Source organism: Rhinopithecus roxellana, chromosome 4, assembly GCF_007565055.1.
Source record: "Rhinopithecus roxellana isolate Shanxi Qingling chromosome 4, ASM756505v1, whole genome shotgun sequence".
Classification (NCBI taxonomy): domain Eukaryota; kingdom Metazoa; phylum Chordata; class Mammalia; order Primates; family Cercopithecidae; genus Rhinopithecus; species Rhinopithecus roxellana.
The window spans coordinates 1,956,256-2,076,660 of record NC_044552.1 but is presented as its reverse complement, the minus strand read 5'-3'; the positions used below and the strand labels follow the sequence as shown (position 1 = coordinate 2,076,660).

General features: G+C 40.7%; 2 protein-coding genes and 1 non-coding gene across 5 annotated transcripts; 2 read left to right on the top strand and 1 right to left on the bottom strand.

The window, feature by feature from the left end:
* The first annotated feature begins 8,123 nt into the window (after positions 1-8,123).
* On the top strand, positions 8,124-19,036 carry FAM8A1 (family with sequence similarity 8 member A1). Its single transcript, XM_010352726.2, has 5 exons — positions 8,124-8,952; positions 10,351-10,471; positions 12,656-12,779; positions 13,636-13,775; positions 15,533-19,036. The coding sequence occupies exons 1-5, from the start codon at positions 8,244-8,246 to the stop codon at positions 15,675-15,677; spliced, it is 1,239 nt and encodes a 412-aa protein (XP_010351028.1). The 5' UTR covers positions 8,124-8,243; the 3' UTR covers positions 15,678-19,036.
* A 3,290-nt stretch (positions 19,037-22,326) lies between these two features.
* NUP153 (nucleoporin 153) lies at positions 22,327-116,937 on the bottom strand. 3 transcript variants are annotated; one of them, XM_030928447.1, is made up of 22 exons: positions 115,885-116,937; positions 98,709-98,931; positions 81,954-82,202; positions 81,660-81,799; positions 81,316-81,444; positions 75,232-75,348; positions 75,095-75,139; positions 74,778-74,831; positions 71,006-71,152; positions 67,199-67,251; positions 66,832-66,958; positions 54,438-54,575; positions 53,089-53,187; positions 51,323-51,410; positions 45,215-45,340; positions 42,428-43,045; positions 37,986-38,180; positions 36,553-37,434; positions 33,418-33,774; positions 32,188-32,460; positions 24,116-24,284; positions 22,327-23,466 (listed from the first exon to the last, which is right to left on the bottom strand). In XM_030928447.1, exons 1-22 carry the CDS (start codon positions 115,993-115,995, stop codon positions 23,385-23,387), a joined length of 4,422 nt encoding a protein of 1,473 aa, XP_030784307.1. In that variant the 5' UTR covers positions 115,996-116,937; the 3' UTR covers positions 22,327-23,384. The 3 variants fall into 3 exon arrangements, with proteins under 3 accessions (XP_030784307.1, XP_030784309.1, XP_030784308.1); XM_030928449.1 differs by lacking the exon at positions 71,006-71,152; XM_030928448.1 differs by lacking the exon at positions 74,778-74,831.
* On the top strand, positions 26,789-26,890 carry LOC115897106. The gene has a single exon (XR_004057051.1). It is a non-coding gene; the product is annotated as a U6 spliceosomal RNA (small nuclear RNA).
* Positions 116,938-120,405: the final 3,468 nt, after the last annotated feature.

Here is a 120,405-nt window from a genome sequence, read left to right as displayed (position 1 = left end):
ATATTTCTGTAAGGTAGATTTCTAAAAGGAGGATTAAGGACTCACAAGGCTCAGATATTCTGAATTTGGGTGGATGCAGCCTAACTGCCCTTCCAAAAGGATGTCTAAGCTTATACTTCCACAAGTGACTGAACCTGTTTCTCCAAACTTTGTCAACTCTGGATACCACCTATCTTAGTACATTTTCCAGTCTGATGTGCAAAAACATGACATGGCCTATTTAAGTGCACAAAATTGATCAAGAGTGAGGACAGTCTATTGAATAAAAAAGAAGATAAGTTATCATGGTTAGTAAGAATAAAATGAGCCAGGATATTAAACATAGAAGAGTATATAGGCCTACGAAAAGAGAGAAAATGAAGAAAAGAAACCAGAATTGTGGATTTTTTTTTTTTTTTTTTTTTTTTTTTTTTTTTTTTTGAGTGCAAGAAGAAGGGGAGCCTCTGTTTGCAGGAAAATTGGAGTAGGAATAATACAAAAAAATTTAATTAAAAAATAGAGAAAGGGGAGCCAGGGTAAGTGGGAATGTGATGAGGTTTAGTTGCGGTTTCAGTTAATGTTCTGCGTGTGTACAACTTCAGACTGGCCAGGCATTGGGTCTCCACTTTATGTCAATGATAAGATGAGGTAATACAGTAAATCATAATGGGGAAGCAAAGAACAGCGATCAGGCTGGTGGGCTCCACCTCGCAGGGGAGGTCAGGAGGAGGTCTGGCATGAGTGGTGGGTTACACAGGCAAGGGTCAAATTCTAAGGGAAGAAATTGAGTTAGGCACAGAAGGGCTAAATTGACTTGGGTGCTCAGGAGCGTCTGTGGCTGTTCCCTCTGGATTCATTGATTCCAGGGCTAATAAAGGAGCAGCAGAAGCAACTCAATGTTTTTGTATTTGTTTGTACCAACACGTTATATTTTACAAATATTTGCGTTTGTCTTTCATAATAGCCTTCTATTGCTGACTGGACCAAAGCCAAACTCAGCCTCCCTCCCTGACCTTTCTGTATGATGCCACCCTTTCTAGCATCTACCCACGGCACTCTCTTGTTGGTTTCCTTCCTCCCGTATGTCACAGTCATTTTCTTCACACACTCGACTTATTTTCAGCTTTTAATCTCATGCTATCCATACCCAAAGCAATGCTTTCTCTTGGCCCCAATCTCATATTTCACAAGTAAAATCCAATCCTAACCTAAAATAGTCCTTTCCTTTTGCCAGAATATCATGGGTGATGTACTTCTGTGAGCATATATCTCAGAGCTGCTCCACAGTCTTCTATTAGTATAAAGCGGAGAAGGCTGAACAGATTACTATAAGGCCCTCATGCTCTGAAGTTGGGTTTGGAGTGTGTGGTGTTCTTAGCTTTGGAAATTCCTCCATCTACTGGTTGCCTAAAATCCTGTCTGTTCACATTATATAATGAGGTTCGCAGTTGTTTTATGAGATCAGCCTATTTTTAAGAGTAACACGGGCCTCTTGTGAATAACACATTTCTAAGTCACTCTGAATTCCTAAAATAAAATTTAAAATGTATTGTAAAGAAAATATTTTCTTATCATAATAGAAAATGTTTTCAAGCAGATGACAAATTTCTTAATGCTTTTTAACAACCATTAGGGGGCAGAAAATCATTATACAGCATAACAATTCAATCCACGTGAGGCTAGAGAAGGGAAAGCCTATTTTAGGTGTATTTCCAAAAGTTAGTACCAAAATCAAGTTATTTTTCAATGCAATCATTGATTTGGTGCTTGGGCATCTTATTTACAAAAGAAGCCTTCGGTGTGGCTTTATTTTTTACAACTTGCTTCCTATCAATGTATCAAATCAGATGAACCTTATTCTGAAGGAAACACTTTAACGACCAATTTGACATCTTGGGGCAGGTTTGCCAGATGTGACTAGTAAGAATAGTTGAAATATGTTGATAAACTAAAAGTAAGTTTATCTCACTAAAAATTAGAGAAATTCATAATCAAACAATAGACTTATGGCTGCCCAAGTTTCAGGAACTCCCTTTTCAGTCACCCTATCAAACCATGGATTCAAGCGTGGTTAAAAATAGTTCGCTACTTCTTTAACAGCTTCTTTTCCAAAACAAACTCCTTAAAAATTAGAACGCAATTATTATCTCGACTTCTCACTTCCCTTCCCCCATCAGTCAGCCTTTCACCTCTCACCCCACGGAACTTCTCATGGAATGCCACCCATGACTTCCTCATGGCCGAATCCAGGTTCTCCAGTTAGAAGGATTATCAACAAGCACTTGCTAATTTAAGTTTAAGAGAAATGTATTGAAAGTATATTACAAGCTGGGTAGTGGCTCATGCCTGTAATCCCAACAATTTGGGAGGCTGCGGCGGGTGGATCGTTGAAGCCCAGGAGGTCAAGACCAAACTGGCCAACATGGAAAAACTCCATCTCTACAAAAAAAAAAAAAAAAAAAAAAACCACAAAAATTAGCCAGGCATGGGGGCACGTACCTGTCATTCCAGACACTCGAGAGGCTGAGATGGGAGGATCACCAGAGCCTGGGGAGGTCAAAGTTGCAGTGAGCCGTGATGACGCCACTGCACTCCAACCTGGAAGACAGAGCAAGACCCCATCTCAAAACATAAATAAAATAAAATAAAATAAAATGGCCAGGCGCAGTGGCTCACGCCTGTAATCCCAGCACTTTGGGAGGCCAAGGCGGGCGGATCACAAGGTCAGGAGTTCGAGACCATCCTGGCCAACATGGTGAAACCCTGTCTCTACTAAACATACAAAAATTAGTCAGACGTGGTGGCAGGCACCTGTAATCCCAGCTACTCAGGAGGCCGAGGCAGGAGAATCGCTTCAAAACAGAAGGCGGAGGTTGCAGTGAGGAGAGATCGTGCCACTGCACTCCATCCAGCCTGGGCAACAAGAGTGAAACTCTGTCTCAAAATAAATAAATAAATAAACAAATAAGTAAATAAATCACAGCTCCTGAAACTAAAGGAAGAAGCATAGGTAGCAAGAGTTAATCAACACTCTTATCAGATAAGGGCCCTTTGCTGGCATTACATTTATTCCATCTTGGGATCACTTGGCTCAAGTGTCCAAGTCCTCGTAAGTCAGTCCAGTCTGCTGAGCTCGGGCCACATACCCACCTGGTGGCTTGGAGTGGCAGCGCAGAATGCCCTGGGAGTCTTAGCACAGGTGCACACACTGGGGGAGGAGTTATGAAGTGGAAATTCTCTCTCTCCCAAACAGGGAGGAAAAAAAAGAGGTAGTGTGGTCAAAAGAGAAAATGCCCACCACGGTTTTCATCCTTTCTGATTTCTTTATAGTTTTCACACCAGATGTAACTCCTGTGATGGCTAATTCCATGTGTCAACACGACTGGCCAAGAGGCACCCAGATTAAACGTTGTGTCTGAGCGTGTCTGTGAGGGTGTTTCCAGACGAGGTTAGCATTTGAATTGGTGAACTCAGTAAAGCAGGTTGGCCTCCCCATTGTGTGTGGGCATCATCCAATCTATTGGGAGCCTGAACAGAACAAGAAGTGGAGGAAGGAGGAATTCGTCCATTTTTTGTTTCCTGCCTGCCTGCTTGAGCTGGTACATTGGTCTTCTGACCTTGGACTGGGATTCACACCCATATGTGTATAAACAAATATGACCAGATTTATCTCCCTTGTTAAACCCCTTTGTAACTTCTGCTGTCTCAAGTAGCTAGGACTACAGCCATGCACCACTCTGCTAGCTAATTTGTTGAAAAATTTTCATAGAGATGGGGTCATGCTATGTTGCCCAGGCTAGTCTCTAACTCCTAGGCTCAAGCAATCCACCTGCCTCAGCCTCCCAAAGCTCTGGAATTACCAGTGTGAGCCACTACACCTAGCCCACCTACCATGTTCTTTTTTTTTTTTTCTTTGAGAAGGAATCTCACTCTGTCGCCCAGGCTGGAGTGCAGTGGCCGGATCTCAGCTCACTGCAAGCTCCGCCTCCCGGGTTTACGCCATTCTCCTGCCTCAGCCTCCCGAGTAGCTGGGACTACAAGCGCCCGCCACCTTGCCCGGCTAGTTTTTTGTATTTTTTTTAGTAGAGACGGGGTTTCACAGTGTTAGCCAGGATGGTCTCGATCTCCTGACCTCGTGATCCGTCTGCCTCAGCCTCCCCAAAGTGCTGGGATTACAGGCGTGAGCCACCGTGCCCGGCCCATGTTCTTATAATAAAAACTTTTAAGACTTAACTCAAAGCCACCTCCTCTATAAAGCCTTTCCCAGTTCTCACCTCTGTCTCCTCAATGGTAGAACTGACCACTCCCTCCTTTGGGTTCACACTTGACCCCCATACTTGTTTACCTGGCAGTCTCTCCCGTCTAGTCTGTCATACTCTCAACAACCAAAATGGTGTTTCACTCATCTATGCATTCCCAATACCTGTCATAGTATCCAACACTTAAAATGCTCAGTAAATGAGGACAGAAGTGAATTTGTGACTAGAGAGGGTGGAGAAAGTCTACACACTCAGCCGAGGAAACTCAGGGAAAACAGAGTCACTTTTTTTAGAACCAGCTGGGGCTATCTCGAGCCACAGTGTATGCCAGTGACTCTCCGCTCTGTTTGCACGGTAGAATTGCCTGGAGGGTATTTAGAAAACATGGATGGCAGGGTCCTAAAAAAGTCAGTTAAATCAGAATCTTTAGGGGTGGGCCTAGACATGGATGTTGTTTAGAGACTCCTCCGAGATTCTAGTGTGCAGTCAGAATCAAGAACCACTGGTGCAGAGCATTCCTGAAATGACTGCAGACAGACTACAGGGGAATGAGAGCAGACTCCTACGGTGCTGCTGAGCAGAACACCCAGATGGCAAATAGCTCCTCCTCCAAGGGAAAAGCATGAGCATCACTGGCCTATGACACAGGCACAGCCTTGTAATCAGTGATGAGGAATGCCTTCAAGAGCGATGCCAGATGGTACCACTTGGATATTTTATGACTCAGCTCCAAGGAAGTTTGTTGAGAGGAAATACAGGTTGAGCATTCCTAGTCTGAAAAATCTGAAATTAAAAATGCTCCCAAATCCGAAACTTTTTGAGAACTGACATGGCGCTACAAGTGGAAAATTCCACACTTGTCCTCATGTGACAGGTTAAAACGCAGGTGTACAACACACAGTTTATTCAGAATGCCTCCTCACCCCTAGAGGACCCACTTCTTGGTCTTTCAACTGCTTCTGATGTTTCTTCTCACCTAAAAAAAAAATACAGGGTACAGTGTGCAGTAGCCTTTTTTTTTTTTTTTTGAGACAAGGTCTTGCTCTGTCACCCAGGCTGGAATGCAGCAGCACTATCACAGCTCACTACAGCCTCGAACTCCTGGGCCCAAGAGATCCTCCCACCTTAGCCTCCAGAGTAGCTGAGACTACAGATGTGGCCACCATGCCCAGCTAATTTTTTAAATATTTTGTAGAGACAAGGCCTCGCTATGTTGCTCAAGCTGGTCTCAAACTCCTGACCTCAGGTGATCCACCTGCCTTGGCTTCCCAAAGTATTGGGATTACAGGCGCCATCCACCATGCCCAGCCATACAATAACTTTTTGTTGTTGTTGTTGTTGTTGTTGTTGAGACGGAGTCTCGCTCTGTCGCCCGGGCTGGAGTGCAGTGGCCGGATCTCAGCTCACTGCAAGCTCCACCTCCCGGGTTTACGCCATTCTCCTGCCTCAGCCTCCGGAGTAGCTGGGACTACAGGCGCCCGCCACCTCGCCCGGCTAGTTTTTGTATTTTTAGTAGAGACGGGGTTTCACCGTGTTAGCCAGGATGGTCTCGATCTCCTGACCTTGTGATCTGCCCGTCTCGGCCTCCCAAAGTGCTGGGATTACAGGCTTGAGCCACCGCGCCCGGCCTTACAATAACTTTTTAATCAAAACAGCATCTTAGTGGATACTGAAAGCTTACCATTGTTTGTTGTTGTGTATAGCTATTCAGGTTTTCTGACGGTGCTACTGTGCTGCTTACTTAACCTTTACTCGTTCTTTTTTTTCACTCATTAAAATTTTTCCCATTTTTTCATTTTTCATTAACAGTATGTCATAGTTTTTACTATTACGTAGTTATGTGTGAATAAGTATAAAAAAATGATTGCTCCTCAGTAGCACATAAATTCAGTCAGGAATGATGGTGATGCCAAACAACTACAGACTGTCCACATGGGTGGCTAAGATAGTGACACTTTTGCTTTCTGATGGATCAGTGTACTCATGCTTTCTTTCAGGCACAACATTATGTAAAATATTACATAAAATTGCCTTCGGGCTATGTTAATAAGGCTATATAAAACATAAATGAGCCGGGGTGGTGGCTCACAGCTGTAATCGCAGAACTTTGGGAGGCTGAGGTGGGCAGGTCACCTGAGGTCAGGAGTTCGAGATTAACCTGGCCAACATGGTGAAACCCCATCTCTAATACAAAAATTAGCTGGGTGTGATGGCACATGCCTGCACTCGGGAGGGTGAGGCAGGAGAACAGCTTGAACCCGGGAGGTGGAGGTTGCAGTGAGCCATGATTGTGCCATTGCACTCCAGCCTGGGTGACAAGAGTAAAAATTGTACATAAAGAAATTATCTGGCCGAGGGCAGTGACTCACATCTGTAATCCCAGCATTCTGGGAGGCCGAGGCAGGTGGATCACCTGAGGTCAGGAGTTCAAGACCAGCCTAGCCAACATGGTGAAACCCCGTCTCAACTAAAAATACAAAAAAAAAATTAGCTGGGTGTGGTGGTGGGCAACTGTAATCCCAGCCACTTCGGGAGGCTGACAGGAGAATCACTTGAACGCGGGAGTGGGAGGTTGCGGTGAGCCGAGATCATGCCATCGCACTCCAGCCTGGGCGACAAGAGCGAAACTCTGTCAAAAAAAAAAAAAAAAGGAAAATAAAAGAAAGAAATTATCTGACCTACCTTGTTTAACTGTTGTAGGCCACAGCCCCCATTCCAGAGGGTCCTGTTCCATACCCAGAAGGAAGGAATGCTGCAGAAAGCCCAAGGAGAATCTAGACAGGCCTTGCTGGGCTTCCTGCCTGTTGGCGTTAGAGTGATTTTTGTCCAATCTTTTGCTATACGGCTGTCCATGCTTTGTTGAACCTGAGCATACAAATACACAATCTCCCTTGTTATCTTTGGGTCTTCATTCTGAAGGCTACCGTGTCACATAAAACGGTGATCAAATCAATGTCTATGTCTTCTCCCCTATTAACTGCCTCCTGTCAGTGACTTTCAGAGAACCTTCGGAGGGTGAAGTTTTCCCTTGGCCCGGACAGCATCATCATTAATATAATTAATAAATATTCCCACAGTATTTGGCCCTTGTATGTCCTTTGTATGGTGCTGGGGATACAATGACATATCGCTGCAGAGATTTTCAAATGTAAAAGAAGACGGATCATACTGATTTAAAAGCTGAATTCTGTCCTCACCCTGGAGCTAGTCTGCATTTATGAAAACTTACTTTCGACTGTGGTAGACACACACTTTCTACTCCAGCGGAACTGTGCCTTTCCTCAAATCTAGTCTCAAATTTAGGTGCCTTTTCATTTTCTGTTATGGAAAGGTCCTCAGCATATCCCAGGCTTTGGAGCCTTTTGTTAGCAGTCTAGCCCGTGCATAATTTCTCCTTCCTCTGAATTATATATAGCACCTTACTACTTATATTTTAATATATTTTCCTATGTCTCAGTGGTACCAATATATTAATATAGGTTCCAGTTTAGTTTGGTTTTTAATTTCTTATCTTCTAAGGGGATAGATGCGTTCTCTACCACCTTCTCGAGTACTAATGGTTAACTGGAATGGAGCACAAAACAACAGTCGCGGTTCTGCAACAGAAAAAGCTGCGGGGGCCCTGGGACCTGTCTCGGAAATGCTCCTCATCCATCTGCAGTTTCTCCCAGGACAACTAGGCCCAACCCCACGTGAATATACAGAGAGGCCTCGAGCCACAGACTTAAAGCCGTAAAAGGGAGGAGGCGACGGTCTCGTCCCAGTTACCTACATGCCAGCGACTACTAGGGCCTGAACCTGGGACTGCAGCCGCACCTCCCCGCCCTCCCTTCCCAGCTCCGCCCGGCGGCGGGCGACGCTCCTGAGGGGCGGGGCTTCCGCTTCCGGCGGGGGATTGTTGACGCCTGCGGCTGCTGCGGTGGCGACCGGGCTGTTCGGGAGGGGCTATTGAGGCAGGGAAACGGAGCAGTGACAGGTACCCCGGAGGGTGCTGCTGAGGTGACTATGGCCGAGGGGCACGAGGAAGCCCGAGGCCGCCCTCCCGGGCAGGACGATGGCGGAGGGGACCACGAGCTCGTCCCTTCCCTGAAAGGCCCTGCTACCACCGCCGTCCCATGCCCCCGCGACGACCCCCAAGCCGAACCCCAGGCCCCGGGTCGGCCCATAGCCCCGGGCCTCGCGGCCGCCGCCGCCGACGAATTGGATGCGCCGCGCGAGCTCAGGAAGCGCGGGGAGGCGGCCTCCGGCTCCAGTCCGGGGCTGCAGGAGCAGGCGGACTGCGAGGCGCCCGAAGCCGCGGCCCCGCGGGAGAGACCGGCGCGGCTCAGCGCCCGCGAGTACTCCCGGCAAGTGCACGAGTGGTTGTGGCAGTCCTACTGCGGCTACCTCACCTGGCACAGCGGCCTGGCCGCCTTCCCCGCCTACTGCAGCCCCCAGCCGTCCCCGCAGAGCTTCCCTTCGGGTGGCGCTCCTGTTCCCCAGGCCGCGGCGCCGCCGCCCCCGCAGCTAGGCTATTACAACCCCTTCTACTTCCTGAGCCCAGGGGCCATGGGGCCTGACCCGCGGACACCTGCCGGCATCAGCACCCCTGCTCCAGTCGCGGGCCTGGGACCCCGGGCTCCTCATGTGCAGGCGTCGATCCGGGCCACTCCAGTGTCGAGGGTAGGATCCGCAGCCCCTTCGCGAAGCCCGAGCGAGACCGGGCGACAGGCAGGTGAGAAGCGCGAGGTGGAGGCGGGGCAGAGTAGAATTGTCTTCGGGGACCTGTGGGGTGGAGCTGGCACGCTTTTTAGACCTGTAACTGCTGCTGCTACTCTAATTGACCATCCTGCCCGTGCACTAGCTATCGTTTGTCCAGGCCCTAAATTCCCAGAATGTACAAGGAGGCAATACGGTTTCATCGTCCTTTAGACCTGGCACTCCGAATTGATTCCTTTACTCGTGGGACTAGTTGTTTCTTCGTGAAAAGAAATTGCTCTTCAAACCATTCTCTTCCTTTGGTTTTCACGCTCTGCAGAGTGAGGTCCAAAGCTAAATTCGCAAATGGCAAACCCACTTTTGGAGGGGCTCGACTGGTAATGCTGGAAATTCTTCAGACATTGGCAACTTAGGACAGTGGAACTGACCAGATATGAAAGGAGATTGACATGGATACAAGTGGAGTTAGGAAGCTCGGGCTTATTGATCTTGTATATTGTGTAATTGTTTTTGCTTCTGTGTGTGAACTAGAATATTTTGAATTAGGTACACTTCTTAGTTTACTATTTAATCCATTAGTTAAGACTTTTCGTTTAGCCACAGATAGATGGGACAAGAACTAATAGATGCCTCTGATCCCAGTCAGAATTTAGGATGACAGACAGATACTCATTGGGTTTATTTTAAAGAAAGCAAAACAAACTAAAAAAAAATGAGGGGGGCGTTACAGGGATTTACTTTGTACTAATTGCCAATATTTAACCTTGATTTGCACTAAAAAATGTTTAATTTTTTTGTCACTTAGATGTGATCACCTGGATTCTCCTCATTAGAGTTCTAGTGAAATATATTGGATACCCTAATCGAATTTATCTGTGAAATCAGTTTTTTGGGGGGAAGTGGGTGGGGGGACAAGGTCTGCTTCTATCGCCCAACCTGGATAGTGCAGTGGCGCGATCTTGGCTCACTGCAACCTGTGCCTCCCAGGTTCCCTAGTAGCTGGGACTATAGGCACGCGCCACCACGCCCGGCTAATTTTTGTATTTTTTGTTGAGACGGAGTTTCGCCATGTTGGCAAGGGCCAGACTGGTCTGGAACTCCTGGTCTCAAGCAATCCGCCCGCCTCGGCCTTCCGAAGTGCTGAGTTTACAGACGTAAGTCACTGCGCCTGGCCGTGTGAAATCAATTTTTAAACGTTAAGGTGATGAAAGCAGACTTTTAAGTTCAGTAAATAGTGGAGTACTGTTATTCTGTTTTAGTAACACGGGTTCTTGGCGGAATCAATATTAATAGTTGCTGCAAGGTTATAAATATTGTTTTTTTAAGTTGTACCTTGACTTTCTTTACCAATTCATTACATGGCTTGTGTGAAATGATTCGTTTTTCCTAACTTTTTTTTTTTTTTAATTTACAGGCAGAGAATATGTTATTCCATCCTTGGCCCACAGATTTATGGCAGAGATGGTGGATTTCTTTATTCTCTTCTTTATAAAAGCAACCATTGTCTTAAGCATTATGCACCTCAGTGGGATAAAGTAAGTTGAGGAGATTTGCAGAAAGGTTTTAATTTCTACTGTTTAAAGATCTTGTTTTGTTACATTCTGTTTGTCTACATGTGATTATATTGACAATGGGCTTGTGAGTGTCATGATTTCTTTATAAGAGCTTTGTCAAATTTATTGTTTTCTTATTGATTTTAAGAAATATTTACAAAGGAAAAAAATAACTTACTGAATTCTATAAGATGTGTGGGAATCTCACCTATCAAAAATAGGTAAAAAGAGCCTCCAAACCTGCTTTGATTTTATTCACCTATTCTTTTAGGCCAGGAACTAATTTACCTCTCACTATCCTGTTCCCTCTTGCTATCTTGTGGAGTCTCTAAAGACAAAGGTATAAAGAGCTTTTGGTAGGTGAATTAATAATCAACTAGATGGCATTTCCAAATGGGATTTGCTTATACTGTGGGGCAAGTCCCAAGTGAACTTCAAATTGAGACATTTGAGTAATCCTTCCAGATTAACGATAATCGTAATAGCAGTTATCACTTCCTGAGTACTTTCTATATGCCATATATTGAGCTTGCTCACTTCTTTATATGGATTCTTATTTAATCTTAATACCAAGATGAAGTGTAGAGATTAATACCACCATTTTATAGAGTTGGAGATTTGGGTTTATGAAAAGTTGAGCACAGAACTTAAAATGTTACAAAGGTAGTAAATGACAGAGTCAAGATACAAACCTGTGCAGTCACATTTCAGGGTCCTTGCCAGAAACTTGTTACTGTGATTTCTCCCTGTCCCTCCCTCTCTCAGCCCACATCCAGTGAAATACCAACTCCTTTATGTTCGGTTTCCTGAATAGCTTTCAACCCCAGACCTCTTCACTGCCAGATCATTTTTCTTTTTTTGAGACAGGGTCTTGCTCTGTCACCCAGGCTGGAGTGCAGTAGTACCATCACGGCTCACTGCAGCCTTGATCTCCTGTGCCCAAGCTATACTCCCACCTCAGCCTCTCAAGGAGCTGGGACCACAGGTATGCCCCACTATGCCTAGCTAATTAAAACATTTTTTTTTTTTTTTTTCTTAGAGACGGGGTCTCCCTATGTTGCCCAGGCTAGTCTCAAACTCCTGTGCTCAAATGATCCTCCTGCCTCAGCTTCCCAAAGTGCTGAAATTACAAGCATGAGCCACTGCACCTGGCATTTTTTATCATCATTGCTTCTCCCTCCTCCAATTACTGTCATCTCTTGCTTGGATTATAGCAGAAGCCTTCTAGTGGTAACTCAGTCTCCTGTTTTATCTCAATCCAGTCTCTGATATAAAACCAAAGTGATCATAAATCCTGGTTGTGCTCCTTTCCTACCTTAAAACCCTTCAGTAGTTTCTCTTTTTAAAATTTTTATTATTTTTGTTTTTTTAGAGATGGGGTCTATGTTGCCCAGGTTGTTTTCAAAATCCTGGACTCAGACAATCCTCCCACCTCAGCCTCCGCAAGTGCTGGGATTACATGCGTGAGCCACCATGCTCGGCCCCTTCAGTGGTTTCTCTTTACCAGCAGGATAAAGTCTGAATTTCATCATGTGGTTTATACTCAGGAGGCTGTCTCAGCCTCCTGAGTAGGTGGGACTACAGGTGCATACCACCACACCCTGCCTTTATTTCTTAATCACTGCCACCTCTCACATTTAGTATATGAGCCACACCAAACTGCTTACAGCTTCTATCACATACTATCTTTCTCCCAGACTTTCTCTCCTGCTGTTCCCTCTTTCTGGAACATTATTCCCTCTTAGTCTAACTTCTCTTCATCCTTCAGGTCCTCATCTGTCTTTTCTGGGAAACCTTCACAAGGTTAAGTGTACCTGGTGTGTGTTTCCATAGTATCCTAGGTTCCCCATCACAGTACTCATCCCACTTTATTATTGCTGCTTATTTATTGTTCTGTTTTCTTTGCTAGGTTAGACCCTCCATGAAAGCAGGGACCATGTGAATTCATTCACCCTTATTTCCCAGGGGCTAGTACAGTGTCTGCTCATGATAATGCTACTTATTTATTGAATAAACTAATGAATGCTTTATGATACTAGATGGTTGGGAATCTAAAGATCGGTTTGGAATTTAAATTAAAATGTATGACTTACACTAATGAAAAAAAATCAGTGCTACTATTCTGGTAACTAATTCTTTATAACCCCAAAATATTATTTTGTATAGGGATATCTCTAAGTTTGCTATGCATTATATAATAGAAGAAATAGATGAAGACACATCAATGGAAGACTTGCAGAAAATGATGGTTGTGGCTCTTATATACAGATTATTAGTTTGTTTCTATGAGGTAAGCTACTGACTTCAGCAAGAATTAGTATTTAACAATCTAATTTTATGTTTTTACATTTAATTTTTTTGAGACAGGTCTCGCTCTGTTGCCCAGGCTGGAGTGCAGTGGTATGATCTTGGCTCACTGCAACCTCTGCCTCCTGAGTTCAAGTGATTCTCCTGTCTCAGCCTCCTGAGTAGGTGGGACTACAGGTGCATACCACCACACCCGGCTTATTTTTGTATTTTTAGTAGAGACAGGGTTTTGCCATGTAGGCCAGGCTGGTCTCAAACTCCCAGCCTCAGTGATCCGCCCACCTTGGCCTCCCAAAGTGCTAGGATTACAGGCATGAGCCACCGCACCCAGCCAACAATCTAAGTTTAGATTATCAGCCCAAGACAAAAAAGTAATAGAAATTTATAATCATTCATGTCTTTTCTGTATGTCTACTTTACTGTTTTTTTCCAAATTTTAACTAATCATTACGTAAAAACTTTTGAAAAAGAGACATTTTACAATTTCTTTGTAATATTTCTCAGTCTTAGAAATTCAAATAAAATTTCACTCATAGATTGTGGTCCAAAAATGTACTTGTAAATTGGTTGTGGAACTTCCAATGTAGTTTTCCGCAGAAACAACTTGCTACAAAGTGTAGTAGTCAGAGAAATATTACAGGAGACAGATATCTCATGGTATTGGACATGTTAGAGACCTACAGAAATGCATTAAGTTAAATAGTTAACTTTTGAGTATTCTGTGTAATTCTTTCAACTTGAAAAATTAGAACATGAAATAATACGGTAGGAAAAGTTTATCTTTAAAATTGGTATAGTTGAGCCAGTAAGTTATTTTAAAATCATCTTTCTTTCCTTAGATAATTTGCATTTGGGGAGCAGGTGGAGCTACCCCAGGGAAGTTCCTACTGGGGCTTCGAGTTGTGACATGTGATACATCAGTGCTTATTGCACCAAGTCGGGTTTTAGTGATTCCTTCCTCAAATGTGAGCATTACAACGTAAGTCCTTTTCTTAGCTTAATCTACTACATACTTATGAAAATAATGTGTTTTACAATATTGGGTTTTTTTCTTCATAGCATATAGATAAGCTTGTATTTATTAAGTTTAAAACAAAGTTTGAATATTTATTTCAGCTGTGTTACATGATTGTAGACCTCTTTTTACACCCTTTTACAGTATACATTTTCAAGATGATCTTTTTTTTTTTTTTTTTTTTGAGACAGAGTCTTGCTCTGTTGCCCAGGGTGGAGTGCAGTGGCGCAGTCTCGGCTCACTGCAAGCTCCGCCTCCCGGGTTCGAGCGATTCTCCTGCCTCAGCCTCCTGAGTAGGTGGGACTACAGGCACCTGCTACCACGCCTGGCTAATTTTTTGTATTTTTAGTAGAGACAGGGTTTCACTGTGTTAGCCCAGATGATCTCTATCTCCTGACCGCGTGATCCGCCTGCCTCGGCCTCCCAAAATGCTGGGATTATAGGCATGAGCCACTGTGCCCAGCCTCAAGATGATCATTTTGTGAATTATAAGTCACAATAAGAGGATGATTTGGGTGTTGATGCTGTATTAGTGCTCCATGACCAGCTTTATTATTCTCTGGATCTGTGGACATTAGGTCCGGTACTAATCTGCCTTGAGTCTCCATTTGGCCATACCTGTCATTATTCCATCTTGAATAGGCACTAAGAGTTTTGACAGCTATGCATTCGTGCATCTTTCTCCTGCTGTTAGGTGAGAGCTTGTAATACTGCAGTACTCAAGATTAACTGTTGGCATCTAGCGCTGGGGTAAGGTACAACCAGTGATAATGGAAATTATGGAGGTGAGTGGCTGGTAGTCAGTTGAGCCAAACAAGATAGTGGCTGCAATTTTTGCCAGAATGATTCAGAGCTGGATTGTTACATCAAGAAATATAAACAAGTGACTATAGAAACTTTGGTTTTGCCGTCTTCAAATTTTTCTTAAAATTCGGTAGTCATAAACCTACTTCTTTTAATAAGAGTCGGTAATGGCTAGTGTTTATTGAGTACTTTTTACCTACCTGCACTGTTAGTAACACTGCATGTGTATTAACTAATTTAATGCTAACAACCTCAGGATAGATACTATTGTTCCCTTTTTGCAGATGTGGATATGTGGAATACAACTAGTAATTGGTAGAAGATGGTTCTGAATTTAGTCTGGATTCATAGCCACTGTACTTTTCTGCAGCCCTTCAGTGCACTAAAAGGCAGAAATCTAACATAAGTAGGATAATGGTCCATTCTGAGTGATTGCTGAAAGCTTTTAAAAGCTTTGCTTAATCACTGGATCCCACAAAGGAAAATGCTGATTAAAGAACACACAGTACTTTAAAATGCAAGTTCTTTCTATAAGGTAGATAAATGGGACTACAGTAAGCCTACTCAGAAAATACTCAGAATTCATGTTCATTTCTTCTGAGAAAATACTAGAAAGCTCTGTAAACCCTTAGTTCAATATTCTGAGACATGTTTATTATTGCTTTTTATGTTCAAGTTCTAAGGTCTTTTATGTTGTTGAAGTCTTTAGAGTTTGATCATGATACATTGCTACTTGAAAATATATCAAAGATAAAAATTCTCTCAACTATACTTTGAATGAAAAAGACATTCCCTGTAGACTTTTGTAGAGAAGTATGATTGTGTTTTAAATGTCTGTTTTGAACTTGATGGGATACCATTAATCTATATGTGGTTTGATGTGTAACTTACCTGATATTTTTGTTTTAACATTTTAGGTCCACTATACGAGCTTTGATCAAGAATTTTTCGATTGCTTCTTTTTTCCCTGCTTTCATCACACTGCTGTTTTTTCAGCATAATCGAACAGCTTATGACATTGTAGCAGGAACCATTGTGGTAAAAAGAAATGGAGTCAGATGATGCCCCCCAAAGCCCTGATTTCCACACACTATACTGACAAGACTAAATTATGTATAAGGCCATCAGTATCCCTGGGTTATACACTAATTGATGATTTAGAAATTAAAGCAGTCACTCCAGTGTGATGCAGGTGACTACTCTGAAAGTATTGATTTTACTTGATTTTACTTGAATGCCAAAGAACTTTCCAGAAGAAAAAACCTATTAAATTCAAGTATTAAAATGTTTAGATCAAAAAGGCAAATGATTTTATAAACAATGGACAGTATATACTTTCTTAAGATCTAAGAATTTGCTGAAAGCATTTTCAGCTTTGAAATCTCCAAATGAAACTTTAAAATTTTGGTTTATCCCAAAATAATGGAAAATGTCCAGTTGTGTTTTGTAAACACCTGTGTAACTCATCTTTTAGTTTACACTTTCTGGGGAAATTGTCTTTGGTGTTTGGGTGAGGGAATGAGAACACAAATTGGATAATCCACTGTCTCCCATCCCAGGAGATCCGGTGAGTTGGCTGCAAGAGAAAGGGACAAGTGAGGCAGGCCTAGCAGTTCCCTTACCTGAAGTTTTCCAATCCATACTGCAGTTCCCTCTGGTAATGATGAAACTTTACAACTATTCTTAATGCTTGAACATGTATTTAGGGGCAAGTTTCTCATGATGATGAAAAAGTATTAAGTCACATTGCTTATGTTAATTGGTTTTTTTTAAAGGTAAGTTAGTGATTACTTTTAATGGTGGGGGAGTAAGTTTTCAGTGTAAATTGAACTTATAATTTTAACTTATAATTTTATGTGCAAGTGTTTTCAGTGCCCTGAATCAGACTATAAATATGTGGGGAGAAATCACCTCCATCAAACAGTTGCATATTTACTGTAGAAGTATTCCCAGTATATGTGCAGCATGAAGAAAGTATTAGTGCTTCTCAGTGTTCTCAATGAGTGTAAATTCTGTTTATATACAGCATATTCATACTACTTTCCTTATATTTTATATAGTTCCATGACTGTTGAAACATCAAGGAGTTAAAAAAACTTAGTAATTCATGATTAACTCTAAATACTATTAATAGCTTGCAAAATATTAGCAATTTTCCCGTTATGGACTATTCTCTCTAAAGCAAGGGAGACTATCATTCCCAGACATTATTCTAGGTTCTTTAAGCTCATTTTGGGTCTGCTCAAGTTTGGGGGGAAATGTTAAGCAAAGTGATACTGTGTGTATTGCCATTTTGCTTTATTCTTCTGTTGAAGCAGAATTGTGGGGTTTTATTCTGTGTGTGTGCTTTTCCTAGATGGCCCATTTAGCTGTGCTGAGATACACCTGTACTATTTATGGTTTGAGTTTTCATTTTTAGGTATTTTCTCCAGCTCTGACATCATTTTCCAAAGACACACTAAACTGCATTGCACAGTTCAAAAATTGATTACTTAAGGGATCAATCTAGGCAGTATTCATTCTTGGTCTTAAATTTAATAGCAAACACAGTACATGTCTATTATCACTATATTAATTTTCAAAGGTTTTTCTTTTACATTTAAAACTGTGACAACGGATATTCACATTTTATTATAGAAAGTCTATTAATAATTTTATTATAAAATTTCATAAACCATGTTTTTCAGAATAAGTTTATATCAAATCTAGCTTCCCAGAAACACTAATAGTTAAGTATGTCAATGTACTAAATAAAATCATTCACTTGCACCCATGGGGAAGAGTTAGTGTTACTGCCCTTCACAGTGAAAAAAAGAAGAAAAATCTTTCATTTTTAAAATTAGGAGATGTTACATAACTTGGCACTTTAGTAGGGTATGCACCAGCATTAGTTTATGCAACACTTTTGCCACTGGGGAATTCAAGTTGAACTGTCCCTCAATCATATAGGTCTGGAGTACATCTTTCATTCATAATTTCTGCTCAGATAATTGAATACTTTACCATCTAGGTCATTTTCATTTATACTATAAAACAAAAACAAACTAGTCCAGTTTAACTTTTTATACTTAGAATATTGCACATTTTCTATATATGAGTCATTCAGATCTCTGTAGGTTCAGTCAGATCCAACCATGGATTCAAGTTATTTACTATATAACCCTACAAAATACATAGAAATATTATTTGCCTTTATAATAGAACCCAAGAGTCTGTTTCAGTTTATGAATTCAGCATTTGTGCAGAGATTTTGATTCCCAAAGTTTGGGAAAAAGTGACAAAACAATGAGGGAAGAAGGAACCAGGCCTTAGTGCCACATATTTTTCTCTTGGGTTGTAAGGTAGTCTCCTGCTTTCCAGAACACTGTATTATATTTCACTTATAGACCTCATTTTCTGTGTCAAAGTATAATTCCCATGCTGAAGCTGTAGCCTAAAAAGGCAAAAGAAAGTTGTCTTCATTGTACAAACATATTCATCACTTTAACAAGGTAATAAGGGAACAAAATTTAGTATTCAAGCTGAGTGAGAATACCGTTTCAATGAGCATGTCCCTAAGATAAACCAGAATTGGCAGTTAATTTGGATGTTTAGAAAATCTGTTCCCACCAGTAAAATTATCGAATGGCTAATGCACCTTGAGAAAAATCTGGCATACTGAATAACATTTATGTGGGAGCCAAGAGCTGAGTAAGCCTTACCTTTAGACTACTCTGTGACTACAGAAATAAAGCCAGCACTTTTTGAACTAATAAGCCTTCACTTGTCAGTATCATAAAGAGTATTGCCCAACTGAACTTTGCTCCCACTGGTTCAGGAGTTATTTTTGCCTAAGCACTCACCTTCCGATTTTACCCAAGCATATAGGGTAGAAAAAAATGCATTATATTTGGGAGCTACTTCACCCAAATTACAAAATGAGTCAGTGTTTTTAGTTTCAAGTGTTAGTAAAAGGATTTGTTCCCTTCAGTGACTTGAGTGTTTTAGTTATGCATTCTAGCAAAGGAAGGGTAGAAAGGAATTGAAAACTAATTTACACTAGTTGCTACTTGGGAATAAAGGGCTTTTTGAGGGAGGTATGGATATTAAATGTTTTCATTATGTACTTATCCCTATTAAAACAGGCAGTTGTTTCTTTGAATATGCCTAAATAACAGTATTCCTAAAATCTGACAAGTAACATGTCAATTACTTGATATTCCTTGTCTCCAGTACCACAGGCCACTCTTGACATCCCATGCTTGCCTGGATAAAGTTCCCATTTCAAACAGTGTACATATTTCTTTGCAGTTCATTATAGTAAGGCTTGATCTGTCAACAGTATCTTGATGGCCCACCTATAAATAAAATTCAGCGTTCTATTTTTAATAATTTGTACGCCACCAATTTGTATTGTCTCAATAAATACTTAGTCATCAATGTATCTGTATTTTGTCTGTTTAAGATGGTTCGCTCTGGAATTTCTTGCTTAGGGAGTCATTGCTTCTAAATACAGCTTTTCCAGTGGGTTTAGCAGTAAACTAGAATGCTTTCAGAAATAGAGATCTATGAAAAAAAGAATCGTCCATCTTTAGGGACGATTTAGCAGGCACACTCACAAGTTACCTATACATGAATTAAGCTTACTATTAAACTAATCCAGTCCTTCAAGAGCTGTTAACCATCATAACCACCACACAAGTCTCATCTGGGCAATTTAAACCCAGTTCTGACCTTAAAAGCCTTTTCTGTTCTTTTATGAACAGGTCCAGCGAGAAAGGGCAGGAAGCAAAACAACAGGTTCCTCACTCAGCAAGGGCAAAGGATAAACTAACAGATGGTTCAAGTCCTGTAGACAATGTGTTGCTGTTATGAGCCTAGCCACAAACTTAATGTTTTGGAACTACAGTGGATTTTTGAGACAAGGTTACAAAAGGATATGAAGTCTCTGACTGAGGTGGTCATACAGCTGATGCATGTAGCTAGGCCTACTACCCCCACTTTCTCAATTTTACTAGACCAAATTTGTCAGTTTCCATTAAATGTACCGGCCAAAAAACCTTTATAAAATTTCCATTGTATTTTACTTTTCCAAAGTAAAATAATACTTTTCAATTAAAAAGTTATTCACAGGCTTAACCAGCATATGGCCTGGTTATATGTTGTTAAAATCAGTTCAATAATTTCAAATAATTAGATGAAACAAGTAATTTCAGAGGAGAATTTGTAACAAGTATTAGTAGGCGGCTTAAAGACATTTTTCAGTGGTCTGAAATGTACCTTTTTCTTAATGCCCGGAATTGTAATTACTCAAAACACTTTACTTACAAAGTGACACCCCCAAACCTCAGTGCATCAGTCAGCCAGGTGCTTATTTGATGATACAGACTTTTGGACCCCATCTGGACCCAGTCAGTTTCTGGTGATGGGGTCCTAGGAACATGTATTTGACATACCCTGCCAAATACTACTAACGGTACATTCAGTGAGCCACCAGTCCTCTGGTCAACCAAATTGTAAAAACACCTACCTAATTATTCAATTAAAGTTTCTGAACATGACTTTCCTCCCTTCAGATGATTTTTCATTAAAAAAAATTCCTGGCTGGGCTCGGTAGCTCGCACCTGTAATTCCAGCACATTGGAAGGCAAGAGGATCGGATATTGAGTCCGTCTCTACAAAAAATAAAAAACTTAGCATGGTGGCACACACCTGTAGTCCCCAGCTACTCTGGAGACTGAGGCAGGAAGATTGCTCGAGCTGAGGAGTTGAGGGATGCAGTGAGCTATGATCGCACCACTGCATTCCAGCCTGGATGACAGAGGGAGACCCTGTCAATCCATTTTCATTACTCATTGGCCCAGCATGAGAAGTATGGGCTTTCATTACTTTCTTTCCAACATTTGTTTTCCCTGCTATCCACAAATATCCTCAATTTTCACTTGTGTATGCAGCATACAACCCAAACCAAGGTCGGGCATGTGGCTCACGCCTGTTAATCCCAGCACTTTGGGAGGCCAAAGTGGGCAGATCGCGAGCGAGGTCAGGAGGTTGAGACCAGCCTGGCCAATATGGCGAAACCCTGTCTCTACTAAAAATACAAAAATTAGCCAGGTGTCGTGGAGCACACCTGTAGTCCCAGCTCCTCGGGAGACTGAGGCAGGAAAATCACTTGAACCCAAGAGGCGGAGGTTCCCAAGAATTAAAGTAGTCAGACTGGAAAAAGCCCAAAGTTCTGAATGCAGTCCTATAGACTTCTCAGGTTGGGGGCTAAAGATTCCATTTTTAACATAAACCAGACTAAGTATGGTTTCGGTGACTTTTTATTTAAAGAGTACTAAATAAAAGTAAACATTATTTCTAGCAATTTTTAGAGAAAAGCAGAATGCTTCAGCCATAGGGGCTTAGAGAATGGCTAAGAACTAACCTACAAAGTTTAAGAATTAACTTCTCTGCAGTAAGACACAATTCCCAGTTACCTCTTCCAGTATTCATCGCCACATTTGGCCTCCTGAACAGGTGTCAAATGTATACTGCTAAGAAAGCGAAATTTCTACCCCCAACCAGCATTTGATGTACTAACACATCTCAAGTAAGAAAAATACCTTGAATTCTAAATTTAAACTGCAAACAGGCCAAGCGCGGTGGCTCACGACTGTAATCCCAGCACTTTGGGAGCCCGAGGCGGGTAGATCATGAGGTCAAGAGTTCAAGACCAGACTGGCCAACCTGGTAAAACCCTGTCTCTACTGAAAATACAGACACAAAAATTAGCCAGCCGTGGTGGCGGGCACCTGTAACCGCAGCTACTCAGGAGGCTGAGGCAGGAGAATTGCTTGAACTGAGGCGGCAGAGGTTGCAGTGAACCGAGACTGCACCACTGCACTCCAGCCTGGGTGACACAGCAAGACTCCATCTTGGAAAAAAAGAAACTCCAACCAACCAGAAGTTCAGCAAATTAAAACTGAACACAATTCAAATAACTGTACATTCAAACTGAAAAATAAAATTACCAAACATTGTTCCAAGAGCTCTTTTATGGACCACAGGAGTCCAGTTTAAAAAAAAAAAAAAGAATGCAGTAAAATAATACAAAAGAAAGTGCAGCTGACCCTTGAACAATGCAGGTTTGAACTGTGAACCCACTTATCATGGCCTTTTTTTTTTTTGCTTTTTTTTTTTTTTTTTACCCAACCAAACACAGATCAAAAGCACAGTATTCATGGGATATAAAACCTGTACATTCAGAGGGTTGGCTCAGGTTCTGCAGGGTCCACTGCTGGACTTGAGTATGCGTGAATTTGTGGATTTTGGTATGGGGGCGGGGGATTTGGGTGGGGAGTGTGGTTCTGGGAACAATTTCTTCTGCACATACCAAGAAACAACTAGTTTTTGTGTATGTATCTCCAAGAATTTTAATAAACACTATCCAGTAACTTACCAAGGAAGATAGAAGCACAAAGAGAAATGAATTGTGCATGTTTATTTTCAACTTTTAAAAAAGGTATGTAAGTCGATGTGCAAATTAGGCATGATTCATAGCACCAGGCAAGAAGTAGGGTACGGGTAACCTTCTATATGTTGTGCCTTCAGATACTTTCCCTTTCTCTTAGGAGTTGTCTAAATCACGTCAATGTATTCTTCTAATGAGACACTGTTAACCTTTATTTTAAAAAGTCCCATCCCAATAATACTGTGTGCCTTCATTATGAGGTAAAACTAGAACAAAAAGTATGTCATAATTTTTTATTGATGGCATTTATCCCATGGTTTATCATGTTAATTATACTGTAATAAACATGGCTTTAATATTAAACTTTTCCTTATTATCCAAAGTCACCACAGTCCATTTTAGTAAATATAAAAATATATGCTTAATACTTTGTACAATACTGGTTTTTGGTCCAAACAAAACTGGATCAGAAAAGCCAATAAATTCAACTTTAAGAATCCCCAATTTTTTTTAAAGATTTCCAAATGGATTTAGGCAACTTTGAATAATGGGATTTACATAATAAAATCTGAGACAAGACTAAACAAACAACAAAAAAATCTCTAACACAAAATTCAAATTTCAAGTTCACAGATTTATGTTATGCCAAAAAAGTACAGAAACAAAATTGTATTTACACAAGTTTCATAATAAAATAATGAAAAAGGCAAGACAGGTGATAGAAGAATGAAAATATAGAAATAGCATATAATTATTAAATGGAGAATGAACTAGATCTAACAAGTCCTTAGCACGGACCATTCTTTAATCAGGCTTCCTCTATCAGAAAAGTTTAGTGCACAATACACCCAACTCACTCACTTCACACATACACCAGCACAAACTCAGCAGAGAAATCATCCGTTTCAACATTCTCTAATCTATACAGAATTCTAATCTATACAGAATTCCTCAGATATAATTACAATTTCAACGCGTTCTGTAAACGCTTATCAGCACACATAATGGTGTAGACAAAGAGGTTCTATACAAAGCCATTCGCCGTGCAGGCTCCATTCCTGGGTACAGCCAGACTATGTCAAATCAGTGAATAATCTGCTGGATCATAAAATATTTTTGCTGAAGAATCAGTCACCAGTCTAGCTATTATATTTTTTAAAAAGGGTGGGTGAGGCAGGTTGGGGCTTCTGTAACGAAAAAGAAAGGAGGAAAATTCCAAAATTAAAGAAGTCCTTAGGCAGATCTGACTTCAGATAACCCCAGCACAAAGTACAATCCAGTATCTGAAAGCAGGGCACCAGCTGTTGTTAAAATTGCGTGTAACACCAATGTGACCTTTATTTCCTGCGTCTAACAGCAGTCTTTATCTTCCGACCAGAGACTGAAGTTCCAGAAGAGAACACATTTTTCCCATTTGACCTGTGAAAAATAAAAACTTCATAATGTGACATGATGCTCTGAGCAAAATTTCCAAATGCCAACATTTACCATGAGCAGCAGAAGGGGGGGGGGGGGGGGAGTAGACTCACGTTGTTATGTACATTTTCTGCTATACCTAACACACACGCTACTGCTAGTTTTTTCTCAAACTGTAATACAATCTTCCAGAATTGTAGTATGGTAAATTTATGTTGGAGAACATATTTAATTTTACCCAAACCATACTGAATCTTGATGACTTTTTTTTTTTTTTTTTTTTTTGAGACGGAGTCTCGCTCTATCGCCCAGGCTGGGGTGCAGTGGCTGGATCTCAGCTCACTGCAAGCTCTGCCTCCCGGGTTTACGCCATTCTCCCGCCTCAGCCTCCCGAGTAGCTGGGACTACAGGCGTCCGCCACCTCGCCCGGCTAGTTTTTTGTATTTTTAGTAGAGACGGGGTTTCACGGTGTTAGCCAGGATGGTCTCGATCTCCTGACCTCGTGATCCACCCGTCTCGGCCTCCCAAAGTGCTGGGATTACAGGCTTGAGCCACCGCGCCCGGCCTTCTTGATGACTTTTAAAAACAAAACATATACATGCACATACCCTTACCAATGTAAATTCTCCATTTCAATAAAAAATTCTCTTACCCCACTGTAAATGCTGCTGGCGACTGGTTAAATGGAAAGCCCCCCGAGCCTGAAGGCTGGGCTGAGGCTGCAGGTGTGCTAGAATTTGCACCAAATGTGAACACTCCTGATGGATTGTTGTTTGTGAAGTTGAAATTTGTAGTGCTGCTGCCAAACTGGAAAACCGAACCTACAATAGTTGAAGCAGAAATACTTCATTAGGGCAAAATGATAGGGTTTTTTGAAGGGATGGAGTCTCACTCTGTTGCCCAGGCTGGAGTGCAGAGGCACAATCTTGGCTCACTGCAACCTTCGCCTCCCGGGTTCAAGCGAGTCCCCTGCCTCAGCCTCCCCAGTAGCTGGGACTACAGGTGAGTGCCACCATGCCTGGCTTATTTTTTGTATTTTAGTAGAGATGGGGTTTCACCATAGTCTCAATCTCCTGACCTCGTGATCCGCCCACCTCGGCCTCCCAAAGTGCTGGGATTACAGGCGTAAGCCACCGTGCCCGGCTGCAAAACGACAGGTTTTTAAATTAATGACTCTGACCTCTACGTATAAAAACATGCAAAGAGTTAAAATATTTTGGTCTTTTAATCTAAAGAAAACTATTTTCTCCACTGACACATAGTACTCACTTGACACCTCCAACAAATCACACAACTTACCTATGACCAAGGGGAAAAGGGCAGCCTGGACTTCTGGTTAAAGATAGTGAAATCAACAAATACATTTAGCTCTATCTTCTTTGAAAAGTGCATTAAAACAACAACAAGGGATTTTTACAAAGATAGAGAGGTGATAACAGCAACAAAGGTTTAGAAGCTAGAAGGCTGACCAGAGGTGATACTGAACTAGCAGCAGGGAAAGAACAGAAGCAATTGCATTTATACCAAACATAACCAAAATGTTCAGGTTTCAGATACCTACGGAAGAGAGGATGTCGTGGGAATTTTAGGGAAAAAAAAAAAAAAAAAAAAGGTTGGCAGAGTATCTGATTAGAAGCAGATACCCAGGATCAATCCCTCCCCACACCAAGATGGTAATTATCAGTGGGTGCAGTGACTCATGCCTGTAATCCTAGCACTTTGGGAGGCCGAGGCAGGTGGATTGCTTGAGCCCAGGAGTTTGAGACCAACCTAGGCAACATGGTGAGACCCAATCTCTATAAGAATTTTTTAAAAATCAGCCAGGCATACTGGCGTGCACCTGTAATCCCAGCTACTCAGGAGGCTGAGGTGGGAAGATCTCTTGAGCCTAGGAGGTCGAGGATGCAGTGTGCCCTGACTTTGCCACTGCCCTCCAGCCTGGGCAACAGAGTGAGACTCTATCTCAAAAGGAAAAGAAAAAAAAAAAAAAGATGGTAATTCTCCTTTTCCACCCCACCAAAACAGAAGTTCAGTCTTTTAGTCTTTGTAGAAGTGTCTGGACTGAGAAACACCACATACAGTTAAGGGCAATAATATCATTTTGAAAACGGGAATTAAGAGTAGGTCAATATTCACTAAATACCGAGTGTTCCAGCCATCTTCCCAATCTTAGCTCCCAGAACACTGGCAAATAAATGGAAGTTCCCTGATACCCTCCAAGCAGGAGACTGGATGCATCTTCTTTGGGGAATCTGACAAACTGAGTGGAAAGAACAAAGGATACTAACATCCAAATTTTCCCAAGTAAAATAAAGCTAGATAAACCAGATAAATCTACAATGAAATTCGAGATCCATAAGCCCTGTCAATGTAGAAAGGATTTAAGTGGTATTTATGTGTCCTACACCCATTAAAAACTACAGGTAGCCAAGGAGAACCAGACATTTGAACAACTCTGAGACAAAAATAATAAAAGCAATTTTGGGAAAACTGACTCAGCAAAGAAAACTTTAAGGAGAAAAATCTGAATTCAGTATCTTTAAAGAATACTTCATCCACTGGCAGTTGGGTGGGGTGGAGGTGGGGGGAACCCAGAGGGGCATAAAAAGGAAACATCCAGAAAATGAAAAAGAATACTTAAAAATTAAAGAAATAGTGGAAGTTAAAATCTCAACAGAACAGGTAATGAAGGATAAATTTCTGAAAGTATGACACGAAGACAAAAGGTAAGAAGGAAAGGAAGGATGAGGCGACAAAATCTTCAAATAAGTAATTCAGGAAAATTCCCCAAAATGGAAGTTCACAAAAGAGCATGCTGCACTCCCTACACAAAGGATAAAAACGAACCCACATCAAGACACATCCTGATGTATCAGAACAACGGAGGCAAAAGAGGACAGTCTAACAATTCCAGAAAGAAGCAACAGGCCAAAGAGCAAAGATCAAGACTTCAGGCAACTCTGGAAGCCAGAAAGGTCTACAATGGAGAAAGGCCTTTGAAATTATAAAAATGATTTCCAATCTACATCTATATTCAATCAAAATCTTACCAAACATGGGGTGAGAATAAAGATCCTTGCAGACATGTATGGCCTCAAAATGTTCATCCCTGAACCCTCAAGAATCGCTGGAAGATGTGCGGTATCAGCAAAAAAGGGAGTAACAGGGAACACATGACACCCAGGAAATGGGTTCTTACATGAAGCTAAAAGGAATCTCCAAAAGAATGGTAAAAAGAGGTTTCCCAAGAGTACAGTTAAACAGTAAGCCAAGAAAGCCTGGTAGGAGGAACAGGTTAAAAGACCCTGTGAGAAAAGTTCTTTCAGTGCTTGCTTCAGCAGCACATACCCAAAACTTGAACAAAGAAGATTAGCATGGCCCCCTGCACAAAGATGACACCCAAATTCGTGAAGTGTTCTATATTTTTAAATTAGAAAATACTGATGAAAGAAATTAAAGAGAACACAAACAAATGTAAAGACAACCTATATTCATGGATCAGGAGAACTATTATTGTTAAAATGGCCATACTCCTCAAAGCAATCTATGGATTCAATGCAATCCCTACCAAAACTACCAATGACATTCTTCATAGAAACAGAAACATATCTGGCCAGGCGCTGTGGCTCATGCCTATAATCCTAGCACTTTGGGAGGCCAAGGCGGGTGGGTGGATCACTTGATGTCAGGAATGCGAGACCTGCCTGGCCAACATGGCGAAACCCTGTCCCTACCAAAAATACAAAACTTAGTCCGGCGTGGTGGTGTGCACCTGTAATCCCAGCAACCCAGGAAGCTGAGGCAGGAGAATCGCTGGAACCTGGGAGGCAGAGGCTGCAATGAGCCGAGACTGAGCCACTATACTCCAGCCTGGGCGACATAGCAAGACTCCGTGGAGAAGACTGTTGAGGGAAGGGGAAAGAGAAGGGGTAGGGGAGGGAAGGAGAGAGAGAAGAGAAAAGAAAGAGAAACAAATCCTAAAATTCATATGGAACCACAAGAGTCCAAATAGCTAAAGCAATCCTGAGCAAAAAGAAAAAATCTGAGGTATACTATCTGCCTTCAAAATACACTACACAAAGCTGTACTTACCATATATAGCTATATGAGACTGGTATAAAAAGACACAGACCAATGGAATAGAATAGAGAATTCAGAAACAAATCCACATATTTACAGCCAACTGATTTTCGACAAAGATGACAAGAACACGTATTGGGAAAAGGATACTCTCTTTAGTAAATGGTGCTTGGAAAACTGGAGATCCATATGCAGAATGAAACTAGACTCCTACTTCTCATCCTATATAAAAATCAACTCAAAATGGATTACACTTAAGTGTAAGACATGAGACTACAAAACTCCTAGAAGAAAACATAGGGAGAAATGCTCTAGAACAGACCATAGGTCTAAGCCAAGCTTGTCCAACCCAGAGGCCGCATGTAGCCCAGGATGGCTTTGAATGCTGCCCAACACAAATTCATAAACTTTCTTAAAACACTGAGATTTTTTTTGTTTGAAATTTTCTTTTTTAGCTCATCAACTATTGTTTGTTAGTGTTAATGTGTTTTATGTTTGGCCGAAGACAATAATTCGTCCAAAGTGGCCCATGGAAGCCAAAAGATTGGACCCCCCCTGGCCTAGGCAAAGATTTTATGGCTAAGACATCAAAAGCACAGGCAACAAAAAAATAGACGAGAGGGACTATATTAAACTGAAAAGCTTCTGCAAGGCAAAAGCAGCAATCAACAGAGTGAAAAATCTGTTGAAAGGGAAAAAATGTTTGCTAACTATTCATCCAACAGGGAACTAATATCCAGAATACACAACGAGCTCAAAGGACTCAACAGCAAAACAAAAAACAAACAACCCAAATAATCCCACTGAAAAGTGGGCAAAGGATCTGAATAGACATTTCTTAAAACACAACACACAAATGGCCAATACACCTGAAAAAATGCTCAACATCACTATCATAAGGGAAATGCAAATCAAAACCACAATGAGGTAGCATTTCACCCATTAGAATGGCTACTATCAAAAGGACAAAAATTAACAAATGCTGGCAATGAAATGGAAACTTACACTGTTGGTATGAATGTAAATTAGTATAACCATATGGAAAGCAGTATGGAAATTTCTCAAAAAATCTAAAAATAGAATCACCTTATGATCCAGCAATCCCACTACTTATTTATCCAAAGAAAAGGAAATCAGTATATCAAACAGATACCTGTACCCAATGTTCAGTGCAGCACTATTCACAACAGCCAAGATATGGAATCAATCTAAGTGTACATCAACAGATGAACAGCTACAGAAAATGTGATTTGATAAACAGTGAAATACTATTTGGTCATTAAAAGAAAATAAAATCTTGTCATTTACTACAACATCTATGGCACTGAAGGACATTATGTTAGGTGAAATAGGTCAGGCACAAAGACAAACATTCAATGTTCTCACTCATACATAGGAACTTAAAAAAAGTTGATCTCATAAAGGTAGAGAACAGAATGATGGTTCAGAGGCTTGGTTGGGGTGGTGGTAGGAAAGGAAGGTGGTTAATGAATACAAACATAAGGCCAGATAGTAGGAATAAATTCTAGTATTTGAGAGCACAGTAAACAATAATTTATTGTATATTTCAAAATAGCTAGAAGAGAAGATCTGAAATATTCCCGACACAAAGAAATGATGAATGCTCAAGGTGATGGATAATCCTAAAAGCCCTAATTTGATTATTATACATTGTATGTAACAAAATAACACATATCAGTTTTTAAAAATGAAAAACTTTAAAATATGGTTTTCATTTTTATCAAAAATGCTTCCGGATTATTACTAAAACTACATTTCTATGTATGACAAAATGAATGCTTTGTTTTCTGTGGGAATGACCTTTACTAGACTTTGTAGTATGGCTTTTTTTTTTTTTTTTGGATAGTTATGCTGCTACCCAGAGCCTAGAATTTTCTAACACCTTGGTTGGGCACAGTAGCTCACACCTATAATCCTAGCACTTTAGGAGGCTGAGGTGGGTGGACTGCTTGGGCTCGGGATTTCGAGACCAGCCTGGATAACATGGCAAAACCCCATCTCTACAAACCACGAACCACTCCAAAAATAAACAGATGGGTGTAGTGGTGGTATCTGCCTGTAGTCCCAGCTTCTTGGTGGGCTCAGGCAGGAGGATGGCTTGAGCCCAGCAGGTTGAGGCAGTAGTGAGCTGAGATTCTACCACTGTACTCCAGTCTGTGGGTGCAAGGTAAGACCCTGTCTCAAAACATTTTTTAAAAATTTAAAAAAAGGATTCTCTAACATCTTTACTATCCAGGTCTACTTTGTTATAGAACTGAGAACCTTCACCCTAAAATGCTGTCCTTTCCCAAGTTTTAACAACAGTGTGACGCTAATTTTTAGGGCCTTTGTAGCCTTGTCTCAATTCTTTAACTGGAAGAAAGATCTCCCTAAAATTGACTTTTTCTTTGTATTTAGTTTATAAAATTGATTGCTCTTTAAATTAAAAAAATTAACAAAGAGAGGAAGTCAATAATGTCAGAGAAACAAAATTCTGTATAGGATAGAAAGTTACAGTATACCATATGGCTCAGCAATAATCAGCATTTCCATAATCTGAATCCTGATCTAACCATATACCGTCTCTATATCATGAAGACAGAGGAAAGACTGGACGTGGTGGCTCATGCCTGTAATCCCAGCACTTTGGGAGGCTGAGGTGGGCGGATCATGAGGTCAGGAGATCGAGACCATCCTGGCTAACATGGTGAAACCCCGTCTCTACTAAAAATACAAAAAATCAGCCAGGTGTGGTGGCGGATGCCTGTAGTCCCAGCTACTTGGGAGGATGAGGCAGGAGAACCACTTGAACCCAGGAGGCGGAGGTTGCAGTGAGCGCCACTGCACTCCAGCCTGGGTGACAGAGCAAGATTCCGTCTTTAAAAAAAACATAAAAAAAGAAGACGACAGAGAAAAATGTTAACTGTGTGAAAGAAATCGAAACTTTCCAATTTCATATTAGAGGAAAAAATCCTGATCAAAATGGTTAGTATATACCAGAAAACAGGAGAAATTTTAGTATGTACATTAACTGACAAAGTACCAATAACCAGAATACATAAAGAACTTTTACAAACCCATATGCAAAAGCCAAACTGAAAAATGGCCAAAAAAAAAAAAAACAACAACACTTTTTAAAAAGAATTCACACACATGAGAAATCAAATAGAAGCCACATATAAGAACTCATACACTATTGTAGTAGGGTATGAACTGGCAGAATCCAACAGGAAAAGTATGTATTGTCTTCTAGTATAAGATATACAAACCTTTTAATTCAGCAATCCCATGCCACTGTATATACTCTAGAAAAACTCTAGAAAAACATATATACTCTAGAAAAACATACTTATGTGCACCAAGGTACATATATAAGAATGTGCAGAGTAGCATTTCCTAGTTGTTAAAAACAACTGAAACATACGTCAACAGTAAATAGATAAACTGCAGTACATTCATACAATGATTTACTCTATGGCAATGACAATAAACAAACCATATGCAAAACATGGATGACCCTTAGAAACCTTAGAGCGAAAGAGTCAAGAATCAAAAGATTGCATACAGTAATGTTTCATTTATATATAAAAGCAAGCAAAACTACATTTTCTAGGGATGCATATATTGGCCAATAAATGCAGTAATAAAACTCAAAGAGCAGCGATTACCATAAAAGACAAAGCGGTGGTCATCATTAGAGTGGAGAAAGAGAGGAGTGTTTTCAAAAACAGATGTATGAGGGGCTCCCAGGTGGTTATTATATAGCATTTGCTTTAATATTACACTGTTCACTTATATTTTACACCCCTTTCTACAAGTTATATTTCACAATTAGAAAAAAATCAACAATTTTAAGAAAATACAGGATTATAATACAGTTTGATTAGTCCTATTTAAATATGTAGGTCAAATGGAAAGGCTGGTATCATCAGTAAATAGGAAGTGTCATGAGACAACTCAGCAGGACTGCCTCAGGAGAGAGCACTGGACCTGGGGTAACTTCCTGATGTGAATCCAATCATGAATAGGATCAGAAAATGCACTTCAAAGCTAGCCTTGGGAGCCCAAAAATTCAGAGTTGAGAAGAAACCAGACTGAATGAATCTCATACTTAAGTCAGAGTAAAAATTAACACTTTAAAATACATTACTACCTTAAAAAGTTGTAAGTCTGTGAAATCTGGGAATGTTGTTTACATATAAATCCAACTATATTACCTCTCTATTCCGCCAAGTACAAGAGATAATTTTTTCCCCCGAGTCGGAGTCTCGCACTGTTGCTCAGGCTGGAGTGCAGTGGCACGATCTTGGCTCACTGCAACCTCTGCCTCCCGGGTTCACGCCATTCTCCTGCCTCAGCCTCCAGAGTAGCTGGGACTACAGGCGCCTGCCACCATGCCCGGCTCATTTTTCATATTTTTAGTAGAGACGGGGTTTCACCATGTTAGCCAGGATGGTCTCGATCTCCTGACCTCATGATCCGCCCGCCTCGGCCTCCCAAAGTGCTGGGATTACGGCGTGAGCCACCATGCCCAGCCAAGAGGTAATTTTAAAATTAGACATACAAATGGTTTCCAAGCTCAAAGGAAAATATTTTAAGACATACAAAACCCATACAGATACAACAGCATCACAGCACACTTACTGGAATTAGGAGTTGTTCCAGAGCCAAACGCAGACTGACTAGGTTGCTGTCCAAACACAGGGGGCTGACTACTGCTTGACACTGTCCCAAAAGTAGGTGGTGCAGGCTGAGAACCACTGGAAAATAATGCTGTGGAAGATGATATAGATCCAAAGCCTGGGGGATTGGGCTGGCTGGCACCTTGACTTTGTCCAAATGTTGGGGTCTGGTTAGCACCAAATGCTGGACTGGCAGATGGTGCTGAAGGTGCAGTTCCAAATACGAAGGAGGATCCTGGAGGCCCAAAGACACTTAAGTCACCATGGTGGCTAATGTCAGATTATCCTCAAGAAATTTCTGTAAACCCACAAGCAAATGTCAAGCTTCTTTTCAGATTCTTACCTTGTTAACCAAATTCCATCAAGACAAGTTTTAAATAATGATTGAGAATACAACTCTCTCTGCCATTATTTAGTGAAACATACTAAATTCATATAAACAAAAACTGCAGTTAACGACTACTCCATACCTTCACAGCCAACAATTTTTGGTAAAGGAACATATCTCAGAAAAGTCTCCCACCAGAAATCTAATGTGTGCAGAAATTGCCTCATGATGTGCATATATATATATATATATATATATACTGCATAATAAAGACTGATGTTTAATAAAACAACTTCCAGTGTCTGGTTACTGACAACCTAACATTTTAAAAACAAAGTTTGGGGCTTGGCACAGTGGCTCACGCCTGTAATCCCAGCACTTTAGGAGGCCGAGCAGGGCGGATCACGAGGTCAGGAGTTCGAGCCTGGCCAACATGGTAAAACCCCATCTCCGCTAAAATTACAAAAATTAGCCGGGTGTGGTAGCAGTCACCTGTAATCCCAGTTACTTGGGAGGCTGAGGCAGGAGAATTGCTTGAACTAGGGAGAGGGAGGTTGCAGTGAGCCGAGATCGCACCACTGCATTCCAGCCTGGGTGACAGAGCAAGCCTCCATCTCAAAAGAAAAAAAACAAAAACAAAAAACAAAGCTTGGAAAAATTAAGTATTACACTCTTACCACAATTAGAAAAATGGCTCCCAAGAGGTAAATATGTTAAAGTTGTACACACAGTGATTAATTAAAACAACCCTGGTATAGATGACCAAAAGGCATTCACACCATTTTGTGATAACCTGCTATATGTTATTTGCTAATAAGTAAAGCCCATCCAATTACAATGCATTTTTTTCTTTTGTAAATGTACCTGCAGAGCTAGACGTGGTTGTGGCTCCAAAGCCGAAACCAGAGGTGGCAGTATTATTACTGCTGGCTCCTGGACCAAAGACAAATGGGGTGACAGCTGTACCTGTGCTGGATGTGGTTGCTAGTTTGCTATCTTGAGAAAATAGCAAAGACTGAGAGGTGCTGGATTCAGCAGTGTTAACAAAGGCAGAGATGCTCACAGGATTGCTGGACTGTCCAAACACAAAGGTAGCCACGGGTGGATTGGAAGAAGAGGTGGAACTACCAAATATGCCACCAGCAGCAGAAGTGGCTGGTGTACTTGAACTAGAGGAATTGTTGTTCAAGAAACTAAAAACTGGCTTTGCTGCACCTTGATCTGTAAGACAGAAATTAAGAAACAAACATAAATCCTTAAGAATAGTCTCAGAAAGTACTTTTTCCTTACCCTACAATCACTAGAATTTTCCTACCCTAGAATTCGCTAGAAAAGTAGATTAAGTTTTTTATATAGATTAGTTCATCAAATGGACATGTTTATATTAGATTTTGACAAAATCAAATACATTCATCTTCTTTTATAGCTTATGGATTTTATGCCTTTCATAGGAAGGCCTTTGGCATTCAGGTTAATAAAAATACCCCTCGAATCCAAATCTAACTGGATACTGTAGTTGAATAGCAAGTTTAGATAGTGGAAGATAGCTGTACTTTTATATATTTTATTTTGCAATTTATGTTACAGTATGTGGCAAAATCATAACTTCAATTTATCTAAATGGATAGCCAAATTTCTCCACAGCATCAACTAGTACAGGCTTTGTGCACTAATTTGCAATGTTGTCTTTATGACATGCTACATTTCCTAAAATGCATATACTTGTTTCCTCTACCGTTATCACTAGACTGTTTTAATTATTCTAACTTTACACCATGGACTGATGATAGCAGAACAAAGCTGCCTGTGTGCCTGCCTTTTTTCCCAAAATTTCTTGTATAGTTTCCTTTCCATGTGAATTTTAGAGTAAGTTTAGCTTGTCAAGCTCTACAAAAATTCCCCTAAGAACTAAAATTATGGGAGGAGGAAGGGAATACCTTCACCCAGCAAAAGTATGCCTTTTGTGTTCTTTTAGTTATTTGGCATGTTAAAAGTTCTGCTGCTTTTATAAAATACAAGTTAGAAATGTTAGAAAAAAACAAATGAGATATGCTGATTTGAAAAAAACTTTTGATTTTTATATCATGATTCTGAATCCAGCCACCTTATTGAAGATTTTTTTCTAAACTATTCCAATAATCTCTCAGTTCCAATACTTCACACTATGCAGGGCTGGTCACAGTATGCTATAGGCATTAGTGTGACTTACAGAAAATGGGACATGTTGGCTCACTTTCAAGCTGGCTAATGGAAGAATGGTTAAGAGCATCTACCACAGCCTGGTGTTTCACCATCAAATCTGATTAGACCCTATCATATCTTTGTTGCTTTCCAAATAATACGTAATTTTAGCTTTTATTTTGTCTTTACATTTCTAAGTAAATATATGACAGACAAAAAACTGCTCATAGTTATTTGTTAAATTCCATATAAAAGTTAATTTTGAGTGTTTCCAATTTATTATCCAAAAGTATTCATGGATATTCAACTTTTGCACTTTTTGCACATCTAAAAACATCTGTATTTTGCCTCTGTGTTTGTGTTTGTTGTTGTTGTTGGGTTTTCTTGAGACAGAGGTCTGTTCTGTTGCACAAGCTGGAGTGCAGTGGCCAATCTCGGCTCACTGCAACCTCTGCCTCCCAGGTTCAAGAAATTCTTGTGCTTCAGCCTCCTGACTAGTTCGGATTACAGGTGTGAGCTATGGCACCCGGACTGTCTTTATACTTAAACACATTTGGCTAGTAACAGAATTCTAGGTTCAAGAACATTTTCATTTTGAGGGCACTGTTCTGTTTTTAGCATGTGATGTTGCAAATTAGAAGATGATGCTAATCTGATATCTTCCTATTTGTGGCAAATGGCTTTTCTCTCTGAAAGCATTTGGGGTTTTAGCTTTGGTGTCCTAAATTTCAGTGATCTTTGCCAATAGGTAATTTCCATTTTTAAGACCAATGTCTTTCTTTAGATCTAGAAAATTTTCTTCTGTCGGCCGGGCGCGGTGGCTCAAGCCTGTAATCCCAGCACTTTGGGAGGCCGAGGCGGGCGGATCACAAGGTCAGGAGGTCAAGACCATCCTGGCTAACACAGTGAAACCCCATCTCCACTTAAAAAATACAAAAAATTAGCCGGGCGAGATGGCGGGCGCCTGTAGTCCCAGCTACTCGGGAGGCTGAGGTAGGAGAATGGCGTGGACCCGGGAGGCAGAGCTTGCAGTGAGCTGAGATCCGGCCACTGCACTCCAGCCTGGGCGACAGAGCGAGACTCCATCTCAAAAAAAAAAAAAAAAAAAAAAAGAAAATTTTCTTCTGTCACTTCTTTGATATTCCCCCAAAACTTCTTATCTTCTAGGTCACTCCTATTTCAAAGGAACTTGTGGATCTAACTTGGATCACTCTTTGTACTTGTGCACTAAGTTCAGGGAAATTCTAGTTCACTAATCTGATGATCAGCTATGTTCTTCCTGCTATTCCGCCCACAGAATGACTTTAATATGATCCACCAACGATGCTTTTAACCTTTAAGGTGCTGTGTCATTTTTTTTCCCCCAGGACTTCAGCTTTCAAAATCTCTTGTTTTCTCAGGATTAATTATATTTGTTGTTTATGTTTCTTAATGTCTGATGAGGACTGGTTATCTGTAACTATTTGTAAACAATACATAATACATAGATTATGGTAGAAAATACTTCATAAGCTAAGAATCCTTATTTTCCAGGTAGTAGATACCAATTCTGATTATAAAAGCCCAAACAGAAGAGAAAGACACACATAAATATGCACTATATTGAGCTTTGCACTACTGCCGTATTTCTCACAATTAGATCCACAGATGACTTCATCAGAATCATGAGGGTTTTTTTAAAGAGCGGTTCAAACTGAAAATCCTAGGTTTCTTCCCAAAGAGTTCTGTATTTCTCAACTACGTTCAGTATAAACCATTACTTGACCTGCTGCATCTGTAAAGGCAACTTGTAAAAAAAATAATAAAGTCAATACTTACCAGCTGTAGTACTAGTTTGAGCTCCAAAGGCAAAAGTGGCTTTTGCTGGCTGTTCAGATTCCTTCTCAGATGGTTTTGTCATACTAAAACTAAATGTGGACTTGGAAGAATTCTCATCTTTGGTTTGCTCTGAATTCCCAAAGGAAAACACTGGTTGACACTTTGGCTCTTCATTGTCAGCTTTCTTCCCAAAAACTAGGGAAGTAGAAGTGACAGGCTCTTGCTGTTTCTCTTCTGTCCTTCCCAAAACAAACACTGAGGCAGATGGCAGAGAGGCAGGCTCCACGTTGCCAAAAGAGAATCCTCCTTTGGTGGCAGGCATTTCTTCTTTTTTAGCTTCTGATGTCTTACATGTGAAAGGAGCCACTGAAGCACTCTTGGTTTCTATGGTCCCAAAGTTGAAGCTGCTCTTGTTCTCAGAGGTCACTGTGGTGTTAGCAGGAGCAGGGGTGGAGTTAATAACACCTGTACCAAAGCTAAAACCTGCAGATGAACATTTGGGCAGTTCCTCTTTCTTTTCTTCCTGTCCAAGATTAGACACCCCAAATTGAAATGGAGTTAAAGAAACTGGGTTGCTTAAACCAGAAGAAAGTCCAAACTTAAAATTATCATTCTTACTATCTTTTTTAACTTCTTCGGGCTTAGATTCAGATGATACTCCAAATTTAAAATCTCCTATTGGTTTAGAAAATTTAAAGCCTTCACTCATCGGGTTTATAGACCCAGAATCAGATGACACACCTATTTTGAATCCTCCCTGATCTCCAAATTTGAAATTTCCAGTGCTTGTTAAAGCCTGAGAAGGCCCAGAAGAGGGTGATGGGACACCAAATTTGAAGGAGGAGGCTGCTGAGTTCGAAGGTGAGGAAGATGTGTCAAAGCCTGCAAAAATATAAAAGACACCACATAGACAATTAATGTACTGATGTTCTCAAACAAAACAGCTTGAACGCCAAAGAAACATAGGAATAACTTTGAAAGGGTCTACTTTGAAGAGTATTACCAGCAGTCGTAAACATAATCCAAGGTGACCAATATTTATTTGGTATGAGAATTACATCTCACTCTTCACAACTATCCTGACATGCCACTTTTCATTTTTCAGACTGGCTGAGATAAAGTTTGTACTGGCAATGAGACTGGAAGTAACAGGCTACAGATTGCAGGTGGGTGTATAAATGAGCACAAAACTCACAGGGAGCAATCTGTCACTAGTTACCAAAAATTACAAATGCATATACCCTTTGACAAGCAACTAACTGACCTTACAATAATTCAGAAACAGATATAAACATCTCAGGATAATCTCATTTTATATTAATTTTCAAGAGAGAATGAGTGAACACTGAAGCTGTTCTCAAATACTTCATTTTTAAATGGCCTTACAAAAAGGCGCTTTACCATCACCTTTATTTTTATTTTTTTGGCCTTACCTTTAAACCCAGATTTTGTGCCTGGCTTTGCACTTTCACATGCCAAACATTTGGTAGAGTCAGCCTTATTCTGCACTAGGCACACTTCACAGTCCCAGCTCCCCTCAGGTTTCTTGAACTTTTCCAATCCTAGAGAGCCTCCAGAAGGCAGAGAGATGGGTACAGTGCTGCTACTTGAAGTAGGTACCGAACTTCCTAAAAAAAAAAAAAAAAAAAAAAAAACGGGGAGTGGGGAGGGGCAGAATTCATGAAAATTTTAATTTACAATATGTCAGTATCTCAATGACACCGCTAAGTTTAAGTGTTCAATTTCTAATAATATTTCCTATTAAAACACAGAATGTGCCAGAAATATGAACAATTGTTCATATTTATATTGTTTAAAAAAAGAATAGACCTCTCAGGATTATTTTAACCTTATAAATGAGCAGCTTATCATCACCTTACTCACTGGTGAGCTCCCTCTTAACCACATGTTTGAACTGCTGTGGTTTAAGAAAAAAAATCACGCTCACAAATTAGGCGCTCAAAGACTAAATTTTTCTTAAGAATCTTTTTCAAATGTCTTCAAACAGCAAGCAGTCTAAGACATAAGATGTAAATTGTAGGCAATATCCTAACATATAAAATACATAGTCACAGACCATATGAATTTCAAGATTTCAAAGCATAGATCTCTGCCTCTGAATGATAGTTTTTGCATAGAAGTGCATCTACTTCACATCCACTTCACAATCTAACTTGACAACTACTATATTCATGGCATTTCTGTTACATGCTAGCCATTTAACAGACATTTATTAAGCATCATAACACACTTGGGTTCTGGGGACATTAAAGATGAATAAAATGTTGCTTAACTTGTAAGATGCTCATGGTCTTAAAGGGGGAAAATAAAAGCACAGTAGCACCATCACCAAGTGACAACCTAAAACAAGTGTGCAAAGAAGGAAGAAATGACTAAGAAGCAGGAGAAGGATATACAGAGGTGACAAATCTTAAGCAGAACTAGCATGTTTGTGGGAGAGGTGGCACACGAAGAATGGCTTGGTAAGGCCCAAAATACAGTGCTGACAGTGAAGCCATTCATTCTGGTATTCCTACTTCTCTAGATGGCCTACAACTGTTGCCACCTCTTCCATAGTTACCTAAATGATCTCTACATTTTACAGGTATGTTCTCTTCTATCTTGCCAACCAAATTGCTCCCTGGGGTTCCATCTTGGCCCACTGTCCTCACAAGCTCTCATTTACTCCAGTGGTTTTAAATTCCAATAAAACAGTTTCCTAATCTACACCAGCAATCTACACTTCTGAGCTTGTCACTGTAGTCTCTTAGTTGGTGACTCCACTGTCTACTTGGTTAGCTTGGCTGGATACTACTCCTCCTCTACATTTTTCTCAAATCCATTTCAATCAATTTCTGACTCTTCTACTGCTATTCTGGTTCACGAACCCCCGCCATTACCCCAACCACTACCCCATCTCTTGCTTGAATAATGGCCTTTTTATTGAGACCTCTGATCTTGTTCCTTTGAAATCCATCCCCCTCTGAAGCAACCAGTGCCATGTAGTTTTTGTTTTTCCTCTCGGTTGCACCTTTTTAAAAGATTAACTGTTCAAAAGCTTTATTCCTGCTACTCCCTATAAGTTAGCAGACTTTCATTTCAGGCCATCTTTTCTATTCACTCAACTCAACTCTCATGACTTCAAATACCAAAACTATGGACTAATGACCCCAAATCCGTATCTCCACCCAAAGGGTGTACCCAAAGGCCTTACATACATCTTTTTTTTCTTTTTTTTTTTTTTCTGAAACAGAGTCTCACTCTGTTGCCCAGGTTGGAGTACAGTGGTGCAATCTCAGCTCACTGCAACCTCCACCTCCCAGGTTCAAGCTGTTCTCCTGCCTCAGCCTCCCAAGTAGCTGGGATTACGGGCATCCACGACCATGCCTGGCTAATTTTTGTATTTTTAGTAGAGACGGGGTTTTGCCATGTTGGCCAGGCTGGTCTCAAACTCCTGACCTCAGGTGATCTGCCTGCCTCAGCCTCCCAAAATGCTGGGATTACAGACGTGAGCCACCATGCCTGGCCACATTACATACATCTGAATGTTGACATCAGCAGCTTGAAATCAATGTCTTTAATTGTACGTCCTCCATTCCTTATTCAGTTCAATCAGTACATTATCTATTGCCTATATCGGCAGGGGAGGGAGGGGGTGGTCCAACCTTTTGGCTTCCCTAGGCCACACTGGACAAAAAAGTATTGTCTTGAGCCACATGTAAAATATACTAACACTAGCAAAATAATCTCATAATGTTTTAAGAAAACTCACAAATTTGTGTTGAGCCTCATTCACAGCCATCCTGAGCCACATGCACCCTGCAGGTGTAAAAGCTTGGCTTTTTTCTTTTTGAGACTGAGTCTCGCTCTGTCGCCCAGGCTGGAGTGCAAGTGGCATGATCTCGGCTCACTGCAAGCTCCACCTCCGGGGTTCATGCCATTCTCCTGCCCCTGCCTCAGCCTCCCGAGTAGCTGGGACTACAGGCGCCCACCACCACGCCCGGCTAATTTTCTGTATTGCTAGTAGAGATGGGGTTTCACAGTGTTAGGATGGTCTCCATCTCCTGACCTCATGGTCCGCCCACCTTGGCCTCCCAAAGTGCTGGGATTACAGGAGTAAGCCACCACGCCTGGCCTATCATTATTTGAGACAGGGTCGCACTCTGTCACCCAGGCTGGAGTGCAGTGGCATGATCTCAGCTAACTGCAACCTCCACCTCCCGAGCTCAAGCAATCCTCCCACTTTGGCCTCCTAAGTAGCTGGGACTACATGCGGGTGCCAGCAAGCCAGGCTAATTTTTGTGTTTTTTGTAGAGACAGGGCTTCACCATGTTGCCCAGGCTGGTCTTGAACTGGGTTCAAGCAATCTGCCCGCCTTGGCCTCTCCCAGTGCTTGGATTACAGGTGTGAGCCACGGTGTCTGGCCTATTGTCTATATGATTGATATCACTTCCTAATCTATCCTCTGGTCTCCAAATTTTATTGTTTTCAAATCCATTATCTAAAAAGCCAGAGTGACTCATCAAAAATACAAACTTGACTGTATCGCTCCTCTGCTGAAGATGGTTCATCACTGAAAGGATGAAGTCCAAGTTCTTTAATACATATGTGAGCTTCCTTTGTTCGTGTGTAACAAATTACTTCCTGACTCAAAGTTCTGTTACTCCCCATCAACTTAAAATTAATTTTGCTTTCCTGCATACATCAAGGGCTTTCTTTCTGTAGGTGAGGCAGGGGTACTAGATAGGAAGACAAAGATATTTCATAATGAAGATTCTAGGCCGGGCACGGTGGCTTACCCCTATAATCCCAGCACTTTGGAAGGCCAAAGCAGACAGATCACTTGACGTCAGGAGTCAGAGACCAGCCTGGCCAACATGGCGAAACCCTGTCTCTACTGAAAATACAAAACATTAGTCGGGCGCGGTGGCATGTACCTGTAATTCCAGCTACTCGTGAGGCTGAGGCACAAGAATTGCATGAACCTGGGAGACGGAGGTTGCAGTGAGCCAAGATCGTGCCACTGTACTCCAGCCTGGGTGACACAGTGAGACTCTGTCTCAAAAAAGGGAAAGAAATGAAGATTCTAAAGTCTCACTCATAGGGAAATATCCAGCAGGAATCAGAAATATGGCACGAGGGTTCAGGCAAGGGGTCTAGGGTTAGTAACTCAGAGCTGTACATTACGGACACAAAACTGCATATTCATGAATAATGCATTGAAAACAGTGTAATTCCCCGGATATCCATGTTATCATATATCTGTACCATATAATTATATAATATTACAAAACCATCAGAGCCACTTCTGGATGAAGTAAAGATTCAATAAGAATCTTCACTAATTCTTCCAACTTTGAACAGAGAAACAGAAAAAACTCAAAACTAACTCCATTGTTTCTGGCTGCCTAGATTAGAATTAGTGACTTGGTAATTTACAATCATTGCAACAGCTATAGCCTTTTCATTAATGACTATAGCCTACCCCCTAAAGAAACCTTCCCTGTATATGACCACTAGCTATCCTGATTTCTATTTGGAGAAGTAGTATTTTACTCTGTACAAAGGTTTGAGAAATATTACCCCATTCTAAGATCTTTCAGCATGGTATTAGTGAACTTTGAACAAATTTCTGATAAAATTGTACAGAAAGAGGAGATCAGCATATATACCAGAATAGTTAACACATAACCTATCCTAACTGAACATAAAGATCTAGCCACAAACAAGACATTTTTATCTCAAGATAGTTTAGAAAAATTAGTATGTATGAGAAATGCTCATCCTGAAACATCCAAAACAGGGATTCTCAGAATAAATTAAAATGTTCCACTAAAGTAATAAGCAAAATTACTCCATAAAGCCAAAAACATACCTGGTTTCTCAGACATACAGGACACACACTTATTGTCTTCTGCGTTATTAGAAACACAGCATACTGAACACTCCCAAGATCCAACAGGCCTTTTGAATTTATCTCCAAATCCTAAGGTACCAGTGGTCACAGTGCAGCTGGAAGATGAAGCAGTCATAGTCTCAGCACTTTCCGAAACCACTGTCAATGTAAGAGCTCGCTTCACACCAGTTCCAGGTTTCGGTGTTTCACAGGCTACACATTTTATCACTTCAGGTTTATTTTGCACTAAACAGGTATCACAATCCCAAGTGCCTATCACTGGTTTAAATTTGTCTCCAAAACCTGTCCCTGGTGCAGAAAGAGTTGTTTTGCCACTTTTATTTGGTGTTTCAATTCCAGTCTGTTTAACAGTATCTCTGGGTGACAATTTTGCTGCTTGACAGGCTATGCATTTGCTGTCTGTAACTTTGTTCTGGAGTAGACACGTATCACACTGCCATGATGACCCAGCTTTTAAACTTTCCCCAAACCCAATTCCACTAGAAGAAAAGCTACTTATTGCTGGTCTTGTATAAACTACTGGGCTTGTTGTGGTGGGCTGAGCAGCAACAGAATCTATCTTCGGTGATGCGAAACCTATAATGAACAAAGGAGAGAGTGCAAAAACAACGTTAGAGAAGCTTTATAAATCAAAGCATTAATTTGATTATTATTACTGAGAAGACATTTACCTCACTGCACACTTACTACAATCCAAGATAAACTACTTAAGAGTTGTTTTTCACTTAGGTAATCATATTTATCATTCACCTAATAAGTTATACTTAGACCATTTAAAATTCCACAACAGATGTTGTGTTTACAGGATATCACCTCCTCCTTCAAGGAATTTCTAGCTGGATGCTTTCCTTGGTACTAATTTACTGATAGGTATTATTGCCATCCATATTTTGTTATATTCTGTCTTTCTACAAACACAGAATACTCAGTCCTCTTCCTCCTTCATCCATTTCTTCTTTTAAGTGTTCCATTGGCTATGCCAAATGGCTTCAATATCATCTTTGAATTTTGTCCAGTCATAACCTACCACTGTGTTATCCTCTAGCTTCAGTAAAATCAGCTGAGCAAGTCTTTGTGTTACCAAAACTGCTGTCATTGAGTTCATTCACTCAAGCTATATTTTACTCATGAGGATGACTTTGTAATTGTTTACTTAGGACCAGTTAACTTTTGTTTTACACACACCAACACCATCTGTGATCTGTTTCTACAGCCTTTACCCACCAAAGAAAAATTAAAAGGAAAGAAGATGTAGACGGTTATGAGAGGTTTTCTAGTTCCACAAAATAATCAAGCCTAGAGCTATTTTTAGCCTAAGGACAAAATACCACATACTTGAGTTATTCCTAGTGGTCAACATGTGTTATTTTGCTTATGATTAATTTACATCACTAAGATTGGCAATATGTTAACAGTAACCATTTCAAGGCATTACAGATTTCTTTTTCTTCCCACTTTTTCAGATTTTCCTAATTTCAGTCAAATGAAGATTCTCCCCAAATGTTTCCTATTTAAGAAGTAAAAAGGGAGCCGGGGGAGGCTGGCATCATGAATGCAAAGTGTAACCCCAGATACATAAGACAGTCTATACACATTTGATGCTTGCCTACTACTTGGTTAATTCCAGTACAAGCATTCTGGAGTTCTGCCATAACTGCATGGAACTGTCTAAGCTACTGGAGTCCTGTAAGTCCTGTAGGGAGTATACTTATCTATAAAATTAGAGAGCTGGACCAGAAAAATTGAATGCTTCTAAATCCTGCTGTAAAAGCCAATCTTACTTTTTAAAAAAACCTATCCTATTACACATGGACACATCTGGTGGCTAAGTTTAAATTATTTCTGAGCTATTAGATTATCTTGCAGACAGTTTTACATTCTTTTTTTTTTTTTTTTTTTTTTTTTTTTAAAGTCTTGCTCTTTCGCCCAGGTCAGAGTGCAGTGGTTCAAACTCAGTTCACTGCAACGTCCACCTCCCAGGTTCAAGCCTCCTGAGTAGCTGGGACTACAGGTGCACGCCAGCATGCCCAGCTAATTTTTTCTATTTTTAATGGAGAGGAGGTTTCGCCATGTTGGCCAGGTTGGTCTCGAACTCCTGGCCTCAAGTGATCCACACGTATTAACCTCCCAAAGTGCTGGGATTACAGGCGTGAGCCACCACACCCGGTCAGTTTTACATTCTTATACTACACATCACAAATGGAATTAGGAACATCCTCTTTGTTTTCAAACAAAAAATTATTCTTATCTGAGAATTATTTATCCCCTTTCTAATTATTACCTACTAGCTTTCAAATCTTGCTTCAATTCAAGTGAGTAATGCTCCCTATGTATGTTACAATTCAGCAAATGCTTTCCACTTGGCCTTGTTCCATATTTACCAAACTGGGGAATAATTTAAGAAGGCAGTTCAGTGCTCTCATAAGAGAAAGACATGTCTATGTGTATCATCAGGTTTACTTCCTCTTAGTCCTCACTGGCCTGCCTCTATTAATGGAGAATCCATTTTCTCCTCCTACATTTGCCTCTTAGAGATTTCATTTTAGTATAGTCCTTAAATTCCGAAGAAGTAAGGCTTGTAAGATATTTCCAGCAAAAGAATTACACCTAACTACATCTCTATTCAAAAGTAAATCTCCTACCAAACTAGTCAGAAATTTTTAAAAGCCTCAAGTATAATACAAAATGACATTAAAATGAGATCATGAGTTTGTAATTAAAAGGCTTATCTTTTAATTATCTTACCAGGGCTTTTTAGAATATCTAGAACACTTCCTTCTTTCAGGATTTTTGCAGGTCTAAAAGGACCCTCACAATCTTCAGGTGGTGTCTTCTTACAACTTGTACTGTTCACTGCAGTGACATCGTGAGCTGTAATATTTTTAATTGTAAAAAACATTATAACAAATAAAACACTGGACTCTTAAATGCATTTTAAAAAATCTTTCAAAACCATCTTTGGGATAAGAGTTCACGAAAACAGTCACTGTAATTCAATAAACAAATGACTTTATAGGGTTAATTTGCCATTACAAGGAGATAAAAACACCATTCCCATACTGTATAACTCCCCTCACCAATAAAAAGGCAAAAAAATATAAACTATAACTGTCGCCCAATGAACTGACTGATAATCAAAAATCTCAGACTAAAAAACTGGAAAGGCTATGGCAACTAGGGCAAGTCCATTCACTGCATGAAATTTCTATTACACAACAATTTACAAAACTAATCAAAAAAGTAATTTTCAACTGAGCAATTATTTCGTTTTTAGAAATTCACACTATTAATATAATTGAAAATATCCTTCAGTTATAATATTGAAAACCTATATAGTAAAATATTCAATAAGGGTATGGTTACATAAATTATCTAACAGTCACATGAGGAAATACTTATGCAGCCACAAAAATCATTCTTTTTCAAAACAGAGAGTGAATGTTCTCGTGAGCAAGGCTGGAGTGCAGTGGTGCAATCACAGCTTAATGCAGCCTCAAACTTCTGGGCTCAAGCAATCCTCCCATCCTAGCCTCTCAAGTAGCCAGGAACACAGCTGCATGCCACCACATCTAGCTAACTTTTTTTACTTTTTTGTAGACATGGGGTCTCGCTACGGCCGGCCAGACTGGTCTTAAACTCCTGGCCTCAAGTGATCCTCCCACATCGGCCTCCCAAAGCACTGGCACTACTGGCATGAGGCATCATGCCTGGCCCACAAAAATCATTCTTAAAAGCATAGTTATAGGTAAAAGCAGGTTGGAAAGTCTAGAATGTTTACATCTAAAGAGTAATGGTAGCTGCTAACAGTAAGATGAGTGACTTACTGCTTTTACTTTTTATGCTTTCTAAACTTGTATCCTTATATTTAGAGATCTATATTTTCAGTGTGATAATGGTTTTATCGTTATATTTTTAAGGGGCGATTTCTATTTACAGATAAATTAAGATGTTTGGGATTGTTTCAAAGTGACCTGACATGTTAAGTTTCTGTGTGTGATGAGGAGAGGAGGGACAGAACAAAAGAAACAATAAGAAACAAGATGTGGCCAGGCACGGTGGCTCGTGTCTGTAATCCCAAGCACTTTGGGAGGCGAAGGCGGGCAGATTGAGACCATCCTGGCCAACATGGTGAATCCCCATCTCTACTAAAAATAACAAAAATTAGCTGGGTGTGGTGGTGCACACCTGTAGTCTCAGCTACTTGAGAGGCTGAGGCAGGAAAATTGCTTGAACTTGGGAGGCGGAAGTTGCAGTGAGCCAACATCGTGCCACTGCACTCCAGCCCTCCAGCCTGGCGACAGAGCGAGACTTCATCTCAAAAAAAAAAAAAAAGAAAAAAAAAGCCAGGCAGCGGTGGCTCACGCCTGTAATCCCAGCATTTTGGGAAGCCAAGGCAGGTGGATCACGAGGTCAGGAGATCGAGACCACCCTGGCTAACATGGTGAAACCTCGTCTCTACTAAAAATACAAAAAAATTAGCAGGGTGTGGTGGCAGGTGCCTGTAGCCTGTAGTCCCAGCTGCTCGGGAGGCTGAGGCAGGAGGTGCCTCAGTAAACCCGGGAGGTGGAACCTGCAGTGAGCCAAGCTTGCACAACTGCGCTCCAGCCTGAGCAACACAGCGAGACTCTGTCTCGAAAAAAAAAAAAAAAAGAAAAAGAAAGAAAGAAAGAAGAAATAAGATGGGTCAAAATGGTAAAAGTTGAAGCTGGCTAAATAGCATATGGCGATTCAGTTTACAATTATACTTCTGAGAATGAAGTTTTCCATAATGAAATATACTAATAACCAAGTTTTCCTTTTTAAGTGTTTGCCAATTTAAAAAGTAGTAGGTAAAGTACTTTGGAAAAAAACCTTTCCCTACCTCACACCATAAACAAAAATTCAAAATGGATCAATATCCATTTAATATGACATAAACATCATAAAACTCTTAGAAGAAAACTTAGGGAGCATAGTTTCAAGACCATGGATTTGGCAATGTATTCTTAGATATGACATGAAAAGCACAGCAACAGAAGAAAAAAATGGACTTCATCAAAATTAAAAACTTCTGTCCATTCAAAGAAATTATCAAGAAAGTGAAAAGACAATCTATAAATGGGAAAAAATCTCTGCAAATCATGTATCTGGTAAGGGTCTAGTGTCCAGACTAAGAACTCTTATAACTTAGTAACAAAAAGACAAACTTATTTAATGGGTAAAGAACTTGAAAGGCATTCCTCCCCTAAGATATTTAAATGAACAACAAACACCTTAAAAAATGCAACATCATTAGCATTAGGGAAATGCAAATCAAAACTACAACAAAGTATTACTTTACATCCACTAGGATTGTTATAGTCAAAAAAGAGAAAATATTAAGTGTTGCTGAAATTGTATTACTGCTAGTGGTAATGTGACATGGTTCAACTACTGTGGAAAACAGGTTAGTGATTCTTCAAAAAGTTTAATACAGAACTACCATCTGACCCATCAATTCCATTCCTAGGCACATATGAAAAAGCACTGAAACCAGTACTCAAACAAATACATATATGCTTATGTTCACAGTAGCACTATTCACAATAGCCAAATGGTGGAAACAGTCCAAATGTCCATTAATGGATGAACAAATAAACTATGGCACATCAATACAATGGAATATTATTCAGCCATAAAAGGAATGAAGTATTGAGGCATAAGAACCTTGAAACCACTGTGCTTAGTGAAAGAACTCAGCTGTACAAAGCCACATTACAGGATTCTACTTACATGACATATTCAGAATAAGTCAATCCATAGAGACAGAACACAAGTTGACAGTAGCTAGGGGGAAGGCAGAATGGGGAGCAACTTTTTAACCGATAGGGTTTTCCTGCTGAGGGTGATGTTTTGGAACTAGACAAAAGTGGTGGCTGCACAACACTGTGAAGGTACTAAAGGCCACTGAATTATTCCCTTTAAAATGGCTGTATCATGTCAACTTCATCACAATAACGAAAATGTAGGCCGGACACGGTGGCTCACGCCTGTAATCCCAGGACTTTGAGATGTCTAGGCGGTCAGATCACCTGAGGTCAGGAGTTCAAGACCAGCCTGGCCAACATGACGAAACCCCATCTCTACTGAAAATACAAAAATTAGCCAGGCATGGTGGCAGGTGCCTGTAATCACGCTATGCGGGAAGCTGAGGCACAAGAATCACTTGAACGCAGGAGATGGAGGTTGTAGTGAGCTGAGATTGTGCCACTGCACTCCAGCCTGGGTGACAGAATGTGTAACACACCCCCCAACCATCCCCACCAAAAATAACCACCACCCTTACAACTATGCCAAAACAAAGAAAACATAATTTAATCACATTCTATCTTCCTTTATAATGAAAGGTAAATTGCTTTTAGTAATTTACGGTAAAAATGTTAGGATTCCCTAAAGTATGCTCAAAAAGATGGGAAAAGGAGATAATGGAAAACTTAGCTCCTGTCACAAAGTAATCATGACTTCTACATTTTGAATTAGCTTTTTTAAATGATAGAAGTGGTGAGAACCAATGATGTCAAAGTGAGAACACACAACTCTAAATACGACACTCATAACCGACTCCTTAAAAAATCTGGGCAACTTCCCGAGATATAATGAAACAAAGCTGTTGTAACAAATGGTTAATTATTCAGCTATCATTAGTAACGCATTAGCAAAAGGTGGGGAATGTTTTAATGCCTTTCCTCATAATAAGTCATGAAATTGGTAATTTGCAGAGGTTTAATCCTCTTGAATTCATAGTTAACATTAAAGAAAAAAAACCTTTGTGATAGGAAATACAATGGAAATTGCTTATTAATTTCTATTACGTAAGGCTGTGTTAGCCAATAAAATAAAAAAAATAAGGTAGCAAACATACCAGTCAAATTCTTAGTTTGGGCCACTTCCATAATCTGGACTCTTATCTTCAAGATCATTCAAAGCCAAAGATATCTCGTTAGCTTCTATGTCCTGACTCTTTTTGTTTTTTAATCTATCTTTTGAGGATCTAGTTTTTAAAAATTCCCAAACTCAGAATATCCTTGAAGAAATGCTTCTGGATAGGGTAATATCTCCCAACTCATGTTTCTGCCTCTAATATGCCACTCCAACGCATACTAGCACTCACCACACTGCTATCACTATACTCACATCCCTCTCACCCCCAGGAAAAAATACAACATCTCCCTGCTGTAGGCAAATAAAATCCAATTCATTAGCATAGAATTTCAGAACTTTTAGGATTTAAAGCTACCTCTCCAACCTCATGAGAAATTATTTACAATTCTAAAGTGTGTCATGCTTTTCTCTTTTTCCTGTGACCTTGAGCTTTGTGTTTATATTTCTCCGGTAAAATGCCCTTGCTCAAAATTCCTGACCTGAGTAACTCAGCTCAGGTGTTTCTGATTTTCCCAAACACTTAAAAGAAAAACACCATTATAAAAAAAAAATTTGGCCGGGCACAGTGGCTCACGTCTGTAATCCCAACACTTTGGGAGGCTGAGGCGGGCAGATTACCTGAGGTCAGGAGTTCGTGACCAGCCTGGCCAAAACACGGTGAAATCCTGTCTCTACCAAAAATACAAAAAATTAGCTGGGGAGCCGGGCGTGGTGGCTCACGCCTGTAATCCCAGCACTTCAGGAGGCTGAGGTGGGCGGATCACGAGGTCAGGAGATTGAGACCATCCTGGCCAACACGGTGAAACCCCATCTCTACTAAAAATACAAAAAAATTAGCCGGGCGTGGTGGCGGGCGCCTGTAGTCGCAGTTGCTCGGGAGGCTAAGGCAGGAGAATGATGTGAACCCGGAAGGCGGGGCTCGTAGTGAGCCGAGATCGTGCCACTGCACTCCAGCCTGGGGGACAGAGCGAGACTCCGTCTCACAATTAAAAAATAAAAAAAATTAGCTGGCATAGTGGCAGGCACCTGTACTCCAAGCTACTGGCAGGAGAAATCAAACTCGGGAGGCAGAGGTTGCAGGGAGCCAAGACTGTGCCATTGCACTCCTGCCTGGGCAACAGAGTGAGACTCCGTCTCAATTTAAAAAAAAAAAAAAATTCTGTTTTAATTCTCTGATTGTTTATTTCTCTCTTTTCTTTTTTTTTTAGACAGGGTCTTGCTCTATCAGCCAGCTGTAGTGTGGTAATGCAATCATAGCTCACTGCAGCCTCGACTTTCTGGGCTCAAGCAATTCTCCCACTTCAGCCTCACAAGTAGCTGGGACTACAGGCTCACACCACCACCTGGCTATTTCTTTTTCTTTTCTTTTTTGGTAGGGATGAGTCTCGCTTTGCTGCCCAGAATTGTCTTGAACTCCTGGCTTCAAGCAATCCTCCCACCACAGCCTCCCAAACTGCTGGGTTTACAGGCATGACCCATGGCCTCCTTCCTTCAATGATGGTGATTTCTTCAGTTCAGAAATTATGTATCACAATCTACATGGGCCTGCATAACCTTTATACATAAAAATGCTTGCAAACTGAACGGTAAAAACTAGAAACAAAATCTACTACAACTGTAACGTAGACAACCTGTAAATTTCTTACAATGAGACTTGCTTTATAACTAATTTGTCACCTTGTTTTGACTAAACAAAAATAGTGGATAAATTTGCTACCATGCCTCTCTCTCTCAAAACCAAACTGACACTTCCATTTAGGGAGCTAAGTATCTCTGAAGATAATTAATAAAAAGCACTGCCAAAAGGTTAAATAATAGTGCCTACTTGCTTTTCAGAGCTAATTTCATCCAAATGAAGGCATTCATAAGAATTACCAAAGGTTAAAGAACTCGAAATACTAATCTACTGTATGCAATTGTTTTTATGTTAAAATGTGAGAAATTTTTACTTACCTGAACTACTTATAATTGGTTGTAAAGTACCAATAGAACCAGAAAGTTCTGCTGTTTTTGCAACAGGCACACTAAATGTAAATCCAATCTGTAAAGAGAAAGAATATCCTTATACTTAGTTTTCAATAAGTATCAAATATGGAGCTTTTTTTTTTTTTCTTTTTTTTTGAGACAGAGCTTACTCTGCCACCCAGGCTGGAGTGCAGTGGCGCAATCTTGGCTCACTGCACCCTCCGCCTCCTGGGTTCACACCATTCTTCTGCCTCAGCCTCCCAAGTAGCTGGGACTATAGGCACCCGGCTAATTTTTTCTATTTCTAGTAGAGACAGGGTTTCACCGTGTTAGCCAGGACGGTCTCGATCTACTGACCTCATGATCTGCCTGCCTCAGCCTCCCAAAGTGCTGGGATTACAGGCATGAGCCACCGCGCCTGGCACAGATAAGTGCTTATTTTTATCCCAAGTCAAAAACATACTTTCATCTATTTTAAGATATGGTTTATCATATTTCACTATCTCTAAAAGTGAGATTCTTATATTGAATGGCAATGTCACAATTTAACAGACAGCATTTTAAATTTCTCAGGCATTTTTTCCTCCAAAACAGTATATAAAATAATGATGGTGTGTTCCTAATGTCCAGTTCCAGTTTATGAATGCCATTTTCTTTCTTTTTTTTTTGTTTTTTTTTTTTGTTTTGAGGTGGAGTTTCACTCTTGTTGCCCAGGCTGGAGTGCAATGGCACAATCCTGGCTTACTGCAACCTCTACCTCCCAGGTTCAAGCAATTCTCCTGTCTCAACCTCCTTAGTCGTTGGGATTACAGGCATGCACCACCACGCCTGGCTAATTTTGTATTTTCTTTTTCTTTTCTTTTTTTTTTTAGTAGAGACAGTGTTTCACTCTGTTGGTCAGGCTAGTCTCGAACTCTAGACCTCAAGTGATCCACCCGCCTCTGCCTCCCAAAGTGCTGGGATTACAGGCATGCGCCACCGTGCCCGGCCTCGAATGCCATTTTCTAATAAAAAGTATGAGACTTCTGGGACAACTGATGGATTTCAGCATGTGGCAAGGAAATTACATTTGATCTGTAACATCTACTTGTGTCAGAAGGCAAGGACACAGTCAAAACCAGAAAGTGACATATTAAAATAATATAAACATGCCAAATCTGGGGCAATTTGAATATTAAACTATGTATTATTCTTACCCCAAACATTTACTTTTCCATCATGAAAGAAAAAATGCCCAGAACTTCTCTAGATTAAAGGTCAGTCAAGACACGTTTTAACTAAATGCAATATAATGCAGTTGATTAGGTCCTAGTCTTTAACTGGCTCTAGGACCAATAGAAATAAAACAGCAATTAAAGGACAGTCTGGGGATAATGGGGAAATCTGAATATGGACCATGTCGTTATTAGATCATCCCAAACTTCTTGGGTATGATAGCTGTATTGTGAGGATGCAAAGGAATGTCCTTTTTCTTAAGGGATACATGGAGAAGAATTAAGGAAATTCAGATGTTTGCATTTTAACCTTCAAATGGTACAAAAGAAAATGAATATTCATATATGTGTACACTATGTAGTGAAGAATACACAATTGTTCAAAAGATTTTTACAGAGTATTTTTTAAGTTGGAAGAAAAATAATTGTGTTTCTCACCACCAATGGCATCTTAGATTTGATAAAAATATAACATGGCTTTATATATACTAAATATGTATATTTAGTATAAATATATACTATTCCTTGCTTGTTACTTACAGATGATGGAGGTAGTACATCTGCCTCAGTAGATTTTACGATTGGAGATGAAAATTTAAACATGGGACTGCCAGTGCTGCTTGGAGAGGTCATTTGTACCTGGTTTTCCAAATTATTAAGAAATGACACAAAAAGAGCTTTAGAAAAATAAAGTGATAATAAAAGACATTAAGCAAAGTCATTATTCCAAAGATACTAAGTATTTTTTTCCTTTTAAATTTAAAAATCTCACTTTAAGTTCTGAAAAACAGAACTCTAAGTGCTACAAAATCTGGCTTCCTCTTATGAGTACACACAATCTTAGAGGTGGATATTTGTATAAAAAAGTAAAGTAACATCTGTAAGAATGTGTTCAGAAGTCAAAGCAAGAAAGCAAGCATTAAAATTTCGGGAGCAGGCCAGGCATAGTGCCTCACACCTGTAATCCCAGCACTTTGGGAAGCCATGACAGAAAGAATTGCTTGAACCCAAGATTTCAAGACCAGCCGGGGTAACACAGCAAGACCTCACCTATAAAAATATTTTGTGGCCAGGAGTGGTGGCTCATGCTTGTAATCCTAGTACTTTGTGAGGCCAAGGCAGGCGGATCACCTGAAGCCAGGAGTTCGAGGTCAGCCTAACCAACATGGTGAAACGTTGTCTCTACTAAAAATACAAAAATTAGCCGGGCATGGTAGTGCACACCTATAATCCCAGCTACTCAGGAGGCTGAGGCAGGAGAATCACTTGAACCTGGGAGGTGGAGGTTGCAGTGAGCCAAGATCATGCCACTGCACTCCAGCCTAGGCGACAGGGCGAGACTCAAGCTCAAAAAATAAATAAATATTAAGAAAAAAAATTTTTTTAATTAGCTGGCTGTGGTGGTGTACACCTGTAGTCCCAGCTACTCAAGAGGCTGAGATGGGAGGATCACTTGAGCCCAAGAGATGGAAGCTGCAATGAGCTGTGATTATACCACTGCTCTCTAGCCTCGGCAATACAGCAGGACACCACCTCAAAAACAAAAAAAAATTCAGGAGCAGATTAAAAGATGTTAAGCCTAGCTGAGAAGTAAAAACATGAAACACTGAGTGCACTTCTACCCAAAAAGTATCTTATTGGAAACACTATTTGGAAACAAATTTACAAGAATCTCCTTCTCTATAGTATTGCATAAGAGTTGATGAACACTCCATTATAATATATCCAAGATATCTGTACATTTTTTTAAAAAAGCAAAACCGCATTTCCATTTCCGTTTATTATGAGTTATTAATTTCCATAATGAAAATTAACCACTGTTTATAGGATTTTTTAAAATAAAGAATTAAAGAACAAATGTCACCTGTATTTATACAATGGTTTTGTACCTTGTTTGTTAATGATTGAGACGAATTGATGGGTGATGGAGAGGAAGCTGTGATCTCAGGGGAACTAAAATTAAAGGTAGGCAGTGAAGAACTGGTGATTGGTAGAGAGATTTTCGGTAATACCGGAACTTCCATTTCCTAAAACATAACATGTTGCGTGATATATTTCATCTTTCACATCATTCTTTTATCTCTACTTATTTTCAGCATGAAAGTATACAGGAAGAAGATGGCACCATGTAGTGTTAACGTTGTGGGTTCTTCAATCAGAAAAACTAAACAAGATTTTTAATCCCAGCTGTGCCACCAACCAGCCACGTGACTTTGGGACCCTAACTGCCTTCTGTACCAATTTCCTAATTGGTAAAACTGAGGGGGAAAAAAAGTAATTCTTACAATATACTACAGTTGTTGTATTAATATGAAACATAAAGCTATATATATTAGCCTACCTTACCCATGGTTTTAATTTCCAGTTTCCCTGACCCACGGTTAACCATGATCCAAAAATATTATATACAATAAGATATTTTGAGAGAAAAAGAGACTACATTCATATAACCTTTATTACATTATAGTGTTAAAATTGTTCTATTTTATTGTTGTTGTTAATCTCTGACTGTGCCTAATTATAAATTAAACTTTATCATAGATACGTATTACAGGAAAACACACAGTACATACAGGGTTCAACACTATCTGCAGTTTCAGGTATGCCCTGGGATTCCTGGAACATATCCCTTGCAGATAAGGGGGTCGGGGGGAGCACCATATGGTCTTGGCATGTGAAACAAGCATTTAGTAACTGTGAGTATTGAGGAGTCTGGACAGCCACTTTGATTTTTAACCCAACTGAACAAAGAGCACCCTAAGTCTCCAATGATCCCCAGATTAAGAACAAACAAAACGAGTTCCACTTCTGCTAAAAGCAGAGTAGCTTCTACTTGACAAATGTTCAGATATACGATAATTATACACTCTGGAAAAAATTATAAAGAAACAATCATCTGAAGGCACGAGAGCAACCAAAAGTGAGAAGAAACTGGATGGGAGAGGACACTCGGAAGATGGGAAGGGCACTGAGTGAGCTTCCTGTTCTCTTCATGAGTTGGTGCCACTGAATACCTGAAGTTCTGAGAGAAAACAGCAAACCTGTTAACTGAACAATCAGCCAGAAAAGGAGGTGAGATGCAGAAATGAAGAGCCACAGAAACAGAACCTCAAAGTCTACATATAAGCCACCTAAATCCCTGGTGGACCTGTAAACTACACAGCTATAAGGCAGACGCCAAGCTGCCAAATAAAACTAAAAAGTTTAAGCTGCTGCCTGCTACCGGGGAGACAGAATGAGTTCAGAGAAGTCCACTGCCAGCTAAAATAATTTGAATACTTCAAATGGATGCAGTTTATTGTAAATAAATCACACCACAATAAAGTTGATCCAAAAGCCCAAAGCAAAATAAAGACACTTCCAGATAAAACTAAGAATCTACTTCCATAAAACCTGCTCTACAGGTTCTTCAGGCTGAAAGGAAATGTTACCAAATGGAAACTCAGATTTCAGAAAGACATGAGGAATATGTTAGCAAACAACAACTTTTTTTCTCTTAATTTCTTTAAAATAAATTTAACTATATATAAAGTAAAAAGTACACATTGAATTTACAGCCTCTCCAGATGTAATACAAGTAAGTACAGCATAAATGCCAGGGAAGACCGGGAATAAATCTAACTATATAGTTGCAATCTTGTTATTTTTACAGGATGTGGTATGAAAGTAACATAAAGTAATTTGAAAAAAGTTATGGAAGACAGAGAAATCCCAAGAGGAACCACTAAATAATGCAAAAGAGGGAGAGTTAAAAATCTAACAAATTAAAATGACTTGTAACCCCAGCACTTTGGGAGGCTGAGGCAGGACAGTTTGAGGCCAAGAGTTTGAGACCAGTCTGGGCAACACAGCGAGACTCTGTCTCTATAAAAACTAAACAAACGAAAAACTAGCCAGGTGCAGTGGCATGCCTGTAGTCCCAGTACCTGGGAGGCTGAGGTGGGAGAATGGCCTGAGTCCAGGAGTTCCAGGCTGTAGTGGGCCATGACTGCGCCACTGCACTCCATCCTGGGTGACAGCAAGAACCCATCTCAAAAGACAAAAACAAAACCAATAAACACAGAATTCTAATAATAAATATTAAATAATTAAATAATAAATATCCCCTTAACCCCCAAATGGCAGCTTTCAATAGGAACAACAGAAAACAATGGATCAATGGTAGCCATCACTCCAACCATATCAAAAATTATATTAACTATAAATGGATTTGGTGTTCCAATTAAAAGACAGAAAATGGACAGAAAGGCAAAACTCATTTGTATGCTGTTTACCTGAGACCTACTTTAAATATAAACATGGACAGGCTCAAAATATATGGATGGAAAAAGATACACCCTGAAACTACTAAGCTTAACAAGGCTTATTCCAGTAAGAAGAGTGGCTGTATTAATACCAAAGTAGATTTCGGCCGGGCGCGGTGGCTCAAGCCTGTAATCCCAGCACTTTGGGAGGCCGAGACGGGCGGATCACGAGGTCAGGAGATCGAGACCATCCTGGCTAACATGGTGAAACCCCGTCTCTACTAAAAATACAAAAAACTAGCCGGGCGACCTGGCGGGCGCCTGTAGTCCCAGCTACTCGGGAGGCTGAGGCAGGAGAATGGCGTGAACCCGGGAGGCGGAGCTTGCAGTGAGCTGAGATCCGGCCACTGCACTCCAGCCTGGGCGACAGAGCGAGACTCCGTCTCAAAAAAAAAAAAAAAAAAAAAAAAAAAAAAAAAAAAAATACCAAAGTAGATTTCAAGACAAAAAATATTTCCAAAGGTTTTTTAAAAAGGACACTTAATAATCTTAAAAGGACAAATCACTATGGAGCCACAGAACAAATATAAAGTGTATGCTCTCACGAGGGCCTCAAAATACATGAAACAAAAATTGAGGTTAGGCGTGGTAGCCCATGACTGTAATCTCAGCACTTTGAGAGGCAACGATAGGATGATCGCTTCGGCGCAGGAGTTTCGAAATCAGCCTGGGCAATATGGTGAGACCTTGTCTCTACAAATGATTTAAAAAATCGGCGAGGTATGGTGGCACGTGCCTGTGGTCCCAGCTACTTGGGAGGCTCAGGTGACCATGCCACTGCACTCCAGCCTGGGTGACAGAGTGATATCTCATCTCAGAAAAAAAAAAAAGACATAACCAAAGGGATAAGACAAATTCACCAAATAAAAGTTGGCAATTTTAACCCCCATCTCTCAATAACTTAACAGGCTAACCATACCCTCCCTCCTCATGAAAAATGAATAAGAACAAGATCTAATACTATCAGCTTACTTCTATAGATCACTATACCCAACACTACAGAATGTATTTTCTTTAAGAATTATCATGCAGACCATATACTGAACTATAAAATAAGTCTCAATACATTTCAAAACACTGAAGTCATAATCTCAATCTTTTTCTAATCACAATGAAATTAAATTAGAAACCGATACCCTCCCCCCAAATATTTGGAAATTCAATACATTTCTAAATAATCCATGGGTCAAATACAAAAATCAAAAGAAATTAAAAAACTACAAAAGAAAAATTACAAAGCTTCTAGAAGCAAGCACAGGAAACTATCTTTGTAGCCTGGCAACAGGCAAATTTTTCTTAGGACACAAAGAATAAAAATATTAGAAAAAAAAATCCAGGTTTCATAAAATTTACAATATAGGCCACTCAAAGGATATCATTAAGAAAATGAACAGGCAAGTCATACTGGGAAAAAAATATTTGTTAAGACATGTATCTGACAAAATACCTCAGTCAAGAATTTATAAAGACCTCCTAAAACACAGTAAGAAGACAACTGGCTGGGCACGGTGGCTCACGGCCTGTAATCCCAGCACTTTGGGAGGCCAAGGCTGTTGGATCACCTTAGGTCAAGAGTTTCAGACCAGCCTGACCAACATGGAGAAACCCATCTCTACTAAAAATACAAAAAAAATTAGCTGGGCGTGGTGGTGCACACCTGTAATCCCAGCTACTAGGGAGACTTCAACCTGCGAGATGGAGGTTGCGGTAAGCTGAGACCACACCACTGCACTCCAGCCTGGGCAACAAGAGCAAAACTGTCTCAAAAAAAGAAAAAAAAAAAAAAGAAGATGACAACCCAATTCTTACAAGGGCAAAAGAACTGAACAGAATGGTCAGGCACAGTGGCTCATGTCTGTAATTCTTGCACTTTGGTAGGCCAAGGCGGGTGGGTTGCCTGAGCTCATGAGTTTGAGACCAGCCTGGGCAACACGGTGAAACCCTGTCTCTAATAAAACACAAAAAATTAGCCGGGCATGACGGCGTCCGCCTGTAATCCCAGCTACTTGGGAGGCTGACACAGGAGAGTTGCTTGAACCTGGGAGGCGGGGGTTGCAGTGAGCCAAGATCATGCCACTGCACTCCAGCCTGGGTGACAGAACAAGACTCCATCTCAAAAAAAAAAGAAAAAAAAAAAAGAACTGAACAGACACCTCACAAAAAAAGATGCACAAATGGCCAATCAGCACATAAAAAGAACACAATATTATTAGTCATCAAGGAAATGCAAATTAAAATTACAATGTGATACCACTACACACAAACCAGAATGACTAAAATTTAAAAGATGACTATCAACTATTGGTAAGGATACAAACTAAATAAAATGTTCATACACTGCTGGGAGGGATATAAAATGGTACAAACACTTTTGAAAACGGTATGATGGCTCCTTAGAAAGTTAAACATACAACTTAGCACCTCTTCTTCCAGGTATTTACCCCAGAGAAAAAATTTATTTACAAAAAGACCTGAACAAGAATGTTCCTAGTAGCTTTACTCACAACAGCCAGGGACAAAAGGATATGTAGTGAGTAACTATATGAAGTTGCAGAACAAGCAAAACCAATATGTGGTGGAAAAAATGAGAACAGTGATTGCCTCTGGGGTAGGAGGTAACGGCAACTGACTGAGAAGGAGGACAACTGAAATTTCTAGGATGATAGAAATATTCAATATCTTCATGGGGCTTGGAATACACGGGTGTAAGCATTTGTCAAATTTATTAAATGGCACACCTAAGAATTTAACATTTCACTATATGTCAATTTTGCTATATTATAAAAAAACAACAAATATTTAACTCTACTTCATTCTATGTATGCTGAAGTATTTGGGGGCAAAGTGTACTAATGTCTTCAACTATCTTTAAAATGCACCACAAAAAAAAAATGGGACAGGTAAATTTTTTTTTTTTTTGATAAAGCAAATGTAACACAAAATGTTGGAATCTAACTGCTACTATGTGTATCCACTGCACAGTTCTTTCAACATTTCATGTTTGAAATTTGTCATAATCAACTGAGGGAGGAGGAGCACACAAAAGATGCATCTGGCTATTTTTGTAGGGAAGCTTCTCTTCTCTGTCCAACCTCTAGTGGACAGAGAACCCTAAAAACATCAACCATATAATCTACTTTCTCATGCCAACTCCGTAAGGCACACTCATGTCCACACTGGTTCCTTATTTTACTGACCTTGAACCAATTCTTTTTTTTTCCTTTTTGAGACGGAGTTTCGATCCTGTTACCCAGGCTGGAGTGTAGTGGTGCGATCTTGGCTCACTGCAACCTCCGCCTCCTGGGTTCACGCCATTCTCCTGCCTCAGCCTCCCGAGTAGCTGGGACTACAGGTGCCTGCCACTACACCCGGCTTTTTTTTGTATTTTTGTATTTTAGCAGAGACGGGGTTTCACCGTGTTGGCCAGGCTGGTCTCGAATTCCTGACCTCGTTATCCGCCTACCTCAGCCTCCAAAAGTGCTGGGAGGTAGAGCTTGCAGTGAGCCGAGATCGCACTACTGCACTCCAGCCTAGGCGACTGAGCAGGAGTCTGTCTCAAAAAAAAAAAAAAAAAAAAAAAAAAAAAAAAAAAAAAAAAAAAAAAAAAAGTTCCAAATGGGTAATTTTACATACAGAGTTCTATTAACCTGAATTTAATGGATCAGAATACATTCATTCCTGCTAAATAGCAACACTATCGGAAATTAGCATAATGTGTTTATATTTCATTAAAACTAAATCTCTTCCATTTGACTCTTCCAAAGGCCCATGAAGATACCGCCCCCACAAAAATAACTTTAATCTTTTTTTTTTTTTTTTTTTTGAGACAAAGTCTCAATCTGTCACCCAGGCAGGAGTGCAGTGGTGTGATCTCAGTTCACTGCAACCTCCCCTTCCCAGGTTCAAGCGATTCTTCTGCCTCAACTTCCCAAGTAGCTAGGATCACACACCCAGCTAATTTTTGTGGTTTTAGTAGAGACAAGGTTTCACCATGTTGGCCAGGCTGGTCTCGAACTCCTGACCTCAGGTGATCTGCCGGTCTCAGCCTCCCTAAAGTGCTGGGATTACAGGTGTGAGCCACGGTGACCAGCCAATCTTTTAATTTTTTACCAAAAATTCCCACTAATTACAACTGAACAAAGAAACGATTCATGGTCTGAACATATCTGACATCTGATACAAACAAGCAGCATTGCGTTCCAAATAACTACAGAAGTGTGTATCCAAACATATTCTATATAGATATAAAACACAAGGTGGGGATGGGTATGGTGGTTCACCCCCGTAATCCCAGCCCTTTGGGAGGCCAAGGCGGGCTGATCTCTTGAGGTCAGGAGTTTGAGACCAGCCTGGACAATATGGTGAAACCCCGTCTCTACTAACAATACAAAATTTAGCTGGGCATGGTGGCATATGCTTGTAATGCCAGCTACTCAGGAGGCTGAGGCAGGAGAATTGCTTGAACTCAGGAGGTGGAGGTTGCAGTGAGCCGAGATTGCACCACTGCACTCCATCCTGGGAGACAGAGCAAGACTCCGTCAAACAAACAAACAAACAAACAAACCACAACGTGGGCAGAAAGTTTGGGGCTGAGATCACATTAGTACCTCTTTCCTCAGAAATGTGGACACTATAACTTCAGGGTAGAACAGAGCCAGCAACGGGAAGGACTGAGTGAAGAATCCTGCGATGCAAAATTGGCAGTTGGCCAGAATGAAGAGAAGGGGCCCAAACAGGGGAGGAGGTGATACAGACATGAGTGAAGAGGAGTTTTTTTTTTTTTTTTTAAAGACAGAGTCTCCCAGGCTGGGGTGATCCTCGCACTTCAGCCTCCCTAGTAGCTGGGACTACAGGCGCTGACCACCACGCCTGGTTAATTTTTGTCATTTTTTTGTACACATGGGGTTTTGCCATGTTGCCCTGGCTGATCTCAAACTCCTGGGCTCAAGCGAGCCTCCCAACTTGGCTGGCACCAGGTTTCTGAAGAAAGGAAAGCTTTACTTAGAGTCAACCAACAAGGAAGACAGGAGTCCAGCTCAAATCTGTCTCCCCGCAAATTGGCCTTAAGGCAATATGTTTATTAGGAAAGGTTTAGGGGGTAGATTCTGGGGCAGGAAAGAGGAGGTCTGAAAAGTCCCTGGACGTGCACAGTTGTCTCTTCATGCATCTTTACGGGCCACATGTGCAAATTCTGGGGCAGTTAGAATGAAATGTGGAAATCTGGGCTGTGATGTCAGCAAGCTCATTCTGCAGACTCTAATTGGTCATATTAGTTCCAGCCAATTTCAGTCAGTTTTGTTATCTTACAAGTGGAGAGGGCTTCAGCAAGCTGTTTCTTATCTGCCATCTTGTAAGTTCAAGAATACCTGTTAGCCACTGATTTCTTTAATTCTTTGGAGCATGACTTCACCTTCAGCTTCAGTTTTTAAAAATAAAACTTCTGAGATCTTAAGCTGAAGCTCAGGTTGATTATTTGTAGCTTAGTTTTAGCTGTCTTGCAGATACATGTTTGGTATGACTTTGTTGTAATGAACAGTTTGTTTTATTAATATTAATAATATTTTGCTCTTATTGTCCGGTATACTAAAAATTATTTTCTGGCTGGGCACAGTGACTCACACCTGTAATCCCAGCACTTTGGGAAGCAAGGCAGGTGGGGATCACCTAAGGTCAGGAATTTGAGAAGAGCCCAGACAACATGGCAAAACCCCATCTCTACTAAAATAAAAAAATAAAAAATAAATAGCTGGCCTTGGTGGTGCGTGCTTATAATCCCAGCTACTTGGGAGGCTGAGACATGAGAATCACTTGAACGCAGGGTGTGGAGGTTGCCATGAGCCAAGATCGTGCACTCCAGCCTGGGCGACAAACAGAGTGAGACCCTGTCTCAAAAAAACAAAACAAAACCTGGTGCGATGGTATGGGTTCTGTGCTCATCAGGCAGTAAGCCCTTTTGTTGGGTAAGGGAAATAAGTAATATCTATACAATGCATCATGTGGCAAACAAAGCCAAGTTGTATTTTCCTCATACAGAGATAAACTTTACAAAACAGGCCACAGATTTTACCAGGAAAAGTAAAAACTTGTCAAAAAAAAATAAACTCATGCTATATGAATCAGATATCAGATTGGTGCAAATGTAATTGCAGTTTTGCATTATAACAATTTGCCACTTGATAACTGGAATACATTCTTAAATGTGGTTACATTATACATCATTTTAATGCAAATTTCTCCCTTTATGTTATTTAGCTGATGACTTACTACTTGCTGTTTATTTTATATTATTTTAGACTGTGGAAATGATGTTAGACAAAAAGCAAGTTTGAGCGATTTTCTTATTCAAGTTCAAAATGGATTGTAAAGCAGCAAAGACAACTCACCAACATCAACAATGCATTTGGCCCAGAACTGCTAATGAACATATACTGCAGTGGTGGTTCAAGAAGTTTTGCAAAGGAGGCTGGGCATGGTGGCTCACGCCTGTAATCCCAGCACTTTGGGAGGCTGAGGCAGTCGGATCACTTGAGGTCAGGAGTTCAAGACCAGCCTGGTCAACATGGTGAAACCCTGTCTCCATCCAAAATATTAAAAATTAGCTGGGCCTGTGACACATGGCTGAGAGTGAGGCAGGAAAGGGGAGGCTCGGAGGCCTCAGGAGGCTGAGGCAGGAAAATAGCTTGAACCCAGGAAAGGAGGCTGCAGTCCACTGGGATCACGCTACTGTACTCCAGCCTGGGCCACAAAGCAAGACTGTCTCAAAACAGAAACAAAACAAAACACCCAAAGAAGCACACAACAACAACAAAAAACAAAGTTTGCAAAGGAGACAAGAGCCTTGAAGATGAAAAGTGTAATGGCCAGCCACTGGAAGTTGACAGTGACCAACTGACAGCAGTCACCAAAGCTGATCCTCAAACTACACGAGAAATTGCCAAAGAACTCAACGTTAGCCATTCTATGGTCATTCGGCATTTGAAGCAAATTGGAAAGGTGAAAAAGCTCAATAGTGGGTGTCTCGAGCTAAGTGAAATTAAAAACAATTGTTTTGAAGTGTCGTCTTCTCCTACTCTATGCAACAACAACAAACCATTTATCGGATTGTGACATGGGACAAAGAGGATTTTACACGATAACTGGTGACAACCAGTTCAGTAGCTGAACCAAGAAGAAGCTTCAAAGCACTTCCCAAAGCCAAACTTGCACCTAAAAAAAGCCACGGTCACTGTCTGGTGGTCTGCGGCCAGTCTAATCCACTACAGCTTTCAGAATCCTGGCGAAATCACTACATCTGAGAAGTCTGCTCAGCCAATCAATGAGATGTACCAAAAACTGCAATGCCCGCAGCTGGCATCGATCAACAGAAAGGGCCTACTTCTTCTCCACAACAACACCCAATGGCACACTGCATAACCAACGCTTCAAAAGTTGAAGAAATTGGGCTACAAAGTTTTGCCTCATCCGCCATATTCACCTGACCTCTCGCCAACTGACTATCACTTCTTCAAGGATCTCGAAAACGTTTTGCAGGGAAAACACTTCCATAACAGCAGGATGCAGAAAATGCTTTCCAAGAGCTTGTCGAATCCCAAAGCACAGATTTTTGTGCTACAGGAATAAGCCAATTTATTTCTCGTTGGCAAAAATGTGTTGATTGTAATGGTTCCTGTTTTTTTCAATAAAGATGTGTTTGAGCCTAGTTATAATGATTTAAAAGTCATGGTCCAAAACCCCAAATAGTTCTATACCAACCTAATAAATTCCTTATTTACACAAGGTAAGACAGCCCATTTCTTTTGTTTTTGTTTTGTTTTGTTTTTGAGACAGAGTCTCGCTCTGTTGCCAGGCTGGAGTACACTGGTGCGATCTCAGCTCACTGCAACCTCCACCTCTGGGGTTCAAGTGATTCTCCTGCCTCAGCCTCCCAAGTAGCTGGGACTACAGGTGTGTGCCATCACGCCCAGCTAAGTTTTGTATTTTTAGTACAGACAGGGTTTCATCATGTTGGCCAGGATGGTCTCGATCTCTTGACCTCTTGATCCGCCCACCTTGGCCTCCCAAAGTCCTGGGATTACAGGCATGAGCCACTGCGCCCGACTGCCAACCCATTTCTTAAATATAATAAAGAGCTTTAATAACAAAAGAAAATTGGTTTGCTACAGAATCTACAAATTTATATACTGTTTGTATGATCAATGGCATTCAAGATATTTCCTTTCCAGATAATGATATACAGTAATACATCCCCTCCCTTCATAACACTCTAGTAGAGCGAGAAACAGAGACTAAGGGAAAGACAGAGCCTCCAGACCAGCAATCGAGCCAAGTCTACTAACATAATCCCAAATCTCATTACAAGTCAATGTATATGGCAGAAAGTGAAAACTGCTAAGGAAGTCATAATTCTGGTGAGCTATAGTACTGCTAACTAGGAGAAGCAGAGATAAAAAGAATGCAAGGCATTCCACTCCAAGCCTGAAGAGTAAAATACCAATAGGCATGAAGAAATCTAAGACATCCAACAACTTCAACCAACACATGATTTTGTTTCCATCAACATAAATAGAAAAAGCAAGTTTAAAAAGCTAAAAATATACTCCTAAAACTCAAGGGTCAATAAGAGAGTCACCTGTGAAATTTTAATTAGAAACAAATGACAAATGCAAGGACCATGTATCAAAACTCAAATGGTTAAGCTAGGCTGAAATGCATTTATAATAAAACGAAAATGAGACTTGCATTCAACTCAAAGTAGTTAGAAAAAAGAACAATATATAGACAGAAAGGTTAATGTAACCAATCTTAAATCTGTCCCTACCTTTTCCAAACATTTATGGTCAGAATATATAGAGAACTCTTTCTAACAATAAATTATATATACATACACATACATATTTCTTAATATACATACAAGAATTATATATGTATACTTCCCCATAGGAAATCACCCCATAGGAAAAAAATGGATCAAGAGAAAACTCAAATATCAAAAAACACACAGAATGATGGCCCAAGATCTATCTATTGTCATATGGTGGAAATACTGAACTGCAAAACTACCTTGAAGAGAAAACATGGCAACATCTAACAAAGCTGAAGATGTGGATCATCCCCTATAATCCCAACAATTCCATTCCTAGACAAATATTCTAGAGAAAATATCGCACGTCTGCAGACAGAAAAGTGCATATTCACTTTAATGTGTATTAGAAATCTACCAAAATGTATCCTGATGGCAGAATGGATTATGGTAAATCTTCAAACTGGATAAATATATAAGCAGTGAAATTAAAAAACTTACAGTTACCTTTCACAATACAACACCAAAAAAGGAGAAATAGGCAAGTAAGAAGAATACAGGCAGGGCACAGTGGCTCACGCCTGTAATTCCAGCACTTTGCGAGGCTGAGGCAGGCGGATCACTTGATGGCAGGAGTTCGACCCAGCCTAGTCAACATGGTGAAACCCCATCTCTACAAAAAATACAAAAATTAGCCAGGTATGGTGGCACATGCCTATAGTCCCAGCTACTTGCATGGCTGAGGCACAAGAATCGCCCGAACCCAGGAGGCAGATGTTGCAGAGAGCCGAGATTGCACCACTGCACTCCAGCCTGAGTGACAGAGCGAGACTGTATCTTAAAAAAAGAAGAATACATATAGCATTAATCCTATTCATGAACTTATTTACATATGTTTTACAAACAGACAAAACTATACAGTAATACCAAGGGTCAAATAATTTCAATTGCAATTCCCTTATTTGAAAAAGTACGGGTACTTTTGTTTTGTTCTATGATACCCATGAAATTTAAGGTACTAGGTTAGGTTTTTAGCATACATTTTGAAAGAACTGAGTCAATAGCAGATTAACTTTGCTCTGGGTCTCCTCGAACCCCACCCCTACAAGTCTCCCCTAACCACCACCACACCAGTGCTTTTTAAATAAACCTCAAGAATATATGAGTATACAACCCTACCTCCTCCTCTGGAGGTTTAGAAGCAACAAAGCGTGTTCTTTCTCGTCTCATCTTGCCACCTCCACCACCTACTCCAGAAGATAAACCATTGGCTGCAGGCAAACTGAAATTTGGATATGAAAAGCCACTGGCAAATAAAAAGAAAATTAAAACAATTGATATATTATTCTGGTCCATAACTTGTTAACTGGAACTGCTAACAAGTAAAAAATATATATATATACAGCCAAACGTGATTCTAAAATCTTAGATTTCTTTGTATAAAGTTTGTTCTTTGATTTTAATCTTCAAAAAGGTACATATAAATCAAATACAGACCTTACAAGTTAAATATAAAGAAGTACAGCTGTATAAGAAATGACAGTACCTTTCTCGTTGTTCTCTATTTTGTCCGGGTGTCATATTTTTTTCATATCCAGTCTGCAGGGGAAATACACACATATTTACGTTTGCTTATTTCTTGTAATTTTCTTAGTACCACCTTGCTCCCTATTAATTTTAATATTTAGAATCATGAATTTGATGGCTTTTTAGTTAATGAATCCTGAAATTTGAAATTATACCCTGACTTCTGAATGGTAACCAAGAATTATGGTGAGAGTATACATAAAAAATGTCAGTGAGCACAACCATTATTTTAACAAAATGGTGGTATATAGACAATACACTCACTAACCTAACCACAAAATTACTTTTACTTATCCCTCTTTTTGTCCTGCTAATTGTGCAACCAAATATACAAAGATATTCCTTTCGAAATCCCTCTCTGCAACTTAAATAATTAATATGTCCACTGAAAAAGGAATCAAGACTCCTTAGAAAAATGGCTGATTACAGGGCTGGGGCAGGAAATGCATGTGAAGAGCCTGAATTATCTTATAATATCAAAAACCAATTAAGTGCTCAAAAAGATACAGGCAAGAATCATCAATAATGCTAACATTAGTGGTTGAAAAGAAGATAATTGGGAAGTTTCCTTCCCACAAGATACTTATTCATTATGAAAGGTAAAGTAGTAATTTTATAGTCGAGAATCCTCACAGACACCACTTTATGTAATAACCACACTGCCAGGAATGGGACAAACTGGTAGCCTGTGCCTTCTGAACAGTGAGAACAGCTCAGCACACTCCCTCAATGGTTTTCACAGCCAAAAGTACGTAACTGAAATCTAATCATGAGGAAACATCAATCATAAAACTACAGAACATTCTACAAAATAACTGGCTTCTATACTTCAAAATTATCAGTTGTGAAACACAAAACAACAAAAACAAAAAACAAAAGGAACTGTTCTAGACTAAAGGAGATGAAGAGACATGAGGATTAAATGCAAGACACGATGTTACAATTTTTTCTTTGGGGCCAACTGACAACATGTAAATAGAATCTGTAGACTACAGTGTTCTGCAAATGTTAAATTTCTGGGTTTGACCACTGTTATGCATTACGTAAGGGAACTCGTTTATAAGAACACAGAGAAAAAGATACAGCAAATGTAGTAAAATGTGAAGTTCACGAAATTTTTCTTGCAAATCTGTAAAAGTCCAATATGCTAAAAAATATATATATATGAAATATGTATATATTTGTGTGTACATATATGTGTATATATATGAAATATATGTGTGTGTGTATGTGTGTGTGTGTGTGTGTATACTGGCTATATATCCTATGATCCAGCAATTCCATTTCTAAGTATAAATCCAGGGGAAATAAAAACATGTCCACAAAACAAAAAAACAAACAAAAACAAAACACACATAAATGTTCATAGGAGCATTATTCATTATAGCCAAATATATATGTGTGTATGTGTATATATATATATAGAGAGAGAGAGAGAGAGAGAGAAAGAGCACGCACGCGAGAGAGAGTCAGGGTCTTACTCTGTCACCCAAGCTGGAGTACAGTGGTGCAATCATAGTTCACTTCAGCCTCGAACTCCTGGGCTGTCACGTGATTCTCCTACCTCAGCCTCCTGCCTTGCTAGGATTACAGACACGCACCACCACATCTGGCTAATTTTTTAATTTCCTCTAGAGACAAGGTAACGCTATGGTGCCTGGGCTAGTCTTGAACTCCTGGCCTCAACTGATCCTTCTGCCTGAGCCTCTCAAAGCACTGGGATTACAGGCATGAGCCACTGTGACCACCCTATGTTCAAAATATTTTTCAAAAATTTAATGTTAACTTAAAAGCATGGAGGGAGATAAAGCAAATATGACAAAATGTTAATGACTGGTGAATCAACATAAAGAAATACATGGGCAATCACTGTACTAATCTTTCTAAGTTTCAAGGTTTTCAATAAATTGAGTTGTTAGAAATGAGATTAAATATAAGTAAAGGCATAAACAGTAAGGTGTTAAGTAAACAAAAACACAAGTTAAATGACAAAAAAAAACAGACAAACCCAGATTATGGGACATTTTATAAGAAAACTGGCCTGGTCTCTTCAAAAACCTATGATCCAGCAATTCTATTTCTAGGTATAAATCCAAGAGAAAGAAAAACATGTCCACAAAACAAAAAACCAAACAAAAAAAAACCACACACATAAATGTCGATAGGAGCATTATTCATTATAGTCAAAAAGTAAAAACAACCCCAATGTTCCTCAATTGATTAATGGATAAAACAAAATCTAGTATATCCATATAATGAAATATCTACAAAATCTAGTATATTCTTACAATGAAATATTATTCAGCCATAAAAAGGGAAAAAATGAAGTACTGATACATACTAAAACGCGAATGAACCTTGAAAACGTTATGCTAAGTGGCTACTAACGGGTATGGGTATGAGATTTTCGAAGGGTGGGAGAGATGGTAATACAAACGTTCTAAAATTTACCATTATGATGGCTGAACAGTTGAACAACTCACAGACACCACTTTATTTATAAAGTGTTTTCAAAACATGCTAAAACCACTGAATTGAAAACTTGAAATATGTATGATTTAAACTTTGCATGATATGTGAATTATCTCAAGAAACAGAATCCAATGTGGCCAGGGTGAGGGTCTGAGGTCTGGAAAAACAAAACCAAAAGCAGTATCTGAACCTTGCTGAGTCCTGGTTCAAAAAAAGCAATTACGTGGCCGGGCGCGGTGGCTCAAGCCTGTAATCCCAGCACTTTGGGAGGCCGAGGCGGGCGGATCACAAGGTCAGGAGATCGAGACCATCCTGGCTAACACGGTGAAACCCCGTCTCTACTAAAAATACAAAAAAAAAAAAAAAAAAATTAGCCAGGCGTGGTGGCGGGCGCCTGTAGTCCCAGCTACTCGGGAGGCTGAGGCAGGAGAATGGCGTGAACCCGGGAGGCGGAGCTTGCAGTGAGCTGAGATCCGGCCACTGCACTCCAGCTTGGGCGACAGAGCGAGACTCCGTCTCAAAAAAAAAAAAAGCAATTATGAAAAACATTTTAATATGAACTGGATATTAGATAATTTTAAGGAATTAGAATTAAGTTTCTTAGATGGGATAATACAGGACAAAGTACTTAGGAGATGCATATCAAAGTACTTAGGGTTCAAAAGATAATGTCTGAAATTTACTTTCAGATAGTTCAACACCACCACACGCAAGAAACAGATAAAGCAAATCCGGCAAAATTATTAAACCTAAACAATGAGTATATGCTAGAGTTTACTAGTCAACACTAACTTAAGATCTGATCAACATAGCGGCTAGGCGCAGTGGCTCACACCTGTAATCCCAGCACTTTGGGAGGCCTAGGCAGGTGGGTCACTTGAGGTCAGGAGTTTGAGACCAGCCTGGCCAACGTGGTGAAACCCTGTCTCTATTAAAAATACAAAAATTAGCTGAGTGAGGTGGCACATGCCTGTAGTCCCAGCTACTTGGGAGGCTGAGGCAGGAGAATCACTTGAACCCAGGAGGCAGAGGCTGCAGTGAGCTGAGACCATGCATGCCATTGCACTCCACCCTGGGCGAAAGAGTGAGACTCCATCTGAAAAAAAAAAAAAAAAAAATGATTTGATCAAGGTGACAGCTATTTTAAAAGCATACCAATTCATAATCATCACTAATTCACAACCTTAATGCGTTATACAGTTGCTAGAATGCAATGGTAGTTATATTTTACATTATTTAATCTTACTCGTTCTAATCAATATTCAAAGACTGGTAGAAATATACATATACTCACACTGCACTTTTTATCTATTCTTTGATTAGTCTTTCTGAATTCACCAGATGGAGTCAGTGATGGTTTAAAATAAACACTTCGATTTGTTGCTATGGAAACTGGCTTTGGGGTCATAAGTCTCTGAACAGGAGGATACTGAGAATCCACCTTACAGGTAAACAGAAATCAAAGACATTTATTTTCGTATAAATCAATGATTCATAACTAAATTTTGACAATAGCTAATGTGACCTAAAGACCAAGAGTATTTCCTAGAGAAATATACAGTAGACACAAACAAGTAAGAGGAAAAACTGATAATAATGGAATCCAAGGTATGTATCTATTTATATACATATATGTACATAAATATACACACATATAATTCTAAAACTGGTTTCATGGATACACTGTATTTCATTCCAGACTTAATGACTTTTTACACACATGTATGCATACAAAATGGAACTATATTCAAAACAGCATTACAAATCTAAGCTTTTACAGAGTTAATTAATTAAAAAAAAATTTTTTTTTTTAAAAGACAGACTCCTGCTCTGTCACCCAGACCACAGCACACTGTAGTCAAGACCTGGGTGATCCTTCCACCACAGCCTCCTGTGTAGATAGGCATGCACCACCATACCTGACTAATTTTTTTGGTATTTTTTGTAGAGACAGGGTCTCGCCATGTTGCCCAGGCTGGTCTCACACTCCTCGGCTTAAGCAATCTGCCTGCCTCAACCTTCCAAAGTGCTGAGATTACAGACATGAGACACCTCGCCTGGCTTTTTTTTTTTTTTTTTTTTTTTAATGGAGATTAGGTCTTGCTGTGTTGCCCAGACTGGCCTCAAACTTCTGGGCTCAAGCAATCCTTCTGCCTCAGCCTCTTTTAAGTGCTGGGATTACAGGCATGACCCACTGTGCCTGGCCCAGAGTGAATTTTAAATGCATGAACTAAAATGTACTTTTGTCACATTTTCCCTGAATTACTGCCCATATTTTCTGAGCTGCAAATAAGATATTTTAAACTAGCTATGGGCCAGGCGTGGTGGCTCACGCCTGTAATCCCAGCAATGTGGGAGGCCGAGGCAGGTGGATCATTTGAGGTCAGGAGTTCGAGACCAGCCTGGCCAACATGGTGAAACCGTCTCTACTAAAAATGTAAAAATCAGCCAGGCATGGTGGCATGTGCCTGTAACCCCAGCTACTTAGGAGGCTGAGGCAGGAGAATGGTTTGAACCCAGGAGGCAGAGGTTTCAGTGAGCCAAGATTGTGCCACCACACTCCAGCCTGGGAGACAGAGCAAGAGTCAGTCTCCCAAAACAAACAAAAAAACTAGCTACGAAAATATTTTAATTACCAAAAATGTGACCAAATCCCTCTTCATGTTATTTCCCCCATTGTTATTTAAATACCAAACCAAACCAAAAATCTTACAATGTAAGTCTAAATGGTAAGTCACTGTTAAGACTTCCAAACTGTAAAATGAACTCAATTTATTATATAAGTACACCAAGTGTTTTGTTAACAATAGTCCTTTGCTAAACTGAAACATAGTAAAAAGCTTGTTGGTATAAAACCACTATAAAGCCAGAAGTTTCTAACTCTGTCCAAAGACTGTAATCCTATGAATAGGGTCCTTTCACTCAGCAGCAGCTGTGAACAACGTTGGTTTCCAGGGCAAAGCCTCTGCATAGTTACTAACACTTCCCTAAAACCTCTTCGCAAATGTGACCTTACATACAACTCAATAAGAGAGGCTATTTTGCAGACTGTTCTGATAACATCTGTGAAACATGAGTTATGATACTACATTCTGGCTTTTTATTTCTTAGCACCCATTAATAAACTTTTATGGATACTACACTCAACCATTAGTAAAACTGTTACTGATAAGAACTTACATTATGACATAATTTTAAAATTTCACCTCTTATTATAAAATAACCTGACACAAATAAGGGATTGAGAAAAGCTAGTAGCTTAAATTAATCCCATCACAGAAGCTAGTAATAGATTCCTTCTTGCCTAATTACAAATGTTTAGGTAATTCCAAAAATTGAGAAGCAACACTCTTCCAATAAAAAGTTCAATATTAGCTTTCTTTGCATCAGAATTTCATTACAGATAATTTATCAATATCTTAGTCATTACAATTAATTCATAAAATTACAATTTAAATAATTACTTTTGAGGAACTTGGTATTATAAGAAATGCTTTCAAAAGAAAAATCCAGGCCAGGCACAGTGGCTCATGCCTGTAATCCCTGCACTTTGGGAGGCTGAGGCGGCGGGATCACGAGGTCAAGAGATCGAGACTATCCTGGCTAATATGGTGAAATCCCATCTCCACTAAAAATACAAAAAATTACCCAGGCATGGTGACAGGAGCCTATGGTCCCAGCTACCCAGGAGGTTGAGGCAGAAGAATTGCTTGAGCCCGGGAGACGGAGGTTGCAATGAGCTGAGACTGCACCACTGCACACTCCAGCCTGGGTGACAGAGCAAGAGACTGTCTCAAAAAAAAAAGAAAAAGAAAAATCCAACAGTCTGCTTTCCCTGAAGGATGCTTAACCAGCTATAAATAAACTAACAAGAGATACCTCTTTAACCCAAACTATCAAACATTCTATTTTTTCGCACAGTAACCTCCGAAGTTAATTTTAAGCAAATAGGATATGTTAAAAGGGCAGCAAGATATAATGATCAACCTTATTAGTTCCACTATCTCGGAACAGTATTTTGTTTGGCTGATGAGAGATATGTCTAACTGAAATTCTACTACACACAATAAATTTCACAAAAATTTGGTTAATGAGGAAAGTATACAAGATGATGATGTGCAATGAGGACTTTAGTTTACTGAACTATTTTTTCTTTTTTTTTTTTTTTTTTTTTGAGATAGAGTCTCACTTTGTCTCCCAGGCTGGAGTGCAGTGCCGCAACCTCGGCTTGCTGCACCCTTCTCCTCCCGGGTTCAGGTGATTCTCCTGCCTCAGCCTCCAGAGTAGCTGAGATTGCAGGTGGACGCCACCACACCTGGCTAATTTTTTTTTCATATTTTTAGTAAAGACAGGGTTTCACCATGTTGTCCAGGCTGGTTTTGAACTCCTGACCTCATGTGATCCACTGGCCTGAGCCTCCCAAAGTGCTAGGATTACAGGTGTAAGCCACTGTGCCTGGCCGATCACTCCTATTTTTATTTATCAAAAGGTAAGAGTAAGCCATAAAGTCTGTCAAGATCCTGAAGATGGAAATGCTGAATAGTTCCAAAAAAAAAAAAAAAATTGGATGAGTGTCTACTACATATACAATAAAGTCCTGACACCTGCAGAATAGAGTAAAATGTCCAAGTAAAAGAATATTATTTTTCGGGGGTCAGGCACAGTGGCTCACACCTTAGTCCAAGCACTTTGGGAGGCCAAAGCAGGCAGATCACCTGAGCTCAGAAGTTTGAGACCAGCCTGGCTAAAATGGTGAAACCCTGCCTCTACTAAAAATACAAAAATTAGCAGGGCAAGACGGCACGTGCCTGTAATCTCAACTACTAGGGAGGCTGGGGCACAAGAATCGCTTGAACCTGGGAGCCACAGGTTGCAGTGAGCCAAGATGGCGCCACTGCACACCAGTCTGGGTGACAGAGCGAGACTAAGCCTCAAAAAAAAAAAAAAAAATTACTTTTCAAACATGTTCAGTAATGTCTAAACTAAATCCAATTTGTATACTTGTGAACTTTAAACACAACAAAATTGCAGAGAGTTTAAATAACTAAATGCTAAACAAGTCTTACCTTTTCTCTTTTGGCCTGAAAATCTGTGATATCTATCCCACTCCTATCAAGAGGCTGAAAAATAAAAATACTATTAGAATAGATGGGGAGTTATGAAAAATAACATTTTTTTTTTCTTTTTGAGATAGAGTCTCACTCTGTTGCCCAGGCTGGAGTGCAGGGGCGCAATCTCAACTCACTGCAACCTCTGCCTCTCAGGTTCAAGCGATTCTCCTACCTCAGCCTCCCAAGTAGCTGGGACTACAGGCGTGCACCACCACACCCAGCTAATTTTTGTATGAACAATATCTTTTTAAAAGGTTTAAATTTCAACTTACAGAATTCAGAGGAGAAGAAACAATGGATGGAATTCTTTTTGCATCCTGTTAATGTTCAAAAAATAACAAAATTAAGATTTTTCAATAATACCAGGTTTTGTTACACTCCTGTATTAATTGTGATTTTAAAAATTTACCGCTAAAGGGCTTGACATCTTCTCTAAAGACTGCAATATTCGCCGAGCTGTTGAGCTGGTCACACCATAAGATTGTGCACTGAGTTGCTTAGCTTTCATTTGTCTTCTAACTGGTGCCTGTAAAGTAAACCCTATATTATTTATTGCAACACAAAATCTAAGGCACATATTTCACACAATGAAAATATTTACAAGATAGAATGGATGTCCAAAGTAAAACAAGATTTAATGCGTTAACAGCAATTTATCTCTGGATGGGGTCACTAAAAGTTCAATTTTTTTCTTCATGCCTTTATTGGAAATCCAATTCTCTGATTGAGAAATTACCTTTACAACAACAAAAGAATGATAAGACAGCATGCACCACTCTAAAGAAAAGTCTGGGCCAGGCGCGGTGGCTCATGTCTCTAATCCCAGCACTTTGGGAGGCTGAGGCGGGTAGATCACCTGAGGTCATTAGTTCAAGACCAGCCAGGTCAACATGGTGAAACTCCATCTCTACTAAAAATACAAAAATTAGCTGGGCGTGCTGGCGGGCACCTGTACTCCCAGCTACACAGGAGGCTGAGGCAGAAGAATCGCTTAAATCCAGAAGTGGAGGTTGCAGTGGGCTGAGATTGCGACACTGCACTCTAGCCTGGATAACAGAGTGAGACTCTATCTCAAAAAAAAAAAAAGTCTACCAGTTATGTCACATGGGGTAAATGGGGCAATTGATAAAAAGTTCTAGTATTTTCTTAGATCCATTTTTCCATAATATTTAAATCAAAGAACATTAAATTAATAAAAACTGAATTAAGATATCAGTTATCCTAAGCATTAAATAACATTCAATTAGAGTAAATTCCAAGATGGCTAAACAAAGAGATGGTAGATTCTACTGCAACGAAAACCTAAAATTTTAATACTAACGACTTGTTTCTCAGAAGTTAATATAACAGGCTGGGCACAGTGGCTCACGCAGTGTATCCTGTGACCCTGTTAAACTCACTTATTAGTTGTGGTAGCTTTTTTTGTAGTTTCTTTGGATTTTCTATGTAGATAAGCAAGTTATCTGTGTATAGGAATAATACCCTTTCCAATCTGCATGTCTTGATTTTTGTGCCTACTGCACTGGCTAGCACCTGTGGTATGATGTTAAACAGTAGCAGTGATAGCAGGCATCCTTGCTCGCTTCCTCACACCATTAAGTATGATGCCAGATGATTTTTTTGTGGATGCACTTTATCAGGTAGAAGGATCTCATCTATTCCTAGGTTTGTTGAAAATTTGTATCATGACTAAACGTTGGATTTTTTTAAAAATATTTTATATATCTATAGAGATGTTCATAGAGTACTCTTTAGATTGTTTACATGGTAAATCCCATTAATTTTTTTTTTTTTTTGAGATGGGAGCCTTACTCTGTTGCCCAGGCTGTAGTGCAGTGGCATAATCTCGGCTCACTGCAACCTCCGACTCCCAGGTTCAAACAATTCTCCTGCCTCAGCCTCCCGAGTATCTGGGATTACAGGCATGCGCCACTGCATCCGGCTAATTTTTGTATTTTTAGTAGAGATGGGGTTTCACCATGTTGGCCAGGCTGGTCTCAAACTCCTGACCTCAGGTGATGTAAGGCCTCTCAAAGTGCTGGAAACACAGGCATGAGCCACCACACCCGTCCCAATCCCATTAATTTTCAAATGTTGAGTCAACCTTGCCTTCCCAGGAAAAACCCCACTTGATCATGATGCAGTTTCCTTTTTAAATTTGTTGGATTCCATTTACAAATATTTTTGTTGAGAAGGTGTGTGTCTATAATCCATGAGAAATAATAGTCTGTTGCTGTCTTCCAATGTCTTTGTCTGATTTTGGTCTCGGGGTAATAATGTTGGCCTCATAAAAGGTACTGGGGGAAGTGTTCCCTACTCTCCTACTATACATAAGAGTTTGTGGAGAATTGGTATTATTTCTTTCTAAAATGTTTGGTAGGATTCACCAGGGAAGCTATCTGAGCCTGAAGCTTCTTTGCTGGAACCTATTTTAAATTACGAACTCAATTCATTGAAAAGATAATACTATTTAGGCTACATATTCTTGACTAATACCAAATAATAAAAGTCTAACAAAATATGTTCAAGATCTGAATGCTGAACACTACAAAACACTGATGAAAAAAATGTATAAGCCACCTAAATGGGAAGATACACCATGTTCATGGTTTGGAAGACACTATTTTTGTTAAGATGCCTATTCTCACCAAATTGGTCTTTAGACTCAAATGCAATCTCAATTATGGTTGGGCATGCTGGCTCATACCTGTAATACCAGCACTTTTGGGAGGCCAAGGTGGGCAGATCACCTGAGGTCCGGAGTTCGAGACCAGCCTGGCCAACATGGTAAAACCCCATCTCTACTAAAAATACAAAAATTAGCAGGGCATGGTGGTGTGTGCCTGTAGTCCCAGCTACTCGGGAGGCTGAGGCAGGAAAACTGCTTGAACCCGGGAGGTGGAGGTTGCAGTGAACCAACATCATGCCACAGCACTTCAGCCTGGGTGACAGAGCAAGATTCCATCTCAAAAATAAAAAAAAACCAATTCCAATCAAAATCCTAGCAGACTGTAGAAACAAGCCAGTTTTAGATTTTTATAGAAAAGCAGAGAACCTAAAAAAGCCAAAATAAGCTTGAAAAAAGAACAAAGTTGGACTACTCATATCACCTAATTTTAAGACCTACTGGAAGCCTACAGCAATCAAGACAGTGCAGTGCTGGCAAAAGGAAAGACACATAGATCAATGGGTGGTGGCGGTGGGGGTCGAAAGTCCAGAAATAAAGCCATGTGAACCGGATTTCAACAAAGGTGCAGGCCGGGCATGGTGGTTCATGCTTGTAATCCGAACACTTTGGGAGGCCAACACAGGAGGATCGCTTGAGCCCAGGAGTACACTACCAGCCTAGGCAACTTAGTGAGACCATCGCTACCAAAAAAAAAAAAAAAAAAAAATTTAGCTGGGAATGGTGGTGCACGCCTGTGGTCCCAGCTCTCAGGAGGCTAAAGTGGGAAGATCACTTGAGCCCAGAAGGTTCTGGTTGCAGTGAGCCATGATCGTGCCACTGCACTCCAGCCTGTGTGACAGAGCAAGGCCCTGTCTCAAAACAAAAACACAAAACAATGATGGTGCAAAAGCTATTCAATGAACAGTCTTTTTAACAAATAACACTAGAACAATTGCACACCCATATGTTTAAAAAAAAAAAACAAAACCTTGGCCAGGCACACCTGTAATCTCAGCACTTTGGGAGGCTGCAGCAGGAGGACTGCTTGAGCCCAGGAGTTCAAGATAAGCCTGAGCAACATAGTAAGACTCCCATCTGTAATTTTTTAAAAAAACTTTTTGATTTAGAAAATAAAATGAATCTTGACCACACGAACCCTATACCACACACAAAAGGTTATTCAAAATAAATCAGAGGCATACATTAAAACCTAAAACTGTAAAACTTGTAGAAGAAAACATACGAGAAAATCTTTGTGACATGGGATTAAGTAAAAATGTCTCAGATATGACACCAAAAGCATGAAATCATTAACAATACACACACGCGCACACACACACACACACACACACACACACAAAAGATGTCAACAAAAGTAAAACTTCTGGCCGGGCGTGGTGGCTCATGCCTGTAATCCCAGCACTTTGGGAGGCCGAGGCGGGTGGATCACAAGGTCAGGAGTTTGAGACCAGCCTGGCTAAGATGGTGAGACACTCTATCTCTATTAAAAATGCAAAAATCAGTCGGGTATGGTGGCAGGCACCTGTTATCTCAGCTACTCAGGAGGCTGAGGCAGAGAATTGCTTGAATCCAGGAGGCAGAGAGTGCACCACTGCACTCAATCGTGGGCAACAGCACAAGACTCTGGCTCAGGGAAAAAAAAAAAAAAAAATCTGTTCTTCAAAAGACACTGTTAAGATACACCACAGAATGGGAGAAAATATTTGCAAAACATGTAACAGGCCGGGCGCGGTGGCTCAAGCCTGTAATCCCAGCACTTTGGGAGGCCGAGACGGGCGGATCACGAGGTCAGGAGATCAAGACCATCCTGGCTAACACGGTGAAACCCCATCTCTACTAAAAATATAAAAAACTAGCCGGGCGAGGTGGCAGCCGCCTGTAGTCCCAGCTACTCGGGAGGCTGAGGCAGGAGAATGGCGTGAACCCGGGAGGCGGAGCTTGCAGTGAGCTGAGATCCGGCCACTGCACTCCAGCCCGAGCGACAGAGCAAGACTCCATCTCAAACAAACAAACAAAAAAAACATATAACAAAGTATTTGTACCCTGAAAAATGAACCCTCTCAAAATTTATTAATAAGAAAATAACCGAATTTTAAAACGGGTGGAAGATTTGAACAGAGAGACTTCATCAAAGAAGATATTTCACCAAAAGATGGGCTGATAGCAAATAAGCACCAAATAAACACCTGAAAAGACATTCAACATCATTAGTCACTAGGGAAGTACAAATTAAAATCACAAGTTGGGGTTACCACTACATGCCTGCTAGAATAGCAAAAACAAACAAAAAAACCTGATACCACCAAGTGCTGACAAGGATGCACAGCAACTCTTACATTACTAGTCAGAACCAAACCTGGTACCAGCCACTCTGGAAAACGGTTTGGCAGTTTATTATAAAGTTTACTGAATACTTACCGTATGACCCATCAATTCAACTCCTAGGTATTTGTATTTACCCGAGAGATGAAAATGAATGCTCACAAAAAACATTCACAGCAGCTTCATTCATAATTGTCAGAAACTGGAAACAACTCAGTGTCTTTTCACTAGTGAATAATAAACCAACTGTATTAACCATACTACTCAGCAATAAAAAGGAACTATTAAAAGATGCAAAAACAGATGAATCTCAAATGCATTATGCTTAGTAGAATAAGCCAGACTCAAAAGGCTACATATGACTAAATGTATATGACATTCTGGAAAAGCCAAAATTACAGAGAAAGAAAACAGATCAGTGGTTGCCAGAGGGTGGTAGGAGGAGGAAGGATTGACTCAAGAGATACATAAGGTAATGTTCTGGGGTGATGAAAATGTCTGATCAACATTTGATTGCAGAAGTGGTTATATACATAATAATGTGTTTTGTTAAAACTCAAATACTATAAAACAATGGTAAATTTTAATATGTGTAATTTATAACTCATTTAAAAAAAAGAATCACATTTCTTGAGATACACACACATATCTAATACATAAAACATTCACATAGGTCTAAATAATGTCTACATATGCTAAATGAAAAAAATATAACCTATAGCTGTTATTTTCCCAAAGAATAATATTAAATCAAAACTACTGGCCAGGCACAGTGGTTCACGCCTGTAATCCTAACACTTTGAAAGTCTGAGGATGGGGGATCACAAGGTCAAGAGATCAAGATCATCCTGGCCAACACAGTGAATCCTGTCTCTACTAAAAATACAAAAAATTAGCTGGGCGTGGTGGCGTGTGGCTGTACTCCCAGCTACTTGGGAGGCTGAGGCAGGAGCATCGGTTGAAACCAAGAGGCAGAGGTTGCAGTATGGGCCGAGATCGTGCCACCACACTCCAGCCTGGGCGACAGAGCCAAGACTATCTTAAAAATAAATAAATAAAAGAAAATAAAAAATAAATCGGCCGGGCGCGGTGGCTCAGGCCTGTAATCCCAGCACTTTGGGAGGCTGAGGTGGGCAGATCACAAGGTCAGGAGATCTAGACCATCCTGGCTAACACGGTGAAACCCCGTCTCTACTAAAAATACAAAAAATTAGCCGGGCGTGGTGGTGGGAGCCTGTGGTCCCAGCTACTCGGGAGGCTGAGGCAGGAGAATGGCGTGGGCCCGGGAGGTGGAGCTTGCAGTGAGCCGAGATCATACCACTGCACTCCAGCCTGGGCGACAGAGCAAGACTCTGTCTCACAAAATAAAAAATAAAAAATAAAAATAAATAAATCAAAACTATTTTTTTGAGCACGAAGTAATTTATTATCCAGTTAAAGTGAAAAAAAAAAAAGGTCATCAACCCTTCTATTGGAACCTACCTGATAAGGTGTATTTCGTAGTTTAGACTGTCTTACAGCAGCCGCTGCCCCACCATATGTTGTTTTTCCAGGATAAAAAGGAGAGTCTCCAAGCTGACTGGTTTTAAGGACTGAAGAATTCCCAAGTGACTGCACAGAAACACAATGATAAATTATAAGCCATATGAACCCATGAGGTGGAGGTTGCAGGGAGCTAAGATGGTGCTGCTGCACTCAAGCCTGGGCAACAGAGAAAGACTCTTGTCTCAAAAAAAAAAAATATATATATATATATATATGTATATATATATATGCAATAAACACTCAAGACTAATGTGATTAAATCCAACCCAGTTAGTACTCACAGGGGAAAGTGTTCCAAAGGCAGACAAGTTGAATGCTGGTTTTTTTGAGCTGGTGGCAGTGTGCTGCGAGAGTGAGTGAGAACGTTCAGCTTCTGGGGACCACAGAGGTGGCAATGAAGTGTTCTTTGAAACAGTTATATCTGAAACAAAATTACATAATCCATAGTAATAACACCAATACAAGATCCTAGATTTCTGTAAATACAAAAATTATATCCAAGTCAGGGAAAAAAAAAAATCCCATAAAATTTAATTTTACTACCCAAATTATGTACTACCACATGTCAAGAATACCTTTATCAGAAGCTCTTGAAGAAAAACCACTGGTAGTTGAGATGTTATCATCATCATGCTGAGAGGTAGAATCTTTAATTTCCTTTACAAGGGAAAATCCCGAACTGCCAATTGGGAATGCCGAGGATGTAGATGGCTGACAGTGTAATGCAGGGGATTCCAACATGGAGAAACTCAGATGGCTCCGATGAAGAGAAGGCCTTGTTAACACATCTGGATAATTTGAAGCAGTACTAGTTGTTGAAGGTTCTTAAAAGAAAAGTATTAATATTATGAATATACAGCTTAGAGCAACATACTACCACAAATGGTTTTTACTTTAAGAAAACACATTATAGGGCCGGGTGCAGTGGCTCAAGCCTGTAATCCCAGCACTTTGGGAGGCCGAGACGGGCGGATCACGAGGTCAGGAGATCGAGACCATCCTGGCTAACTCGGTGAAACCCTGTCTCTACTAAAAAATACAAAAAACTAGCCGGGCGAGGTGGCGGGCGCCTGTAGTCCCAGCTACTCGGGAGGCTGAGGCAGGAGAATGGCATAAACCCAGGAGGCGGAGCTTGCAGTGAGCTGAGATCCAGCCACTGCACTCCAGCCTGGGCGACAGAGCGAAACTCCGTCTCAAAAAATAAATAAATAAATAATAAGAAAACACATTATAGTATATAATAGCTTCAATTCAAATCAGAGGCCTCCCATAATAAGCCCAATATAACACACTCCTAGCCAAAACAAAGTTTCAACTAAAATTAATTTAAATGAGAGCTAATTTTTTTAAACCAGTAAGAGTGATGTGATATGATACAACAGTTGAAATACAACTATTTTTTGCCAGTTGATTAAACCCATTCACTTTTTTGATGGTGTATTTTGTAATACAGAAAATAACCTGTGCCTTATTTATAGTCCTATCATTCTGAGACCATAAAAAATAAGTTTTACCCATATTTTGATACTGTCACTTTTATTTCAGTATGTCTAATCTTGACTCCCATCTGAAATTAGTTATGATGCAGGAGTAAAGAAAGGATTCAGCTTCACTGTTTTCCAAATGGTTAGCCTGTTTATAACCTAAGGTAATCTCTTAAATAAGCTATCCTTTCCTCAATGATTGAGAAGCCACTGTTACCACATACTAAACCATACTAACTTCCAAGAGTCTTTATTCCTCCCTTCCTCTAATGATGTATCTTTATACTTTCGTATGAGTACCAAATGTTTTAAATATTATGCTTTAGAATAAATTTAATGCCTGTTGAAGTTACTGCACCCCACCTTCCCTTTATTAAAATATGAAATTATTAAAATAAATTCTTTTTCAGAATTTGTTTTCAGGAACATTTTCAAAAACTTTAGAATTGTTTCTAGAGTTCCCCAAAAAGAGGCCTCCAGTTAGGATGGAATAACTGGACCAGATCAGCCCTTCTACTGTAAACAACTATAAGACTGGAGAAAAAATATGAGGCTACTGCTTTCAGATAGTGGAAAACAGCACAAAAACTCACAAGGTGAGCCCTACGATTACCCAGCTCTCTGTCTAAGAACATTTTCAGATCTTGATCAGACACCTAAAGTCAAGTAACACAGAGCAGGAAGAAATCCGAATTCAGGGCACTGGAGAGTAGGGAACTGTGCAGAGAGGGTCTCCCAGAAATCCACATGGGAGTGTCCAGTGAGCGGACAGGCTGTACATACTCAGAGCAAGACCACCTAAGCCTTACGCAGCAGCTGCTATGGAGTTGAGAAAACAGAGATACTAGACAGTGTACCGTGCTAGGGGAAAAAATAATGCTGAAGACTCTCAAGTTTTAGGGCCGCCAGAATTTAGAGATCTCATTAACAATGGCATTCAGCTGATACCAAAAGGTTCCCCCTTAAAAATAAGGAGTAAGTATATAACTAAAGTAAGATCTACTATAGATCTCTCCTAAAAAGCCACAGGGGAGACAGAGCTTGGAGGCTAAGGCCCAACACATTGGGAGGCTTAGGAAACACCCTGGACTTCCCACAAATATACATTAACACAGCACAAAACGACAACTACGAAAGTTCAAAATTATCATTAACTGAACTGCCTGCTAAAAACAAGAACTCTTCAGAGGAAGATGACAGAACCAAGAGTCTCTACACATTATCATTCAAAATGCCAACATAGTCAAAACTCCATGTATAGAAAAAAGAAAACTGTGATCGATGCACAGGGTAGGGGGTTAGGGGAGAGTAGGTGTTAGAAACTTTAACCAAAGGTAGCAGACAAAAACCTTAAAATATTTAGCATAACAAGACTTTAAAGCAGCTATTTGGAATATATTCGAAGTTCCTAAAAGAGCCCTTAAAATTATTTTGACTGGGATCACACTGAATTTAAGGTTTTTAAAAAGAACTGATATCATTCCCAACACTGCTTTCCTACCCACCTTTCCTTTGGTTCAGATCTGCTTTATGACCCTCAGTGGAACTTAAGAGAATTTCTTCTTCTAGAGTGTCACAAACTTCTTGTTAAAGTATATGATTTTTTTTTTTGAGACAGTCTCACTCCGTCGCCCAGGCTATAGTGCAGTGGCAATCTCAGCTCACTGCAACCTCCACCTCCCAATTGTTTGATACTGCAAATGGGATCCTTTCTTCTTTCATGTTTTCTAATTGGCTACTGCTTAAACAAGAGAGTGCTCAGGTATTTTTCAATATTAACTTTGTGTCAATTGCTACAGTTTTCTTATTCTAACATATTACCACATCCCCATAACTAATTACATTCTTAATATCTAGAAGTGGTGATGATGGACTTCTACCTTATTCCCAACTGTAATGAGATTGCTTCTAATGTTTCACCATTAAATATGATTCTAGGTTGGGTACAGTGGCTCACACCTGTAATCCCAGTACTTTGGGAGGCCGAGGCAGGCAGACGACTTGAGGTCAGGAGTTCAAGACCAGACTGGCCAACACGGCAAAATCCCATCTCTACTAAAAATACAAAAATTACCCAGCCATGGTGGCACATGCCTGTAATTCCAGCTACCTGTGAGGCTGAAGCATGAGAATCGCTTGAACCTGGGAGGCAGAGGTTGCAGTGAGCTGAGATCGTGCCACTGCATTTCAGCCTGGTTGACAGAGCCCTCTGTCTCAAAAAAAAAAAAAAAAAAAAAAAAAGATTCTGGTCTTTGGTTTGAAAAACTGACATGCTAAGGAAGTAACAGTTTCTAAACTCCAAATAGAAAAAAAGAGTGAATTTTAAATTTTAGCAAATGTCTATTTACTAAAAAGCAAAAATAAGATCATTTTACCTAGTAACATGGTAAACTATATTAAATCCTGAATGACTACTTGCATTCCTTGATTAATGCTCTCCTCAGTAAGTATTTTGTGATGTGCTTCTAGACTGTATTTGCCATTCTGCAGTGTTCTTCTGTGTGCTATCTTCCTAAAAAATTGTCTTGGCTGGACACAGTGGCTCACACCTATAGTCCCAACACTTTAGGAGGCCAAGGCAGGAGGATCACTTGAGCCCAGGAGTTCGAGACCAGCCTGGGCAACAAACTGAGACTTCATCTCTTCTAAAAATTTAAAAAGTCAGCTGGGTGTGGTTGCACACACCTGCAGTCCCAGCTACTCAGGAGGCTGAGGTGGGAGGATCACTTGAGCCCAGGAGTTCAAAGCTGCAGTGAGCTCTGATGGCACCACTGCACTCCAGCCTGACCAATATAGCAAGACTATCTCATAAATCCTTAAACAATTAAACAATTCTAGATTATTGAGTTCCAAAGTACTGTAACAAAAAAAAAGCAAGCTGCAGATAAAAACACTCAACAAACTAAGACTAGAAGGAAACTACAACATAATGAAAGCCATATATGCAAAACCACACTAACATCATACTCAATGATAAAAGACTGAAAGATTTTTCTCTAAGACCAGAAGGCAAAGCTTCTCACTTTCCCCACTTCTATTCAACATAGTATTGTAAATTCTAGTCACAGCAATAAGAGAAATAAATAAAACACATCTAAATTGGAAAAGAAAAAGTAAAAAATCATGTTTGCAGTTGATATAATCTTACATGTAAATAACAGTGAAGATTCAGTCAAAAGCTGCTAGAACAAATTTAGCCAAGTATTAGGATACAAAAATCAACACACAAAAAAATTTGTTTCTATGCACTAATAATGAACAATCTGAAAAGTAAATTAAGAAAACAATTTCATTTATAATAGCATCAAAAAGAATAAAACATTTAGAAATGAACCAAGGTAAAAGATGTGCACACAGAAACTACAAAATAGTACTAAAAGGAAGAAAACATAAATAAACGGAAAAATATCCCACGTACGTGGACTACAAGACTAAATATTGTTGGGATGTCAATACTATTCAAAGCAATCTATCTACAGATTCAATACAATCTCTATCTAAATCCCAAAGACGTTTTTTGCAGAAATAGAAAACCCATCCTAAAATTCATATGGAATCTCAAGGAACCTCAAAATACCAAAATAATCTTTAAAAACAACAAAGTTGGAGGTCTCATGCTTTCTGATTTTAAAACTTATTACAGAAGTACAGTAATGAAAACAATGTGGCACTGGTGAGAGAAAACAGGAGGTGGGATGTTGTTTCTCCTTCACTTATTTTTTTTTTTTCTCCTCCTCACAAAACCCATAACATCACCTCGCTGATATTATACGTGCTAACCCTGAGGGTTTAGTCACACACAAAGGAAACAGCCATTCTTCGGTGCTCTCATCATGTGTAACCATACCTTTTAAAGAATTCCAGGAATTGGTCTTAGGAGATCCAAAACCAAACCAAGGTTGCAAAGTCCACTTCAGGAAGGAATGCGAAATAATTGATTCACAGCATTGCTGCCACCAGCCAGAACCCCTACTGGAGATAATCATCGCAACCAGATATGCTGCCTTGCATACCCTACCCTGTAGGTGCTTTGCCCAGCCCAGCCTGCATACCTTACTCCATGTCAATTCCTGTGCTTTGCCTAATAAAAAAAATTCCTACTGGCTTTTTCCGGGAAGCCAGGAAGAGGATCCTTGAGCCTCACCTCCATTGTTTCCCTTGTGCTCAAGCAGAAGCCCTGAAATAAAAGTCCTGTCTGGGAAATCTGCTTGGCTCCGTGTTAATTTCCATTACATGGGAAACCAAAGAGCCTGTGGTCTGTAATACTAGAATAAAGACAAACAATATAGACCATGCAAGTGAACACAGGGCCCAGAAACAAACTACCATATTTGATCAAACCATCTTCAACAAGGATTTCAAGACCACTCAATGGGAAAAAGATGGTCTCTTCATTAAATGGTTTGAAAAACTGGATATCCACATGGAAAAGAATGAACCCTTATCTTGAACCATATACAAAAATTAACTCTAAATGGATTAAAGACCAAAGTATAACACCCAAAACTAAAAAACTTTTAGAAGAAAACAGATTTTCAGGACATGAGATTTGACAATGATTTATTAAATATGACACTAAAAGCACAGGCCACAGAAGCAAAAACAAATAGGACTACATCAAATGTAAAAACTTTTATGCATCAAAGGATGTAATCAACAGAGTAAAAGGCCAACCTACAGGATGGGAGAAAATATCCACAAATTATATATGTGATAAGGGATTAATATCCAGAACACAGAAAGAACTCCAACCCCCAGTGAAAATGGCTTTTATCAAAAACGCAATAATGGATGCTGGTGAGGATGTAGAGAAAGGAGAATCCTTGTACACTGTTGTTGGTGGGAATGTCAATTAGTACAGCCATTATGGAGAACATCATTGAGGTTTCTCACAAAAACTAAAAGTAGAACCACAGTATGATCCAGCAATCCCACTGCTGGGTATATATCCAGGATAAAGGAAACTAGTATATCAAAGAGATAATCTGCACTCACATGTTTATTGCAGCACTATTCACAATAGCCAAGATATGGAATTGACCTAAGTATCCATCCACAAATGAATGGACAAAGAAACTGTGCTACATATACACAATGGAGTATTATTCAGCCATTTAAAAAAAAAAGAATTAAATCTTGCCAGTTGCAACAATATAGATGGAACTGCAGAACATCACATTAAGTGAAATAAGCCAGGCACAAAAAGACAACTATCACATGTTCTCAAATGTGACAGCTTAAAAAAGGGGGGGGGGGGGGGGCTGTTCCATGGAGACAGAGAATGGAATGATGATTACCAGTAGGGAACTCATGGAGACAGAGAACAGAATGATGGTTACCAGAAGATAGAAAGGGTGGTGGTGAACGGGAGATAAACAGAGGACACAAAAATACAGTTAGAAGGAGTAAGATCTAGTGTTTGGTAGCATACAATACAGCAAATATAACAACAATTCATCATCTTATTTCAAAATAGCTAAAACAGTGGAATTAGAACGTTGCTAACACAAAGAAATAATAAATTCTAGGGGTAACGGACATCCCAATTACCCTGATTTGATCAGTACACATTGTATGTTTATATCAAAATATTACATGTACCCCATATATGTGTACAAATATTATGTATCTATAATAATTAAAAATAAACTTTTAAAAAAGGTAAATCCAAGCAAAAAATAAAAAAGAATTCCTACAACCCCCTCCCACCAAAAAAGAAGTTGATTAAAAAGTGGGCAAAGAACTGAAATAGGCATTTCTCTAAGATTACAGACAGATGGCCAAAAAGTATATGAAAGATGTTCAACATCACTAACCATCAGAGAAATGCAAATTAAAACCACAGTGAGATAACATTTCATACCCATCAGGACAGCTATTAACAAGAAAAGGGAAAACAAATGTTAGTAAGGATGTGAAGAAATTGTACACTGTCAGTGGGAATATAAAACAGTGCGGCCACTCCGGAAATAGTAATTTCTCAAAAAATTAAGGACAGAATTTCCTTATGATCTAGCAATTCCACTCTGGGTATATACCCAAAGGAACTGAAAGCAAGGTCTCAAAGAGATTTGTGTGCTCATGATCATTCACAAGAGCCAATAGGTAGATGCAACTCAAATCTCCATCAACAGACAAATGGATAAGCAAAATGTGATATATACATTCAATATATTATTCTGCCTTAAAAAGGAAATTGTGATACATGCTACAACATGAATAACCTTGAAGGCATTATGCTAAGTGAAATAAAGCCATTAACAAAGACAAATGCTGTATGATTAATTAACATGAGGTACATGAGATAAACATTAATTAACATGAGGTACTTAACAGAGAGAGTACTGTAGAACTGTGACTGGCAGGGCCTGAGGGGAGAGAGGAAATGAGGGGGTATTGTTCAACGGGTATAGACTTTCAGTTTTGCAAGATGAAAAATTCTGAGATGAGAAGTGGTAATGGTTGCGCAATAATGAGAATATACTTAAAGTCACTGAACAGTGCACTGCAAAATAACATAAATTACATGTTATATATATTTTACCGCGATTCCATCGCAGTTAAAAAGACAATAATTTTTTAAAATAATTATTCATTAAAAATCCTATTTTAAAAATCTGATAGACTATCTAAATTTATTTTATATATAATAATTTATTATCAGGAGGACTCAAGTTAACAGAGATACTGGCCTGGGTGTGATGGCTCACGCCTGTAATGCTAGCACTTTGGGAGGCTGAGGCAGGCAGATCACGAGGTCAGGAGATAGAGACCATCCTGGCTAAAAAGGTGAAACCCAGGCCGGGCGCGGTGGCTCAAGCCTGTAATCCCAGCACTTTGGGAGGCCGAGACGGGCGGATCACGAGGTCAGGAGATCGAGACCATCCCGGCTAACGCGGTGAAACCCCGTCTCTACTAAAAAAATACAAAAAACTAGCCGGGCGAGGTGGCAGGCGCCTGTAGTCCCAGTTACTCAGGAGGCTGAGGCAGGAGAATGGCGTGGGCCCAGGAGGCGGAGCTTGCAGTGAGCTGAGATCCGGCCACTGCACTCCAGCCTGGGCGACAGAGCGAGACTCCGTCTCAAAAAAAAAAAAAAAAAAAAAAAAAAAAAAAAAAAAAAAAAAAAAAAAAAAAAGGTGAAACCCCATCTCTACTAAAAATACAAAAAATTAGCCAGGCATGGTGGCGGGTGCCTGTAGTCCCAGCTACTTGGGAGGCTGAGGCAGGAGAACGGCGTGAACCCGGGAGGCAGAGGTTGTAGTGAGCCGAGATCATGCCACACTGCACTCCAGCCTGGGTGACAGAGCAAGAATCTGTCTCAAAACAAAACAAAACTAAACTAAACTAAACAAAATAAAACAAAACGAAACAAAACACCAGAGATACTGTCTGGGGCTTAGAAATCCACTGGCAGAGGTATCTAAACCAATCAGCATTTACACATAATAAATATTTCAATTTATCTGCAATCAGGATTTACATACACATAGGCTGAAATGTTTCCTGGGGTATCAAGTATTCCAATATTACTGTAGTATATTATACTATGAAAATGATTTTTACTTATCCCATTCTCTCATCCCTGCGTCAGTTTCTCCTATAGGAGAAAAGTGACAGGATAATTTTCCAACTCTTCGCAGACATCAACTACATCTAGTATATACAGACACCAAAGAGGAAAAAGAAATCCAACACAGGCCAGGTGTGGTGGCTCATGCCTATAATCCCAGCACTTTTAGGAGGCTGAGGCAGGAGGATCACTCGAGGCCAGGAGTTCAAGACCAGCCTGGGCAACATAGTGAGGCCTCACTCCTACTAAAAATTTTTAAAACATAGCTAGGCATGGTAGCACGCTCTTGTAGTCCCAGCTACCTGGGAGGGTGAGGAGGAGAATGTAAAGTGAGTCACACCATTTTTTGTTTCCCAGGGCATACAAAAGTTATGTTTACACTACACTATAGCCTATTAAGTGTACAATAGCATTATGACAATAAAAACAATGTGCCTACTTAAAAAAAATAATTGCTAACAAATAACAATCTGCTGAGCCTTTAGAAAGTCATAATCTTTTAGGTGGTGGTAAGAGGTCTTTGCCTCAATGTTGATGGCTACTGACTGATCAGGGTGATGAGTACTAAAGGCTGGGGTGGTGGTGGCAATTTCTTAAAATAAGACAACAATGAAGTTTGCCTCATCGATTGACTATTCCTTTAACAAAAGATTTCTCTGTGGCATGCAATGCTTTTGATAGCATTCTAACTGCAGAATTTTCAAAATGGGAGTCAGTCCTCTCAAATTTTGCTGCTGCTGTATCAACTAAGTTTATGTAATATTCTATATTATTCTGTAATCTTAAAAATGTGCACAGTATCTTTACCAAGAGTAGATTCCATCTCAAGAAACCACTTTCACCAGGCGTGGTGGCTCACACCTACAATCCCAGCACTTCCGGAGGCCAAGAGGGGCGGATCACAAGGTCAGGAGCTACAGATCATCCTTGCCAACACGGTGAAACCCCATTTCTACTAAAAATACAAAAAATTAGCTGGGTGTGGTGGCACATGCCTTAGTCCCAGCTACTCGGGAGGCCAAGGCAGGAGAACTGTTTGACCCCAGGAGGCAGAAGTTGCAGTGGGCTGAGATTGCACCACTGCACTCCAGAGTGGGCAGCAGAGCAAGACTGTCTCAAAAAAAAAAAAAAAAGCACTTTCTTTGCTCATAAGAAGCAACTCCTCATCCATTCAAGTTTGAGTGTAAGATGCTGCAGTAATTCAGTCACAAGTTCATACTCCACTTCTAATTCTAGTTCTCTATTTCCACCACATTTGTAACATTTGTAGTTCCTTCCTCCACTGAAGTCCTGAACCCCTCAAAGTTATCCATGGGGATTGGAATCAACTTTCTCTAAACTCCTACTCATGTTAATATTTGAACCTCCTCCCATAAATCACAAATGATTTTTCTCCCCCCAGTTAGCCTTGACGTGAAACTCAACGAATGTTCTTAATGTCATCTAGAATGGTGAATCTTTTCCAAAAGGTTTTCAATTTACCCAGATCTATCTGAGGAATGACTATGACAGCTATAGCCATATGAAAGATATTTCTTAAATAATGAGACTGGAAAATCAAAATGCCTCCTTGATCCATGGGCTGCAGAATGGACATTGTATTATTAAGCATGAGAACAACATGAATCTCCATGCACATCTCATTAGAGCTCTTGGGTGACCAGATGCACTATCAATGAGCACTGCTATTTCAAAAAGCATCTTTTTGTCCCCAAACAAGAGGTCTCAACAACATGGGCTTAAAATGTTCAGTAAACCATGCTGTAAATAAATGTGCCATCATCCAGGTTTTGTTGTTCCAATTACACAGCACAGGCAGAGTAGATTTAGCATAATTCTTAGGAGCCCTAGGATCTTTGAAATGGTAAATAAGCATTGGCTTCAACTTACAGTCACCAGTTGCATTAACCCCTAATAAGAGAGTTAGCCTATCCTTTGAAGCCAGGCATTGACATCTCTTCTCCGGCTATCAAAATCCTAGATGGTATCTTCTTCCAACAGGAGACTACATTTCATCTGAAAATATGTTGTGCAGCGTAGTCATCTGATATAGTTTAGATGTCTGTCCCCTCCAAATCCTATGTTGAAATGTGATCCCCAATGTTGGGAGTGGGGTCGAATGGGAAGTTCTCGGGTCATGGGGGCAGATTCCTCATGAATGGCTTGGTATCCTCCCCAGGGTAATGGCCTCAAGTGATATTTGGTTGTTAAAAAGTCTGGGACCTCTGTGCTCTTGCTCCCTTCTCTCTCCATGTGACTGATATGCCTGCTCCCACTCTGCCTTCTGCCATGAGTAAAAACTTCCTGAGACCACACTAAAAGCCAAGCAGATGCTGGTGCCATGCCCACACAGCTTGCAGAACCATGAGCCAAATAAGCCTCTCTTCTTTATAAATTACCCAGTCTCGGGTATTGTTTTACAGAATGCAAAATGGACCAATACACCACCTTCGTCAGTGCTCTTAGCTAAATCTTCTGGATAACTTACTGCAGCTCCTACATCAGCACTTGTTGCTTCACCTTGCCCTTTTATGTTATAGAGACAGGTTCTTTCCTTAAACCTCATGAATAAATCTCTGCTGGCTTCCAACTTTTCTCCTGCAGCTTTCTCATCTCTCTCAGCCTTCACAGAATTCAAGGCAGTTAGGGCTTGCCCTGGATTACGGTTTGGCTTAAGGGAACGTTGTAGTTAGTTTGGTCGTCTACCCAAACCACTCAAACTTTCTACATACCAGCAACTGGTTGCTTTGTTTTCCTATTATGCTTTGTGTGTTAACTAGAGGAGCACTTTTAATTTCCATCAATAACTTTTCCTTTGCATTCACAAGTTGGCTAACTGGTACAAGAGGCCTAGCTTCAGGCCTGTCTCAGCTGTCCACATGCCTTCCTCACTAAACTTAAGTACTTACAGCTTTTGGATAAAAGACGGGGAACTCTAATTTTCACTGGAACACTCAGAGGCCATTGTAAGGTTATTAATTAGCCTAATTTCAATATTGTCAGAGAATAGGAAGGCTCAGAAAGAGGGACAGAAAAGGGGAGTAGCCAGTCGGTGAAGCAGCCGGAACACACACAACATTTACTGATTAAGTTCATCATCTTATATGGCTGTGGCTTGTGGCACCCCAGAACAATTACAATAGTAATACCAAAGAGCACTGATTACCATGATAGATACAGAATTTAAAAGTTTGAAATACTGCAAGAATTACCAAAATGTAACACATACAAGGTGAGCACGTGCTAGTGGAAAAATTGCACTGATCAACTTTCTTGACATGGGATTGCTACAAACTCAATTTGTAAAAAATGCAGTATGTGCAAAGTGCAATAAAATATGTATTTATAAAATATTTAGTAAACAATTAAATTTATTTAGGACTGCCATGTTAGCTTTCCAGAATCTGACACTACTTCAACAGCAGATATATAGTCATGCACCACATAAGAACAGTCAACTAGCCTGGTGCAGTGGCTCACGCCTGTAATCCCAGCACTTTGGGAGGCTGAGGCGGGCAGATCACAAGGTCAGCAGATCGAGACCATCCTGGCTAACATGCTGAAACCCTGTCTTTACTAAAAATACAAAAACATTAGCCTGTAGCCGGGCATGGTGAGAGGCGCCTGTAGTCCCAGCTACTCGGGAGGCTGAGGCAGGAGAATGGCATGAACCCGGGAGGTGGAGCTTGCAGTGAGCCAAGATCACACCACTGCACTCCAGTCTGGGCAATAGAGCAAGACTCCATCTCAAAAAAAAAAAAGAAAAAAAAAAAAAAAAAAAACAATCAACTACAGAACACATATGCAACAGTGGTCCCATAAGATTATGAAGACACTGAAAAATCTGTATCACCTAGTGACATCATAGTCATCCTAACGCCTTAGTGCAATGTATTACTCAGGAGTCTGCAGTCATGCTGATGTAAAGAAATCCAGTGTTGCCAGTCAAATAAAAATAGAGCACATACATTTATGTATTCTATATACTATACTTGGTAATGATTAATAAATGACTATGTAACTGTTTTATGTATTTACTATACCTTTTATCACTAGAGTATACTATCCTTCCACTTACATTAAAAAAAAAAAAAAAAAAATGGCTCCCAGGTGGTGGCTCACACCTGTAATCCCAGCACTTTGAGAGGCCAACGCAGGCGGCTCACTTGAGGCCAGTTCAAGACCAGCCTAAGCAACACAGTTAGACCTCGTCTCTACAAAAAAAAATTTAAAAATTAGCTGGGCATGGTGGCACATGCCAACTACTTGGGAGGCTGAGGTTGGAGGATCGCTTGAGCCTGGAAGGTTGAGGTTGCAGTGAGCCATGATTGCGCCACTGTACTTCTGGGTAACAGAACGAGACCTTGTCTTTTAAAAAAAAAAAAAAAGTCAACTGTAAACAGCCTCAGGTAAGTCCTTCTGGAAGTATTCCAGAAGAAGGCATTGTTATCATAGGAGATGACAGCTCCATGCATGTTACTGCCTCTGAAGAGTATCCACTGGGACGAGATGTGGGGGCAGAAGGCCATGATATTGATGATACTAACTTTACGTAGGGCTAAGTTAATGTGTGCATGTCTTAATTGTAAACAAAAGTTTTAAAAGTTAAGAAAAAAAAAGTACTACAGAAAAAAGCTTAAGAGAATAAGGACATTAAAAATATTTTTGTTCAGCTATATAATCTGTTTATGTTTTAAGCTAACTATTTTAACAAGAGTAAAAAAGTTTTTTACATTTCAAAAATTTGTAAGTTACAGTAAGCGAAGGTTTATTGTTGAAGAAAAATCCTTTAGTAAATTATAACCTAAGTGAACAGTGTTTATACAAAGTTTACAATACTGTACAATAATGTTTTTAGGCCTTCAGATTCACTGACACTCACTCATTGACTCACCCACAGCAGCTTCCAGTCCTGTAAGCTTCATTTAGGATTAAGTATCCTAAACAAGCATACCATTTTTTATCTTTTATATCATATGTACCTTTTCTATGCTTACATATGTTTAGATACACAAATATTCACTATTATAATTGCCTACAGTATTCAACACAGTAACAGGCTGTGCAGGTTTGTAACCTAGGAATAGGCTACAGCCTAGGTAAGAGTAGGCTAAGTTAGTGTGAGTATACACTATGATATTTGCAGTGACAAAACTGCCTAACAATGTATTTCTCAGAATGTATCCCCATAGTTAAGCAACACATAACTGTTTTGAGAATGCACTGTCAAAATTAAGTGTAATGCCTCACAGAGTAAACATGAACTACAATTTCTCTGTAATATCTAGTAAGATCTATATTCATCGTATTGGGGAGTTTAATAAGATGTGTGAGTCACATAAGTCACTCTTATGTGACTACAGGTATTAATAAGTAGACAAAGGTCAAGGCAGACTGTAAGAAATGTCTGGCTAACATGGTGAAATCCTGTCTCTACCAAAAAGTACAAAAAATTAGCCAGGCGTGGTGGTGGGTGCCTGTAATCCCGGCTACTCAGGAGGCTGAGGCAGGAGAAATGCTTGAGGTGGAGGTTGCACGGGAGGCGGAGGTTGCAGTGAGCTGAGATCGCGCCACTGCACTCCAGCCTAGACAACAGAGCAAGACTCCACCTCAGAAAACAAAACAAAAACAAAAACAAAAACAAAAAAAAACAAGAACTGACCGGGACTTACAAGGTTTAAGATAGCAGGATTCAGATCTAAGACAAGTATGAGGCAGAAAAATGCTATCAAGTTTTTGAAGTAGGCCAGGCACGGTGGCTCACACCTGTAATCCTAAGCACTTTGGGAGGCCAAGGCAGGCAGATCGCTTCTGCTCAGGAGTCCAGTCTGGGCAAAATGGCGAAACCCCATCTCTACTAAAAAAAAAAAAAAAAAAAAAAAAAAAAAAATTAGCCCGGCCTGGTGGTCTACACCTGTAGTCCCAGCTACTTGGGGGGCTGAGGGGGGAGGATCACTTGAGCCAGGAGGTGGAGGTTGCAGTGAGCTGACATTGTGCCACTGCACTTCAGCCTGTGTAACAGAGTGAGACCTTGGCTCAAAAAAAGAAAATAAAAAAATTTTTTTTAAGTTTTTGAAGTAGGTATCAAATTGCTGCCCACATTTTGCTTCTAAATATATCAGGTGAGCTGGGGATAGGAAGGTAGGGAAATAGATGTGGGAAGAGTAAACAAGATCAGCCATGACTTGACTATTGTTGAAGCTCAGTGATGGGGAGCTGAGGGCAGCGGGTCAGCAGGGAGGGGGTTGTCATTGTACTATCCTCTTTATTTCTCTAGGTTGAAAAATTTTCCATAATAAAGTTTAGAAGTTATGCACAAACATGTGCATAACATACATGTAACAGAAAATCTTCCTTATACATTTAATAATATAATGAATAAAATAAGTGTGAGTTGACCTTGGCATAAATTCAACCTGCTACTTTCATGAAAATACAAATACACACAAACTGTACGGAGAATGAGAAACTCCACGTCTTTCACCCCTAAATTCTTCAAGTTAGTTAATCCTTACAAATATGCTCATTAGGATAGAACAGATAGTTTCTATAACCATCTTAGAAAAGATAGTCACTGTAGTTATACTAGAACTCTCTAACCAAAAGGAAACAAATCTCATAACCAGGAAACAGAGGGGGAAAAAAACAGAAAAAGAAAAGCCAGAGTCCCTTTCACCGGCCAGAAAAGAAAGTAACACAGAGGCAGTCAGCTTAGAGATCTGCCAGATAAAACCTCAAGATGGCTGCTGGTAATATATTTAAAAGCAATCTTGAAAAGTACAGATATTAAAACGTTAGTTACTCTAATAAAAGTGGACATTCAAAGAATACATCTAGTTGAACATTACTAAGAAAAATTAGATTTGCCATTTCTCTAAAATAAAAACCATTCTTTCAGGGCCATTTCATTATCACTATTTTTTACTATGGACAGATCAGGCAGGGAGATGTTGCTAAGCACACCAAAATTAACAGGGCATATATCCAAATCAATTATTTATTTGAGACTTTAACACAGGACTACAAAAAGTTTGTAATTATGTATTTCAAAACATGTAGTGAAAGAAAAAATATTTATACTGAAAGAAACATACACAGAGATAAGTTGGGCTTCATCAAAATCTAAAACTTGTGCTTTAAAGGATAGGACTGGCTTTGCACTGTGTCTCATGCTGGTAATCCCAGCACTTTGGGAGGCCGAGGCGGGTGGATTATCCGAGGTCAGGACTTTGAGACCAGCCTGGTCAACATGGTGAAACCCCGTCTCTACTAAAAATACAAAAAAATTGGCCAGGTACAGGGGCACACGCCTGTAATCCCAGCTACTTGGGAGGCTGAGGAAGAAGAATCACTTGAACCTGGCAGGCAGAGGTTGCAGTGAGCCAAGATCCAAGATGGCGCCACTGCACTCCAGCCTGGTGACAGAGTGAGACTCTGTCTCAAAACAAAAACAAAAACAAAAACAAAAGGGCCAGGCGCAGTCGCTCAAGCCTGTAATCCCAGCACTTTGGGAGGCTGAGGTGGGCGGATCACGAGGTCAGAAGATTGAGACCATCCTGGCTAACATGATGAAATCCCATCTCTACTAAAAACATAAAAAATTAGCCAGGCGCAGTGGCGGGCGCCTGTAGTTCCAGCTACTTGGGAGGCTGAGGCAGGAGAATGGCAAGAACCCAGGAGGCGGAGTTTGCAGTGAGCCAAGATAGCAGGCTGGGGAACAGAGCAAGATTCCATCTCAAAAAATAAATAAATAAATAAATAAATAAATAAACGCTGATAAAGGCCGGGCGCGGTGGCTCAAGCCTGTAATCCCAGCACTTTGGGAGGCCGAGACGGGTGGATCGCGAGGTCAGGAGATCGAGACTCAACCTAGCTAACACGGCGAAACCCCGTCTCTACTAAAAAATACAAAAAACTAGCCGGGCGAGTTGGCGGGCGCCTGTAGTCCCAGCTACTTGGGAGGCTGAGGCAGGAGAATGGCGTAAACCCGGGAGGCGGAGCTTGCAGTGAGCTGAGATCCGGCCACTGCACTCCAGCCTGGGCGACAGAGCGAGACTCCGTCTCAAAACAAAACAAAACAAAAAAAAAAAAAAAAAAAAAAAAAAAAAAAAATAAACGCTGATAAAAAAAAAAGATACCCAATTTGAACCTGATTATCATCCTCCTCCCACACGGTTTACGTACTGCCTGATTAGATTTACCATAAATAGGTAATATATTCAAAATTAGGGCATGAAAACCTATCATTCATGACAAAATATCCACATTTTACTTACCTTCTGTATTACTGACTGCTGGCTCAGGTGTGATTCTCCCATCAGTAATATTAGAGCTCTCCTCATCGGCATATATCAGATGGTCCTCTTTATTTTCCGGCCAGCGTGGAACCTCACTTGTGTCTGTTGAACAGCTGCATACATCTTCATTCTTGTTGAAGTATCTTTGTAGCCACCCTGGCACAATATTCTTAACAGACTCTGTAACCCTGCTAAGAATGCCCTATTGGGGAAAAAAATGTATTATGACAGTTTTAGAAACTTATCTTTTTAAAGTAAGTACCTACTTACTGAAAGCCAGGCCAAGCAAAACACAAAGGTGTCCAACAAGTTTGCTAAAATTCAGTTACTACAGTTACTGCTAACATAACGGTTTTTACAAATTCTACAGATGTGAAATTCTTTCTTCTATATGCATACACAAGCCAATAATTGTCCCAAATGGCTGTATTATTCTAATCCTTTAAAAAAAACCCAAAAGGCCATCAAATACGCAATACCGAGCATAGATTTACTAATATGTAATACATGTTTTAATCCCAGAGAAAAGGCATCCATTTTTTCCCAGTATGTTAAAACAAACACAAACAACACTTTCAATAGCTTTCTCAAGCAATTATTTTACTGTACATTCTTTAAGAAAAATAAAAATTCAGACAAGTAGAAATATAAGAGTTAAAAAAAAAAAAAAACCAAAAAAACAGGAACTAACACAATCTGGCCAAGTGAGGGGGCTCATGCCTGTAACCCTAGCACTTTGTCGGGGCTGAGGTGGGCAGATCACCTGAGGTCGGGAGTATGAGACCAGCTTGACCAATATGGAGAAACTCCGTCTCTACTAAAAGTACAAAAAATTAGCTGGGCATGGTAGCGCATGCCTATAATCCCAGCTACTCAGGAGGCTGAGGCAGGAGAATCGCTTAAACCTGGGAGACAGAGGTTACAGGGAGCCCAGATTGCACCACGGCACTCTAACCGGGACAAGAAGAGCAAAACTCCATCTCCAAAAAAAAAAAAAAAAAAAAAAAATTAATCCAACAAAAATAAACTCAAGAAACAACCTTTTCTGATGCTGAAATTTCACTACAGCAAATGTTGACTGAAAATCTCAGTGATTAATTTTATTATGGTAACTTTTTTTTGTTGTTGTTGTTGAGACGGAGTTTTGCAATAAGAGCAAAACTCCCAGGCTGGAGGGCAATGGCGTGATCTCGGCTCACCACAACCTCCGCCTCCTGAGTTCAAGTGATTTTCCTGCCTCAGCCTCCCGAGTACCTGGGACTACAGGCATGAGCCACCACACCCAGCTAATTTTGGATTTTTGGTAGAGACGGGGTTTCTCCATGTTGTTCAGGCTGGTCTTGAACTCCCGGCCTCAGGTGATCTGCCCGCCTCCGCCTCCCAAAGTGCTGGGATTACAGGCATAAGCCCCCGTGCCCAGCTATTATGGTAACTTTTAAAAGAAGGAAGGGAAAGTAATGTGGTATAATAGCTATCAGTATTATTTTTATTGTAGTTTGGCTATGTACCAGATACTATTCTAAGCAATTTATACATATTATTCAGTTTAATCCTCACCATAACTTTATGAACTAATATTCCCACCTTACGGATAAAAGAGAGATAATGAAGTTAAATAACTTGCCCAAATTACAAACACAACTACCACAGTATATCTAAGATAGAGTACAAGTATGGGCTTTGGGATTGCCAGGACCTTTGAAGACGTCCCTGTACTTGGATTTACTCTAGGTAAAATAAGAATACCTCTGCCTCCTATTATTTATAGTAATTATAATGAAAATCAAATGAAATAATGTGAAGGCATGTATCAATTTACAAGGTATAATAGAAACATACTGAAAACTTTTTTACTAACAAGGAAAAAAGCTGGCAATAGACAAACTGCGGTAAGGTAACCAATTTTAGGCAACAATTTCTTTCACAAAGCAGATTTAGTAGGGTGTCAGAGAAAGAGTCAAAGAAAGGAAAAAAATGACTCAGTAGGTACAGAAAACAATAAAGTCAAGGCAGAATATATAAATCTACCTAGAAGGGAAACTCAAGATAGAGGCCTTAAAATATCCTGCTAACAAAAAAATGGAAGATACTTCTGATATAGGCACTTGAATAGTAATGTCCTTACTATTTGAAAAGGTATATAGGTAACAACTGAGAAGCATGTAATTATTTTTCCATGTATTGTGCAAATTTTCAACAGATCTACAAGTAAGCTCTCTATCAAACACATGAAGCCAAGTTCTAGAACACTAACTACTGAACAACATAAATTCACTGTTCCCTTTTTCTTTGCTAATATTACAGTATTAGTTACTATGGAAAGAAAGACTATATACCTATATCCAATATTTAATATTTGTAAAAACACACCTAATACCAGTTATTTATCCCATTTCCATACTTCAAGACTTGAAAGTGTTTACAAACTATAATACAGTTAAAGACAGACTTAACGCTGGGCGCGGTGGCTCATGCCTATAATCTCAGCACTTTGAGAGGCTGAGGCAGGTGGATCACTTGCAGTCAGGAGTTCGAGACCAGCCTGACCAACATGGTGAAATCCCATCTCTACTAAAAATACAAAAAGTTAGCTGGGCGTGGTGCCAGGTACTTGTAATCCCAGTTACCAGAGAGGCTGAGGCAGGAGAATTGCTTGAACCTGGGAGGTAGAGGTTGCAGTGAGCCAAGATCGGGCCACTGCACCCCAGCCTGGGCGACAGAGCGAGACTCCAGCTCAGAAAAAAACAAAAAAAAGACTTAAAAACAAAGACATACTTGATATAGGTGACAGGCTAGCTAATGCACTACAGCAAGAATTTTTTTTTTTTTTTCCAGAGACCTGTGTCACACCAGATAAGAGTGCAATAGCACGTGATCATGGCCCACTGCAGCCTCAAACTCCTGGGCTCAAGTAATCTTCTCGTCTCAGCCTTCCAAGTAGCTAGGACTACAGGCCAACTACCACATCCAGCTATAGCAATTATAGAATTTAAGGCAGATTTAAAAAATTTTTGTGGACTTCCAGTACGGTGTTTAGCTACTAAAAGTATCAGAGATTCCTGTGATCCCTATCCATCTAAGGCAAGTATAGAACAACTTTAAATTGGCGTCACACTCACTCATAGATCCCTTATGTGGCAGCATCAGGTATCTTCAAAAATAATTAGAAGACAAAACTGTTCAAAGTGGATATAATAAAGCTCATTCACTAAAATACATGAACTTTGCTTACAGACATATTTTCTATACTAAAATTTAACCAATTTATCTAGTCTCAGCCCAGAAAAGCTTAATACGGGAACAGCGAGACAGAGACATTACTAGTGGCACAGAGAATGACAGCATGAAGAGTAAAAAGGGATGCAGATTATATTAGCTGGAAGTGTGGCACAGGCCTGCAGTCTTAGCTACTTGGGAGGCTGAGACAGGAGAATCACTTGAGCCTAGGAATTCAAGGTTGCAGTGAGCTATGATTGTACCACTGCACTCCAGCCTGGGTGACAGAGACCCTGTCTCTAAAAACAAAGACAAAAAGAAAGGAGGGAGGAAGGGAAGAAGGAAGGAAAATAAAACTGACCTGGAACCAGAATGAAAGAATCAACATCCTTGCATTTCAAGACCCAAATATACCTTTGCAGGTTAAATGACCCTAAGTCATTAAGAAAAAGTTAAATTAAGCTTAATATAATTGAGTAGTCCTCAAAGTGTGATCCCTTTTTAGCAGTATTATCAGCATCATCCCAGGTCCTTCTCCAGTCCTACTAAAGGATAAACTCCAGAGGTAGGTCCCACCTGTTTTATCAAGCCCTCTGAAGTGATTCTAATATTGGAAATCAGATACATTTCAGGAAATTAAGATACATTTTAGAGAAGCCCCTCCAAAACAGATGAATAAAATTGTACATTCTTGAAAGGCTTAATCTTCAGTTATCTAGAAAAAATATACATGTGGAGCACTAGTCGGATAATATTTAAGATTATAATGAAAACATTCTAAAGTGAATCAAACAAATCTTACAGACCATTTTAGACTGTGCTAAATACACAGAGTTCATAAAACTGTGTTCCCAGTGTCTCCCAAACTTTAGCCATGATTTTCACCTGTACTGTTTTCCTCTGAATCCACTCACTTGGATTTAAAGTTTTTCTTTAAATCTACTCACTTTTCTTAAAATGTAGCTTTTTCCTACACACACACACACACACACACACGCATACTTATAAAATCACAGATTTGACACTGTGCTAGTATCCACTTGTCCTTTTCTCAGCCCATTCTTGATAGGCTGTTTCTATGGACTGCACTACCAACTGGTTTCTGGTAAGACTGCCCCATGAAAGATATTAGACAACACTAGATATTAGAGAATGGGAGTAAAAGGAGGTCTTTCTTCTGTGCTCCTCCCTGCTTAAATCTTGTTCCATCTCCAAAACTACCATTCCAGCACCCCTCCACTCCAGTTACAGCATTTCTTCCCTTTATTCCTCCAGTCCTAGAGAAGGTAGTAGCGTTCTGCTGTTGGTCTCTGGGTATCCTGCTATCCTGTATTTATTCCATTAACCACCAGCATATCTCTAAGTAGACCCTTTTTAAAGATATTTCCTTTGAGGCCAGGCACAATGGCTCATGCCTGTAATCCCAGCACTTTGGGAGGCCGAGGCGGGCAGATCACTTGAGGTCAGGAGCTGAGACCAGCCTGGCCAACATGGTGAAACCCCAGTTCTACTAAAAATACAAAAATTAGCCCGGTGTGGTGGCACACTCCTGTAATCCCAGCCACTAGGAAGGCTGAGGCAGAAAAATCGCTTGAACCCGGGAGGCAGAGGTTGCAGTGAGCTGAGATCGTGCCACTGCACTCCAGCCCGTAATCCCAGCACTCCCAAATTGCGCGACCACCGCGTCCGGCCTAACACTTCTCCAGTAGAAATCTGCATGGCCTCTTTACTTTTTCAGGTCTTTGCTTATATAATGGGATACTCATCTCATTTTGCTTCCCAGCCTTATTTTTTATTAGAAATTTTCTTCTGTATTTTTTCAAAATTGGGTATCCTATTCCACCAACTTTATTGATAGCACTGAATCACCATATTACATGTTTACGTGTTACATATTATGTTTACTTGTTTGCTTGTCTCCCTTAGAATATAAGCTCCACGAGGGCAGGAACTTGTTCACTGCTGTATCCTGTGTATTTAATGCTTGACATGTGGTATGTGATCAATAAGTATTGATTGAATGAGAAGAGTAATGTTTGCCTTTACTTCCATGAGTTAGTATAGATTCTAAAATATTCACCAGGATAAAGACCCTTTTCTGGTCCATTTATGTACTGTTTTACAGAGATGAAGGTTGGGAAAAAGAAATAAAGGATAGGAGCTGCGCGCGGTGGCTCACACCTATAATCCCAGCATTTTGGGAGGCCGACGCGGGCGGATCACCTGAGGTCAAGAGTTCAAGACCAGCCTGGCCAACATGGTGAAACCCTGTCTCTACAAAAATACAAAATTTAGCTGGGCGTGATGGTGGTGCCTGTAATCCCAGCTACTCGGGAGGCTGAGGGGGAAGAATCGCTTGAACCTGGGAGGCGGAGATTGCAGTAAGCCAAGATCATGCCATTGCACTCCAGCCTGGGCGACAGAGCGAGACTCCATCTCACCAAAAAAAAAAGAAAAAAAGAGAAATAAAGGATGGGGCTGGGGCCACAGTGGCTCACTACTGTAATCCCAGCACTTTGGGAGGCTGAAGTGGGAGAATCATGAGGCCAGAAGTTCAAGACCAGCCTGGCCAACATAGTGAAACCCCGTCTCTACTAAAAATACAAAAAAACATTAACCAGGCATGGTGGCAGGCACCTGTAGACCCAGCTACTTAGAAGGCTGAGGCAGGAGAATCGCTTGAACCCGGGAGGCAGAGGTTGCAGTGAGCCGAGTTCACGCCACTGCACTCCAGCCTGAGCAACAAAGCGAGACTCTGTCTCAAGGAAAAAAAAAAAAAGAGAGAGAAGTTTTATGGACTGAACAAACAAAAAGGTGCTAAGACCCAAATACAGGCGTGTCCTCGGAACATGCAATTCAAGCTTCTGGTAACCTTATCAATAAATGCAAAATCTAATGAAACTTAAAATAGCTTTAAATCTTGCAAAATTCCCTTTAAATTGTGTGCATACTCATGTGTGACAATCTGTGTAATCTTCAGTTCTGTAGTTTATATATCTAGTCACTTATAAAAGGACTAAACCAGTGGTTTTCAAAGTGTAGTTCTCAGATCAGCAGCATTGGTGTAGCCTACGAGCTGGTTAGAAAGGCAAATTTATTTTAATAAGCTCTTGCAGTTGATTCTTCTGCAAATTAATGTTTGAGAACCACTGTACTAAAACCATCAAAAATTCAGTGACCTGTTATTCTAATTAAGGCCTTGGTAAACATAACCACCATTATAAGCTTAACTACAACAGAATCTTACCTAAAAGACCACCCTATTTTAATGATTATCTTATTGTCTACCAAACACATATTTATAAACATCTTTTAAATATCAACTCTGAAAAATCAATGAGAGGTTAACATAAAAGCTTACCTTCGGGTTGATTTTATTTCCACTGTTAAAGATTTACACAGAATCTGTGTTTATGATACACAGCCAACTACCAGACATTAGAAATGTTTTAAAAACTACTTGGGAAAAGAAATCTTATGCACAGTATAGGAAAGGAAACTATCAAGAGATAAAGGGGTCCAGGCGTGGTGGCTCACGCCTGTAATCCCAGCACTTTGGGAGGCCAAGGTGGGCGGATCATGAGGTCAGGAGATCGAGACCATCCTGGCTAACATAGTGAAACCCTATCTCTACTAAAAACATAAAAAATTATCTGGGCATGGTGGTGGGCGCCTGTAGTCCCAGCTACTCGCGAGGCTGAGGCGGGACAATGGCGTGAACCGAGGAGGTGGAGCTTGCAGAGAGCTGAGATTGTGCCACTGCACTTCAGCCTGGGCAACAGAGACTCCATCTCAAAAAAAAAAAAACCAAAAACAAAACAAAAAAAAAATTAAGATTTAAAAACAAAATAGTAAAACCAAAAAAATCCAAGGGAGAAACTGAAGTACGCCAAGTAAAGGTCCACAGTAAGACGTACTCACTCAAGTCTCACTCTACCACATCAATGTCCTGTCTTCTTTCAGAGGCTCCAGCAGTAAGCCTAACTCTTGATGTAAGTTTTGCTGCAGAAAACTTTCTCTGACCTTCCAAATCTTGGGACAGCCACTCCCTTATATGTACCAGTGGTGCCCTGTAATTCCTACATGAGAGCAGTTTGTCAAAGAGGATGGTGATTACAGTCTGTCCATGGACTCCACTATAGCATCAGTTCTGTGGAAGCAGGCACCAGGTAGACACAGTGAATAGAATCACTGGTGCATGGGTTTAATTTCTCTACAGCTGCACTGCTCAACCAACACCTTATTACCATATGTGACTATTCTGGGGCAAGCTACTTTGGAGGCTCAGGTGTGAGAATCACTTAAGCCTAGGAGTTCAAATCTAGCCTGGGACTGAAGGTCTGTTTTTTTTCTTTTCTTTTTTTGAGATGGAGTCTTGCTCTGTCACCCAGGCTGGAAAGAAAAGGTGCCATCTTGGCTCACTCTAACCTCTGCCTCTCGGGTTTTGCCTCAGCCTCCTGAGTAGCTGGGATTACAGGCGCCTGCCACCAAGCTTGGCTAATTTTTGTATTTTTAGTAGAGACAGAGTTTCACCATGTTGGCCAGGCTGGTCTCGAACTCCTTACCTCAGGCAATCCACCCGCCTCAGCCTCCCAAAGTGCTGGGATTACAGGCGTGAGCCGCCACTGCACCCGGTCAAAAGTACATTTTCTGAGGTAAGTTTCTTAAAAGAACACTAACAATTCTAGAATTCAAAGGTAAGAAATACATTTACTTGGTATAACAGTTTTATATGTGGCAATTATCTTTTTTGTTGCCACATTAATATCCTTTCCCCCAAAACACAACTTGTGAAGCTATCTAAAAAACAAAGAGAAACTGAAGCATCCTCTGGAAGTATAAATACCACAAAGTCAATTAAAGAAAGAGAAACATAACAGTAGCTAAGGAAGCAAAATTAATGAAGGACTTAGAAAAATCAACAAAAAATGGCATTAAAATCTTAAAAAAAGGCCAGGCGTGGTGGCTTACGCCTGTAATCCCAGCACTTTGGGAGGCCGAGGCCGGTGGATCACGAGGTCAGGAGATCGAGACCATCCTGGCTAACATGGTGAAACTCCGTCTCTACTATAAATACAAAAAAAAAAATTAGCCAGGTGTGGTGGCAGGCACCTGTAGTCCCAGCTACTTGGGAGGCTGAGGCAGGAGAATGGTGTGAACCCGGGAGGCGGAGGTTGCAGTGAGCCAAGATCGTGCCACTGCACTTCAGCCTGGGCCACAAAGTGAGACTCCGTCTCAAAATAAAAAAAAAAAAAATAAACATATAAATCTTAAAAAACGGCCAGGTGCGGTAGCTTACATCTGTAATCCCAGCACTTTAGGAGGCCAAGGCGGGCAGATCACTTGAAATCAGGAGTTTGAGACCAGCCTGACCAACATGGTGAAATACCATTTCTACTAAAACTACAAAAATTAGCTGGGTGGGTGGTGTGCGCCTGTAATCCCAGCTACATAGGAGGCTGAGGCAGGAGAATCGCTTGAACCTGGGAGACAGAGGTTACAGTGAGCCAAGATCACGCCACTGCACTCCAGCCTGGGCTACAGAGCAAGACTCTGTCTCAAAATAAAATAAAATAAAATCTTAAAAAATACTCTCTGTGGCCCTAAAGCAAAGTCTACACTTCATAAATAATAAACTTAAGTTCAAGGATTAAAGGATTGAATTTTAGAATGTGAACTGGCTAAATCCACTGGGTATTCTCTCTCCAAGAAAGAATGATTCTTCATTTGGCAAAACGTGTCAAAAATGCCACTGAGATTTAGACTAACTAAAAATCCAATCTGGGGATTAGAATTCAATACTACATACACATCAAGAACATTCAATGTATAAGGAACTATGAATACATTAGCTTTTCAAATTGTATTTAACCTGAGTTGAAGGATTAATGAGCTGGGCGCAGTGGCTCATGCCTGTAATCCCAGCACTTTGGGAGGCTGAGGCGGACAGACCACCTGAGGTCAGGAGTTCAAGACAAGCCTGGCCAACATGGCGAGACCCTGTCTCCACTAAAAAATACAAAAATTAGCCAGGCGTGGTGGCGGGCACCTGTAATCCCAGCTACTTGACAGACTGAGGGAGGGAGAATTGCTTGAACCCAGGAGGCAGAGATTGCAGTGAGCCAAGATCACATCACTGCACTCCAGCCTGGGCGTCTGAGCGAGACTCTATCTCAAAAAAAAAAAAAAAAAAAAAAGAAAAAGAAAGAAAGAAAAGGATTAACGAAAAGCAGCTGGGGTGGGGGAAGGCTACTCTACAACACTAAGTCAGAACTCATTTGTAATTAAGGACATTCTTATAAACCTTTTCACATGAATAACCAGAGGTATCTTTTCAATATGGCCAACTCCTTGTCATTCCTATATATCCTTCCTTCTTCATATACAAAGCTCTTTTCTTCCTATTAGTTTTCTTGACTTCAGGTCTGTTCAACTCCCTTTTCTTCACATTATCCATAGCAGTATTTAGATTATAAAATCTCCTTTCTCAAATAATTTCACTGGATCTATAAATATCAAATACAGTCCATCATCAGTTTTAAGGTTCTGGAATATTATTCTCCTAGGGACTAGGTTTTTAATTCTTTAGCTAGAAAAATATTTTAAACGGCTAGAGGACTAGGACTGACTGGATAGGGTAAACTTCGCTGCTGAATGGCATAGGCTTACAAAATACAACCAATAATGTCTTAGATTTGGATGTTAAATTCAGATTACTGAAACTAGATTCAGGTCCAGGCACAGTGGCTCACGCCTGTAATCTCAGCGCTTTGGAGGCCGAGACGGGGGGGGGGGGGGGGGGGGGGGGGGGGGGGGGGGGGCGGGCGGGGGGGGGCACTGCTTCAATCCAGGAGTTGGAGACCAGCCTGGGGAACATGGCGAAACTCTGTCTCTACCGAAAAAATACAAAAATTAGCTGGGAGCCTGAGGCAGGAGAATCACTTGAACCCTGGGGGCGGAGGGTGCAGTGAGCCAAGATCGCGCCATTGCACTCCAGCTTGGGCAACAGAGTGAGACTGTCTTAAAAAAAAAAAAAAGAAAGAAAAAGAAAACTCTCAATAAAAGCTCACAGTAGTTAAACTCACTAAAAGTTACCTACAAGATACTATCACACTTTTTCTCATGTAACATATTTGAAAATTGGGAGTAAGAGTTTATTTCTTAAATCACACTATGAAAAAGATAAGCAAAATCAAGCAAACTGAAATATCTATAGTTAGAAAAGGCATCCTATCATCCCGTTTCTGACAGCAAATTGTATGTGACAGCAAGACTTGAAACCAGGCTTCCCAACACAGAAGAATCTTCTAAAAATATATTGCAACCATGAAGACAAGCTAAAGAGCTACAAATAATTTTTTTCTTTTATTTTTAAATACAAGATAGCAGGGCCGGGCGCGGTGGCTCACGCCTGTAATCCCAGCACCTTGGGAGGCCGCAGTGGGCGGATCACGAGGTCAGGAGATCGAGACCATCCTGACTAACATGGTGAAACCCCATCTCTACTAAAAATACAAAATATTAGCTGGGCGTGGTGGTGGGCGCCTGTAGTCCCAGCTACTTGGGAAGCTGAGGCAGGAGAATGGCATGAACCCAGGAGGCAGAGCTTACAGTGAGCGGAGATAGTGCCACTGCACTCCAGCATGGAGGATGGAGAGAGACTGTCTAAAAAAAAAAAAAGAGAAAATACAAGATAGCCAGCACTGTGGCCCATGCCTGTAATCCCAACACTTTCGGAGGTGGAGGTTGCAATGAGCCGAGATTGCACCACTGCACTTCAGCCTGGGTGACAGAACGAGACTCCGTCTCAAAAAAAAAGAAAAAAATACAAGATAATTACAATCTTTGCAATAATACTCTGTGCCTAATGAAAATGATTTTGGCCGGGCGAGGTGGCTCACGCCTGTAATTCCAGCACTTTGGGAAGCCAAGGAGGGCAGATCACTTGAGGTCAGAAGTTTGAGACCACCACACCAACATGGTGAAACCCCATGTCTACTAAAACTACAAAAACAGCCAGCCGTGGTGGCACACGTCTGTAATCCCAGCTACTCAGGAGGCTGAAGCAGGAGAATCCTTTGAGCCTGGGAGGCGGAGACTGCAGTGAGCCAAGATCACACCACGGCACTCCAGCCTGGGTGACAGAGCTAGATTCTGTCTCAAAAAGAGAAAGAAAAGAAAACAGTTTTAACTGGTGACATCAGACCACAGTTTTTATTTTACTTCAAACTAAGATACCTGCCTTGTCAGAGATTTCCCAGAAAATGGATACAGCAAGTGGGCTTTTTGTCACTTATTAGAAAAATTAAGTAATTAATATAATACCACATGAAACCTCTCATCACAAGCAAAAGACCTACTTTGTATTAAACTATTTAATATATGCAAGTATTGAATTTAGTCACCTAAAGGGAAAAAAACTCTGATAAGAAGCAGGAAAATTCAGAGACAATGTGAAGACCCTAAATCAGGAGACTAATTTGAATAAATAAAACTCTGGCCTCCCACACACACACAAAAAAAGACCCTAAATCAAACAGTTCTATTTAATTTCAAATCTCAATTGCATATATATAGTAAGGAGTCAATTTTAAACAACTCCTTACTTATATACATATGCCAGGTCCTGTTCTAAAAGCTCCACTTGTCCCATTTAACCTCCACAACAATTTTCACTTTACAGATGAATAAATTAACTAACTCGTCCACGTCCAGGTAGAACAGGGATCCAAACTCAGGCTGACTCCATTACACTACAATTTTTTCCTAACAACTATCAACTATCCAATCCTATCAATGTTTCCACTTCTATTCCCACTGATTAAGCATGTAGGATAAAGCAAATAAGGACAAAATAAAAGTCAAAAACTTTGTGACTTCTGGAATGATTTAAATATTCAACCTCTAAATATCCCTCCTTTTCAAATCTGAGGACACTTCAGCTATCAGACACCAGGCAGGACATACTTATTTGGGATGAAGTATCACAAAGAAGCTACCAAAACAAAAACTATACTATCATATAAACCATGGTATGGCAAACCATGATTTGTGGGCTGGGCCAACTTCAGACCTTGGCCTTTTTCATACAAGCTAAGAATGGTTTTTACATTTGCTAAAGGATTGTTAAAAACAAAACAAAGGACAATTTACCACAGCAGAGCCTAAATCTTTACTATCTGTGTCCCCTCCAGAAAAAGTTTACTGAACCCTGATCTAAGCTACTGATAAAGAGGTTTCCTTCCCCTTTTTAAAAACAGCTAAGCAGTGGCTCATGCCTGTAATCCCAGCACTGTGGGAAGCCAAGGCAGATGGATCACTTGAGGTCAGGAGTTCAAGACCAGGCTGACCAACATGGAGAAACTCTATCCCTACTTAAAATACAAAATTAGGCGGGCGTGGTGGTGCATGCCTGTAATTCCAGCTACTCAGGAGGCTGAAGCAGGAGAGTTGCTTGAACCCAGGAGGCGGAGGTTGCAGTGAGCTGAGATGGTGCCATTGCACTCCAGCGTGGGCAACAAGAGCGAAACACTGTCTCAAAGAAAAAAACAAAAACAAAACTAAATGCGCCGGGCACAGTGGCTCATGCTTGTAATCCCAGCACTTTGAGAGGCAGAGGAGGCCAGATCACATGGCCAGGAGTTCGAGACCAGCCTGGCCAACTTGGTGAAACCCAGCCTCTATTAAAAATACAAAAAATTAGGCTGGGCACGGTGGCTCATGCCTGTAATCCCAGCACTTTGGGAGGCCAAGGCAGGTGGATCAGGAGGTCAGGAGTTCAAGACCAGCCTGGCCAAGATGGTGAAACCTTGTCTCTACTAAAAATACAAAAATTAGCCAGGCATGGTGGCCTGCGCTGTAATCCCAGCTACTCAAGAGCTGAGGCAGGAGAATTGTTTGAACCCGAGAGGCAGAGGTTGCAGTGAGTCAAGATTGCGCCACTGCACTCCAGCCTGGGCGACAGAGCAAGACTCCATCTGGGCGGGGGGTGGGGACTAAATGCAGGAACTGACTTGTAAGACAAACCATATCGAGTAGGATTAAAGGCGGAGTCCCTTAGCTCTAAACCAGAAGATAAATGTCTGAAGCACACTCCTCACACACCCCCACACCACCCCCTCCCCCGGTCAAAAAGGGCAAAAATAAGTAGTTTCCTCTCACCAGGAGGTGGCAGCAGGTTCTGCCAGAAGCAAGGTTCTGGTCTGCCCATGGGCTCAAGTTTTTTGTAGTGGCTATTAAGAAAAGCAAGCAGCTTAACCTCTCCAAAGAGCTGACTTTCTGTGCCTGAGGATCTGAACAAAAAGGAAATGGGAAAGGAAGACAGGAACTAACTACATTCTCTTCAGTGACCTATTCACTCCCAACTAGAAACATGACACCATTTCTGGCCAGGCAAGGTAACTCAGGCCTGTAATCCTAGCACTTTGGAAGGTCAAGGTGGGAGGATCACCTCAGGTCGGGAGTTTGAGACCAGCCTGACCAACATGGAGAAACCCCCATCTGTACAAAAAATATAAAATTAGCTGGGTGTGGTGGCGCATGCCTGTAATGCCAGCTACTCGGGAGGCTGAGGCAGGAGAATAGCTTGAACCCGGGAGGCAGAGGTTGCACTGAGCAGAGATTGTGCCATTACACTCCAGCCCGGGCAACAAATGCAAAACTCCATCTCGGAAAAAGAGAAAAGAAAAGAAAAATGACACCATTTCCTAAATGCATCTGGGCAAAAAGGTAAAGGGGTAGGGGAGAAGGCAAGTGAGAATGATCAGCTTGCATTTTTCAGGGATGTTCTTCATATTTGCTTCTACAATTCATAAGAGTTATTACCCTTATTACCCTTCAGTTATTTGAGCAAGACAATGGATTTGTCTGCACAACTTCATGCAAGATGACATTTTAAAGATCAGAAGTTGGGCTGAGCACAGTGGCTCATGCCTGTAATACCAGCACTTTTAGGAGGCTGAGGTGGGCGGATCACCTGAGGTCAGGAGTTTGAGACCAGCCTGACCAACTAAAAATACAAAAATTAGCCAGGTGTGGTGGCGCATGCCTGTAATCCCAACTACTCGGGAGGCTGAGGCAGGAAGAATGGCGTGAACCCAGGAGGCGGAGGTTGCAGTGAGCCAAGATCGCACCACTGCACTCCAGCCTGGGCCACACAACGAGACTCCATCTCAAAAAAAAAAAAAAAAAAAAAAAAAAAAAATCGGAGCTTAAGAGGGAAAGTGGTAAACTTATAGCATTTCCCAGGAGAGCTAAACCCAGAAGTCAAAACAGGAAATTACAAGTCAAATGAACACATGCAGAAGTCACAGGTACTGGGTGACCATACTAGCAAGTTGCCCTGACAGGCACTGGCAAATATCCATCAAGTAAGAGCACCAGACCTCTCACTGTTTCTTACTCCAGCTCTCTGCTATACTACCAAAAGCTTAATTTTTGCCCAGAAACCCTTAGACACTTAATCAAATAACATTAGTATAAAACATGCCATGTCATGAAGCTTGCTTCATGATGACTCAGCAGCTGCTGCAAAACATCCAGTTGATAGTCTAGGATAGTAGACAGCAAGTGGGTAGACCCTATGTTCACCAAAGTCTCAATAAGGACTAAAGAAAGTCCTTATTTTCAAGATTAAAAAAAAAAATAGAGAGTATTCTTTTGAATGTACCTGAATACTTTTCTTGGGTAGTGGTAGTTTCTGCCAATATTAAATAGCACTTACAGTGTTGATCAAGAAACCCCTAAATACCTTTAATTCCCAATTCAAAAGCTAAAATATGTTTTCTTTTTTAATTAAATAGCCAGAGCAAGAAGCAAAAGTATTTTAGATAAGGGGCAATGATAAACTATCAAGATTTAAAACAAAACTACACAGCCTGAAGTCATATCAACTCTAAGACACCTTGGATCATAGGTGTTATGCTGTTAAGGCATCATCTCCCCAAAATTAATTTTTATTTTATCTAAGTAAATTTCAAAATAAGCTGTGATAACTTCAGACATTTGGAAAATATTAATTCCCTTCTAACGTCTATCCAGACCATCCAATGACCTATATTTAAAACACGTCATTTTTCTAAACATGTCATACAAGAAAATCTAAGCACTCAAAGGCATTCATAGGAGAAAAGAAAGCATGCATGTCTAACTTCCATTCTATAGAAGGATTAGGTTAAATGGTCAGGCTTGTGACCTGAATTCTAATCTTAAATCTGCTTGCAAATACCCCTGTTCTTCACAAATTTGAAAACTAAGTACTTTATGTACATATCTCGGGGAAAACTGGTGGGAGAAAAATAACAATGCCAAACCTAACCATCAGTAGAGAACGACTTAAAATACCTGAACCACGATTTTCACTACTCAAACATTTCCCTCAAAATAAAAAACATTTAAGAAAACTTAAAAAAAAAAATTTCCTCAATTCTTTACCTTCCCCTCTGCCCCGCCCCAAACGGAGTCTCGCTCTGTCGCCCAGGCTGGAGTGCAGTGGCGCGATCTCGGCTCACTGCAAGCTCCGCCTCCCGGGGTCACGCTATTCTCCTGCCTCAGCCTCCCGAGTAGCTGGGACTACAGGCGCCCGCCACCACGCCTGGCTAATTTTTTTATATTTTTAGTACAGACGGGGTTTCACCGTGTTAGCCAGGATAGTCTCCATCTCCTGACCTCGTGATCCGCCCGCCTCGGCCTCCTTAAGTGCTGGGATTGCAGGCGTGAGCCAACGCGCCCGACACAAATCTTTACTTTTACAAATCTGTTGATAATGACACAATTTAACAACATCAACCATGTGAAAGTGTGTAATATTTATTAGCATCCAGAATAAAGTAATCTAGGAAGTCTACCTTTAACAGTAGGCAACAAGTTATCAGATCCTTTTGCTACACTTTTGTTTTTCAACAAATTTATAACACACTTCCCACCTCAGTATCATTGATAAGTTTTTAAGTGGCTTTATTAAAATAAGTTAACATTTTCCTATTCAATCCTTCTAACAACCAATTATTTTAAAAACGGAATTTTCTCAGAATCAACTATCTCATTTACAATTAGGATAAACTTTTTTTATAATTTTAAACATCCACGAATTCATACAGTGGCTAAACTATAAGATCACCAACATTCCTGGAGTGTCAAAAGTAACTAAACTTCTAGAATACGCCTCATAATATTAAAATATTTTGTGTATGAGATCAGAGCTGGAGTCCCGGTCAACTGTGGAGAATGGCCAATTCCAGCCTCCAAAATAAAAGCGGGGGTGGGAGGGGGGGAGTCGCGCAGCAGAGAAAAGACGTAAGGGTGGAGAGGGACTTTCAAAATGCCCCAGTGCCACGGTTAACTATAACCCGGTTAAGGAAACCTAAGCCAATGCTCTCAAGACGAGGAGGAACACCGGCAGGGGAAACCGAGAATTAATTCATAGGCTGAGACTAAGTTATTTCACTTTCCATGTAACAGCGCCCCCCACAACTCCCCGTCTGCCCCAGAGTTAAGATTCCTCGGGGCAGCCCCCTCCCCACACACACTAAAGGAGGGATACCAGAAAACAACAAGGGCAATCAACCACAACTTTTCCTTTCTCCCTCGAGAGGACGTGAGTAATACCCTCAAACTCCAAATCCCCGCCAAAAAAGAAAGAAACGCGCGCATCCTGGGCCTACAATTTCTTTTCCCGCCCAGAGCCTGCCTGGGAAAGCCCCTGACCCAGAGGGTTGGGGGAAAGGCGGCCCAAACCACACGTGTGCGCCGCAAGGCTGGGCCTGTCTCAGCCCACTTCCCGTCGCCACCCCCAACGGCCTGAGCTCCCCCGGAGCCTCACTCGGGCCTTTCCTCAGGCCCTCCTGTCTGCTCCACGTGGGGCGCCGGGGCCTCGAACCGCCCGTCCCCTCCAGCCGAGTTTCCCCACCCGCCAGGCCACCGCGGCGTCGGGGTCCCATACCTGATGCTGTTGTCGCCCCTGCTGGTAAGGCTTAATCGGCCCCTGGTGGCAACGCCGCGTCCGGATCTTGCCGCCACCGCCCCCTCCGACTCCTCCGGCTCCCGAGGCCATGGCGGAGCCTCCGCCGCTTCCCGCTCCGGGGCGGGTAAGGGGGCGGGAGAGGCAGAGGCGGAGGCCTTAGAGCGCCCCCCCCGCCGCCCGGCCCCGGCCCAAAAGTCCGCCCGAGCTGTCCACACAGTGGGCACAAGCACCCCAGGAACCGCGAGGTTGCGAGCAGGAGCGGAGAGAGGGTGAGTGCTGGCAGCGGAGAAGGGGGTGGCGGCCGCAGAGGCCGAGGAGGCTCCGGTCCCGCCGCCTCTGCGGACCCCCGCCTCTGTGTATGTCACGGTCTCTATGGAGATCTCCCGCAGAGGACAGCACGAACAGCTCCCGGCGGTGCTGAGGCCTAACTCGACCGCCGACTGGTGGGGATTCTTCCGTCGCCCTAGCCGTAGCTGCCGCAGTTGAAGCCGCTGGCGCCGCCCGCCTACCCCTCCCCTGTGCGCACAGCGCCCGCCCCGCCGTCGTCGTCGTCCCTGCAGCCTCCGCCGCCGTTGCGCCTATTACCGCGGCTAAGGCGGCTGCCGCGGTCGCGAGCCAGAATGTCGTCACCCACAGGCGCCCGACGCATTTGCATCATCATGCTACGACGAGCTGATAGGCAAAGAGGAAGGACTGATGGAGTCCACGCTCTCGGCCGCGCGGCACGCTGGGAAACGTAGTTCAACAACGCAACGCGGATTCTCGGAAAGGGAGAGGGACGGGGAAGGAGATCCCCTGAGCGCCGCAGAGGCACAAAGCCAAGGGATACTTTTGCTGTTCTTGGCTGTAAATTAGACTCTGAAAAGGCACTTAACATAAAAACAGTAACTTCTTCCCACTCTCCTCCCTGTCAGTTGGTTAAGTGGGCAGGAAGTAAGCAGATAGTAAAATCAAGGACAAGAGCTAATGATTTAAGAAGGAGGAAAAAAAAATCTGTGGTTGAAAAACAATGTCCATGATCCTTAGAATTAGAAAATATATACGACTTCATTAATGTTTATTTAAACATATAAAGGGTTTGTTGCCAGACACACGGGGCTGGAATTCTGGTTCCGCCACCCAACCTATTTGACCTTGGATGAATCAAAACCGTCTGAGCCTTAGCTTCCTCCTCCAAAAAATGGGAGTTTTATAAAGCTGTTGTGAGGAGCAGACGTGATCATCTATGGAGAGCATGTATATTTGCTAATAGGCGAAAAATGCAATGAATGATTACAATTATAACTCAGTCAGCTAACATTAGAGGTAAGTGATATATCCTTAGTAATAAAAGTATACCGTGTTTGCTCCAAATAGAAGGCATTGTATTTAGGAAACTGAGTAAGTGAGCTAGACTCAAAGACTGAATCCACAAAATGTATATTCTAGGAGTTGACGATTAGAAAGGTCCTGGTGATCACATAGTCCAACCCTCTCATTCAACCAACCAGACAGGAGGTCCAGAGAAATTTAGGTGGCACAATCAATGACACTGAGATGGGTAATCAAAGCCAGGACTATAACCCAACTTTTCTGTAAGAGTTAAAGACAAATAGCCAAATGATTAGGGAGGAAAAATCTATTGTGAAAAATCTTAGACTTACTATAAAGCTTTTTTTTTTCTTTCTTTCTTTTTTTTTTTTTGAGAGACAGTCTTGCCCTGTAGCCCAGGCTGGAATGCAGTGGCGCGACCTTGGCTCACTGCAACCTCTGCCTCCCAGGTTCAAGCGATTCTCCTGCCTCAGCTTCCTAAACAGCTGAGACTACAGGTGTGCACCACCACTCCCAGCTAATTTGTGTATTTTTAGTAGAGATGGGGTTTCGCCATGTTGGCCAGGCTGGTCTCGAACTCCTGACCTCAAGTGATCCACCCACCTGGGCCTCCCAAAGTGCTGGGATTACCGGTGTGAGCCACCACGCCCAGTCAATTTACTGTAAATCTGCCACTTACTAGCTGTGTAACCTTTGGGAAGTTACTGATCCTTTTCTTTCTTTTTTTTTTGTTTTTTGAGATGGAGTTTTTTTCTCTTGTTTTGCCCAGGCTGGAGTGCAATGGCGCGATCTCGGCAACCTCCACCTCCCGGGTTCAAGCGATTCTCCTGCCTCAGCCTCCCAAGTAGCTGGGATTACAGGCGTGTGCCACCACGCCTGGCTAATTTTGTATTTTTACTAGAGACAAGGTTGCTCCATGTTGGTCAAGCTGGTCTCAAACTCCCAATCTCAGGTGATCCGCCTGCGGCCTCCCATAGTGCTGGGATTACAGGCGTGAGCCACCGCGCCCGGCCCACTGATCCTGTTTCTAAGCTTTGTTTTTTTCATCTGCAAATAGAGTGAATATTGACCTCACAGGGCAGTGGTCTGGTGAAAGGATTAATGTATATCTAGTTCATAATAACTGCTTAGATAGAAAGCATCCAATATCAACCATGAATCAGATATAAATAATTAGTTCCAAGACATTTATACTATCTCCAAAATCAAACTGCACAATTCAGGTTCATGGTTTAAATCATACAAGTGAAATTGTAAAGCCAATCTAGAGTACCTTTGAACTTGTACCTTTCAGTGCCTAAAGAAACTACGCTATACCAAGCATAGGTGTACATATCAATGGCTTTCAGTGGCACCTCTGACCATAACCATCAAAATCAAGACAAGTTGCCAAATATGATAAACAAAATTAATCTATTTTCTCTTCCACTCTCCCATCCTAGTTTCATGCCTCCTTCCACCACTAACTTCCCATTAAACTCTCCAGGTATGTCCCCTCTTCCTCCTGAAGCACTTTATCTTTCTTAAAGACAATTGTTTCCCTCAAGTGCTATCTTCCTCCTATGCAGAAATCCTACTCTTCCACAAATCCATAGCTAGATATTTGACAGCCAAGTAAAGTAATTCACGATAAGTTAACTCATAGGGAAGATCTGTACCTGAATCTGTAATTGGGTTATATGTAGAGGAGATTAAACTGTAGCCACATCTCATCTGCCCTCTTCACTCTATCAGACTCAGGAGTTTCCACCACAGAACAGAGGACTGACTGGAATCAAAGCTCACCCCTTTCTTAGAGGCCATTTGATGTGCCGGACACCCTTCACAGTCAACCTTTGAAACGAAGAGAGACGCGAAAGAATTGGGCCAAATGTAGACAATGCTTCAGAAATAGAAGATGGGTAGAACTTGAGGAGATATGGGAAAATCTACATTCCTTTTACCCATGCTCTAAACTTTTTACCCATTTCCACAATTCTTTTATTTCTTGGAAGTAAAATAGGATTTGACGGAACTATAATATATTAATCTCACATTCATGTGATTGAATCATTGGAAGTCATCCCAGGCTTGAGAGCAAAGAAGGAATAAGAGACAGGAGGAAATCTGCATTCAACATGGACCTAGTTTTTTCAGCCAAAACAAATAGCACATTGGGAGACACTGCAATTCATGAAAGGCTTGTTGCCACAATAGTCCTTCTCGAAACTTCTTTTTTCCCCATATAATATAGTAAAAAGTGGCCGTGCATAGGCTGGGCGCAGTGGCTCACACCTGTAAACCCAGCACTTTGGGAGGCCAAGGAGGGTGGATCATGAAGTCAGGAGATCGAGACCATCCTAGCTGACACAGTGCAACCCCGTCACTACTAAAAATACAAAAAATTAGCCAGGCGTGGTGGCGGGCGCCTATAGTGCTAGCTACTCGGGAGGCTGAGGCAGGAGAATGGCGTGAACCCGGGAGGTGGAGCTTGCAGTGAGCTGAGATCGTGCCACTGCACTCCAGCCTGGGCGACAGAGCGAGACTCTGCCTCAAAAAAAAAAAAAAAAAAAAAAAGTGGCCGTGCACAGTGGCTCACAACTGTAATCCCAGCACTCTGGGAGCCCAAGGCGGGTGGATCACTGGAGGTCAGGAGTTCGAAACCAGCCTGGCCAACATGGTGAAACCCGTCTCTACTTAAAAAAAAAAATTAGCTGTGCGTGGTGGTGCTCACCCGTAGTCCCAGGTACTCAGGAGGCTAAGGCAGGAGAGTCGCTTGAACCATGGAGGTGGATGTTACAGTGAGCTGAGATCATGCCACTGCACTCTAGCCTGGGTCACAGAGTGAGACTCCCTATGAAAAAAATTTAAAAACTAAAATGAAACAAACAAACAAAAAAATATATATATGTAACCAGCTGCCAGTTATAAATTAGCAAATAGGCTGCTGACCTATCTCTAATAGATAAGGAGTATCCACTAATTAAAAATGAAATACAATTTAATCTAAGCCCAACCTAGATTGAAAAAGAGCCATCATGGCCGGGCGCGGTGGCTCAAGCCTGTAATCCCAGCACTTTGGGAGTCCGAGGCGGGTGGATCACGAGGTCAGGAGATCGAGACCCTCCTGGCTAACACGGTGAAACCCCGTCTCTACTAAAAATACAAAAAACTAGCCGGGCAAAGTGGCGGGCGCCTGTAGTCCCAGCT

Bases quoted from the DNA above. Each gene is read 5' to 3' on its own strand.
- FAM8A1 (XM_010352726.2), top strand. From the start codon at position 8,244: ATGGCCGAGGGGCACGAGGAAGCCCGAGGCCGCCCTCCCGGGCAGGAC. The intron at 8,953-10,350 runs GTGAGAAGCGCG...TTTAATTTACAG, and splicing joins CGAGACCGGGCGACAGGCAG to GCAGAGAATATGTTATTCCA. The intron at 12,780-13,635 runs GTAAGCTACTGA...TTCTTTCCTTAG, and splicing joins TATTAGTTTGTTTCTATGAG to ATAATTTGCATTTGGGGAGC.
- NUP153 (XM_030928447.1), bottom strand. From the start codon at position 115,995: ATGGCCTCGGGAGCCGGAGGAGTCGGAGGGGGCGGTGGCGGCAAGATC. The intron at 81,800-81,953 runs GTATTCTTGACA...ATTTTGTTTCAG, and splicing joins TTCAAGAGCTTCTGATAAAG to ATATAACTGTTTCAAAGAAC. The intron at 74,832-75,094 runs GTAAGTTGAAAT...TTTATTTTTCAG, and splicing joins TTTCTTCTCCTCTGAATTCT to CCTCTTGATAGGAGTGGGAT.